This window comes from Accipiter gentilis, chromosome 1 (assembly GCF_929443795.1).
Source record: "Accipiter gentilis chromosome 1, bAccGen1.1, whole genome shotgun sequence".
Taxonomy (NCBI): domain Eukaryota; kingdom Metazoa; phylum Chordata; class Aves; order Accipitriformes; family Accipitridae; genus Astur; species Astur gentilis.
The window spans coordinates 5,146,263-5,256,471 of NC_064880.1; the positions used below are offsets into that span (position 1 = coordinate 5,146,263).

General features: G+C 44.6%; 3 protein-coding genes across 11 annotated transcripts; all 3 read left to right on the forward strand.

The window, feature by feature from the left end:
- The first annotated feature begins 48,586 nt into the window (after window positions 1–48,586).
- Window positions 48,587–69,314, forward strand: SLC25A33 (solute carrier family 25 member 33). 4 transcript variants are annotated; one of them, XR_007508061.1, is made up of 8 exons: window positions 48,587–48,717; window positions 57,862–58,041; window positions 61,801–61,878; window positions 63,367–63,467; window positions 64,573–64,639; window positions 65,975–66,258; window positions 66,958–67,330; window positions 68,682–69,314. XR_007508061.1 is itself a non-coding variant. In XM_049816213.1 (8 exons), the coding sequence occupies exons 3-8, from the start codon at window positions 57,995–57,997 to the stop codon at window positions 67,158–67,160; spliced, it is 780 nt and encodes a 259-aa protein (XP_049672170.1). In that variant the 5' UTR covers window positions 48,623–48,717; window positions 57,488–57,571; window positions 57,862–57,994; the 3' UTR covers window positions 67,161–67,516. The 4 variants fall into 4 exon arrangements, 3 of the variants coding, with proteins under 3 accessions (XP_049672043.1, XP_049672170.1, XP_049672264.1); XM_049816213.1 differs by lacking the exon at window positions 68,682–69,314 and adding an exon at window positions 57,488–57,571 and having other exon boundaries at window positions 48,623–48,717; window positions 66,958–67,516; XM_049816307.1 differs by lacking the exon at window positions 68,682–69,314 and adding an exon at window positions 57,439–57,571 and having other exon boundaries at window positions 48,634–48,717; window positions 66,958–67,516.
- Window positions 69,315–72,187: 2,873 nt separating this feature from the next.
- On the forward strand, window positions 72,188–102,137 carry TMEM201 (transmembrane protein 201). 6 transcript variants are annotated; one of them, XM_049815570.1, is made up of 11 exons: window positions 72,189–72,358; window positions 78,779–78,899; window positions 79,539–79,733; window positions 81,582–81,758; window positions 82,373–82,764; window positions 83,240–83,443; window positions 93,979–94,196; window positions 95,861–95,932; window positions 96,812–97,102; window positions 97,603–97,734; window positions 98,231–102,137. In XM_049815570.1, exons 1-11 carry the CDS (start codon window positions 72,252–72,254, stop codon window positions 98,326–98,328), a joined length of 2,007 nt encoding a protein of 668 aa, XP_049671527.1. In that variant the 5' UTR covers window positions 72,189–72,251; the 3' UTR covers window positions 98,329–102,137. The 6 variants fall into 6 exon arrangements, with proteins under 6 accessions (XP_049671855.1, XP_049671770.1, XP_049671941.1 ...); XM_049815651.1 differs by having other exon boundaries at window positions 72,190–72,358; window positions 96,812–97,084; XM_049815898.1 differs by lacking the exons at window positions 95,861–95,932; window positions 96,812–97,102; window positions 97,603–97,734; window positions 98,231–102,137 and having other exon boundaries at window positions 72,188–72,358; window positions 91,820–93,984.
- Window positions 102,138–105,223: 3,086 nt separating this feature from the next.
- Window positions 105,224–106,174, forward strand: LOC126041466 (forkhead box protein E3-like). The gene has a single exon (XM_049807111.1). The coding sequence runs from the start codon at window positions 105,224–105,226 to the stop codon at window positions 105,914–105,916; it is 693 nt and encodes a 230-aa protein (XP_049663068.1). The 3' UTR covers window positions 105,917–106,174.
- The last annotated feature ends 4,035 nt before the right edge of the window (window positions 106,175–110,209 follow it).

The window sequence follows — 110,209 nt, forward strand, 5'->3', positions numbered from 1 at the left end:
AAACTTCATAGTCAAGACTGTGACCTTCACTAGGATAAGCTTGTTTTCCTCTTTAAGGTTGCCTGGCACTAGCACTAATCTCAAGAACATCTCAAGAACTGATCTCAAGCACAAGGCATGTATCTTTCTCTACAAACAGCAAAAGCACATAAAATAATATTGTAGTCATACAGGTAGGATACCTGCAACCTAAACAAGCATGAGAATCCCAAGACAAGCTATGATGCATTTCCCAGAAAGCTTAACTTGGAGTCTGGGAGAATGGGCACCAGCATTAAATGCTATCTCCCCAGATGGGTGTTAAATAGTGTTTTCAGGAAGGGATGAACACTGAAAGAACAGATCCAACTTTGGAAGAAGCCAAGGTGCAAAAAGATTGTTGGTCAGGAAAAGCCTTTGACATGTTAATCACTCACCAGATGCATTTGGCAAAGGTTCAGAATCATTCTCTGGAAAACAAAGAGGAGGAAAAGATTTAGACTAGGGGCTGGTTCAGTGTTCTGATCATGGACCCAGCTGTTCAGCTGTTTGATAAAGGTTGGTAGGTACAAGCTGGCAACTGAGGCTGAACCTTGCTGCATCTCTGAGATGGTAGGCTGGGTACCTGATCAACAGTTAGGGTGATTTTTTTTCTTTGGTTGTTTTCCCAGTGGTCAGCTGCTCCAAATGGTGCTAGAAATAGTGTGAGAGAAGCAGTATGCTGCAGACTGCTTGCAGTTTCTAAAGTCTCTCATATCTTTCTTGCCAAATTCTCTTGGAGGGAGATTGTGTAATCAAACCGGGTTACATGTAAAAACACACTTGTGTACATCCAAGCATGCAGGGTATTGCCAAAGTGGACAGACTGTCCTACTTGTGCCTGCCAGAAAAGTTGTGTTTTGTCCAGCGGAAAAGAAAACATCCTTTTCTCTTTGCTCTTTGGAATTTGTCTTTTTAGACTCTGATCTCATTAGCAGTGTCTCCATACTATGACAAGTTTGGCCATCTTGGGTCAGGACCATGGTGCAGTAAACTGAGTCTTGCAACAGTAGCCAAAATTCAGCTCTTTGCCACAGAAGGTGGCCTTCTTGGTAATGTGTCAGATGCTTCGAACATTGCAGAGAGCATGCAGGAAGAAAGGGACCAGATCGTTATTTTGTAATATACATAGTCTTTTGTGCTAGTTGTTCTTTGCACTATAAAAGACGGTATCTGCCTCTCAACAAAATAGACAAAGAGGGAATAGTTTCATACCTAACGTGTTTAATAGCTGAATTTTAGAACGCAGGCAACAGAGGTGATTTGCACAAGACCCCCTGTCACAGGTGGAAATTAAGCATGTGCTCTAGGTGCACTACAAACATGCACCTTTCTTTCCAGGCTGTCCCATGTAGCTGGAAATGCTGATAATTTTTTTTCGAGAACCCAGCACTGATTAGAGTGACATTTTTTGCTGTGTCTTGATTTAAGCCCTGGTCCTAATCCAGCATTGACCTTTTGTTTCCCTCTTTACTGCTTTCATTGGATTAAAATGGCAGATTTCCTTGGATTGTATGTTAAAATGAGACTACCAACTGTAATTGGTAGTTTCGTTAAATATGGCCCATGCTCTGCATTCATGTTTGGGGGCTGCCAGAATAGCTACATGAGGAAAAACCCCTGCTAGACACTAGCAAAATAAAATAGAAGGTCTTAGCACTCTTAACTTAAGGATCAGGGTTGCTTCTCCCCTACTAGACCTCTGAATCAAAATACTTTCAAACGGCTCAGAACTTCTGCCCATCACTCTTAGCCCAACTCTTGCCCCTGCTGATGCTGCACAAAGACAGTCCATGGCCAGCCTGATATTGCTGTGTTCTCCTGCAGCTGCTGCCTTATTGATTGAACTGTCCCTGTGTAGTTTGAGTGCTGTAGCACTTCGCTAGCCAAGCAGTTATGCATAGGTCTAATGCTTCACTTAATATGAGCTTTCTGCTTCAATAAGGAGCCAGTGGCTCCTTCTAAAAGAGGAAGGTCTCATACCTTAGTGTAGCTTGTCTTTAAAGTTTGGCAGCTGCTGTGTAAAATTATAGGGTGACTCCACCAAACTCTTTTTATACACTGCCCTGGGTGATGGTGCACTGCTCATTCAAGGGAAGGGAGCAGATGGAGCCCAGAAGTTTGTTTTGTTCTTTTCCTGCTTAGCTCCGTGTCTGGAAATATCCTGAAGTCTGTCAACTGGCAGTGAAAAATGACTGTGGTGTGAAGGCCAAACAGGTGGTCTGCAACACGGCCATTGCAAGCGCAGTAGGCACCGGTCAGTGCCTGGCAAAGCCTCTGCGGCAGCAAAAGGCAGACCAAGGGCTCCTATCTACCTCCCTGCTTTGATTTTTTGCTGCAGGCAGAAGCAAAAAGATTGTCAGGTGTCAGTGTCAACGCAACATTTTGCTGCCTCTGTGACATTTGGAGTCTCTCTGCATGAAAATATAGCAGCTCCCAGTTCCAAGGATTTTCTTGGAAGGGTAAGAGCGGTCCCTCTCCAGTCCCACTTTTCAATTGGGTGACCGGTTTGTTTGGAAACCTCCTTGTTGGGAGGTGGGGTGGGGATATTTTTAAAGCAGCCAAACAAAGGTGGGAGGAGAGGAACCAAAAGGAAATGCTCTCCTGAAGCCAAATTGTTTTGGGGGGTGGCTGGGAGGGTGAATTTTGCTTTTTCTGAGAAAACATCTCTACAGCCAAGACAAACAAAAATGGCTGCTCTAGATCTTGTTACCTTTGGTCTCCTTTGGCCTTGTGTCAGTTCCCAGATTATTTTTATGAACTGTTTAATCCAGGGCTTTTATTTCCCCTGTAAATAAATGGTATTTCAGATTCCAGAACAGCTTCAGATACTAACACCAGCTGTCTAGACAAAGAGTGGCCCATGGACATGATCATAAATAAAAATAGTCTTGGAGTTTTGGGGTTGTTTTGGGTTTGGGGTTTTTGGTGTTTTTTTTTCCTTCCTTTGCTTGTCAAACTAGCTTGCAGACAGAGACTGGCAGGAGAGGCTGGCCGTGTGAAGGCAGGCACAGTGCAGTTCTCACCTCCTTTGCCATCTCTTGGAGGGGATTGGAGCTGGCTGGGGACATGCCAGGGGATGCTTGGTGTCTCAGAAATGTAAATAGTTTCCAGACAAGGAATCAGGGGAAGGAGCTCACAATTACACAGCACATCTCCTAGCTTTCACAGAGGAACGCTGGACATGTTTTATGCCTCCCATGGCTTTCACTCTACAGATCTTCAGCTGTTTTTTCATGCAGGAAAGGAAAGTTTCTTGCAGCTTCTATTCTTCGTTAACAGCTGTGCAGAGCCACTGTGCACACAACCTGCCACCCCTAAGTGTTGGGACCATGCAAAAGAGAACAGTGTGCGAAGACCTGCATTTATTAATTGTAGGAACCAACAGCCTTTATAAAATGTGGACATGTAGCTCAGATCACCAAGGGAAGTGCTGAATTTCTCCCTTTTTGTCAGCCTTTTTCATGCACCTTGCTCGCACCTTGCTCTCTTTATTCATCCTACTGAGCGGTATTAATTGCCAGCAGCTTCTTTCATTGGGGTTTTTCAAAGCAGGTTGCAGTCTGTAAAGAATTATTCTCCAGATTTACTGTCTTGTTTCACAAGATTGTTACCAAGATCTGTCTTTTATGCAGCAGGAAAACTGCAGAAGAGAACAAATTAAATAACTAAACTAAACCCTTAGAGCCTGTGACAGAGTCACAAGTAGGACCGAAGAATCCTGGATCGTTCTGCCTTTGCAGAGATGATCTCTCTGACATCAAGGCTTGTCTTGCTAAATTTCCTTTTCTGATGCTATTTAAGGAAGTATTGATACTCACTTAAAGCATGTACTGATCTTTTCCTAATGGTGGAGCTGATACTGAAGTGCATCACAGGCTGAAGAAACAGATCACTTATTCCTGCAGCACTGCTGCAGCTGTTAATAACGTTCTTTCACATGCTCCTAGGATGCCTGCCTATGGCTTCTTCTCTACAGGCCACATGTACCTGGCACAGATTGATGGGGATATGCACATTCCTGGCTGACTTTTAGGTGCCTGACCTACCTTTTTATTGCTGAAATCCATAAGCCAGGAAAAGAGGAATGAAAGGAGAGGACTTTAAGAATGGAGACGCACTAGCAAAATAGCCTGATGACCTGTTGGCCTGTGCTGTGCTTGCTGCCACCTGCCAGTGTTGTCAGTATTTTGTTGCAGAAGTAAATTCTGTTTGTGGTGTGTTGTTTGGGGTTTTTTTGTTTCTTCCTAATTGTATGGTTTCTATCTTTAGGAAAAGACAAACATTTGGAGCTATTCCCATGTGTCCCACTTTTTGTAAGCGAGCTAAGACACCTTGGTAAATATCTCCTGGAGGGATCAGGCAGGGCTTTGGTACAACAATGATTCTTGCACTACTAGGAACGGATCACAGCCAGCTTCCTAAAAAGAATATGTTCTCAGGACATCTAATGTGAGAGTTTAGTGCTAGTAGTCAACAGGAGCGCTGCTGGGAACAAAGATGCAGAGCTGACAAGAGCTAAGCCCATAAAACATGCTACATAAATATCCCGGAACAGTCATCTACAGTAACAGTTCCCACTGAAGTGCTGCCTTGCACATTCAAGAATGACAGTGCTTAAAAAGAATAAGGAAAAATGAACTGTCCTGATTTGGGGAAATTCAAGGTGAAATCCTTTAAATCTCATATAGCAAACCAAAGATTCCTTGTAAGAAAACCTGTATGTATGTGAGATGTCTTTTACAAACACATGTACATGTTTATTCTCAGCTGTTCAACATTAAAATATTGTATTCTCTAGCTGCTTGGCAATGGAGCTGATTTATGTTCTTCATTTCAAATGGGGGAGATACACGTGAGGCTATAGGTGAGAAGTGATGTTTAAGTCGCTTCTTTTAAGGTCCTTAGAATCTTTATATTTGGCTCTACTTTCTAGAAATTACAGACATGGCATAGTCATGGCCACCAAAAGTTCCTCACAGAAAAAGACCTCAGCTCTAATGTCACTCAGAAGCACTCTCTTGGAGCGGAAAGGACTCTGCCCACCTGCTTGTATTTGTCATCTACAATCTTAGATGCTGCTTATGCATCAGAAGGGTCTCCTTACAGCAGCTGCAATACATACCTACTGGCGCAGCTGCAGAGATGAGTCTAATCCCCTGCCCTGGTCCTGAGGCTGCAGGAAAAGAGGTACACAGTACTGATTGCCTTTCCATCTGCCCAAACAGGAGAACTTTGCCTCTGTCTGTAGGAGTAGGGGAATGAAAAATGCAACTCAAGTTGCATGTTTCTTTTTCATGTTTCAGCACCATGTGTGGCACCTCCCTGTGCGGGCTCTGTGCACTAAGCAATTACCTTTACTTCATGTAAAGGGGGTTATAGATAGACAGGAAGAAAAATGAAATTGCCATAAAAAAGTATGGCTAGCTGTGAATTCTTAATAGTTCTATGCCTTTCTCATCATTGTCAACAGACTTATGAGCCATGGGTTTTTAAAATAATCCCTCATCTTCCAGATAAGTGCACCAGTCAAGTAGGTATTATATACAGGTTGAAAATAATTGCTCACTTGCAGCCCCCAAGCCTCTGAATTTTCTATTCCAATACAAACATCCTGTCAGTAGCATTTCCTTCTACCCAAAAGTTTCAGGGAAATCTTTAGCGTTAATTGAAAGAACAAACCTTTTTGAGACAGTGATGGCTATGTCTGTTAAGAATTATCCTGCTGTTTGCACACAAGTCTTATTGACTAGGGCAGAAGTAGCTAGATAGCCAACTGGATCCATGCAGTTACAATCACAGCCAAACTATAACCAGCCCACGAAATGAATAGCCTAACTGCAAATATCCCTGGGGAGCAGGACAATATCTTTAATTACTTTGAGAAGGGTCTTTTCAGATTTTCACAGCAGAAAGCATTATATAGCCTGTCAGAGCCCCAGGAAGCACTTCTTTCCAGGGACCTGATTAGATCTTCCCAAAAGGGCTCTTAAGGAATAGTCAAGCAGAAACCATTTTAAAGGAACATTTATCATTGTCCTTATACCCAGTGGTGACTCACATGGCCTTTGCTAAACTGTGTAGAAGGAATGGAATTTATTGCTTGACTCTTGAAGACAGGGCTAGGAGCCAGAGTGGCATCCGCTTGGAAACTGCTGTGCTCTGAAGCAGATAAGATATTTGTGCATAGAACACGTTCTCCTCCGATCTGAAATAGTAGTTGTACTTTATAAAAAAGAGATGAGCGAGGCTACAGTTAAGGGGTAGTGCATTCACATGAACAAGGAATGAATGGCATACAACAGTGCCTAGGTAGCAGAAAAACAGGGACTTGCCTTACAATTTTAATGGCAATTGTAATTAGGAATGGGCTTATGCTGAATCCTATTAATGTTGGTGGCAAAGCTTGATTCAGTGATCTCAGTGTTTGCCTGCCTTTGGCCTCAGCTCAGGAATATGCTAAGTTCAGGTTTTAGCACTTTCTCCAATTTAAACACTCACATAGGTGTCAGGACCCAGACTGGACAGACCAGGGAGTCATGTTTAATTCGAAATTCCCTCGGGCTAAATTAAGGTGAATCGACACCAAACGATCAGTTAAAGATCTTATTCATAACAGAAGCAAACTGAACTGGGGAGGCGTGGTAGTAGGTGGCAGGGTTTCTCACAACAGGAATTGGCACAAGACTACTTCTGTAAACTGTGTAACCATATACATCAATTCAGGGAATAAGGAGATTCCTCCCGCTGAGTCATGAGGTTCAGAGCAGACCCCCCCTTGCTTTCCAGACTCCTCCTCAGAGAAGGGTCCAGGGGCAGCTGGATCCACTCTTAGTCCAGACTTGGTCAACGGTTTATGCCTTGAAAAGGATGTGGTGTAGGGATTGTGGAAAAGGAAAGACAGAAGAAGACAGACAGAGAAAAAGGAAGAGAGAAGGATTTCACTGGTCCTGGGTCCAGCGTTGGTTCAGTCAGCCAAGGGGTCCAGTCCCAGTGGGCTTGAGCACCCGGGGCTTCAGTTTGTGTCCTTTTATCATCCTTTCCCTCCTTTGGGCAGGCACCCAAACTCGTCAGGTTAAAGAGCAGTTTGTGAGCCTTTGGGCTTGGGGGTCGTTTGTGGAGTAACTTCTCCTTCCCTGCAGATGTGGCCATTGTTTGATCTTTGTATCAGAACAGCTTATCAGAACATGGAGCTGCACACCCTCCAGCACGCCCTCCCCCTCCTGTTGCTGATGTCTGAGCTGATGGCCTTTTCTCCTTGGTTCCTTGCTGTGCAGCATTTGTCTTTAAGCAGAACTTGCCCCACCACAGTGTTTGATACATTAACTCTTTCAGTCTCTCACAATAGGTGACCTCTGTAAAGAACATTTCAATTAATTTTTCCTGTCGTTACGACCAGTTCAGTCCCTGAAGGGAGACTATTGCCGAAAAAGAGGGAAAATCACAAAGCTTAAAAAGCTTTTGGTGGATTGCTTTTCTCTCGACAAATAAAGGGGCAGTTATCTACTACAGAGCAAAAAAAGGATAATATTTTTATGTTCCCTTTTGAATATTGGAAGAATCATGCTCATACAATTGTATTGAACATGGATATTATTTCAAAAGCAGCAAAAGGATACAGTTTGATGGTTCCTGACCAGAAAGAAATTCGGAACTCTCATTTTGTGGGAAATGTCAACATTTTTCCAATACTGTCATTTTTAAGAAATCCCCAAATTCCTGTTCCCAACCAGCCTTTCTGGCCAGCAGTGTTAGACACAATGCCAAAACCCAGCAGAAAGAGTGTCTTTTAATAGTGTATGCACACCATGTTTATAAAACCTGCACTTTGTTTTTAATTGACTCTTCAAGAGGATGTACAACTTCCTCAGTATTTCGTTTCCATAGGTTCTCCAAAGGCTTGGGGTATTCCAAGCTGGCTGTGAGCCAAAACAACCACAAATCAACTATGACAAGAAGTTCCCTTCTCCTCTGTGTTGCTTCCCCACGACAGCATTTTGGGGAGCATAATGTTTTCATTTTATATGCACCACTGGCCTCTGCAGGGTCCTTTCTTTGCCACTATGATCTCGAGGAATTTTTAAAATAACCATTCTGTGCAAAAGGCCTATATACTCCATGTGTACCCATGGAGCCTGCTCTGGCATCACTCAGGGAAGTGGTGCTGTGATGCAAGGGCAGCGATGGACATGACGGAGAACTATGTTTTAACATAATTTTGCTAGGCTACGATCTTTATTAGGGTGCAAAATCTGGGACTAGAGCTTTGTTCTGAACTGCAATGTCTTATGGATAAGCCCTGGAATATATGCAATAAAACTCAGAAGGAACTTTTTTCACTGGAGTTGTTGCTGCAGTTGGGGCAGGGAAAAGATTTGGACTTATTTTCTCACACGCAGAGAAAGGCCTGGAAGGCCTGGGTGTTTTTTTCTCTCTTCTAGAAAATTGTCTGTCCCTTTTAGCCTTTCCAGAAGGTGATAGCAGCTAGTGGAAAAAGTATGGAGGGCAGAAAGACAGTAGCATTTCTATGGGCTGGTATGGTTTCTAAACCTGGTATGTATTACTACAGGGCAGCGTCCGGCTGGTGAACCCCCAGAGCAGATATATATAGGACAAGAAAAAACACAGAAGTAATGAAATGTAAGTGTCCTACCATGGGCTGTGGCACTTCTGCCAAAAAGAGTCTGTCTCAGGGCTGCCTGGTGCACAGTTCTCCCACAGACTTCTCCAGTTCAGTCCAGGGCATGCTTCCTCCTCCAGGCATCGGATCAGATCTGCTGGTTTTCCTCTAGGAAGGTGAGGCGAGACCGGCCAGGAAGCTGGTGCCATTACAGCTGTCTCACGAATTTCCCCATTTTGCTAGCAGCCAGGGCAGAGGAATGGCGAAGGGAGGGGGAGTGGGCAGATGGATTTTCCAGGTAACACCTGGTGAAAGAGGGACGACAGAGTCTCACTCAGAACAATGGGTTTGTTTTGAGCTGCTTGTCAGGAACTGACCTCTTTCCCCTCTCATCCTCTGAGCATGTGATCCTCGGGGTCCTTGTTTTCTTTCTGGTCTCCCTCCCAGAGATAACTTTTTCCTCTCGCTTGGCGCAGTGACGCATACAGTGTCCATCAGGTCTCCTTGACATCAGTGCCTCTAGACTAGGTCCTCGCTGGTGTCTCTATGGGTGTTGAAAGACTGTGAGGGTGGACTCTAGTTGCAGAGGCCAGGTTGTAGTAACTCCTCTCCTAAACCAGCTGCCTCCTCTTGCAGGCAGCCCAAGGCTTTTTGGTAGGTATGGTGGCCATGTGAGGGCAGATGTGTTTAATTCCCTTTCGCCCACCACCTGAGCCTTTTGTGCCGGGCAGGCACACTTAGGAGGTCAGTTGTCATTGGGGCTGCAAGGAGAGGAGGTGCAGCACTTGCTTGAGTTCTAATGAAGGAAAATGCAAGTGGAAGCCTGGTGGGGAGGATACAGCTGCATCCTCTTGAGCGTACAGGCTGTAGCGGATATGGCCCTCCCTGTCAGGGATCTGTTGCTGTTCTACTGGCTGCTTTCTCCGGAAGCCATAGCCATGATACACCCACTAGGAATGAACGTTGCTTACAGCCTCTGTAATCAAAATATAATCTGACCCCACGGCTACAGCATGTCCCCTACTCAGAGCCCCCCTGCTGAAATCCTAGCCAAAGAAATAAAGTGTCCTGATATTGTGTTCATCCTTGTGGTGTCCACTGCAAATCTGCCTCTAGCCACACGGTGTTGATGTGCCATTCCAGGTCCCACAGAGCAAGAAACAACTCGCCTGTCGCTGCTGTGAGATTTCAACACATTGTCTTGGTATTGTACAGGCCTTACTGCTGCTACGAGGCCTTACTGGATTAAGGCTGTAACAGCATTCCATTTCCCCAGTCCCACCAGCAGAGAAGCCACTGCCACATCAGCGTGATGTTGTTCCACCCTTCGGACGGGCCAAAGGGACCGTCCCCAGGATCGCGCCGCCGCTGTTCCTCTCCTAGACAGCGCGCTCTTCACAGCTTGGACGGACGCTAGCTGTCGTGGCACGTCGCTGGCCATGTTGGCAGGATGCCACCAAGGGTTGTTAGCGCCGCTTCTTTAGATAGTCGGAAGAAGAGAGGGACATTCTCCTGTTCTGTGAGCTGCCCGGCTTGGCAGCAACCTCTCCCCACCACAGCTTTCCTCTGCTGCAGGCCTGCACCGCAATCACCCTGCGCTCTCCTCGCCTCGGAGGGCCGGGGAGAGCCAGGGCCTGGCCTGCATGGCAACCCAGCTGGGGCACCCGCTTGCCAGCCAGGGCGAAGCGGCGCAGAGAGGGTGAGCAACTCCCCGCGCTCCCTGTCCGCAGCAAGGGAGAAATAAGAGCAAAAAATAAAGCGTGTGTGCTTTTAGCCATGAGGCTAAATAGCTGCTGGAGCAGCTTCCCAGTGGCCCCCTCGGAGAGGAACAGTAAATGCAACGTGGTAGATCTGAGAGAAACGCTCTGGCTCCGCTGCAGAGGACGGCAGAAGAGCCCTGCGGCCTGCGTTACGCGAGGGCAGGCGAGACGTGCCCATGGTCTCTGCTGGTTGTAATGCCTGGATGCAGGCCACGTGAATCATCAGCCTCCTCCCAAGCACTCCTCCCTGCTCTCACACTTCGCAGCTGACAGGCCCATGGCTTCCCTTTTCCCCGGGGGACCTGCCAGCCATTGGGAGCGGCACAAGAGAGCAGAGGGCTGCATCGTTCAGCACGTGCTTGCCAAACCTTGGTTTTCTCAGCCAGTCACAGGATTGCCGCGCCATTTCGCATGCGTGATGATGGCCTGCAGTCGTGGGAGGCCCTGGACAGGGTTAGCAGGAGGATGTGTAGACAAAGCTGCACAGTAAATTTGGAGTATTGGGGATTGTGCATTCACATGCAAAGGAAATTCATGGCAGTAAAGTTACTTAGGTAAGCTGTGAGGGTCTTTGTTACGGGGAGGGACAACACTAGCCTAAGCACGTGTGCCACAGCATGTTTTACCCTGATACACAACTAGAAAAGAATATAAAGATATAAAAAGAATGGAAATAAAAGAGAAAAATCATCACACTGTCTGTAACAGCAGAGATCGGCTCCTCTTTCGCTGCACAGAAAAACAACCCTGCAAATGCCAGCAGCAGCTGAGGTCTCCTTGTGCTTGTCAGGAGCTGTCTGTTAGCAAGTCTCACCATGGAGGCAGGAGAACGGGGTACACCTGCCTCTGGGCACCACTAAAAGGAAGTGACTTTAGCTTTCAAATGTGCTTAGTAGCCAAGATCTGCCAGCAAAGCTTCTGCGTGGAAATTCTCCTGGGAAGAGGTCAGGAAGGTACTTTTCAAATTTTATGGTAACTGAAATCAAAAAGGGGACAAAGAAGGGAAAAGGGCTTTTCATTTTTTTCTATTTTACTTTTTTTGGTTTTTATTTTAAAACTCGGCTTGGTTCTAATTAGGTGATGCAAATTCTTCAGATGAACTCTGGGTCTGAGGGGGAATATAAGGTTTTATAGAGCCCGGCGTTAGGTTGTGTGTTTTGTACCTTGTCTCCTAGCAGCAAAAACCACATGGATGTGAGAGGCTGTTTTATGATCCGCCAGGGCTGTTGTTGGACAGGCTACAGTGAGCAGAGTTATTCTAGCCATGTTGGATTGCTGTTCGCTCCCTCTTTCTTTCTCTCCCTTTTTTCCTCCCTTCCCTTCTTTTTTTTTCCCCTCACTTTTCATTTTTTCTCTCTGTTTTTTTGTTTTGTTTTGTTTTGTTTAGTTTTTTTCCTCCTCACCAGGCAAGTGCGAGAGGGGATGGATGCTTTCATCCTCCTTGTGCCAGAACTCTCTCACTGGACTTGGCGTCAGCGTGCTTCTCATCTCCCTTGCAAACCCTTTTCCCTTGCTGGCTAGGACTTCACCAGGCATTTCTAAAGAGGCAGTGAGCTACGTTGGTTACTCTTTCAATTGCTCATCTCTTTAGTGTTTCCAAAAAAAACCCCAACCCAACCCAAAAAACAACAACTTTGTGCTCATGCTGTGCAGCAACTTCCGTCAGAGGATTTCTAAGCAGCTTGGCAAACATTAATGAGCTCAGCCTCACAATGCCCCTGTGTAGGAGGGAAGGGCTGTCATCTCTATTTTACAGCTGGGGAAACTGAGGTGTGGGGAAGCTAAAAGATATGCCTGGGCATGCACAGTGTCTCAACTCCACGCTGACCTGAGTTGACTTCCCTTCTTGGTGCTTTAACCTGCTCAGGTTGATTCTGTTCTTGCCTCCTCCCCCCACCCTTTTACACTCTGCATTTCTTCCTGTTGCTCAGTCTGGTGGCTTTGCAAGTTGTGATTAAAGAAATAACATCCTCCCATGTTCTCTGTGTTATCCCACTGCCAGTCAGTCCTGGGAAGACCTGTTCATTGAACTACATGACTGTTTCTTTTTGTTGGAAAAGAGCTTGTAACTGCTGCTCCCAGAGAGAGACAACTTCAGATCTGCATCAGAGCATCACAACAGCCCTCTGTTACATTCATGTTGCACTTTGCTTTCCTTATACTGCATTTTCTCTCTTATTTTCTTCCTGTTAGGCCCATGCATCAGAACTAAATATTGACAGATAACCTTGCATTTAGCACCAGTTCTGGTAGGGCCATTCAGCATAAGGGCAGTACTGAATTGTTCCCCCTGGCTTTGGAAATATCACCTGCACAATCTTTTCAGCTCACCTGAACTGCAATCCAAAGAAAACTGAAAGAACTGTTAGTGTTTGCATGCGCTTTAGAGGCCTTTGGGTCATAATCCAAACCACATACTGAAAGATTTCAAAGACTTTTGAGTAAGAACCTTCCCTGCCCTTCCCCTTAATTCACAACACCAGTAATTCCCAGCTTCTTCACTATTCTGCAAAACAGAGACGAGAAAAATCCTAGCACAGGAAATGTAGTTGCAATGCAACTTCCTTTCCATGGAATGCTTTTGGGCTGTTATATCAGCTGCCACCCACAGTTCTGCCTAAGACTGAAATCATGAGTCATGGCAGAAGGGAGCAGAAAGCCTGAGGCATGCACTGGGAAGTGGATTTGCGATTAAAGATGTGATACTGAGGTACCGCACTGGCTCTAGACAGTTAGAGGTGCAGATGCAGAACACAAGTCGTGGTTATGAATGAAGAGCTGATAGCATCAGATGTGAAATACAGGTGTCCCTCAAAAGACCATGTGAGACACAGAAGTGCAGTGGTGAACTGTGTTGGTTAGAGAGAGGGTCATTTTCATAGCTTTTACTACTTCATTTGTTTTAGCCTGGATTTAGGCCCTTTGACTGTCTGCATGAACAACTATTGGTCTGTTACAAATCAGTCCAACGGAGAGGAAGAGGTTCCCAAATCATTAAGTTCCTGCAAGTTTTATTGAAGTAGCATCTGGTCAAGGGCAGAGATCCTCTTTGCGATAGTCTCTACTGGGAAAGGTTGCCCTGTGAGTTCAGTTCCCAAGAATTCGGATTTTACCTTCAACATAGGAAGAGCTACACCTTATTAGGCATGAGAGAATCCAATCGCAAGACATGCATACTCAAGGAATCAGGCTTCAGTTAGTTCCCCTGCTAGAACAGATATGCCTACTTGTAAAACACGCCTGGTCTTTGTAAATACAAGGAATTGCTTGCTTGCTGCTTACTATAGATAGAGAATCAATTTGACTTTTAGGCTAACTCACACATGTCACTTGGCTGTTAAGTCTTCTGGGATCCTATCTCCTGTCAGATGCAGTCAGTGGTGTAACACATTTCTAATTTGGTGGTTTTTAAAGGTACTGAGCATATTGCATCCCATGAAGCTGCAGGGACTCACAGTTGCTCAGCCTCACTGAAGCCCAAGCTATGAATGCATGTTGCCAGTCCTTCATGCGTATCGTACCTTCTGTCCAAAGATCTCTTGCACATAATAAAGACCAGAGAAAGAATTACCAGTTCCATTTATATAGCTGGGGAAACTGAGGCACAAAAGGACCCACAATGAGCCAGTGGTAAACCTGGAAAACAAATCCATGGAAATCTGATTGCCTTTCTTCCATCTGGCATGCTGGGCCTCACAAGCAAACATTAGTGGAGAATCAGAATAGTGAAAAGGTGGTAGGTGCTCCATCACAAGCCTGAAACCTGGCAGTATCTAACCCATCTATTGATGGGAGTAAGGGAGTAAATCAGAAGCATCACAGCATGCTTGTAGTCTACCTTGTATTATTTCCTTAAACATCTGTTACAGACCACTGCCAAAGGAAGATACTTGCTAGAAAAACGGTCTCAGTATGGCATTCTTTATGAATCTTGGAGCAGGAAGAAAACACAAATTAGCTTTGCGCCTTCCTGCCCTTCAAAGGGGGGAAACTGTGTATTGTCCCTGTCTTGCTGTAAGTGGAAACAGGCTGCTCATGGAAAGAAAGTCTGTTCTGGGATGAAAACATCTGGCTCAGCTCGGTCTTATCCAGCCCAGGCTGGGATTTGCACCAGTTGTTATCTGAATCTTCTAAGCGCTTGTTTCTATTCTGCCAAGGCTAGCACTAAGCTTTTATTTGTAGTGAGGATGTTATTCACAATGTGCACATCCAGGCAGTGTGGGGAGGACTTGACTGATTGTGGTGATGGCTGATTGTAATGACATCTATGTCTCATCATCAGTAAACTCAAGGGCAAACTGCAGCATATCAATCTCTACCTAAATTCCTGTGGTCCAGAGATGCCCATTTCAGTCCTGGATACAAAGGATATGGAGGTGAGGAGGCCTGTCTGTAGACTGAGCTTTTGTCTTAGTTCCTTAGATGATTTGGGGCCAGGCAAAACATTTTAATCTGTACGTGTCCTGAATGTCAGGGTGTCAACTCTGCCCCAGGCAGATGGCAGTGAAAAGTGACGCTACTACTTGCATCCTGTGGCTCCTTGGATTACCCTTTGCTTCCTAGTGACATGGAATTGGCCAGGATTTAATTGCCCCTGCCAAAGGAAATGTCTGTGATGAATTTTTTTTCCCTGCACAGCCAGTTTGCTACGTGTGAGACAAGTCGGGTCACAAGTCAGCCAGAGTAGGAAGTCTGCAAAAGACACAGACCCCAAAGAATTGGCCTGCTTTGCTTGTGACCATAAGGATACGTGATTCACCATGTTAGAGGACTATGATCCAAGGCACTATCTAGGGAGATTTTGAATGCAATGCTGCTCTCACTCACACTGATGTAAAGCTGTTGGTTCCTTCCTGATGATTACAGAAGTATAACTGGCTCCTTTTGTATCAATAAATCACCAGGGAAGTGAGCTGAAGGATGGGGAGAATGAACAGAGTTCAAACCCCTATGTTTGGTCCTTGCTCCTTTCTGCCGGGTTAAGATCACTGGATGTACATATGATTCCTGCACATAGCTGGTGGCCACATGCCACCCAAGCTAGGCATCAGAGGCAGAAAAATCAGCTTTGCTTAAAAAGAGAAGGATAAGCATGGAAAATCCCTGTAATTATTGTGAATTGCAGCCAAAACCACTTGAAAGCAGAACAGTTCATGCTGGTTAAGTAGACTTCATAGGTTGGAAATGTCGTGTTTAATTAGCACATCACTTTCTTAAGGTCACACAGACAAGCTGATATGAGGTAAAACATATGGCCACAGCAAGAGGTATATGTCAAGGTTGCTGGAAGCAAGCTGAAGGTGCAGGAACCTCACTGCAGACGTGTTGTCTTGGGAGCCCTGTAGTAGCTGGTGTTCTACTACGTTTATGCAGAAGGGACCCTTCCAAGAGCAGAGGTGGCACTAGAAATGCCAGAGGAGCGCAAGTGTTTCGTTTATAGGAAATCATCTAGCTCTGGGTTCTCATAGAAACCCATCTGACTGAATTCATAGTGAGCAGGCATCCACTACTCTTTTCTTACATCCTCCCCTCTTGGGACAGTGTTCCAGTGGAGATAATCCAGGATTTGTATTACAAATTATTCTAGGAACTATGAATTTGTTCTTCTAGACCAGGCTTTCTAAGGCTTCCTGCACTTGAATTCAGGTGAGTGGAGGACTGGGGTATAGGGATCCCTTGTCCTTTTAGGGATGGTTCCATCTCTGCCCTTAGGTGTACATGTTGCTCTGCAGCAAAATGTGGTTCCAGAAAAGAGAGGGTCAAGCAGCTGTGGTTTGGGTGTGTTTGTTTCCCCTCTGATTTAAGTCCCATAAGTACTGTGTGTGTAACTGCAACTAGCAGCAACATTTTTTATCTAGGGAACGCACTTTTTCATGAGCCAGGGTCTCTGTTACCATTCCCTGTGCATGGCTATTGACCACTAGGAAAAAGAGAGAGCAGAAAAGGCTACTTATTATATTTACTTATTTCTTATCCCCTGGCCTGATTTAAAGCACTGGTGGAAATCAGTGTGATGGATGACGCTGACTTCAGTAATCTCTTATGCTCACCTATCCCCAGGTATAAGAGAGGGCATAAGGTGTGATGCATGAACAAATTACACTTTGGACTGGAGCACACGTTGTACATAAGTAATGAGCCTGGCCATGTGCTCCAGACAGAATGGCACGTAAGTGTCCGAGCCCTCTGTCCCAAGCCAGTGGGCTGCCAGAAGCTATACCAGATGAAGGTATTTCTGAAGGGAATAAAGTTTGCCCCATTAAAGTGATCAAATCCAACTGCATAGTATGTCTGTCTGCTGATATCAATGGATTGATATCACAGATGGGATTGATCCAGTCTCTCAGACTGGTTCATCTCAGTGTTTCTGAAGTGATTTATACTAACGGCTGGATTCACTTTTCTTGCTGCTCTGCCCCCTTGGTTTTGTTCTTCCTTGCCTCTCTTTCCCGCTCTATACTCTTCCTCCCTGTGCAGGTCTCCCGCTCTGCACTCCTCCTCTGCCTCCTTCCTTTTTCCATCACATGTGGGGAGGACGACATCCTCCTGCAGCCACCTCGAAGGCCTCTGTCTGTGCTGTGAACAGAACAGCTTCCTGACAGAGCGGGGGCCAGACAGTCCACTGGTTCATTCCTCCTGCTCTGGCTCTCCTTCAGAGAGCTGAGGCAGACAGCCTTGCGCGAGTGGTGCTGCCCACATGCCTTTGTGGAGAGGCAAGGAACAGGCTGTAAATAATCAGGATTACACTGCAATTAAATAGAAGACAGAGAGTAAGTGCCCCGCGTAAGGAAGGGAAAGAACGGCCATGAGGTCCCGGAGGCCCCAATCTGCACAAAGAAATACTGCTTTAATATTCTACAGTGCTTTTTACCCCCAGGCATTGCACATATTTTCGCTAAGACTGTTACTGCTGCCCTCTGTATGTCTCAAGCAGAAAAAAATAGTTTTCTACATGCAGGGTAAGAACTAATATAGTTTATCAGGGCCTTGTCAATATTTTAGATAAATTGTTTGCGTCCTGCTTCCAGTTCCACTTCACTGCAGACTTGTCCAGCCTCTCCAAGCTGTTCTGGATTACTTGCTGTGCTCTGATCTCAGGAGACCTGTGAGCAGTTGTTAGCAATGCGTATACGTGCTGGCCCATCTTATACACTCCACCTATTCAGTAGCGGCCAAAATATGCCATGCAGCTGGTCTGCTTTGCTTTCTGTGCTCTGCCTGCTTACAATTTCTTTTCTGTAGTAGAGACAATTGTATTTATTTTTTGTGTTTGGTTCATATGCAGCCAGTTACAGAGAAGCAATGTGAAGAAACATGATCCAATATAATGGTGTTTACTAAACATACACTACCATTTTATGCCTGTAAATCCTGCTAGTTTCTGGAGCGCACTCTAGCACAGGACATTGTGCCAGTAGAAAGCTTCCCAACTGTTTAAAGGAATAGCTCCTCATTGCTCTACGCTATAATGATGCATGTGCACTTGTATTTCCTTTCACTGAAACATAGTTCTTTCATTCACGTGCATCACAAAAGGGGGTGAGAATGTTTGTGTACAGTAAAATAAGACAGAAAAGAGAGTGTTCTGCAGGGTTTCAGTTTCTACCCTGCCAGAAATACTTCATTTGTGGGAAGAGGGGAATATCACTTCTATGTGAAAGCCATAGGCCACCCACAAAGGCAGAGCCCAAAAGGCACCTTTCTTTCTGTTACATAATGTCTTTAAATCCTCCCAGTTCCTCAGAAAAAGAGCCAAAGGGAGCAATGTGAGGCGTGCTATTACCATCTTTCTGTGCTACTGTTCTCTAGCAAAGAGTGCAGCGCTGGCCAGACGGTAGAGCTGCCAGACATATTATATCCACAGCTATTACACAGTGTTGGCACCCACAATGGGTACTAGCAAATAGCACTGGTGTCCATTCCTGGCATTTCCTGGGTTGTGCAGGATGGTTTTCTGTAACTTACTGTCAGGGAAGAATGTGCTCGTTAATCGGTACAAATGCAGATAGAGATGTGTGCTGCCTTCTTCTGATTTCATGACATCCGCAAGTCTGGCATGTGAATATTCTCTGTGCCCTACGCTAACTAGAGAGGCAGTGCTCAGATCAGAAGTGTAGCTACCTGAACTGTTAGGCTCTGATTTTACTCCCTACCACAAGACCGAGACAAATTCTTTAAACCCAGTGAGCATCTCTGTAGTCATTTTAAAAAATCCTGTAATCGCTGTTCTCTCTTTGCTTGCCAGTCAAAAATGTTTTATTCTAATTCCATCAGGTATATCATCACCTGGTATAGGCTCATCACCTGGCACTGTCCAAATTGGACTTAGACTTATAAATTGTATGGTGAGAACGAAAGGGTTGTGTAGATCCTATACTTAAACACACTTTGTTGGTCTGACTTAGCCTATGCGCCCTTAGTAGGATTAGAAAGAGCAGTATATGTCATTTAAAAAATGTAATTTTTCTACTGCTCCCCTTATTCCTTCCCCTTTACTTGTTGGAAATAGACTGGATTTGATTCTTCTCCTTGCTGTACTTGAATAGTAGCTTTTAAAGCATTCCATCTGAAAGATCATTTCCAGTTCAAACGCCCACTGATGTCAAGGAAGAGTTTCTGTAATTTCAAAAGCAGAAAATGGTTGGTTGAATTAACTGTAATTATAGCAGATATTTCTGTCAGCATTTTCCTGCTGAAAATGGTTAATTTTGATTACAGGGTCAATCTCTGCTCTTGCATACAGCATAGCATGACCCTATCATAGGGAGAGTTGTGATGTCAAAGCCTCAGATGCAATACAGCAACTTCTTTACTTTCTTCGTACAGAAAGATATTAACCATTTTCTGCCATATTTCTTTTAAAAGTAGTCCAAAGTACACTTTTTTTAATAATTTCATGTTTACGTAACTTATATTTTGAGGGAGGAACACCTTTTTCTGAATGTTGCCAACATGAGCCTGGCAGAAACAAAACCTCCCCTTTTGAGATAAACCTTAGGTTTTGCAAGGCCATCTGCTGTTAGGTGTTGCTGCAGATGATCAGCCACAGAGCTGAGGGGAGTTTCCAGTAAACACAGTTTCAGTCTGTCACATACGAGCTCTAGACAGACTAACCACAACCACAGGCTATGGCAACTGTGGCGGCAGCAGACAGGAAGCAAGGAACATCTGGCCTTTGACTTCCTTTAAAGAGATTTGGGTTTAGGGTGTTCTCTTCCCCCCCCCCCCCCCCTTCTCTGTTGGCTTTCACTGCTGCTCAGTAGTAGGAGCTGCTCAGTAAGGAGGCAGACAGGATTTGAAACCACACACCTCAGGGTGCCAGAGGAGACAGACACTTGGGTCAGCCCAACCTCTGCTGCGCCTTCATGAGGTTGTTGTCGAAAAAGGAAGGGCTGACTCCTGATGTGACCTTGTTAGGGTCATCTTTACATAGCCTTTCTCCTTCTCCCCAGCTAAAGGAGTTAACTTCTGTGAGTTTCCATCTTCCCCTGCTCCCCAAATTGAACACACCCTCACTTGAGGACACAAAAACAGTTCCGTTCACAAGATGCTTCTTGGGCAATTAGGAATTTGCCTGGGCAGGATGTCACCTAGCCAAATAAGTCTCTTTGTCTGCTTTTTTTTTTTCTTCCTGGCTGATGGAGCTGTGGTTTGTTTACTTATTAGTATTTTTTTTTTTTTTTGCCTTTTATTCTAAGGAGACTTGTTTGAAGTACAGGATCCTTTAGAAAGAATGAAGTCTAATAAACACATCAGGAACGGGGATCCTGCTGAGGCTGAATTAGGTTATCTCACTAGCAGAAATATTTAACGCTTAGCAGTGTTCAGGAGTAGATCCCCAGGGATGTCTGTATCATTGCCTGTTACAGAAGTAGGGAAACTGAGGCATAGATCAATGAATTGACTCACTGAATGGCAGTCAAAAGGCCAGTGTAGAGTTAGGAATCAAGCCACTGTCTCTTGAATTCCAGCCCAGAGCTCTCTTCACAGGGACACAGTGCTTCTGGGTTTGGGTGTTGCCTAGTTTTGATGTCACTCTGTCTGCACAGGAAGCAGTTTACTCAAGACGTGAATAAATGTGCATAGTGCTTGGAGATGAATTTTTTTTTTTTTTCTGTTTTCTTTTTAAAGGACAGTGTCCCGAAATAAATGTTGCCTTTAGTCAATTCAAGTTCTGGTAGAAAGAGTTTCCACAAAGTAAAGACCTTTACCTTTAGAAGTGTACAAATGGGTGTGTCAAAATTAAAAAAAATAAAAAAAAAAAAGCCCTATGATCATATAACTTGCTATATTAGGAACTCGTGTAGTTGAGTCTTCTGCTCAGTAACTTTTGAGAATAGCTAGTACAGATACTTCAGGGGAAAACAGAACGCTGTCCTGCCTCTGGGTCTCTATAAAAGACAACTGTGTAATGCTAATTTCTCTGTAATCTCAGCTGTGTCTTTGGGACCAACATTGATACCCTTCCAGTCTTTTCTCTGCTACCTAAAAATGGCCTAATTTCAATTTTGGCTTCCCAGCTGAGGTTCCCATAGGCTGTGACAAAGGGACTACTTGACACATGCTGCACTGCCCTTTCCTCGGCGGATTCACTGATGCCTCTGGTATGCCTTTTCCCCAGGCTTGGGGAGTTTGTCCTGAGCAGCTCAGTGTTGTGACTTTCCATCCCTTATTCACTTCTCTCTACTCTGACTCACTAGTATGACCTGACTATAACTTCTTCACTGAGCAGAGTGCTTAAATTACACTAATTATTGTCACAAGGACAGCAGTGGTTACGCACCTCCCTATTCCACATCAGAATGCGCTTTCCAAACCATGGTGTCAGGACAGGAGAGGATCCTGATGAACGATGTCATCATAAAAGTGAGTGTCTGTATGTCTCTTTCCCTGCCACACTGAAGAAAGGAAAGGGAACGGTAATTGGAGAGGAAAAGAACTTGGAGAGATAGGAGTTAATACCCTGTGGTGCAGACACCTCTAGGAAGGGAGGAGAGAGTGAGACAGACCAAGGGTGGGAAATGCAGTTTCCTGATGTAGGAACTTTGGCTGACACATTTGCTGTGAGTAACACAGACTTAGTGACCCCTGTCTGATAGCTATTTATAACCTCTCAACAATGATTCCCTTATCACGAGGCCATGTTCAGTGCCTGCGCACCAGGCAGGCGGAGAAATCAAGTCAGAAGTAGTGTTTTTGCAACGGGAATAAGTGAATTGCCAAGAAGCCTCCTCTCCTCTGTGAGCGAGGCCATGATCCAGCAGAATACATGTACTCGGAATCAGAGAAAGGATTCTTGTGCTACCCACATACTCTGTAGATCAAAGGAAATAAATACAAGCTGTCATGGCTCTTCACCAAAGCACACGGATCCATGACACTACCCCTTTCGGGATGCACTCCCTAATTAGGCTGGGAGCAGAGCACAAGGTGAAAAGGTAGCCAGCAAGTGTCTCATTGGGACATTGCTGTTCTGTTGTGTGTCATGACCATCTGTGGTTTGAAGTTCACAAGAGCTGGCTAAATAGATAGATTGCCTATAGTGCAGAAAGGTGTTCTTGCTTTACAGTGTAATTTACTGTCTTTTTATTTATGGTATCAGATAACTTGCACTGAGAATGAGAAAAGTACAAAGTTTAGATGTAAAATTCCTAGAAAAAATTTAGGAGAGAAAAGGTAGTTGTGTAAAGCAGAATTAGCTCTGTCTTTTTTGTGTACATGTATGAAATTTTCAGGAATCTTTAACAATAGAAAGTGTGTTGGATCTAGTTTGTTTGTATCATTTCCTTCCTTCCCAATCCTAAGAACTCCCTAGCAATCTTTTCATGCTGCTAAAGTTGTGCTGCATTACAGGTCAGTCTTACATACTGTAAACATGATGTTCCTCCTTGTTCCTGAGCTACACCTTACACCTGAGTTTCTCTTCCAGCCATGTGGTTGATGTAGTTAGTACAATGTCCTGGAAGTCCCTGGCTGTGAAACAAGTGGAATGTACTTACAGACCTGAAAACTACTGCGTATACATATAGGTGCTACTCTCCTGTTAGCTATTTACACCTATGCAGATCAAGATCCCTTTGTAGTAGCGAATTCGTGTGAAAGGCCATAGGAAAAGACAGTGGAGTTACCCGAATCCAATGGATATTACAGTCGCGCTTCAGAGGCAATGACTAATGGCAATCTTATAAAGACTAGGGCGAAGCGTCTAATTTAATATGCTGATGTTCCTAATAGTTCCCTGAGAAGGACTAGCTGCTCCCTAATTTACGTCAATCTGGAGCCATTGTTCTGCGTGTGTGTGATACAAATCTACTGATGGTAACGATTAAGGAAGAGTCTTCCCTAGCCCAGCTGTCAGGACTGTAGCATGCAGAGATGAGAAATCTGTTATCTGGCAGGCAAAATGTGAAATACAGGGAGAATCACAACATCCAGTATAGCTCTGAATTTGTTATATTTTTGAGTCAGGAAAAATTTGAAGCTTGAATTGATTTTTTTTTCTTTCCTTTTCTTGCTTTTATCATTTTTATTTCTGTGCTCTACTATTAATTAAATGGGCATGTTAAAAAACTAATGTCTTTACATTAAATAACTTCTATGCTTAATATACTGTTTGAGCTCTGTTTGAATTTGACCAGAGCTGGCAGCAGTTAAGAGGTAAGGAGAAGGCAGCATGGGAGTGAGGACAAGGATGCAGGCTGTGATCCAGTGGTAAGAAGAAGATTGCATCAGTTAGGCTCAGGTACTAAAGAAACTGGAGAGTACAGCTCACTTCTGCCAAACTTAGGTACTGAAGGAGTAGGGGGAAGTGTTTCTGCTCTTCAAAATTAGCACAGACTTCTGTTCAAATAGGAATAGCACCTAGCCTAATCATAAGGGTAAAGGTGAGGAACAACACCTGTAGGTTAAAACTACAGGAAGGGTTTGAAGGAAAGAACCCAGTCAAGCTTTGCCAGCCCAGAGTGGGTAAAAGATGGCTGCAAATCCACCAGGCTTTCTCACTCCCAGGACCAGGTGAGTGCACGTGAGCCTGTTCACTCCCAGTCTTTGATTGTCTGCTGCTCTGGGAGGGGAAGGTGTTTTTATTATTCAGCCAAATAGCTCTGCTTGTGTGGCAAGAGAATGATGCAAAAATGCCTTGGAAGCTTTGGTGAGGGTGATGACATCACTGGGCAAGTGCATCACTACAGCAATCTCAGTAAGCTCATTAAAAGATAAATCTTAAGACAGGGAATACAGTGATACAAATCTCCAGCAGTAAGCCTGGGGAAGTGTGAAGGCTTTGGGAAGGGATGAAGGGAAAGCGTGCATCGACACAACTAGGTTCTGGCTCTGATGCTCAGGCAAGCCTGGGCCACCCCTTTAGGCTTTAGGCATACGGAGCCTGTCTCCTGAGCTGAGGGATTGGTGCCAGTGAGGATGGGCCTGGAGGGAGGACTGTTTGTTATTCTCCTGGTAGGGGTGGACCACTACAGTACATGGTGAAAGGACGTAATACAGCCCAGAGAGAGGTGGTTGTGTCATTGATATTCCTGGATGGGAATAAGGGAAACGTAAGCACAGCTGCAGACACAGCTGAATGGAGACTGTACAGCTTAGCACAGAGCTCTGTGAAAACTAGCTGAACTTGGCATCGTGGCCTTGCTGCAGCTGCTAGGACTGTCTCCCATCCATGTCTCCATACAAAGGGGCTGGATACTTTTGTCAGTCCTATCATCTTTAAAGCCTTGAAGCCAGTTGCTGTCCTGCTGCTAAGGGAGTATGAAGGAGCAGTGGGGATAAACCTACTCAGTCCTTGCAGATGCAAGTTTTGATTAGGGCTTCATCTGCTCACCAGGAAGGAGGGTTGGGGTTTGGGAGCAGTGAACACAAGCTGTGACCATTCTATGTGCAGGCTTCCTCAGCTTTTCCTGAGTGCCTGCCATTTCTACTCATTCCTATGTATTCATGGGTTTTGCAGGTCTCTTATGCCTGCACAGAAAGGGGCTGTGAAGGAGGAAGCCAGATATTAGTGCTTTAGGGCACCCCATCCAGCCCTCTCCTCAGAAATAAAGGAGACCTAGAGAGAGAGAAACAAGGCCCAGATGCGCTGCAGCCTTCTGTACAGGGCAGCCTCCCTTACCAATGTGGAAACTCTGGTACTGCACCATAACTGCACATCAAAATGGGAGTCGTCATTGTGCCCATTCTTTCTCTGTGCGATTGCTGCTAGATTACTAGCTCTTTTAAGATGCCATTCCTACTTCCCTTCATGGTCGGAAGGGGAAGAAGTCTTTGAAATCTGCTTTTGTGTCCAGGAGCCTCTTGCAGCCTTTCTCTTCCCCTGATTTCTTTTATTATGCCTCCTACTTTATCCAAGCCCATGGAGATGTGAATTGTGCTCATGTACCTGTGGGTTGCATTCATTAAAGAGCACAGGTGCTTTCAGCTCTGCCTGTTTATGAACTTGCCTAGTTTGCTAGTCAGAGAAAATGCATTTGGCATGCTGTCAGACAGAGAAGCAGGTGTCCATTACTCGGGATTTCCAAGGAAAGCTTGGGACAACAGATGCCCAAGTCATGGAGAAAGGGAAAGACCAGAGCCAACTGTCTGGCTGGAAAATTTGTGTAATGGACACCTGGAGGGAGGCTGCTGCAGTTTTGCCATCGTATCCTTTGTGCCACTGTTCTTTAACAGTCTGCCTCCTGGCTTTCAGAGTGCCCTCAGTCATTGCACTGTGAGAGGAGTCAGAGCTACGGGCTGGTCCATAGAGAAATCACCTTTCTAGCAAGACTGCCTGGTTCCCGCAGACACAGAGCCTCTGGAGGTAAAGTACAACATTCACATAGCTTTCCAGCTGTCCTCACTGCTGTGAGAAGAGAAATCCATGAAAGAGAAAACCTTAGCATGAATTTTCCCTGGTTCTGATCCACATAGCTGTACCACCTTGTATTTGTGGGCGCTACTGAGCTCCACCCTGTCAGTGAAAAATTGCGTGGATGCAGATCACTGCAGGCTGACATGTTCCTTTCCTTGGCAGATTAGGGAGTTATGCTCAGTCATCCAGCAGGTTACTGTGGGTGTGATGGGCAGGGGTAAAGGTGAGTTTTTAACATGGAAGTTCTGAGGGTGGCAGTTTGAAAACCAGGTATTCTGAACAAAATATCTGGGCTTTTTTTGGTCCTCTTAAAATTCAAAGCAAAATGGTGGGTTTGCTATTTTAGCTAACTGACATTTAGAGATGTTTCAATGAGCAAATGTGTCTTGCTTGTTGAAATCTTTCTCCCTATCTGCTCCCTCCTTTGTTATTTTCTCTCTGCAACTTGAAAGACCTGGATTCGAGCCCTTTCTCCTTCACAGATGTTATGTATGACCCAAACACTCCTGCTCTCTACACACACCTGGGAAAAATGCACTGGCCCACCTCACAGAGGCGCTACTAATACAGTATACTTATGATACTTGGATACTCAACTGCTATGGTACGGCAGGCTATTTCAGTTTGTTAGATAGTTTTAAGCTATTTTTGCATAGCTTAAGGAAAGTAACATAGAGCAGAAGTAGAGTATGGGTAGAGAACCCAGAACTGAATGAAAAAAAAAAACAACGGGAAAAGAGGTCAATCTATTTCCATAATTCAAACAGAGTGAAGATCAACACCTGCCTCCTCTCCCACCCCCATCTATCCACTGGCTGTTTTTACAGTCTCCTGGCAGCATGCTATGTCAGCACCTGCCACTGAGGGTAGATACTGGCCTGGGTGAGCAGCACAAAGTCTCCAAAGAAGCTTGAAAATTTTCCCCTTCAGCCAATCATCAGTAAATCATCTATGAGCAAATCTGTTGGGAATACAGGACAAACTTTCAACCTGCTATTTAATGTGCCTGGTGCAGGCAAAAACTCATTGTGAGCTCAGCTGAACAAAGAGCAGCAGAAGTCCAGAGCCAGCACAGAATGGAGAAAGCAGCAATTGCATTTTGGGGCTTGCAGAGATACAGGGACACTGGAGAGAGCAAATGGAATTCCAGAGATTTTTCACGTGCAAATGGATATTTCCTTTGAGAGTCTCTAGACTAAATAATACTCCTTGTGTCTAAATGGACAATATATTCTGCTGACCTGGCAGCATCCTCTCAGTCCAGCACAAACCAAATAATGCCCTACAGCTGCTTCAGAAGGATAGAAAAGGGGGAGGGCAGTAAGAGGAGGAGGCATGAGACGGGTTGATCTTTATCATTTCTCCCTGCCCCTCTCTCACACACATTTCTCTTTCCTATTTTTCATGCCTGCAAAGTCTCAACACCTTGGTTAATGTTATACTGGAAGTCAAAACAGAAATGGTCTGTGCTATGCAGATGGTCAGCTCGGATAAAGGAGACAGTACTTTCTCGCCTTCATGTGTAAAAGTGCAGATGGGTTGTAGCTTGTGTTGCAGCATGGGACATTCAGAAGATGTTTGGACCATGTGCTCAGTAGTAGCCTGAGAGGGTGCAAGCATTTTTTCAAGAGAAGGGAGAGTCTTTGATTCTTTGCAGCTGGGAGGATGCAGTGAGCAAGCTGCCAGGAAGGATGCTGATGTAGTTGTTCCCCACTTTGTGCAGGAGAATGAACTAGGTGACCTCTCAAAGGCTTGTTCTGGGATGAGATGATTCAGCACCCCCACGCTGACACTTCCCCCTCACAGTTGCATTTATAGCTGTCAGATGAGGGATTGGGTGCACTGAGATGGGCAGTGGTTTACTGCACTGCCCACTTCTTTCTCTTTCTAAATCCAGTTCCAGCTTGGGCTGACATAATTTCTCACAGGTCAGATGGGCATGAGAGAGGAGAGATGCCATTCTGACAAATTATAACACTGATTACTGATAACGAGGCCTCCCACCAGAAAGCTTCCAAGATCTGCAAGTCTCTGGACTGTGTTGTCTCTCCCTCTCCCTCCAAAGACTAGATGCTGCAGAAACCCATCTCTGCTGACATCCCCCTTTGCTTTACAGAAAAAGCAGCAGATACTTGAAAGCAGAGCACCCTGGCATCCATGCCAGTGTGAAATGGGACTTAGCATGGGGAAATGGCAAGTTCTTATTCTTGCAGTGTGGGAGAATGTTGTTTTGCTGAAACTCTTCCCATTGCACATAACGAAAGATGGTCTCTTGCTTTGAACCCTTGCAAAGTCAACATGCAAAACTACAGCTCTAAGTGGGAGGTGTTTGCCCCACAGTTTATCTAAGTGTTGTACAGCACAGAATTGGGGGCCCATGTTCATGGCTAGAGAGAAATTGAGTAAGGCTAATCTCATGGAATAGGAAAACAGCCTCCTTAAAAACCTGCTAGGGAGAAGGGGCATTTTCCTAGTGAAAGCACTGGAGGATTCAATTCTATGACCTTTCTCTGACTTCTAGGATGAGCTAACATTTTGGCGGTATAATTTCTGCTTGGATAATCCATCTCTACCTATGAGTGACAGTGACATCTCTGTGTTCAGGGCAGAGGTTTGTAGGACAGATGTTTGCCCAGTGCACAGGATTTTCAGGAGAAAGTGCTGTGTTTGTACAAGCTATTATTAAAGCCAATTATGTCTGTAAAAGTTTCTTACCGGGTGGAAGGTTGAGGTGTTTCATGACATGCAAGTCACACAAAGGACACAGATGGGTATTTACTGCCACAGGAGTCCAACCTTACTCTTCCCCTTCTGCTCCCCCATCATCACCTGCAGAACCGGTTCTCCCCACCTAGAAGCAGTAACCTAAACCCCTTTGTAGCAAGATGAAGAAAGGAGAGGGAAGAGCAGTCATGTCCAGCTCTCAATGTGACATTCCTTTTCCTGACGGACTGCAGGAAGATTTGACGTGGACACTTCCTTCACCCTGTTATCATTGACTGATCCCGCCACTTTGCATGGCTGCCTCAGCCTGTCTCACAGGGTGTCCATGGTCTAAAAGGCTTGGGACATTAATAGCCACCAGACACGACTTAGCCACACTACATAACATACCAGAGAGCCGTTGTCTGGTGATATGTGTAAGCAGTTAAAAACCCCATCTGATTCCTGTATTGAGGCCAAGATGGAGTCAAAATCATCTTGTGAGCCCACTCTAAGGATGCAGTTTCCACAAGGAAGCCAGAGAGCTGGCTGAAAGCTCAGACTCCCAGGCAAATAATAACACCTATAGGATACTTCCATCCCATCTCAGCCCAAGATCTCAAAGAGGTCCATAGATATTAATCCTCCACTAGATCAATTTTATTCATAAACAGGCTAAGATTCTGGAACAAATAATTCTGTAACTCTTCCATTTCCTCAACTAGATCTTTAGCTGACATTGTCAGCTCAGGACAATGTCACCCAAACCTTGCTTGACAGTGGACTGCATCTATGTCACATAAAATTGAATTAATTGCAAGGAGCTGCTGAGATTGTATATCCGGTAATGCCTTACTCCCTCACAGCCTGAGCAGCCTGCAGGCTCACTGTACTCATGTTCTCTTGTATTCAAGATGCAGTACAGACGCTGACTTCTGTTACTGTAATGAATTAGTCCGTTCTTAGACTTGTGAGAGAGTTGCTGCCACTTAATCCACTGGACAGTGTCAAACAGTTAGCAGAGTTTCATTGTGAATATTACCTGCTGAATATAGACATTTTTGCTGTTGTGATTGAATGGAGATTTGCCTACATCTCAAGCAATGGCTGAGCCATTCAGCTGCTCCTCGCTCTTTTTATCTCTTGTGGCAACAGGTAAAATCAAATTTATTCTTGAAGAAAGACCTACTGCAGTTCAAAATTACCAGTGAGATGTGGTCAGTTTGGTGTCTTGCTGGAGCTCAGGTATGGGATTAGACAGTGATCTTAACTCCTGTTGTGTCCCCTTCTCAAAACCCCCACTCCTGCTGATAGGGCAACTTCTTCCTACCTCCAGTAAGTTGTGACTTCTGCCTTTGGGGCTGTGGTACCCTACATTCAGCATGCTGATGTATAAATAACTTTGCGCCTCATCGTTTTTGAATGTTGTTTATACCCCACTGCCTGCCACGTCATGTGCCAAGGTTATAAATACGCTACTGCGTCTAGACTGTATCTAAACTTGGCATTGGGTACCCAAGTTCATGTGAGGAGCAGTTTCATCTGTTAGCACAAAGGGGGTGCCCCAACGTGTTTGATCAGGAGTCCAGAGGGGACTTGGCAAGAGACTTCTCTCCTCCTGCCATGCCAGAGTAGCACTGGCCCCGCTTTCTGAAGGGGCCTTGGAAACTCTCTTTCTCCCCTGCTCCAAAGCTGCTGGGCACCCAGCCCAAAGGAAATACCTGACCTTATCCTTTCCTGATGTGCTTCAATGCACCATTGAGTGCAAGAGGCCCGAAACATCACAGACTCACCTTCACTAGCCTGGACAGATCCATGCTGAGGCTGGGCTGGGGCTGGAAAGACAGACTGAAATTCTGGGGCGGGGGGGGCGGGGGGGAGATTGCTGCAAAACCGAGCTGGAAAGGAAGGACAAACAAGCATTAGCTGCCTGTTAAAGCCATGCTGATGTAGCTGCAGCAGGAACCTCTGCTAGTAAATACAGAGTCACAAGCAAAGCTGATGTGTTTCCCCATGCAACATGTGAGTGATAATACCTATTTTGACTAAGGACAGTGAACCACTTCAGGCCAGATTTTCTGTTATCTATGCGAGGGAGGCTACATGAACTCCTTCCCAATTCTGGGTTTTGTTTGGAGGCTAAGAGCACTCTTGGCATATTGCAGGGCTGTTACATGACGGATGACAGAACAGAGGATCACATCTCACTTTGGAGCACTGGCTGTAAATATATTTTCTGCCAACATTGGTCAGACCCATGGGAAATCTCACTGGTCCATAACCTTAGGAAGGAGCATGCTAAAGCATGGTTGACTCCATAGGCTGGCTCACTGCTATGCAGCATTGCTCCTCCCTAATTCACAAAGTCCGTCCCTGGAAGGAACAGGGAATTAGGACAGACTTTTTGTGGCTTGACTGTGAATGTGGAACATCTCAATGTGGTTGTGGCGTGTGGACAGGCAGGGCTTCCAATGGCAAGGAGTGCAGAACTGCCAGTCAGTCCCCGAGAAGTCCCTGATGATTTATTGGATGCAGTTAAACTTCTACAGACAGGCCTTAGAAAAGTAGAACAAGTGTGCACCCATTATGGGGAGCACTGGCAGTCCTCTTCTTTAATGCCACATCACATCTAACTGGCCTCTCACGTGGATCCAAACAAAACCAGCCACCAGTGGGTCCAGCTGCCCTAAGCAAGCCTGAGAAGCCAAAGCTGAATGAGAAAAAGACCAAAACGGGAAAAAAGAAAGGAAGGAAATGGGTCAGTGACGACTTAGCTGAAATAGGAATGTCCAGTGGCAAGAGGCGCAGCGAGCCAGGCACAGTGAAAGGGCAGGCTTGGGAACAGTGGGGCCGAGACCCACAGCTCTGAGCAGAACCTGCATCCCACCCCGGAGGGACACTGGTTAGTACCAGTCCCCCGGTGGTCCCAGATGGGATAATGGAGGGGGGGCATTGCCCTGTAGTGCGCACAGCGGGGCAGCACTGGCCCGGCTGGACCTGCTGCTCCTGGCAGCCCTGGGTCCCCTCTAGCTGAACAAGAGTGGGATGATGCAGACAGACTGTAACTCTTCTCTCGGACCTTGTGTGCGCCACGGGGAATCTCTCCCACCTTGGAAGCAGTCTTGCTTTCAGCGAGGCTTATGAGGAAATATCCAGTCAAGCCTAAGGAGATGTAAGAAGTTATACCTTGCCACACCAGAGGGTTCTCAGTGCTGCTGCTGCTGGCTGGCTGTGGTGGTGGAGTTGCTTTAGCCATGAGGGATGGTCATTTGGCTACCGTCAAAAGGAGACAGGGGCAGATTCTGTCTCTGCCATGGTGCATAGAGAAGATTGTGCAGGATTTGATTACTTTCTCGCCCCAGCAATTTTGTTTTCTGACAACTCCAGCTCCTTTTGTGTTGTTGAGCTGCAAGGATTACAGAGGTCTTGACTCTTCTTGCTTCTCTTGCTTTCAAAGGGGAACGAAAGACAAAGACATGCGTGAGAAATCTCCTCTTTCATGCAAAATTGCAGGGCATGCTTGTACTTTGCTCCCTGCACTATGCTAGTGCCCACACAGCTTGCATGACCACTCTGAGGTTAGTCTTAAAAAGCAAAGAAAAATCTGAAGCAAACTTGATTGCAGTTGTACTGGCAAAAATCACTCAGCTCTTCAGTAATCTGAAAACTGCTCCCATTCATGGAGTTAAACATTCCCTCATATCAAGGCTCCCAGCAGGGGGACAGTAAAAGGAATTGAGTAACAGTTCAAAAAGATATCCTTGGAACTCCACCATCATCTCACGGTATTTAAAACTATTGAAGAATTCCCAAGGATTGGTTTGCCAGTGCCTGACTGGGAGCAAGCATCCAAGCAGTGATTATTTCTGCTGGGGAAAGATTTCCACCCATTCAGTACAAAAGGTGTCACCTTGGATTCCAGTGTACTTTTCTCCACAATACCTGACAGGTGCTTTTGATGCCTAGAAGATGTGAGATCTGGCCCATATTGGACATGATCTGTTGCAGAAGTCCTACCACACTTAAAGACGCAGGTCTCAATGTGGCTAGGTGGCAAATCCTGATCTGGTATGGCTGTTCTGTAACCTCACAGTGAGTATGTAGGGTGCCAAAGACATATGTTCCAAGTTGCTCAGGGACTGATCCCTCACTTATTGACTGGTGAGAAAAGGAGGAATAGGAGAAGAGAGAAAACGAAATTTTTTTGGGGTGCTGAAAGTACCAAGCAAGCACCTAACTGAACTGTAACAACATATCTGGGCAGTAAGCATGTCTGTTTGCAGACACCAGCTAAAGTGTGAGCTGGAGTGCAACTGCTGCCACAGAGATAACAAAACAAACAAAAAAGATCTCTCTGCAGATTTATGGGCCCAGAGGAGCTGATGCTGCTAAATGACTATGGTTTCCCTGTTTGACATGTCCCCTGACCACCACTCCAGCAATGACCTGCAGCACCAGGGGCACAGCACTTGCCTCCTACATGTTATTGCTTGTAACCTGACTTGCTATTTGTTTCCTCATGTATTAGGCCAGAAATACATGCAAGGCACTATCAATACAAGTCCTATTTGCCCCTTTGGCAGCACCCTCATTTCGATCATGATATACCAAGCAACATGCAGACAGACATGTTTATTTTGTTTTCTGATAGCAGGTTGAGCCTCAATGCTGCTAGAACTATATTTTGACTTGGGACATGAGCACATTTGATATTAAGGCTGTATCAGGGACACCAGGCTTGATACTATCCGCTCTATGCAGATGATATTCCCTGTGACTTCAGTGAGTTGCCTGCATTAGCAGTACAGGATTGCTGAGTGCCTGCCACCACCTTCATTCCAGCTCCTTAACCCCTTGCATGGACTGAAAGGCTGTGTGTGTTGAGTTCATGTATCTTAGTTCAGGCTGTGGCTCAGGGGGACAGAGTATGTACTGCAGGGTTATATATTTGGCTGTAAGTACTCCTAGTGTGTGTCAGAGGACACACACGCTCTAGAGGCTATGTCGTGGGGCCTGCCTTTGCAGGTAGGGGAGAGGTACCAGCGGGAGCGGTGGGAGGATTTGCCTCATGGGTTTGCATGTGTTTGGAGAAACCAAAGGGTGTGAGGGGTGGGGGGAGATGCCGTGGATTTTGTGTCAGGCGCTGTGCGCTGAATGAGGTGCCTGCCCAGGAATCTGGCTGGGGATGTTTCTCCTCCAAGCTCTCCAACATTCTGGGATGTCCTGGGGAGGCTGCAGAGCTCATTTCCTCAGCGCCTGGCACTAAGTCTGCTTCCCAGCTCTCCAGCAGCCATACGAAGCTGTGGGGAGGCCATGAGGTGAGGCATGTTTGAGCTGTTACCTGGGCAACAGCTAAACACTGACTTCAGATAATAATTGTAAAATAAATTAGCGTCAGGGCAGTGAGGTGGGGGGAGAGGGGGGCTGCCACTGCCCGTGCTCCCAGGGAGCCCCATAAAATCCTCAGTGAAAAGCTACTTGTGCAAGCCAAATTGGCTCAAGCTCAACCTGTGCTCAGAGCTCTTGACAAACTATACCCAGGCACAGGCACTGTGGTGTCCTGGGCCTTTCGGGTGGCCTCCTGCATCATCATATCCAGTCACTTGCTACTGCCTCCCACCTCTCTGTGTTGTCTGTGGTTTTAATGAGACTCTGGATGGCTCCATGAAACACATCAAAGGGGAAAGATTTACAGATAGACTGTTTCCCAAGGATCTTCGAGGCAGTACAGCCTCTTGGCACACTCCTTACCGTCTCTGTGCGGCAGCCTGGGTCCCTTGCACCCAAGAGCTTTGCCAGACTTTAGTGAATGATAGGTTACTTTGGGGGTGCTTGAAACTAACAGCAAAAGAAATAGAAAGCACTAGGTCAGGTTGCAACCCTGGCAACGTTGGTCCAGTACTGTGGCTGGGTATATGGGTATGTGTGCTAGTAGCTGGGGACAGAGTATAAGCTTGTTCTGCATGGAAGTAGCCTGGGTACTGTGAGCATGGCTCAGCCATGAATTGCATCTTGCTTTGCTGTGACAAAAGTTTGGCTTGAATGGGAAGCAGAAAGCTGTCCTTGGATTTTTAGATGCCTCCCAAATGGGAGGGAGGAAGGAAGGAAGGGAAGAGCAGCAGTCTGTGGAGAAAGTGGCAGCCTTTTTTCCTTATCTTCTGTGCCTGTGCTCCTGGATAAGAGGGACTGAGAATTTCTGCTCTACCCTCCCTGCTCAAGTGATAATGTGTGGCCAGTTCCTACATAATTCATCAGATGCACAGAATGCATCAGCTACTGCTGGGATGGTTGCTACAATTTGCCCTGCTTGTCTGGATTGCGTTACCTAAGGGCATTATGCACAAACTGAACAACAAAACTGAGGCAGAGATCCTCCCGTTTGTTGGGTTGCACAGCACCTGGTCCACCGAGGATCCAGGTCCATGACTAGGTGTTTAGGCACAATAGCAATATCAAGATGAATTAAGATTTTTTGCACAGTGTGTATAGCATGACATAAACTTGTACCTAAGCACACAACCATTCTGCATCACGTACATGTTACAGTGCAGGACTTACTTAGTATTTGTTTGCTGCTTCTAGATTTACTGGAAATGCCTGGACCAGGGTAGGTTGTATAATAAACAGTCATTAAAAATTATTAGCACTGTTCTGTCTCTATGGTAAAGCTGGCCCTGGTGCAGTGGGGACTCGCTTCCAGACAGATGGAGCTGTAGCATTAGGTAGTCATGGGAGGGATGGGATTATATTTGACAAGCAGCATGAGGTCACTTTTTCAGTCCCCTTCGGGTGGGATATATCAACAGGCTGCCCTTTGCCTTGAATGCAGTGAGTAATTTATTTTTCAAATCTCCTTATGCTGCTTCCCCTTCCCTCTTAACTCATTCTCACCCTTTGCCTTTCCTCATTGTTTCAGTCAGAGATGACAAAGAAGTGTTAACTATATCAAATGATGACATTTGCCATGGAGTCACAGATTAGCAATGGGCATGTTTCTCACAGTAGCCAACATACCATAAGATCACATACTGGCCTACCCTGCAGTCAGCCGCTTGCCAACTCCTGCAGGCATCTCTACAGATCCATAAAATAGGAATAGTTATCCTTCATTTGCCTGCCTTATCCCCTTAGACTGTGAACCATGTAGGTCTTGGCAATGGGATTAAAACTGCAGTGGAATCCTGAAGATCAGATAAAAAGCTATCACAACTGCAGTGGCATTTAGGGCCCATCCAACAATTGTCTTATGGATTGGCTTGCCCAGCATGGTAGAAAACAGAGCATGGGCTGAAGGAACACTTCTGGAGGTGACTGGCGTGAATTCCAAGAAGAGCTTAGAGAACTCCCCAGTTTGCCAGCAGGTCCATGTGCTGTATCCATTTATGGAAAGGTCTAAAGTTAGCAAACGTGTAAGTGGTTTTGAGGGAAACACCGGCAGGTTGTTACTTGCTAGGCCAGCAAAAGCCGGGTGTGAGGATGGCAGCTTTCACAGTGTAGTGGATAGATGGTTTGGATACCAGTGCCAAAGCCAGAATGAGGCCCAGCAGCACTGGGAGAAGTGGAAAATGCAAAAGCCATTGTATAGTGAGCTGTTAAAATACATTCCCTCCACCCGCACGCAACCTTGGTCTGAACTGTATTTGTCTAAGTGGCTCTCATATATGCACAGAGTCACTACCAGGTTAGCTACATGCCAAACTGCCATGGTAACAAAACCCAACTTTCCTCCCAGAAGGGCTGGAACTGAAGTCTGACACAGTCCGGGACTGACAGTGTATCTCACCAGCTGGTTGGAGAAAATGGGTATCAGCTGGTGTAAGTCCCCACCCAGTGAGGGAGAGGACACTGGGAATAAACCTGCTCCAAATCCTTGCCTCTGAACAAGATGTTCTTGGCGTCTGCCTGGAGCTTGTCCTACCAGATCTTGTTAAAAAAAAAAAAAAAAAAAAAAAAAAAGGCGACTACGTTTCTGTGCAAGTCAGGCAGGCGTTTTCACTCCTTCTTTGTTTGGTCGGCTCCTGGAATTACATCAGGTCATTCTTTCTGGTGAGGAGTGCTTGGGGGTGGAGGTGGGAGGAGAGGAGTGAAACCTAGCTGATCTTGGAAGTTAGTTGCTGTCTGTGATTTCTCTTGTTAGCAAAGAAAGCCTCCATGCTAGCATCCGTGTTGGCAATGACAGACAGCATTGCAACTCTTGAGAGCTTCAGAGGACTCCAAGCCTCTAACGCTATGGAGAATGTGGATCTAACAATTTCTTGAGCTGCAGTTTCTCTGCAATGGCAAAACTCTCATAACTGTAAATGCTGGAATTGAAGCATTAACATTTCTGTTTACCCAACTCTACTGAAAGTAATTAATAGCATTTATACAGCACTTTGGATGTTTAGGTTATGTGCAGGCATTAGAGACTTACTATTCAGGAAAGCTACTTCAATGAGTCGGTGAATTCCAGGACAGAAATTAATTCTCTGCTGCTCTCTTCAGAAAACCTTAATGGCTGCTGCATCATCCAGGGGGATGAACGTCTCCAAGGAGCTGGGAGTTCTCTGAGTGAGGGGTGGTATGTGGAAGACACTGCCTGACCCCTCCTGGGTTCCTGTAGCCAGCTGCCTGTAGTGACCTTCTGTGTCATCACTGGAGTGACAGATCTGTATGCCTGGGGGCCTTGCTGGTGGTCTAGTGTTCCAGTTACCTGTGGGTTTATGCTGGTGGCTGAGAAGTCCCAGCAGTTCTGCCCCAGTGAGTGCCTTTCCCCTGCACTGGGCAAAGACAGCTGAGGGTGCTGGTAGAGGGGTAGAGATCCCTGAGTGAGAGGAATTAAAGCTATGCAAATGGTAGACAGATGCTGAATTCCTCCATGTTTTGATTACTCACCAGAAGAGAATGCCGTGCTGTAGGCATAGGAACAAGGTGTGAGTAGGAAGTGTATAGGGAAGGGGGGAGCCTCTCCCACCAAGAATATGTGCTTTGTACCCTACACTTTTCTGTTTTTCAGCCAGCCAGCAAAATGAAAAACATGTGAGGGGTGGAGCAGGAGGGCAGAGATTTATGGGTTGTTTTATAGGAGATGATATAAAACACTTTTATTTCAAGTTCTCTGTTGTGTTAATTTCCTCTCTCCTTCTCTTGCTCTTTTCTTAACCACATGCAGGAGGGAGGCAGAGCAGGATAGATCCAGGCTCTCTGCAGTCACAGCACAATTCTACCTACAGAATGCCTGTGGTCAATGGCTAGCCCACCCCTCCTATTCCCATGTCATCTGTTCTCTGTGCTGTGGGCACTTCAGTCTGTGCTGCTTCACCAGCTCTTCCAACAGCTGTGCTGAAATGTGGAGTTATAATAACAGTGTGCCCTGTTTTCTTTATAAATAACCCTCCTTCCACAAAAGCACACAAGTTGGGAAGAGAGTGGGAAGCTGCAGAGCATTCATGAAACCATTTCTTATTAAGTAAACCAAATAAACAAAGAGACAAAAAAGACAAAGATGCACTAAAAGAGCAATAAAATAGCTGTGATTGTGATTAAAACACACACATACACAACTGAGCAAAAGTGAAAGAGCTCCTTTAAAATAGAGTGCCAGTGGGACACGCTTCAGGTGGAAGCACATTCCAGGCTCGTGGCCCCAGCAGAGCAAAAGCTCCAAAGTCTTGCATGTACCACATACAACAGTGCAAACTCTAACAGACGGTGAGTGTAGAGTCCCATCTCACAAAGTCCTGGTTGTCAGTGAAATGAACACAGCTCATACAGGATCCACAGCTTAAAAGGTTCCCTGCGTAAATACCACTAAGTGGACTTGATGTGACTGAGGAAACACATTGCAGCAATGACACTGAGGCAGCCCTTCGCTATCAGGAAAGAGGGAAAGGACTGAGTTTTCAAAGATCCTTGGGGGCCGTATTTGGTCCCAAAAGAAATCCTGAGATATTTCAGGGCCTTGCAGCTTATTCTGGAGTTCTTGGTGGGGAAGCTTTCTAGAAGGATCTGGTAATCAACAGTGTCAAATTTATAGAAAAAGAGGCAGAGCCAATAAAGCTATAACAATAGGACACTCAGTCCTCGTGGGGTTTACTGCTGTATTGCAAGATCCATGTTGGCTCATTGCTCTTGTAACCAGATTGTAACTTTACAGACCATATTTAAAAATATGTTCAAATTGTAGCAATTATTGCTCTTGTTTCTATAAAACTTAATCCTAATCTTGGGCTATTAGACTAAGTCTTTTTAAAGCCATGTTGGAGGGAAAGGTTTACTGAGATAAATTTGGAGGTCACCCAGCGCTTTAATGCTGTGGGTAGAGCCTCATTAATTTCAGAGGGTTTATGCACAGACTTCATGGCAGAATCAGGATGTCAGGGATGAGGTAAAGGAAGTAGTCCTGGAATAACCCAATGAACCTTGTATGGTAAGGCATGGAAAATGCTTGGTTACAACCTTGTTACTTAATTCTAGAGTGAGGACAGCAAAAAACAAGAGACAGGAAAGGTTGGAAAGGATTGTTTAAAGCTAAGCTAATGATAATAAAAAACCACATGTGGAAGGTAGTAAATCTGATGGGATGGGCAGCCATTTTACTGAGCACTTTATGCTGGTGTTAGCTAATAAAAGAGCACAGCCTTTGGTAACTGAGCTCATGTCCTCTGTGCATTCCACCCTTACTTAAATTAATCTTTTCCTCTTTAAAAAAAACACTCTTTATTTTTAAGGGAAAGATTGATTCAAGTGATGATACGCAAATCCAGGGAGGTGAGAGGTACTGTTGAGATGAAGGATATTTCATTCTGCAGGTGTTTTGTTAGTTAAACTGCAGAGAAGCACAAACATGGGAAACAAAGATATTCAGATCACTGTCACATTGAAAATTTTCCCCACCTTGTTTCTACTGTAACTCCAGTTGGAGGATGACAAGAGCATGTAGGTGATGCAGTCCGTCACCATGATATTATGGTTTAAACTGGAAGCAACTCCAATTCTTCTGCATAACAATTCTATTGTTCATTTGCATTATAGCATTGTCTTATGACCCCAGCAAGGGCCAATGTCCCCTATTGCTAAACTCTAGAGAGATTCAGCACCTGTTCCAAACAGAACACACCCTGAGTAGACAACATGCAAGGAATGGTTCCGGGTTTCCAGAAAGTCAGTGGGAGATCAGGAATAGCACACTTTTTCTGAGCCCCCAAGTCATTACACAGGCCCAGAGCACACTGTCTAATGCCAGTGCTTTTCTAACCAAAAGGACAGTGAATTGAGGTATTCATGTGAATTTACAGCTGAAAATGGCACAGGGTGCATTGTCTGTATATGCACTGCAGCATTCTCACACTACCCTGGCTTTCAAGGACTGAGATGAGGACATATCGAGGAAGCAGTGAGATTGCCAGAGCCTCTGGACTCCCCACGGAAAGAGGAGCTTGGCCAAAGAGATGCCAATAACAAAAGGATGTCAGTGTGGCTCAGAGAGAACCGGTACAGGAACAAGCTGCCATTTTTCTACAAAGCAAGCCTATGCAATTTCAGTGCAAAGGTGGTTGAGTCCCCAATTTCTGTTTGCACTCCCTGCAAAAAAAGGCATAAAGTGTGAAGGTTGGATGTGGAGAAAAACTCTCTCTAGCTTTGGGAATATTATTATGCAGTGAATCTGGTTGTGGCCATTTTTCCCCTCTTTCACCCAAAGACAAGATTCATAGTTGGTGTATAAGACAATATAAGTGCACCGCTGGTTTGCATCGTCTAAAGGTCTGTCCTTGATACGTCAGACCAGTTCTTTGGCATCCAGGACAGACCCCCTCACTCTGTTGAGCTGGTCTTCTACAGCTGTCCCTTGCCTATTAAGTCTGGATTTTATTTAAGTGTAGAGTGATGGGCTTTGATAATGGTTGCTTTGTTCTTGGGATCGACAAAAGGAAGAAAATCCAAAGAGAAGGAGAGGGTGAAAAAAAGATGGAGCTAAAAGGAGGATAAGGGTTTATTTGTACATACATACTGTAAAAGAGTGGAGAGCCCTGGCTGTGTCCTCAGTGAGGTGGGGGAATCTGCATCCACCAAATTCCACGGAGGGGTTGAGATATAGCATCTGAATTCAGTCTTCAGCTTCACCAGAGCATTTGATTTTGCTACCAGTCCATTGCTTGCAGATGTAGCTTCATGGAAGCACCTTAAGGCTTCAGAGCTTGAGAACACAATGGACTAGCACACTGGAACCCTAATGGCTTACTATGAGTCCAGTTCTAATAATTTAATTTGGGTAGGGAGGGAAAGAGATGCTGCATGGAAGATGCAGGGTATGGTTAGTGACTCTCATGCTTTGTTGTGCTGGAACTGGAATGTTCCTCTCAGACTGGCATGTTGCCCTAGGAGGGTGGGAAGCACCAAACTGGAGCCTGTACCTTTTAAGTTCCCCACCCAGCCCACTCCCCATTCATGAGATGTTTTATCCCTGAGCTCACTCCTGAATGGGGTCCAGGTAGCTCCTTAGTGCTTCAGCTGCTCATCCTGGAGCCCTGGATCACAGACTCTCCTCCCATATGTTTCCTATTAACCGTAGTCTTGCCTGCAGAGAAGCTTGCTATGGGGATGGAGGGAAGTGGGTTCTCGAGAGGGATGCTACTACTCTCTTCCATTGCTCCCCTTTTCATTCTCCAGAAATCAGGATTCTTTCTTCCTATATTTGACTGTATAGGCTATATTTGCACTGAACTGCCAAGGCTGGAGGATCTCTGCCCACCCACTGCACTTCAATAATGCTGGCTCTTGGGAAAAGGCTCTCATGGGCTCCTGGTATTCCTCACAGACCCCCAGGAGTTTCACGTATCCTTTAGAGGGAAAACTATTGGAGTGTCTGGGCATTATGCTACAGGTCACCCTTGCCCACAGTGTAAAGTCACCAGGATTTTCTTACGTTCATAGCAAAAGCAGAGCTGGTCTTCCCACAGTCAATGGCTGGCATATCTCTCAGTCAGCGCTGAGTCAGCCTGTACATAGGCAGTCTTTTAACAGTCTCCCAATAACCAGGGACTCTCAGGGCTCTCGGTCACTTGTTCTGACTGGTTGTACCTCCTATTCTTCTAGAGACAAAAACCAAAACACTAAATTCTTGGCCTCAGTGGGATCCTCTTACCACAAGCTCCTGAATCCAGTTCCATGTTAGTGTGGAAAAAATTTCTTTTGCCAGTTTTAATTTTACCCAGTTTCTCATTACCTTGAATGCCCTTCTTGTTGCTGTGCTGACAGCGTACTGCTCCTGGTGCTGGGTCAGCCCTGCAGTGGTTGCATGACACAGCATTTAAAATGGTAGCTGCTTCTTGGTGTCTTGGCCCTGAAAGTGGAACTAAGGCTATTTTAGCAATGACAAGATGTTTAGTAACATTGGCCAAGTCTCTAACAAACCAGGCCCTCCATCTGTAGCATCTTAGCACAGCTGACTGGGAGGCAGTACATGTTACATGACAGACAACTGCTGACCTTTGGGCAAGGCAGTCTTTGCCCTGGCCTCATCTCTGCTTGCTCATTTTGTGCCTGCTGTCTTTGTGCTTCAGCTTTCCACATGTAAATCAGGAGGAGTCAATAATCACTCACCGCAGAATGAGACAGATAGAAGGAATTAAAATTATGTGTGTATACTATACAGCTTTTAGGATGTTCATTAAATCACTCAAAGTACTCTCAATAAAATTTTGCTGACAGAATAGCCAGGTGAGGTGTCTCCTCACCAGGTTTGTAAAAATACATGTGTGTCCTCCATGCTCCTACACCCCTGGACTTTAGATACTCTTTTAGACATACACTTCTCCCAGGTCTCCTCCCAAAATCTCAGCAATGACCTCAGCCATTCTTAGGGCAGCTGAGTGCTATCAGTATCTTCATCATCACCGGAGAGACTTCTTTGATGGTTCTCCTGGCAGGGTTACACTTTGGAAAAGAGAACAGAGCTTCACAGATGTATCAGCCTCCTGACAGACACCCACTTAATGCAGGCTTCTAGACTCCTTTCACCAGGTGCTTTGGCTGCTCTAAGTTCAGACCTTAGGTGTTTTCAGGAAAGAAATATAATTCCTCATGCTCTTGCTTGACTGTGTTGCTGTTTTTAATTTGAATGCCAGAAAATACCCGAGTTGCAGGCATCTATCTATTGTGTTGGACTATTTTACCAATATTTCAGCTAGCTGAAGACTTGAGACAGAACTGTTACAGAAATATCAGACCCAGCTCCAGCTGCGCTCAATGGAAAAAGAGTAACTGACTTCAGCAGGAGCTGGATTGGGCCCTAAAACAGTGAGTGCAGTGGTGCTGCAATATCTTTCATCTCAAAATTGCTGGGTGAAATCCAGACTATGCTGGTAATGGTTGGGGAGCTGCCAGCAGCTAATGATGTGGAACAAGTTGGTGAGTCCTTGCTCCAGTTTGTAGGAAGCCACCAGACAAAACAAGTACCAAGAATAGCCAGCTCAACCCTTTCCTGGTTGGGTTCATGCTGTACTGGCAAGGGAGTAATTTAGGAACTTCCCCTGATGTGGCTCCTGTGGTGTCTGATCTGTGGAGGCCACAATGCTTCTATGCACATTTATCCTCATGAAATTCCCTAGAAATACTCAACATGCTATAAAAACAGTGTCTGGAACATAGTGCTTTCCCAGACCTGGCCCACTCTCCTGGTGCTTTGATACGCTCATAGCATAACCACAAAACCTGTCTTCTTTGATTTCCCTGCCTGCAGCCGCATCTCCTGGACTGAATACCTACGCTCTGCAGTGCTCCTTCTTTCAGCTCCTATAGGTGAAGTGCACTGCGTCATGGAAGAGCAGACACATCATAGTGTGGGGTACCCTAAGAGCTCAAATTCAATGGATGGCTGAAGCAAGAAAGAGATCAACTTTCTAACAATATCCCACTGAGCACGTGAAGCAGTGTGGGAGATAGGACAGCCAATTTTTTTTTCAATTTCAAAACAATACTGGAAAATGATGATGGGGAAGGAGAAGCAGCCCACTGTGCAGACCATCTGTGCAGCTGTTGAGGTAAGCAGATACAAGCAAACATACCTCCTTGTTCCACCTGGCTAAGGAAAATGGAAGTAAAGGTGATGACAGCCAGGAAGCAGGTAATACTTTTGCTGTCTGGCTCAAACAAGTGAGGCACTCGGTGCCAAGGGGTTTGTTTTCCAGGACTTCAGAAAAAGCCATCAATGCCTGAGCTTTTTAGAACTCATCTCCCCTTTGAGATGTGTTTTGCGAAGAGGGACAGGAGCCACAAGACACAGTATCTTCAAAGTGTCCAGGGGGGATGATAGGCATATATAGGCAAAACTGGAGGTACACTCAAATGTGCAGGATCTGTTAAAGATCAAACCTTATATGCCTAAACCCTCACTGCTCTAAGGTGGCTGTTTCTAACATTGCTCTTACAGTGCTCTCTGCTGGGCAATGAGAGGTAGAGGCAAGCATGGCTGCAAGTATCCTTTAGCCTAGGAAGTCGACAACCATCACAGGCTAAGTAAGGAACAACGTGCAAATTTAGCTTACGCATTGCTCCAGTGAATGTATACAACCTCCTCTGGCCCACCCGTACAAACTAAGCTGAACCTCTGTTCCAGGAATAAGTTTCTAGCCAATGCAGAAGCAGGTGGCATAACCAGTAACCTGTCACTGTTCTGTTGGCGTGACAGTGGTCCCCAGGCAAACAGGTTTCTCATGCAGCTTGGAGCACATTCAGGCTGCCCAGTCAAGACACCCCGCTGTAATCACGTGTAACAGACTCCTTAATGAGCTGGCAAGACAATTAGATTAGTGTCTTTTACTGCTTCCACTATGCTGCTGGTCACGGTAAATAGGGTAATCAGTAAATTTCACTAGGATAATTGATCATCTAGTAAAATCGAAAACAATAAGCTGTTGATCACCTAGCTAGGCTAGCTAGCAAAGGCCCTACTAACCTCGGATTTGGTGATGGAAGAGCACTTTTGTCACCTTAACGTATGTAATTTTCAGAAGCTGATAATTGTGGCCTGGTGAAAAAAAAACAAACCACCTTTCTAGGCTTCTAGATGGTACTTCCACTAGAGGGCTCTGCGGACAGATCTTCACGTTCTGAAGTGCCTCTAGTGCACATGAGCAATCAGGTGAAAAAGTACAGTTTTAATCAAAATATTGGTTCCAGCCAGTATGGTGTTATGTTACAGTAGAGTCCTCCCCTTTAATTAGTATTCTTTAGAAGCAGTGCTGTTCATAAATAGCCTGTAGCTACTTTACTGACATTGTATAAACTCTCAATAGCTTGCAACTTGTTCCTAAACATTCTTAGTGGGGATAAATTGGGATATTTGGTCTCATACCCTACAGCAAATAGAGAACTACGCAAAAAAGTGTTCATAGGTAGACAGCCTTGGTAATTGCCCAAGAAATCTACATTAGCTGCTGCAATGTATTAAATTTAACTAAAATCTAGGAACGTTTAAATTGCTATGCTGGGCTGTAGATGCGATGACTGAGGAGTCAGCTCTGCCAGTCCTGCTGCCCACAGTCAGACATCTCCTAAGTTGCTTCCACATGAGTTACGAGTGCTCAAGTACCAAGCTTGAATGGCTGCTGCACGTCTCTCTGGCAGTACCAAGGGGCATAAAGTGAGTGAAGGTGCTTCTGTAAGAGCTGAGGATTTAAAGAAGTCATCATAGGCCTGGTAAATGTCACACAGGGAGGTGCTGGGCTGCAGTCTTCCCTTATGGCTATTTTCTGTTGCTGCTTATCTTTGCTTTTGGATGGGACCATAGGATACAGAGCGTACATTAGACCGAAGTTATAAACAGTATTAAGTTTGCTGACCTTCATCTGTCCTACCTCAGCCTAGGTAGCACACATGGAAACAGAGAAAGTGGAAATGAGACCCTACAGCTTTAACGTTGAGAATTGTAACATGACCTCCCTCCTGCATACATAACCCTGCCATGCCAGTCAGTGAACCGACTCCAAATGGCTGTGTTTAAAAACAACACAGCTCTGGACACATCCTTCCCCAGGTCTCAGATCACAGGCAGCCCTGCTAGAAACCCTTGTCCAGAGGGTTTTCTGGGAAGCTGTTTGATGAGTGGCTGTCTTGAGCCTACGCCTCCCACCTCCCACTCCGCATGGGCTGCCACCCAAGACAAGGGCCCTGGCACATCCCTCCTGTCTGGCAGCTGCTCCTGCTCCTGCCTGGCCATTTGCCTTACAGAAAAGCCCACTGCCCAGTTATCAACTGACAGCTGCAAGACATTCTCCAATGGGCACAGCATAAAGGCAGGGAAAGAGCAAAGGAACGGCACCAGAATAAAACAAACTGAGGGAAAGGACACCCATCCCATTTGCACGTTCTGAAGGACCCTATATGCTCCAGTTACGTAAACCAATTTTTCCCCTCCTTCTTTGTGCCCCGAAGGCACAGCTTCTTCTTTCCTCAACCACCCTTGCCATAGCAACTTCCCGTCCTTTTTCATACAACTTGCACCACTCTGGCCTGTCACATCCTGTTAGGCTCAGCTTCCCCCATGTGCCCCTAAAACAGCTGTCCAATACCTTTCCTACTTGAACTTCTCACCTTCTTCCTCTCCCTCCCATGTCACTGTCACCCCATCCACCATTGTCCAGGAAAGCCAGTTTCTCCTTCCTTTCCTCTGGCCCCTGCTTGAAGCAGATTTTCTTCTGTCACTCAGGTCAAGCTTCTTGTTTCCACACTGTAAAGGACTGCCGGGCGCCTCCCCAGGGTCTACAAACCCATTTGATCTAGGAGCTGTTTTTCTAAGTTTGCTGGTGGGCTAGAAATAGCCTCCTGCTACTGCATCTCTCTCCGCAAACTGTTGTGTTTGTGCACATTCACACACTGTGAGAAGGGCTGCTTTTCCTCTGTGGAGCCGGGAGCATAAGACTGGGGCTTAAAACCGATTTTGATGTGTGTGTGGGGACTTTTTTGTTTGGGCACGGGGGAAAAAGCTTGGCCAAGCCTCATCGAACTATGTGTATGTATGTATGTATAATAGGGCCCTGTGTGTGTGAATACAAAAGGCTAGTAGTCCTGCCTTTGTGCATTTGTAGTATATTATATATATAATTATATATGCATGTAAATGAGAATATTTGGCCCAGCTTTCACTGTGTATATACATGTGCTTATGTGAGCCCTTACCTATTCGCAGTGTCCGTGTGTACCACTGTTGTGTTGAGCTGGAAGTCCTAGCAAAGGGGTCCTTACAGCCAGTTCTGGTTCTGTTGATGTTATCAGGTGCCATAGATGTGTTTTCTCAATGCTTATACCTACCTGGAAGTTTTTGTCATTGTGATAAGGTCAGTGGGTTTTTTTTGGCTGGTGAGAGGCACTATAAACAAGGTGGGCCTCCAAAGATCACATGGTGGCTGAATCAATACCTCGAGCAAACAAAAGAGATATGTTAAGAGTCATCTGCATGATGATAAATCTGCAGTGGTTACCAGCTCTCTTCTGAGTCATCTCCTCTCCAGATTTTTTTACTCTTAGATTCATTTGCATGATCCGATGGGATTACGCTTAAGAGAAAAACTCTTCCTTTATCTCACTGTTGGACAGGCCCGGCATCCTTGATATATTTACAACTAGCAAATCCATGTTGCTGCCTGGATCTCTGGTATATATTCTATGTCATTACAAAGAGTAACTTTACAGAATCTCGATGATGATTTGGGGTCCTCAGGATCCCGGGATGTATAGGGACCAGGTGGTCAGAGCTGTAACTGCCTCAGATCTATTTGCACTTAATGCTGTACTCATTCCCTAGTTTCAGCAAACTCTGTAGGCAAGGGATCCCATCACCCTTGTCCACCAGACTGATTCTGCTTCAGTAAATCACTACTCTTCAGCTGTCACACAAGATCACTTAGAGGCAACCGTTCTTTACAGCACCTTAGGGTTCATCACCATCACTTGAAAAAGAAACAGAAAGGTCTAGAAAGCTGTTCTTCGGAGACTGGGGATCCAGGACAGGCACATCCAAACAGCACTGACCCCAGTGTGGTCCCAGGTATTGCTTCATCTCTTGGTTTTAACCCTGAAGCCATTTTTTCCCTCCGAGTAGGCTGAAGTCTAAACACTGGGGATGTGCACACCCAAATTTCAACCTCCAGTGCCTGGCAGTATTAGGACTGGGAAGTTTGGTTTGTGGCATAAGGCAGGAGTGAAGTTCATGTCTGGATCTGAATTTAAGCTAGGAGGCTGTTTGTTCAAGCCTGTTTTCAGTAGAAAACTTGTGTATATGGAAAATATGCAGACCTAAGGTCTTTTTGTAGATTTTAATGTTTTCCTCAGGATTTTAACTTACATGTTAAAAGCCAGACATTTGTAGATGTCGTGGCTGTGAAGTTAACCCACAGCATATAAATTGATGGCATCTATCCTACAGATGAATGCAAATCACTGCACTGGGCCAAAGTTCTTCCACTGACTTTAGGGAAGTGTACGTTTTAAAAGCTTCGTGTCATGTGTACCTTAAATACAAATACTTCTAAGGATCATTGTTGAGCCACCTCTCAGAAACATTTGGTGGCTCACTTACCCTGCGGTGCAGATGTCTGAGCTTTCCTCCAGGGCATTCAAAGGACTGAAGGAGAGCTGCAGGCTTTGAGTATGTAAACAGCACTTTTTTTTTTTTTTGTTGGATTAGTCAAATAACTGAAATATTTCCTCTATTCTCAATATAAAAACAGAAGAGCCATTTGCATAAACAAGAGCTTGACATTTCTGGAGTCCTTGGGGACTAGGGAGAGAGAAGGACTGTTTCCATACCGCTCAATGGATGCCACCATTCCGCCATGCCAGAGCACAGGCTACAGCACAGCATGATTTTCCCGTTTCCGTGCATCCATGCCGTTAGCCCGTTTGGCCCATCTATGCTCTTCTTGCAGGGTCTCAGCTTAAAAAAGCTGCCTAACCCACCCACCCTTGCAGAGTGGGATTCAAGAACGTATCGTGAAAGGCCAACTTATCTGCAACGAGATGTTGCCGCCACAGCTGATGGGATTTACAGCCTTGGAGCTGTGCATGCCTGTGGCTCACACCCCAAAGGACCCAGGCAGAGCTTTCTTCTCCATGTGCCCGTTTACCTTACATCCACACCCACGTGCAGGTATACACCTAAAAATGCGTATTTAGCCAATTCAGCACCGGCTCCGACACAGTACAGGAACGTTCTGAGGAACGAGCTTTGTGAGCTCCGTGGAGGCACAGGTGCTAGCCCAGGCCTAGGCGTACCCGTACGCAGTGGCTGTCACCCCTCCGCGGTGACCACCCACGCGAACGATCCGCGATGTATTTCTAACAACGCCGCCCCCCGTAACGCCATCTTGTTGGGCGCTGCGAGGCCCAAAGAGAAGAGCGGCCGGTTCCCGAGCGGGCCAGACCCATCGGCCCACAACCCAACTCTTCGCCGAGCGCCTTCAGCCACCTCCAGCCTCCCCGGTCCTCGGCGAGGCTCTCTGCGGGACCGTCCCGGGCCACGGGACCGACGGACGGACGGACGGACGGACCGATCGTCCTCCCTCCCTCCCGCCTCGCCGCCGGTCCTGCCCGCCGTGACGTCACGCGCGGCCTTTCGACGCACCACGCGCTGCCCGCCGGCGTCACGTGCGCGCCGCGGCCCGGCCTCCGCCTCCAGCTGCCGCCGGCGGAGCGGGAGCGGGAGCCTGAGCCGGCGGCGGCGGCAGCAGCAGCATGGCGGGCGCCCCGCAGGAGAACACGCTGCTGCACCTCTTCGCCGGGGGGTGAGTGCGGCGGCGGAGGAGGGCTGGGCGCGGGGGTACGGCCGCCCTTGAGGGGCTGCCGCCCGCTGGGGGAGGCCCGGCGGAGAGGGACGCTGTGGTGGTGGTGGTGGTGGTGGTTCCCCGCCGGGATGTGCCCGGCCGCTGCCTCGGGTGAGGGACGGGCTGGCGGCTTTGGGGTGGCCTGGCCTCCCCTCGGCTCCCCTCCCCTCCCGGCTGGCGACGGGGAAAGGGGCTGCGGGCGCCGAGCTCAGCCCGCCTTGTCCACCGTCTCCTCACAAACCCCGCGTGCCCTCGGTGACGGCCGGGCAGCTTTCTCCTTGAGGTCTGTCCGCAATTAGAAAATACATCCTCAGCGAGCCAAGCAGGAAGGGTAAGGAAGGATTACGGGGGGGGGGGGGGGGGGGCTTGGGCTCTACGCCGGGCAGAGTTGGTGGGGCTGCTGTGACATTTAGCTCTAATTACAAAATCTTGCGTGGCTGTGGCATCTAGCTCTGTTAAACGAAACACGTTAAGTCCTGCCCTCCTGCGTGGCTCCCGCTGAACCAAGCAGGAACTGAGGGATGTCATCCAAAAAGCATTGTCCAGGCAGCAGGCTTATGCCTTTCGATGGACCGCAGTTTGATTTTTGTAAAGGAACGTATTTGCACAACGCTTCAATAAGCTCTGCGTAGGCCACGGTTAATAGTGGAGGCTGTGTAACTGCCTGATTCGTGTAATTATACTGAAAAGCAAGTACACCGAAAAGGGGAAAAAGGATGGGGGGCAAGAGAGTTAGGGAAGGTCCTGGTACTTCGGAGTATGTGACACACACACCACACACCCCCCCCCCCCCAGCATGCCAGGCCACTTCTTTTAAGTTCTTGCAAGAACTTGTAAACTTCTTATTTTGGTTGTGTTAAAAGCTTAAAGTAACAACCCCACCCACCCCAAACCACAAACCATCAACCAAAAACACTCCCCAAAAGCCTTGTTAATTACCTTACTACAGTAATTTTAGTAGCAGTCCAGTAAGATCGTTTTATGGTGTAAATTAAAAATAAATTTTTAAAAATCATCTGTTATGCAGGTAGGAAGTGCTGTTGTATGCACTGCTGTCCGTATCAGAAATCTTCTTTTGTTTTAATCTTTTTTTTTTTTTTAAATTACTTAAACTATCTAAGTAGTAGAATATTCTGTAGTGCTTGTCAGCTGACAATAGTTAGGAAGCCAACAGGAAACCTATCATTAGTTTAAATCTGTTTAATAGTAGACCATTGTTTTTCCTGTTGCTAAACAGGAGACTGGAGTCTCCTCTGACAAGTCCCTGGAGCAGTAAGTTCATTTAATGTAATATTAAACCCAACAAAGCTAAATTTTTCAGAGGCACTGGCTTTCTTCTGCTGACTAGGATACTCTGTGTTGTTTTTAGGCCTGTCTTTCCCCCACTTAACATTAGGGTCATATCTGGAGCCCATGACAGAAACTGGACCTGAATGTACACATGCAACTTGTTTGGATAGTAACAATGCCTATCCAGAACTCTAGGTGTCCTCACATAACTCATCAGACTATAAATAAATAGGAATTTTAAACTCATCAGTGTTTTAATCTAGTACTGGGTGATCAGTGTCTTCCTTACTCATTTAATGTACGCTCTACCTTCTCTAAGGATCCTAGTAAACAAACATTTTCTGCAGCAGGCTTAGGAAGTCACCGGGTTGGATCTGTTTTTGAGAGAGCATGGGGGGAAGGAATGGAAACACAGCAGGGAACATCCCTGTGACCGCTCTGGTATAATAAGATTGATCTATTTCTAAAGCAGCAATGAAAATAAAGCACAGATAATAACAAATTACAAATTTAAAAATAACAAATAAAGGAAAGAGAGAGTCTTTTAGGGTATACAGGCATTTAATGTCCATTGCTGGACATTCTGCATATCTTGTTATTTACAGAGACACAGAAAAGTGTAGCATGATTTATCTTGCTGTGATGTTACAGAAAGGAAAATGAGACAGCAAGTTTAGTCTCCTCATGCACTAGCCAATGCTAAAGTGTTTGGTCCGCCACATGCCCACCCACCATTTAAACAGTTTATTTCAGAGCGGTTCCCTGTTCAGGGCACTGAACTTCCATATCCTCTGTGTGTATATACCTAGTAATGCTATTATCTCTGCTTTTCAAGTGAGAAATGCAGGCTTCTTAGGGCTCGCTGGATGGAACAAGAAATTGAACATCAGTTTGGAACTGTTGCCCAAGCTATTAAAGCACCTCTCTACATGTAAGAAATGTTGTAGGAAATACATGATGTGTTTGGAGGGGTGCTGGACCAGCCAGCTGATATGCAAGCTCGAAACTGAAATCACGTTAGATATGAGGCTCTGTGCCATGTCTGCCTTACGCATTTCAGTTTTTAGTAGTAGTGGTGGTAAAGGGTGCCTGCACCATAAAATCTTGTTAAAGGAGCTCAGCTGTGATAATGTTTTTCTACTATTACATCATCAAAGGAACTTTAGAAGGCATTGTTAGTGTGTTAGTGCTTGAGTAATAGCCTCTGTTGAGGTCCTTCCTCAGTCCTTCAAATACCTTTACCTTTGTTCTTTCATGGAACCCTATTATAATAAATGGGTTGTATTGTGACACAGAGCTGTTTGCAGAGCCAGGACCTTGGATAAAATTACCCCTCCAGCAGAAGAAAATGTTGGAAGCTCAGAATACTTTAAGTTGTGTAAGATGCTAACCTTTGTTCAATTGCTAAGTATTTTTTTGCAGCTAAAGCAAGAGCAGCCCATTCACTTGAAATAATTTTGGTAGAGATATTGCTGGTATTGCGATAGCTTCCTGTGAAGGTGAGGATTGGGTGCAGTGCCAGCTTAAGGCGACGTAATACAGTATCCTTATGTGTACACAAAAAAGGCAAGCCAGCCTCGGATAATCTTAATGGCCAGAATAGAAGTGTTTAATACTTCAAAGGCTAGGAGTGATGAAATGCACTTGAATATTAGAAAGTGTTCTCCAGTTGTGGAAAGAGATGGCTTCCTACTAGCCAACTTGCTATAGGCAGGCAGACTCATTGGCTTCGTTTTGTTTCTGTTAGTTCCTTTTAAGGCTTACAAGACCAAAGGGTCTTGGTATTTTGGTGGGAAGATGACTCTGAGGGCAGGGAAGATTCAGAAACAGCAAAGAGAATGATGCCTCAGTTGCACAACAGATGTAAGCATGTTTACAAGTCTGGGTTCCTCCTTCCCTGCTGAAGTCAATGCAGTTGTTGCTTGTTTTTGTTTGGGAAAAACTGTAGACTAGGCTGCAGCAGAGGTTACTCTGTGTTGTCTTTCCAGCTGGAGTAATACTGTTTACTACAGGGAATTCCTAAGAAGTGGTATTTAGAGGCTGCAGTGCCCTTTGTAGAACTGGCAAAGAGCAAAAACTGGGAACAAACTTTTTAATCTTGATTTTGTATAGGTGCTGTGTATGCCTTCTTTAGTGGTTTGGTTCACGCTGGGGGGACTGTTTGACTAAAACCATGTTTGTGGCTTTTTTTCTGTCTTGGTATTGAGGCGTAAGTCCCTAACTTCCTTGCTCCTATGGCTCTGAACAGCAACCTTAGATACCAAAGCTTGCTTAAGCCACCTGTGAAAGAGTTGGAAGCATACTTTGGGAAGGTTGGTGACATCAAGCTGCTTTGAATTGAGGCCATAGTGACGTCTGTCTCCGTGGGCGTAAGTTGATTGTCTCAGTCACAGCCGATTGGTGTTTGATGCGCTAGGTTGCCGAGAGCCTTGTTTAAAGTTTTGAATTTGACCTGGGTTTGCCTGACTGTCTAGTACAGGTCACAGAACTAATGAAAAAGTTACTCCCCAAATTCGTAACTGGATGAATTGTGAGGAAAGGGACTGCCATACTGCTCCCACAGATGTTTATTGTTAAGCCATGTGCTAATGCTGACAAAGCATTTGGGAAATATTGTTTCCATTTGTAAAAATGGAGAGAAGCAGTCTTCACCTGAAGTATGTGTGTCTGCTATACTGTGTGTGGTCCAAGGCAGCTAGAGCTGATGATGAGATGGACCGTTTTCCAGCCCTCTACCTAGTTTAGGTTCTCATGTGCATTTTGTAATGCACTAACAGTGTATCGGCTCAAGGAACACAGTAAGTGCTTACAGGAGTATCCACACCTGATGATAGCATTATTAGCTGGAAATTTATTGAATGCTTAATAACTCGGAATTAAGACATTAGGGACAGTCTGTATTGCTTTGGTACTTAATTTCCTATGGCATCTGAGAATGCAGCAGCTGGTTTTGTTTACAGTCTTGATGATGCAGTAACAAAATACCAAAGACATAACCTGCTTTGCTGTTTATGCTATGCATGTCATGCTAGAGCATGTGGCACATTTTAGAAAAACAATTAAATTCCTATTGCAAATACGGTCTTGTTTAAAACTGGGTGCACTTGCTGTGAATATACTGCTCACTTTGGGATTTCCTTATCTGTCTTCATGGGCATGATTCTATGTCAGCAACCAGGAAAGTTAGTGCCATGGTTTAACTGTATCCCTGGCTGTGCCACTGAATTCAGTGAGACAGTCTTCCATCTGTGTTTGGAGAGTTCTACAAACTTCTGAACCCATCAGAGGGGGTTCAGTCAATAGTACGAAATAATTTCCCAAGGTGTACTTTGACCTTTAAAAGTGTATGTGGTGCCATCCGTGAAGCGTGAATTGACGTATACTTGTCAACCTGGTTCTTAAAGTGACCCATTAAGTGTAGTTGCCAGGTTATTTGCACTAATACTTCTCTTGCAAGTGTTTCACTTGACTCCTGTCTGTCAAAAATTCAATGTTAAATGTTGAGAGCAGTTGCTGTCATTTGGGGAGGAAAAGGTAATTTCAAATGCTCACACAGCAAAACGTGTCAGGCTGGCTTATAAGTTATGATTGTTCTAACCAAGCACCTCTTCATCTTTGCTTATGATCTTGGTAAAGTCAGTGGTACTCTACTGAAAGATCATTGGAGGTTTGGATGCTTTTTTGTTTGTTTTTGTTTTGCAGAACTTCCTTTAACATTCACTATTGCGTTGTTATTCATATTAAGAATATTGCTCAGCGATTAAAGCTAGGACAGATGAAGTAAGACCTCTTAATTAAGATTCTTGGCATCTATATAAATTGTGCTAGTGGATGCTGAGAGTTTATTTCAAATGCAAGTCATTGGTGTATTGGGGTGGACTTTGTAAAGATGGAAAGCGGGCAGCAAGAGAAAAATTGGAATTAGATTTTGAGATTTGCATCCTTGGCATGTTTTTTTAAACAGTGTTTTCTTTTTATGGAAGTAAATAATTTTTCTGCAGCTGTTAATGTATAATACATTATGTATTTCCCTAAACACAAAGTATATTCCATATTCTCAAACCAAGAGTTTCCTTAGTTCCTTTGTTTGGACATCACAAAGCAGAAAACTGTGTTTTACTGCTGTAATGGCCATATATGCCTGGTCCATCATGTAACTAGAGGGGGCATTCAAGGCCTGAAGTACAAATGCTGTTTTTCTGGCAGTGACAGGCCAAAGCTGATGAGTTGTTGGGTGTCTCACATTGGAGACATTTTGTATCTGTGATAGGTGCAGAGCAGAGCTGGGAACCTCTTGTTATATGCTTGCCATGTGACCTGTTGAAGATACTCTACTGTTTGGTTTCTAGGGTGGTTTCTACCTTTTGACTGAGGACAGATTTAGACGTTATTTTGGGATTTTAGCAGGAGGCTAGTGCAGTAAACACTGCTTGACATCTCTGGAACTGTAGTTCTGTACTGACATATCAGGAAAAACCCTGATTCAAACCAGTATGCAGGCTTGGAGGTTTTCCCTTGATTGCAGCATAAGATTTTCCCCAATCGAATTTATCTGGCTGCAAATCCATGGTCTGATTGTTTCAGGGTTTATGACTGTTTATGTAGCTGAGGAAAGCTGGTTGTTTCTCCTTTCTTCCCAGTTGTAGGCATTTGGAACACCCTAGGAATACAAAGTGTTTCTTTTGTGCACAGTGTGTTGTTTTTCAGCCATCTTTCCAGGGAATAGAGCAACACCAGGGTATGATGCATAGAATTCCCATGTGGAGGAAAATCAGCTCAACTGAAAAAGCTGCCCAATACATTAAAGTCCTTACTTGAACTATCTGCTGCATATTTATATTTGGGACATAATATATGCACCCTGTTGACATTCTGAGAATGGCTCTGTAAGGTAATGCTTTTTTCTTAAATGTCGCACTGACAACATAAACTCCTATCTGTTAAAACTGATGATGCAGATATTAACTCATTGTGTTGAATATCAGAGGATTACATATGCATTACCAGAAGTACTTAAATATTAAAGGCTGCATAAATTAACTGGATTATCACACTAAAAGGATGAAAGGCAAGGAGTGGGCTAGGAAGACAAGAAGACAGCTGATGCAGGAGGGAATATGCCAGAGAGGCTAAAAAATTGTATGGCAAGATGTCACTCTAGACTGAGCAGCTGGTAGTTCAGAAACAGCAAATGGAATTTCAGTGTTCTGACTTTATGAATTGTTACTGTGAAAGTATTGTTTCAGTGTTCATAAATGGGGACTGAGAATGGAGTATGCAGTAGTGGAGCATTGGTAGAATAATGAATTGGGAATTAAGGGAATCAAATTCTCTTCACTGAGTTCCCACAGACTTAAAATTTCTCTTGAGTATGTCGACTAGTCAGGTGACAATTGTACAGACTCATGTCTATATTGGGTATACACAGTAGGAAAGGTGATAGTGGGGAATCTGCAAGAGGGATCCTCAAAACGCTTCCTGTTATGAGTGTGAGCTGTGGGAACTGGAAAGCTTTTGCTGGAGAAGCCATTCCTGACCTGACCTTTTTCTCCCAAGATCTGATTTTTGAGAAATGTGAGCAACATGAGATGCATCTGACAAAACAGAGAGGGATAAACTGAAGCAATTTCCTACAGAGTAGTATTGACACAACAGAAGGTTTGTGTCCAAGCCCTTGTTCAGTACACAAAATAATCAGAGGCCTGATAAAGTCTCTGTGAACACTGTCATTTTTGAGCCAAACAACACAACTTCATCTGCTATGTACCTAGTTCCATGAACAACTTTGTGACTTTATTCAACAGTAATAGCATAAGTGGTTTAAACGGGTGAAGGCAATGCTCGCTCTTAGAGTATCTGCCACTTTGGATGTACGGATTGTCCCTCATTTAGGTTTATTGCCCTTTCAGCAGGGAAGAAGCAGCAAGAACTTAGAGGAGAAACTCCTTGAAGCATGCTGTTAAACCATATTGCCAGTCTCAGTGAAAACAGTTTCTTCTGTTGGATATGTTTGTATCTGAAAAGCGTAGTGTTTGGGATCATGTTCTTGTTCAGGATCTTGCAGAACATGAAAAGTGTAGTGAGGAAGTTGTATTCCCTGGCCATGTGGTCTGGGGTGTCCTTCTGAACCTTATAAAGAACCTTAATTTTTGTGGTTGGACAGCCAGGGTGGCCAGGCTGTTAATGCTGGTGCAATGGCTTCAGGGTTTTGCCAAAGAATGGTTACCATTTGATATAAGACATACTGTTTCAGCAAGTAAAATAAGCTGTACCGGATAAAGCATTTATAAACTAGTAAGTATCAAAAGCTTGGATTTTTCTGCCATTCTCTAACTGCCCTTTTCCTTGTGTTTAAAAAAAGATTCTCCTAGTAAAATAATTCATGTATAGATGGGACTTTAGAAAATAAGCACTAGTACCTGTATTAATGTCCTTTTATGGATCTCTGTTCCCAAATCAGTGCACGTAAAGTTCTTACGACTCTAGCAAGCAGTGCTTTATTTATGCACAAGACAAAGGATAGGATTTTTTAATTCCTCTCCCTTTCATGGAAAACTACTTAAATGACAGTTTCACATTAACATCAAAGAAGGTTAAGTTGTTGACTCATGGTGTTTTCTAAGGAAAATAGCAAATGTGGTTTTTTGAAGGAATCGTATGCTTTGACAGTTTTGTAAAGAAAGAAAATATTTCCTCATCAATAGGTGCAGTTGCAGTAAACATCCTTGGAAAAAACCCGAAATCTTTAGTTAAGTCTTCCTAAATCCCAACGTGTTTGATTAATAAAATTTAGATTATAGTACCTTTTAGCCAACTTCAGCATTGTGTTTAATTGTGAAGTTTGACAGATGGGATGTTCAATTACCAAAGAGGAACAGCAGCAGAGAGAGAAATAATTTGACTAGTCACTTTGCAAATCACTGGCTAAAAAGAAAATTAGGACTTGTACACCTTATATTCATGGCCCTCTGTGCTTTTTCTGAGGCTCAGACTGACTACATTAAGATGAATATATGCCTATTATAGCATCACTTATTTCTTCTTTGTACACATATTTATATATATACACCTGTGCGTGTCAATATATCTATGTGTATATTTTATTTTTGTACTTCTGTTATGTGAGTATGGGAACTCTGTTCTTTAGTAGCCCTTCTGTCCTGTTATTCTGTTTTTCCTACCCTCCCTCTCATCCTTGTGGCTTCCCTCTCCCCACCCCCCCCAAAAAAGTTGATATCCATTGTTTTTAAAAGGGCCTAACTTAGTGTAGTTTGATATTTGTTACTTTTGTAGACAGCTGTTCTAATCATAAGTACTGAAGTGGTGAAGAATTATATTGTTATGTTTTCAGTCTATAGTGTCCTAATCCCCAGTGGCTTGTTCTCGTGCCAGCTTCCGGCTTCCCATAAGAAAAATCCATCCAAGGCTATGTCTGTTTTAGGACAACAACCTCTGAAACATGGATGCCTCTGAAGTTTTTACAGGCAGAATTCCAAGTCCTGGCAGAACATGGGACCAGCAGATGGTCAGTCGAGGATTTTTTATTAGTGCTGGGTATCATCTTTGTGTTTACCAATTTCATCGCTACACGTGATCGTTGTAACAGTTTCTCAACCTTTGCTTCCCTCCCCCAGGGCTTGGGAACAGTCTCCTTTGCCTAATGTCAAAACTGCCCTGCTTCCTAATAATTTGTCCACAATGCGGAGCAAATGGAGACAAGTCTTGAGATTTTATTTATATGCCGTGCTGTGATATGAGACATCTGTGCAGCTATGTTTTCCTGACTCTGTCTTCTGTTTCAATTGTATTTTACAGATGCGGAGGAACAGTTGGTGCCATCTTTACATGTCCCTTAGAGGTAATAAAGACTAGGCTTCAATCTTCAAAGCTAGCCTTCCGCGCTGTCTACTACCCACAAGTCCAGCTGGGGACCATCAGTGGTGAAGGAATGGTCAGGCCAACATCTGTATCACCTGGGCTCTTTAGTGTTCTCAAGTGAGTACTGCTCTTCCTGTCATTCAATGTTGCTTGACACCAGTGATGTGAGTTTCAATTCCTCTGTGCCAACGCAGAATGCAAATTTTGCTCCAGACTTGCACTGGAAGGATTCTTGTCAGTTGGGCTTCTGCCTTCAGCAGTAGAAAGATAAATTATTCTTTTAAAAACACATACATACTCACGACTCCTGAGCGTTGTTTTGAACTTCCACAGAAATTTGTTTCCGCCACTTAGAAACTTTCCAAAGTGAAATGATTTGAATATGTGTCTGGAGGTGTTATTTTTAAATTGTCTCTTCACATTTAGGCTTTTTTGTAGTTATGAATTCTAGGGATCAATACACAGGACATACTGTGAACTCTTGATATGCCTTAGCTTGTGGGAGCTATCACAGAAAATATTTTGGAGGAAAGGGCTTTTTCTCTTTTTCAACACTGAGAAGTGTTGTCTTTGTCTCCTATTGGGAATAATAATGTTTGCTGCCTCTGTTGAGCATTGGAACAGGTAATCCTTAGTAGCTGGGGCCAGTTCTTGGCGAGTGATTGAAGGACTGAATAAGCCATATAAGTTGTCTTTTTCCTGGAGCCATTCCCAGTTTGCTCTGAGTAGCTAGCAGAGATACTTGTTGCTATTTCTGCCTGTGCTGTTTGCCTGTTTGATGGAGGGAAGTTTTAATTCCTCTCTTGAAGCACTCTCTCTTTGGAGCATCATACAAAAGTGAAAGCCTGTAGCCTTTCTGTCACCATAATGGACCAGCATTGTAACAAGGTTTCTGATTCTCTGTACTTAGTGATGCATGTCTGCCCCTGATGTGTCTTTGAAGCTGGCCCTGCTTTGAGCATGAGTTTGAACCAGATGACTTACAGAATTCTATGTTCTCATATATTTTCAGTTATGCTTGTCTGCACTTCTGTGTGGATGATCTATAACTGAAATTTATGGGAGTGGAGGAAGGACACTTTTTGCAGAAGCAGTCTCACTAAAAAACAATGTCTAACTGAGGTCTTGGAAGCTTTTATCTTTTCCTCAGCTATAGCTGACTTAATGAGCTCTCCCCTGTTTGCTATTAGATGTTGTCTTTGCCCATTATTATTATTATGCATCAATCCTATCTACACCTGTATTACTTATGATCTCTGTTAAAAGCCTTCTGTGTGGTTCAGACTGCAGCAGCTGATGCTCCAGCTGTTCCCTTTTCAGATGTGTATTTATAAAGAAGAGGAAATGTGAAATCATCTAGCTTGCAACTGCTGAATAGTTCTACCTGCAACTCTGAAGCCCAAATCTCTACTTCTGTATTTCATATCAAAGCACTGTAAACTTATGGTTCAGACCTCATGCAAATGGATTGAGTTTATTTGGATCATTGGGCAGCCCAGGGTGATGCAGAAAGGTTCTGTTTAGATCAGGTAGCAGAAATGCCAAAGAAAATAATGACTAGCAAAGCAAGTTGAATGATTTTATGTAAGGCCAACATGCTTGGCAGATTGCCTGGGGAGAAGCTGCACGGTTATATAACAGTACAGTGCTAATTCAAATTCTCTGCAGAACTATCTGGCTAGAGTCATTCTGGGACTTGAGTTTCTGTATTGTAAACAGTGCTTCTTTCCCCTGCCAAACATTTCTTTGTCTATTCAGAGGTGAGTCTAGAGCAATTCGTGACTGAAAATGTAAGGTAGTGCCAGTTGCCTTTGATTTTCATCTCCTTTCCCTTGCTATCTTCTTCACCTTGCAGCATTGGACTTTAGGCAGCTGTAACTAAAGGAAGTGAAAACTTCAAGGTGCAAGGCTCTTAATTCATCCCCTTGGCCCGTCTTTTTCTGGGATTGTCTTTTTGATTTTTTTAGGGAGAGAGGAAATGGTTTAAAATTGGGTCAACCTTTTAATACACTTATTAAGCTCATTAAATTTGGTGACTATGGTGGTGATTTCATTTCACTTCAGGAATTGCTCAGCTGCATGTATCACCAAGTTTTCAATCTGTTTACTTCGGAGGAGTGAGAAGTGAGAGCAAAATATTTATGCTGTCATTACCTTGAAGGCAGCATCTATGAAGAACAGATAATTCTATTGATTATTATCTTTCTGATACAATAAAACTGTATGAAGAAAGAAGTGAAGTTAGGTCTGTTGCTTTTACTCTTCCGTCCCTTTCTCAATCCTGGTCACGCATGCATTGCCCGACTGGATATGACTTGGGCCTTCTGGTTTGGGAAAATTGTGTGATTAAAGATGCAGCCATTAGAGCTCTACATATAAAATTGTTCTGCAAGAGTTAAAGGTGTTGAGTATGAAAGCGCCTTAACTGCTGTAAATAGAAAGAAAGTAGGTACTCAGGAGGGCAGGTTAAGTCTGCTGCTGAATAGAAAGCACTCCAGAAGGACAGGCTGTTTTTGTCTAATCCATTTAAGATTCTGATGAGTCACCCCAGCTGGAATCTGCAGTCGTGACTGTTAAGTGACAAAGAACAAGTAGTTGGTGGATCTGTCTCCTTGGAGACACTCAGCCCTGGAGTTTACACAGAAAGTTCAACTCTGCTGCAGAAAAAGTGTTTCAGAAGCTCCTACGTCTTCTTCTGTCTAATGAGCTTGGTTTTGGAATCCGTGGGGAACATTCTCAACAGTGCTAATGACCTAGAAAGCAAATTCTGAAAAATTGGCAGTTCAAACAGGTGCATGTGAGCTACCCATGGATCCTGGTGTTACCTGGATTTTCTTGCATGGTTTTCACATGGTGAGTTCAGTTAAGAGGGCTGCTGTCTAGCAGATTGTGCACTGAAGTCCCAGTGATTACTGGACTGTACTTGGCTTTCACTGGTAAATACTTGGCTGTTTACTAGTGTTTGGCTGATGGTTTAGTCCTTGTAAATATGTCTGCTGTTAGTAGTGCAAGGAATTAGTAAGACAGGTCTTTTTTCATGAGGCACTTTAGCAAGGTATTGTACAGAACCCGGTAGCTGCTGGGGAAGCTGTCCAAACAGTTTGTCTTCTTCAGAGAAGTCCTAGCCCAGCATGCCTTCTACTGTGTGAGGGAAGATGGGAGGAAGTGGCTTTGGAAACCTGGGCTTGTAGCAATTGCAGAACTGCAGGAAAGCATCATTTGGTGATCTTCCTGCTTTAGACCTGATCATGAAGTCCAGTCCTGACAGAGTTTCACAGCAGTACCTCTGTAGCTGGAGTTTACTTGAGAAAGGTGATGTGAACTCTCCTGAATGCCCTCAGAAGCAGATGTCCCTGAACTACCTGGGAAGACATAGTTTGTAGTACAGTTGCCACATTCAACTTTCACGCTGGGGTAAAAACACATCACTAGGTAATTGCGAAAGGGAAAAAAGATTTCTTTTTTTCATATCTCTATACAGGAAGCAAACTTCTGAATTGCTTAGATACAGACAATGCCAAAAATATTTTTTGTTCATCAGAGTCAACTATCACTAGAGTCTCCATGAAACTTTAATTTAGTTCCTGACAGCTTTCAAAGAATGGAAATTATAACCTTGTGCCATGTGACACACATTTGCCTGTAGTGCGCTGAAGTTTTATGGTGTCATGGCTCTTATTCAGTAGTGTATAGTTCTGCTAATTTTCAAGTATATTATGTAGCTTAAAAGCTAACAGCTTCACAATTAATACTCATTGCTTTTGTACAGTTCTTTTGACTGACTGCCTGACAGAACAAGAAGCGTAACTTTTAAGCCAAATACTATCTTTTTTTTTCCCTGTTGTGTTTTGTTTTTTTATTTTATTTTATTTTAAGGTCAATTCTGGAAAAAGAAGGACCAAGGTCACTCTTCCGAGGGTTGGGTCCAAACTTGGTTGGAGTTGCACCATCAAGGTAAATAGTTAAACTATTGCTAAAAGACACATTTAAGGTATCAACCCAAATGTTGCAGTGCATTTGTGATTCAGAAGAATAGGTCATGAAGTTATCCCATCTGTAAACTGAGATTTGGGCACGTGTACTGCACAGTAAACATACCAAGAAATACTTCTAAAAATCTGCTTTCCACTTGTATAACACTGGAAGGTGCAGATTAAATAAGGCACTTAAATTCCAAGTCATTGCAAGAGCCACTTACCATGTGATTGAGAAAACAAGAAAGTAGTGCAGAAAAGTCTGTAGGATTAATATTTGCATTTTTCTAATATGATCTGCTGCTTGCCTGCAGATACATAAAAGTGCTTGCCAAACACTGAGTAGGAGCTAGATGTTAGGGGAGAGGAATATGTATCTGGTCCTTGATTGCCTAAATTCTTCTCAAACGAAAAACTGCAGCTGAGAGGGAAAGGCTTGCATTGCTGCCATATAACCCTGAAGGTCTGTGTGTGTCCCTTTGTATTTGGAAGTCTTAGAGGCACTTAAATGGTTTCCCCATGTACCTATGACTGTCCCATTCTTGGCAGAGCTGAAGATCTTTGTGCCTAGCAAATGTTAAAACTTGTTAGCAGTTGGGAAATTGGCATATGTTCTCTGCCTGAAATTGAACCAGTTAAAAAGGAACTTGAAAAGTGGTGTACTCCCTCTCTGGCCTCTTGCCTAGTAGGTAGGATGTTCCCCCCCAGAAGTAGGGAATCCCAGGTAGTCTTTGCAGCGGGGATCTGAATCCAAGACTGCCTGCTTTTTCGTGCAACTCACTCATGCTGTCTTTTGTGTTCCTTCATATTCTTCCATAAAATTGGAATAAGGTACTTGATGGAAATTCTCAAATTGTAACCACCAATATCCACCTTTTTCTAGCCGTTCACTTCAAGGAGCTATGATCTGAACATACTCTGTTCAGACAGCTTCTTACTCATCATATCGACTGTTGCAGATCAGCTGAGCTTCCTCTATCCCTGTGCATTATGTAGGGATTTGAGGTGTGTAAAACTCTTTCATTTCAGTCCAGGGTTAAGTATTTAAAGCACGAAGTGCTGCTAATGCAGTTACAGTGCTGAACAAATTTATGGAAACCATAGGCTCCAGATGGGAGAGTGACATTCCCAGGTTTACAAAGTGCGTTTAATGCCAGAGCTGGTGCAGGTATCCAATCTGACTTGCTTTGTCTGCCAGACCATGTTGCCTTCCATGTCGGACTTGGTGTGAAAGTAAAATATTTCTACCCTGTGGGTGTTGAGTCAGATAGTGGCACTGTAGTGTAAGGAGGAAGAAGAACCCCAGACCCTGTGTCCCTGTAGATGGAAGTAGTCACGTCGAGGCCTGTTTGGATAGAAAGTCTTGTTTTTCAGGGGATGGGGGGGAAGAACAGTAATGTGTATAATTTGATGTTGTGTGTATTACATTGTTTTGCTTCTCTTTTTTTTTCTTCACCCCCACCCCCAGAGCTGTCTATTTTGCATGCTACTCCAAAGCCAAAGAGAGATTTAATGGCATTTTTGTGCCCAACAGCAACATTGTGCACATCTGTTCTGCAGGTTCTGCAGGTATGTATTTGTAATTCATCTTCTGTAAGGTCTGCAGCAATACCCCAGTGTCCAGCCCCTCACCAATAGTGGGCAATACATGCATTGGTATCTCTGTGGCTCTGAATGCACCTTAATTCTTTAAAGTATTTATTCTGAGCCATTGTCACAAGACTTCTTTTATCCCTCTCAATAGTTAGGAAGTGAATAGAATCAATCATAAGGCAGGGAATGGACTTAGAAAGTCTGTCTGTACAGGACCTAGGCTAACACACCAGTCTTGGCTGACAGCTCTGGATGACTGTGGTATATGAACGAGTACAGAGGCCGGTATGTGGCACATTCTGAAAATGTACACTTAGTTTGAGGCCGTATATGCCAGAAAACAGGAGTTTTCTAGCTCCTTAGTTACCTTGCCTACAGAGGAACTGTTTTCCTATTCGAGACTTTGAAATATTTCTAGATTGTTGATTACTAACTTGGGCTGAGCTTTTTTCTAACTGCAATGCTATGATAATGTCTCTGAATGTTAGAAAAAAAATATTAGTAGATACCAGCAAACTTTTGATACTGTTTTAGCCAAATTGTTTTAGGATGTTGTATCTTTCCTACCAGGATGGAGAAAATAGTTTGTTCTTGTAGGAAAAATACTGCAGAAGAGCTCCACTAGTTCAAACGTCAGTCACCAGAGTGATCACTAACAATAAATCTTTCCCAAACTAGCCCCTTAATTATGGGTGGATTCTTTTAATGAAATGGCTCACTGGCACCACCTAGAGCCTTGGGGAAAACAAAAGACTAGTACCTGTGTGTTTTCCCCGCAGGTTTCCTTGTATCTATTATTCTAAAGCCCAGTCAGTAAGTAAGGTATCTAGTCTACAGCAGTCTTTAGGAACATGAAGTACATATTAGAATAGGTGCAAAAAGGAAGAATCCTTTAAGAATTTCCAAGGCCATTGGTTGATGCTTCCTGACGTTTAACACGAGGTGGTTCTCTAGCAAGAGAGTGATTGTAAGCTATGCACCTGCACGTCTTTTGAAACCTCTAGATAGAGCTGGTAACTAGAACTGTCTCACTGCACAGTGTATAAAGTTCAAACTTTTGGTTTTCTTTTCTCTTTTTCAGCCTTTATCACAAATTCCCTGATGAATCCTATATGGATGGTGAAAACCAGAATGCAACTGGAACGGAAGTAAGTAACTGATTGAGGGAGATGGGATGCCACTGAGTGGCCAAGGGAGCCTCTGGGAAACTGAACTTTCACGTTTTTACTCATCGCTCTTTGTACTTTGATCTCGCCTGGTTGTTTCCCTGACTCTCAGTTTCACCTTTCAAGCCATGATGCTCCTGCCTGGTCAGACTCAAGGTTAAGGTTCTGTGTGTCCTACTTCAGTTTGATGCACAGTTACTATCGAGAAGGATGTGGAAGTTGCCTTGAGTGCTGAGTTAGGTTCAGTTTCTGATTTCATTGTAAATCTTAAGTAAAGTTGGGCATAGCATTATTTTTCTCTCAGATTTCTGCTTCCAGAATCTTCTGTACTTCAGGGGTTGATGTTGAGGGTAAATACATCAAGCACTGAAATGCTTTGATACAGCAATAATAGAGGCTATGGAAGGGTCAGAAGAGCTCGCGGGAGGCTGAGCATGAGGTTGCAGTCTGTGTCCCATTTGGCAACATGACTTGTACTGATCCTGGATCATACAGATGTGTGTGTTACTGCAACAAACCAAGGTTACTGACGGACAGCTAGGTAGCTGTAAACAGAAAGGGTGATATATTTAAATTGTAATGAAGCCACATTAGTTTAGTTTCATAAAACATTCTAGAGGCAATAAGAATCTGTTGCAGTGGCTTAATGTTCTTTTGCTTCCTTCAGCATTGTATGACTGTTAACCATACGTCCTGAAGACAGAGAGGGAATTTGACAGTAATATCTTTGAGTTGAGTGATTCACAGTCACTGGTGGATATCGAAGCAATGAGGGACTCTGCTAATAATGTGACTGCTTAGAATGGAAATTCCTTCCTGCAAGGACATGTTAGGTCAGATAAGAAGGATCCTTTCAGGCACCACAACTGATAAATAATTTATAAGACTTAATTCCAGCACTTCACAGGGTGGCACCTTTGAACTTAGTGCTGCCTCTTAAAATGAAGGCTCATTTCTCATGTAGCAGACCTGTCTCTTGGCCTGCTGAAGATGCCTTTAAATGGAATTACTAGTTTAACACAAAGCAGTGTCTCTTCAATGTTTATTGTCTTTTAAAGCATTGGTGTGGACTGTGACAGACTGGGTAGGACTTGAGCTGAAAGAATTATTATGAGTATGCATTAGTGAATTAGCAAAGCCAGGTGTGCACTCTTAGTAAGACAGTCCTGCTCTGTGCAGTTTTCCTAGAATATTTTTGGAGTAAAACTTAGCAGAGAACCATTTCTGTAGTTACAAAAACTATTGAAAGCCATGAGTGTGTTTTTCACTAATTCTTTTTCTGGGCTCATTATATGCTCTGTTCTGTTTGTTTTGTAGAGTCAGGGGTTCAAAACCAATGAATGCTTTGCAGTGTGCTAGATACGTTTACGAGACAGAAGGTATCCGTGGCTTTTATAGGGGCCTGACTGCCTCCTATGCTGGGATTTCTGAGACCATTATCTGCTTTGCTATTTATGAAAGTTTAAAAAAGCACTTAAAGGAAGTCCAACTGCCCCCTTCTTCTCCTAATGGGACCGAAAGGAACTCGACAAACTTCTTTGGACTGATGTTTGCTGCTGCTGTTTCCAAGGGCTGTGCCTCCTGTATTGCTTATCCACATGGTATGTTAACTTTTCCATTTATGACTGCAGTAGAACAGCTGTTGCCTGTGATCCAAGATGAACGATGGGGTTTAGAGTTGTAAAATTCTTAGTCGTTTGCATGGCCAAATGCGTGTGATGGTGACTTCTGCACATGCTTTGGCATTTTCAGTACTTGTCCCACCATTCCTAGTTAGCCACATAGATGGTGATTGGGACTTCCTAGTTTTTATAAACAACTCAAAAAAAAAAAAAAAAAAAAAAAAAAAAAAAAAAAAGCCAAAAAGAAATTGGATGCCTAATGCTTCTGTTCTCACTAGTAGCTGAGTACCCACAGCCTTTGGGATTCTGTGATCAAGTGATGGGGAACACTTGTGGGCTGAGCAGTGTTATTCTTTTGGGATAGATGTGAATGTTATAATGGTTATATAGAAAGACCAATATTGATTATGTGAGCATCAGTGAAGCATTTAGTTCTGTAGTAGCTTGAATGAACAAATAATCCATTTATTCCACAGAGAAGGGAACTCAGCTTTAACTTTGCTTCTTGCCTGAAGGGCAATGTGAACAGCGTTCCATGGCCGAAAATACTGGTGGGCAATTGGTACAGGAAGGTTTTCACGTCCCTGGGTTTTGCATGCTCTTTCCTGGTAATGGCACGTTTCTCAATGGGAAGGTTTAAGTCTTGTTAACTTTGGGCTCTGTTTTACTTCTCTGCAGAGGTCATACGGACTCGGCTGCGAGAAGAAGGCACTAAATATAAGACTTTCATTCAGACGGCACGTCTGGTAGCACGTGAAGAAGGCTATCTCGCCTTCTATAGAGGACTCTTTGCCCAACTCATCCGGCAGATACCAAACACAGCCATTGTGTTGTCCACCTATGAGTTAATCGTATATCTGTTAGAAGACCATGCAAAGTAGCAGAGCCAAGACTCCTGTTACAGACTGTAGACCAAGTTCTTCGTTGAACGAATAGTCCTTTAAGAGACTGATGCAGGTGGCAGTGCTGGTGGAAAAACTACAAGTCTGTGACCACCTGCTGGATATTTCCTTTTGGATTCATGCTTTCTAAAAGGTCTCAAGTCATTAACGTTAGTAGTTATAACTTTTTTTAACTTAATGATAATTAAACTGCTACTAAATTAAATTACACTATTTAATTTAAGTATATGTTTGTCCTTTTCCTTAAGCACAGCCATATGCGGTCAAGGAATGTACCTCATAGTATCAAGTGATCTCTTGGACTGATGTTCATTAAAACTATTAAAACAGAAGAACTGGTTTGGAAATTTGAAACTCTGTCGTCTTACCACTGGAGTCATGTCACTTTTTAGCACTGTAATAGCCTAATGCCCAAATAACTTTGAGAGCTCTTCTGGTTTATTCAAGGTGCAGCATTCATTGCTGTGTGAACATCCTGGAGTGTTTAAGTAGGACAATCTTGTAGTACGTTTCTCTGTTGATGCTATGAAATATGCACACCAGAATCTCTTCAAAAAGTCACTTATGCTGGCAATATTGCTGGAATATGATTGTGGGAAGCTTTAGTAAAAATTTAATTATGGTACTGTGTGCACCTATGCATTTGGGATATGTTTATGCTAGTGTGTGTAAACAGATCTGTCATGACTTGGCTTTTAGACCTTGCTTTTGTGAAGGACAAAGAGCATAAGGACAGTCAATGATTGTGGCCTGGCTGCCCTGTGAAAATTCCATGAGATGCAGTAATTTGGTCATGTATCCTGACCTCCGCCTTGTAACACAAAAAGGCCCCATAGTAGTAAGTTTTCCTTATACTTCAGTGCTAGGGGTTTGGAGAGCGGAAGAGAGAGTAAGATAGATCCCGAACACTAGAGACTGTAAATGCAGTTCTGGATTCTGCTTTACAATGTGATATTCAGGGATATGTCCCTCTTGATTTCATGTCCTTGTAGAGCAGTGCTTCTGATGGGAATGAGTTACTACATTATCTCATGGACATGTCACTGGAGTTAACGCCAAAAGAATCCACAGCCTATGTAAATAGTTTATGTCATTACTTGATTTCTTCTTACTGAAGGAAATAAGGGTCTGCCAGCTTAATGCAGCCTGTTGAAACAGTTCTCACGTTTCATATGGATAGGGTATCTGCCTTCCCCTTCAAAGACACAGTATCAAAGGGGTAGTCTTCAACAGTAGTCATGATAAAGTTCTTACCTTTCAGTTGTAAATCAAATATCCTGCATACTTGAGATTAGTCCTTTAATAAATATTAGAATATGCTTTTAATTTTAGTAGTCTCTTTACCACTTGTATTGCAGCAGTACCTTGCGATTACAGTATTGTATATGAATAGTTACTAATAGTGCAGGATGAAATATTTTAGAACTCGGATGGGTAGATTTGTGTTTGGCTTTGGCCATGCTATGCTCTCCTATTCATTGGTGTCATTTGCTTTGGCAGCTGAGACAAACACTACAGCATTTGAGCCCAGCTTCAGTCTTCCCTGCTGTTGAACTGAACAATGAGCTTCTCATGATTTGAGCAGGTGTTGAGTTCTTGAGCATAAACAAGTGTTTGCAGACATCTTTGACTTCAAGGAGCATATACAGCGGAGGTGGTGTTTGGACTTGGAAGGATCATGCAAAGCATTAAGAAACAGCCTAGTAGTGAGTAGGGCTGTCTTTTGTAAGATCAAGTTTTCAGGCTAGTATTTTCTTGCAGAAATATGATGGGTTGATAACTGGATTCAAACCTTCACGTTTGTTCTCACTAGAACCTAGCTGATGACTGGTACTTGAGGTCATATTTGACATCAGTGTGATGGAGGAGCATAGTGCAAAGAGGGTAGAATGCGTGTATACCTCATTATGAGGCAAAACTGCAAAAATAACTGATTTCTATTATGTCTTACTGAAAAGAACATATCACGTTACCCCTAAGCTAAAATAGGAAACAGTTGAGTAACTAAAAACTGGCATGGCTTTTTTTATGGAGACGATGAGCAGCAAAAGCTGTAGTCTCTTTATAGATAGAGTCAAAACTGTCATACAGTGCTGTTTCTATTTTTGAGAACTAGGACACTTGTGCTGCTACTTTGAAACATTTTCTGAGAGTTGCTTTCTTAAATTAGTATTCCTCTGTACTTACAGTACACTAGCTCACTTTAAAAAATGTTAGTCAAATGTGTAGACTGCTAGTATCTTTTGAGAATGAGGGAACTCAAAAGCCTTTTGAGGATTTGGGGACTTTGTAAGAGAGAAAGCAAGGGAGTGAACAAATTTTTGTTCTGCCTAAATCTGGTGGAAAATCAGGAATTCTTCTGGATTTTTGTTTTTGTTCTTTAAGCTTTTGTACCAACCCTGACAGAATTAGTTTCAATTTGATAGGGGGTTTATAAGCTATTTTGGGAGCTAATAGAATTTCTTAATTAGTAGAATTTACTCTTTTTTTCCTTCCTTTCTCTACTAGAATTTTTAAAATTCACTAACCCTTGATTCCTTAACCCTGTAAAGAGTTAATATTTTTAGGTGATGCTCTGTGAGCAATCCTGTTGATGTCACTAAGTATGGAATAAGCCTATTACCAGAGGGAAGAATTTGAAGTAGTTTTTTCCAGAGGGATATCTGAATTTAAAAATAACCAGCCTTTCTCTGCTTGTGAAAGAAAAACTAAAAGCATTTTTCACTGTTCATCTCACTTCTCCAACTTCTACAGAAAGTCAATTTCATGGAAGGTAGGTAAGTTTGTTACTGGTTAGAATTTCCTAGGCAGTTTCCCTCCAGGTTTAGACTTCATTACTAGACCCTTTGTAGCTTAATTATTAATAAGGTGATGAAACTATGGTTGTATCTGAAGTGACCACAAAGTTTCCATTAACCTTACCAGGACAGAGTCTGTTCCCATTCATACGTTAACAGTTAAATTGAAATTACAAACACCCTGTTGCTACAATAGCATGAACTACTCATGAGGGTTAACTTAGCTTTGGAAGCATTTCTTAGGCGTTTGAAGATGCCTCAAGTCCTTACACTGTAAGACTTGCTGCCTCCCTGTAGGAATCTGCAGTTGCCTTGATATCCCTCAAAATTATCTGCATTTACTGATGGTTGTGATACATGCTTGTATTGTGGTTGTCCCCCTCACCAGGATTTATAGTTGTTTGCACAAGTTCCTAATGAGCTCCTTTTAGGAGGAAACTTGGTAAACAATGCATCTATGGTTCGACTGATACTCCAGATATAGTTGATAGGAAGGTAGGGACTTCTGCAGAAAAAAATAGACAAGCTCTCAAGTACAGAAGTCCTAGAGGACTTGCAGAAGGGCTTGATGTGCCAAATGACTGGGTTGTTCTTCCTCCTTTCGCTGTTATTTGGTCTCATAAAACAATCCCTAAATAATTGAGCTAGACAATGGAAGGGAGATGGAGAAATTATGTCCCTCTTGCATTTATCAAGAGGAAATAGTCACTGTTACTCCATAGAATTAATTTCCATTGTTAAATCTGTGGAGATAGAAATAGAACAGTTAAGGCCCCAACCACAGTTAAGACAAGCTTAAAAGTACAGCTTACTTCCAGTACAAATACTTGTCTATGAAGAGCTTTTCCATTTGTGGCTTCTTAAAAACATGGTGTTGACACAATTTGGTTCCTCTGAATTTTAAGCAGTTCTGCCTGTTGTGCTGAGAGGTTTTTTTGGTTTTAAGCAGGAAAACAGCTACGCAACTGGAGGCAGTGTCAGTCTTGTACTTGGGAGAGGTCTTACTTCTTAGCATCATGTAAAAGCAGGGCATGACTGTCAAACCACCGACTGCTTCCAGTTCTGTAAGAACAGTAAATCCCACCCATGCGTGCTGAGAGGGGCAGAGCATATAATGGGTGTTACTTTGCTTTCTAGGGGAGAGCTGAACAAGTCAGACCTGGAAACTACTCCCATCAGAGACCTGAGGGATTTCTGCAAACTTGTGTTTTTTATCAATCTGTGCAGAGAGAGGGGAAAGTCTAGAGCAGCAGTCTTCAACTGCTGGCTCACAGGTAACAACAAACTGCCCACAAAGCCCTGTACTTTAATTCCTGCTCCACTTGCCGTACTACGCCCTTGGCTAAAGTGAGATGTTACTTGCAGCACATGGTTTACTGGGTGAAGTTGATCAGGGACCACAAAAGGGTGATCATCTGGGCTCTAAAAAAGGGTACAAGAGTGTGATTGGAGGGGTCTTCCATTTTGCCCAGACAACTGGGTGGTTTGGTGGGGAAGTACATCCTGAGAGAGAAGCTATGCTCTTGGAACAGTCTTTTCTAACCCTGCCCCTGTTTTGTTTACATAATTTTCTGGACGGCTATCCTTTTTCCTCAAAAACGGACGTTAAATTTAACTGCCTGCTCTCTGCCTTGTTGTAGACTCTGTGGTTTCCTTTGTGCGAGTGGCCCTTGGCCGGGGGGATCCTCTGAGGTGGAGGTGTAGTTTTTAATAAAAAGCCCTTCCCCAGGCCTGGGCCTGCAGCAGGGTAAGTCCCCGGCTGCCGCAGCCACCCTTCACCGGGCCTTCTCGCTGCGGCAGGGCCGGAGCTGCTTTCGTAATACAGAGTCCCGCGTCTAAATTTAGGACAAGAAAGGGGGGGGGGGGGAATAAAAAACCAAAATGGTTGAAGTCGGCGCCAGGCCAGGCACGACGGGCCTCCCCCCCGTTCCCCCGCTCCCCAGAAGAAGGGCAGGGAGCCCGGCGGGCCGCCCCCGCCTCCGCGGCCACGATCTCGGCCTTTGCGGCGCTGACTCACGGCGCCGCCGCCTCACGACTCCGGCCTTTCACGCCGCGCTTCCCGCGCCGTGACTCACGCCGCCCGCCCCCGCCGCGGCGGAGGGGCGGAGCGGAACGGCGGCGGGGAGGAGAAAGGGGGGTGGTGGGGTGGTGGTGGTGGCGGCGGCGGGGTGTGGAGAGGGGAGGGAGGGGGGGCGGCCGTTCCGCGTACAAAGCCCCGCCGCCGAGGTCACAGTGGCGGCGGCGGCGGCGGCGGCCCGTGTGGGGGAGCGGCATGGAGGGAGCCGGGGCGCTGCTGGCCCGCTGCCCCGCCGGCGGGCTGGGCGTCACCGTCTGCGCCGCCGCCGCCGCCGGGCTGCTGCTCTACCGCATCGCGCGGAGGTAGGGGCCGGGCCGGGCCGGGTGGTGGTGGTGGTGGTGGTGGTGGTGGTGGCGGGGGATAATGGCGGCCCGGATGAGGGCCGCCCTGGCGGGAAGGCTCCGGGCGGAGCTCGCCGTCCCGCCCGGCGCCGCCGTGCGCTGTGGCAGAGGGAACGGTGGCTTCGGCGGGGTGTGGAGAGAGCAGGTAGGGCTGCCGGCGGTGGGGTCGGCTGGGTTTTTGTCCCGCTTGGGGTGGGGGGGTATCCGTGAGGCGCGTGTTGAGGAAAGGATCCCCCCGAATTGTCAGCGGCCACAGAAACTCGCAGGTAAATGGCTGGAGGCGTTTTTTCCGTATCCCCTAGAATTGCCCTCGTGTCTTTGTGTGCCAGCACTGAACGTCAAGGACTCGCCTGCTGTGGGAGCTGTGCTTAGGGAATCTAAAGCGTTTGCCTTCCTCCGGTCCCTAGGTCAGAGGCTGGCGTTGTTACTGGTGGTATTGCGGAGGTTTTGGTGAAGGCTCGGGGTTTTCCTCTTTTGTTTTCTGACGTGTTTGAGGCAGGGAAAGAGAACGTTTTGCTTCTGGTGTTGGTTGATTTGGAGGCGAAAGCGGGGTGGCAGGGGGAAGAGCGGGAGGGTGCCGTAGAAATAACAGCGCTGTTAGTGCGGTGCTGAAACTTGGGAAGATGACATGGAAGTCCCAGTTACTAGTCTGGTCAGTGGCACGTAACGTTTCTGACCTTAGAACAAATTTAAACAGACCAATTGAAAACAAGGTTTGAAAAGCACCAGGAGAGAAGTCAGGATACAGGTTTCACAAAAACAGCAAAGCTTAACTTGATGGATTTTGATCTAGCGTAGCTTGAAATGAGTGTAGGAATATATGGAATAAGAGGCACTCCAGACTTTATAACAGAACAGACTCGGGCAGTCTGCTCATCTATTGAGTGCTTCTCTTGGAGAAAAAGGCAGTCCCAAGGACTCGTGCTAAGGTTAGTTTCAAGTTTACGCTTTGAAATAGAAGCGTATTTCTACATCCCTAATAAAATCTTAAGGTTTGCTCTAAAGCATTTGCTGTTTATATAACCGTATAAATGGTCAGTGGTATATTAGCCCATATACAAGACTTGACATTTCTATGGCATATTTAGGGCAACTAAGAAATACTAGTGGCCTAAAGCAATCCCCAGTGAAGCAGGCAGCATTTCTTTGACCCAGTTGAGGCTAACATGTCTTTTGAGGGAAGAGATTGGATTTGTTTTGCTTAAGTTCATCAGAAGGTCTCTGGAATGGGAAAGCATTTCTTCCCAAGTCCTTGAAAACTACTGGTGAGCTGTAAGTATTTTCAGGAGATGACCTTGGTAATTCTTTGGGGCTACATATTAGTGTTTTCTCAATACTGTTCTGATATTACCTGATTTCATACTTTGCATTAGTTAAATGAATCTTCCAAAATCATCAAGGAGGACAGCTTTATAAGGGACCGATCCAAATGCAGACACGATGCTTCCTTTGCCTTTGGTGTTAATGTTGTGACATAGCCCTGCTTTGCTTCATTTTCAGCGTGAGTGCACTTACACATCTAGTAAGATGCCTTTACCACCTTCTATAGAAAGGGAAATAAAATATATCAGAAAAACCTAGTGGAAAGTAGTTCTGGATTAACTGTCAACACGTGGAGTTACACTACTGTAACTGTGACAGTATCTAAGGCTGTGCTTTTTATATCAGGGAGGAAGAAGATTTGATGTCCAGATGCACACAGGAACTCCTTAAACCTTATGAGTTTGGGGCAGATAGGAAAACTGTATGTTTTGTGGTCTTCCTTCCAGATCACAGCTTGGCTACTTGTTTGTTACATAGTGTTGGAAGTCGGGTTGCTGAGTTCAGAACAGCAGCTGTAGCCCTGTTTCTTTCATCTTCTGTGCCCCTCCTGATTGTTAGCTGCTGACTTGTTGTCAGTACCAATATAGAGCACCCCATGGGACTCTGGGTCAGTGATGCCAGAGGCTGCTCCTTCTACAAGTAAAGTCAAGGTAAGCCATCACTCACTCTAAAAGAGGCCGGTAGGAACTTGGGAACTGCCGTGCAGCTAGTTTGTTTAGTTGAGAAGCCTGCCACAGATACCGAGAGGGCAAAAAGAGGCATCTTTTCTGGAGAATCCTGTCCTGATGGCCAGTATTCTGCAGAATATTAGAAGTTGCTAAAGCTGCAGTTTCAAAGAAGACAGCCTTTGAGGGGGACAGCACAGGAGGTGGTTACGATTGTGGGTCTGTCTCCTTGCCTAGGTCTACTGGGCACCTTTTTTCCTGTTAAGAGGACACTAAGTCTGGCACTTGGGTAAGGGTAGGCTGCATTATAACTTATGACACTGTACTAGAAATCTGGTCTTGTAGCTAAATCTTCAACCCTGTCTACAGCTGCTAGTTCTGAGCAAATGCATCTATGATATAGTTTTCCTGCTGGAAAATAGACAGCTGTGATGTGTTTTTCTGATGTTGGAAAATGGAGTTTAGCATTGGGTCTGCACTGGCAGATGCCTTTATTGACAAGTGATAGACATGGGCACAACCTGGAATTATGGCAGCTCAGTGAGCTCCCCCCACCCCAGGAGCTTCCCTAATTGTGAGCTGAACACAAATACCAGGTTTGATGAGCTCCTCTTAACTCAGTCATGCTGACCATACTGTGCCATGGGCTTGGTCTATACCTTGGAGCTTTGGCAGCTTGGTTATATCAAACTGCCGTCAGATGTTGTTCTGATCAAAACTGATCTGTGCAAAAGCACTCCTCTTCCTAGTGTGTTTTTTATTCAGATTTGCTGGCATAGCCATTTGTATAATAGCTTTGTAATCCAGTTGTGCCAGAACGAAGAGTTTTGCTTTAAATACTTTTAATGGAGAATGTTTTTTTCTTTTAATCCTTGGCAGAGGATGAGGGTAACCCAGCAAAAACTGCACATCTACCCGTGGCCTCTTAAGAATATGGAAACCCAAAGATCTGTATCTCCTGACCTAGCAGTAAAGGAGGGGGGGGAATAGATGTAAATAAAAATATTTAGAAATCCAGTTTATTGTTATCAGGTAACTGATTTGACCTGCACTTATCAGGAAGACTGTTGTTCTGGCAATCCATTAAAACTGTGGACTCAGCATGACCTTAAATGTATGTATAAATGGGGAATAGTGGAGAGTGTTGGAAGGAATGTTAAGTTCCTTCTCTTGTTACATGAGAGACAAACTGCTAAACAATGTTTGTCAGTGGGTATACCTGCAGTCTGATTTTTTTGTTAGCAAAGTAAAGGAGTCTGATAGCCTCTCACAAAGGAACGTTTTGTCATGTTGTTTGAGCAGTATCAGACATTTAGGTGTTGATCTCATAACTGAGTTTACTCCCAGTGTGTCCCCCCAGTGTTGTCTTAAGCAAAGATCTGTCTGCAAAACAATTTGTCCAAACCTGGGAATTTTTTCTAGCCTGTTTGGGTGTGCAGGCTACATCTTGAGTGTTAGCACAGCAAGTCAGCTGTTAATGGAATCTCTCTGTGCAGTAAGTAATTCAATCACTTCTTGTTGCTCAGGTTTTATTTTGCAAGGTGGTTCTTTGTCCAGTGACGCTAGTTCAAGTTAATACAGTGTTAGATGATAAACTCCTTAGGGAAGATTTGCCTAGTGTTTTGCAAGGGATTGAGCACATGGTAAATGCTTAGTTTTGCACTGTCTGTCTCATAGCAGAATGCCTGACTTCAGAAGCAATGTGTGCTCTAGCTTATTACGTTCAGCTGCTGCCTGAATTCAGTCAAGGTATATATAGTTCCAAAGTAATTAAATCCATATTTGAGAGTCTTTTCAAATGCAGTACTTGTTTTTTGTTTTTTAAAGTCCTGCCCAGTTACTAGAAAATTAGGACCCTACCTACGTGTTCTTGCCTGAAATGACCTTTCTTTTTTTTTCTTCTTTTTGCATCCAGCAGGTTGGGAACTTCTGATGTTTTTGCACCTATTTCTATGGCAACAGATTATAGGTTCACAAAAGGAAGGATTATTGCTTTTTAACCTAAATAATCCAGGTTTTAGCAATTTCTTTTGCATACATTGTGATAATGAAGGGCTGCTATTTAACTCTTGGTAGCAATTCCTCAGCCTCAAGGGTGAGAAATGGAATCCTCTTTGGAAAAGGTGGAAAGGTCTCGAGTATACTAAGGATTTGGTCTCTGATATTAGCAAGTTAGATAGGGTTTGGCATTGGTTCTTTTTTTTTCTTTTTTTTTTTTTTTTTTGCTTTATAGCATGCATGCTTTACTAATTTTTTGACCTGTGCTTTCCACTTCTGTGTTATCCTTGAAATTAGTGCTTCTACCTACTCTGTAATGTCATGGAAGTTAGAGACTGGTGGTAGGTAGAGGCTGAAGTGTGGCATGTCTTACTTCCATGGCTGCCAGATGATGGTGCCACAGCAGCATGAAGGTGGGATTGTAGCACTTTCTACAGTACCTGGGACCTGTGCAATAACCTACATCAGAGGATGGAATTTAGGTTTTGCTTGCTATCAGAGCCTATGCTCAAGGTGCAGTAAGATTTGTATTTTGGTGGTTAAGATGCTGAAACCTATGTGTTATATTTTCATAGCTTTTACACCTATGATAGTGAGATGAAACTAAAACCAACAGATGTTGCTGTCCATCCTTCATATGGCTGTTTTGACCTGTGGTTTGCTTGGCTTTTGGACAGTCATAGCTCATGGATAACTTGGACTAGAGACCTAGATTTCTGTCTGGTTTAAACTTTTTTTTATTGCCTGTCAGTTTCAATGGTGGTATTTTTAACTCGGATCACTTACTGTTTTGAGTCCCCTTGGCAATGGAGAAAGTTGAGCAGTGAATATTCACTTTAAGAGGGGTGTGGGTGGATGCATCTATTTTGAGATGAGAATCTGTCACCCTAGTAGCTCCAGCCATTTTCTTTCAGCATCTGGCAGGGAATCCTCTGCGCACTCTGGCTTTTTAGGCTTCTTTCTGGTGCTTCATTTCAAGCTTATCCTTGTCATTAATACTCAAAACAGGAGGCCCAAGCTTGATGGTTTGATATTTTATGAATCAAGTTTCAAGACATGGTCTATGGAAATGGGAGTGGGGAAGAATCTTAACTGTAGGCATCCAGCTACAAAGATAATGGCTGAGAGAGAAGCCAGCTTAACTAAGGGGAGAGCCCACCTGCCTGTTTGGTTGCAGGGTGCCAGACCACATTTCTGCAGCATTCAGAAGATGTCTTGCTACAGAATATTGTAGCAGCAGAGAACATTTCCTAGAGCAGGAAGAAGAGCAAGTTGCTCTCAACTGGTGAGCATGTTGGCAACTCTTACTTGCTTTCCAGGCCCTCAGTGAGCCTCCCTGCTCAGTTGCTTTCACTGCTACTGTAGAAGCTGTCCAGCGGGAGGCATGCTGGTTCCTTGGTGGAGTTAAGCAGCAAACAGGGCTGGTGGCAGCTGGGTCCATTTGTCTGCATAGCTGCCATAGCGAGTCCCTGCCTGGGCTTTGCCTGAACAGCTGCCCTTTCTTGGAGGTGTGATCGGGACTGGTTCTGAGAAACCCAGACAGCTGGGCTGTGTTGCCTTGACCTGCCAGGAAGCTTCCTCTTGGGTATTGCACAGAGTTTTGAGATAAATGCAGACCTTCTTTAGCAGCCAGGCCACTGAAGTTCCTTGCTCAAACATCTGTCACAACCTGTTGCCATGGGGCCGTGTCACAGCTGTTTCTCTTGTAGTGACCCGTTGTTTTAACAGGATTGTTTTAAAAAACAAGAGGCTTATGGATCCAGGTCATAAGTCTTTGTCTCTTCAGTTGCAGTGCATAAAAACTGGGGAAGACATGTTGATTCCTCAGTTCCTTCTTATGTGTCTAAAGCTGTGAAGAAACAGCTATTTACAGTGCCTGAACCGTGGGGTAGTTTGATATGCCCTTGTCCTTGAAAAATTTTGTAAAAAGCAGGGCAGACAAAACTGTAACCATCGGCCCATTTCCTAGGTTTCTGAGTACCATCATATGCAATTCTTGTGGATCATAGCTTCTGTTTCTCAGAATCCTGTGTATTAAGCAGCAACTCTACTGCACCCTTTGCATATATTAACGCTTCTGATTATGGAGAGGACTTGCACCCCCAAATATGCCTCTGATAAACAGTGGCTTATTCACAAGGTGGTTATTAAAGTTCTGGCATGTCCATGGTACTAGCACGAAGAGATAAGAGCATCAGGCAGAATTTATTTCTACTTTGATAGTCCATCTTCTCATTGCTAAAAAGACTACTCTGAGTCATATCGTTAAACATACTGAACGGCAAGATTGATTGTTATTCCAGCCTCCCTTGCATTTCCCTGTTTGAAAGCCATTGCTTTCCTCTACATCGGCTGAATTCAGTGTTTGTGCCTGACATGTTTCCTTTCCTAACAGAAAGAAGCCCACGCACGTGACAGTGAACTGCTGGTTCTGCAATCAGGACACGGTAGTGCCATATGGGAATCGCAACTGCTGGGATTGCCCCAACTGTGAGCAGTACAATGGGTTCCAAGAGGTACTGTAACAAATTGCTTGAACGGTGGCTGGGAAGGTGCATGCCCTGTGGAACAGTGCTTGCGGGAAAACCCTGCTCCTCATTTAAGGTGATACCCAGTGCAGATGACTATCCAGTGGTTTGACAGCTGGCAGCTCTGTGCTGAGCACCTGTGAACTCAGCAGCTGATCACTTGATCAAATTTGAGAAAGAATCCATTGTATTGGGATGTGTTGACATGGGATGATAAAGACAAATTCTCCTCTCTTGCTTTAAAGAGCAAGAAGGCCCTTGACATTTTCACCAATATCTCTTAAGAATCTTTTTTTTAATATATGGAACAATTCTCTGGTTTTATATTTTGAAACACCTGAATTGCTGTATTTAGGGTATTAAATAACAAAGCTTGTCTTAAGCCAAAATCCCCCACCACCAGCTGCTTGCAGTAGGTGTACAGAACAGTGGAGGGGGAGAAGATTTGGTGCATTTTGTCTCTTTTTTTTTTTCCCCTTGTTTCTATTGTTATATAGGTTAATGCATGGAGTGTAGAGCTCCTGACAGAGCTTAGGGAATCTTGTTATCAACCAGAGGATACCTAGCTTTGATTTTTATGATCTCATGTTTGCTTTCTCTGCTGCTTCCCTTTTTGCTTCTTGTCAGAATGGAGACTACAACAAGCCCATCCCTGCTCAGTACATGGAACACCTTAACCATGTTGTGTCGGGTGGTACAACTTTCTGTGATCCTACCAAACCGCAACAGTGGGTGAGCAGCCAAATTCTGCTTTGCAAGAAATGCAACAACCATCAAACCACAAAGATCAAACAGCTGGCTTCATTCTCACCAAGGGAGGAAGTAAGTGTTGGTTAGGGACTGGCATCACAGGAGAATGTTTGTCCAAGGCATTCCCATGCATGTATCTGTTATTCCTGCTCTGTTTAATTCCATGCTGCAGCCTAGTAAGCAGGAGAGAGAGGAATTTTTCAGTGTGCTATGGAACGTTGCTCCAATAATCTTCAGAAGCACTATGTGGCACTCTGGTGCAGAGAAGGTTACTAATTAGCGTTGCGAACTTACCTAATCATACTCCAAAGCCAGAATGTAATGACCTGTTCTGGATGGACACTTGAAGTTGAAGCCTGAGCCCAAAACCAAACGTGCACATTGCTGAGTTCAGTTTACAACTCCAGTACTTAACCATTGAGCCAGCTGAGCTTATAGGATCTGGTAGGCACAACAGCCCAGTAGTTACCTTGAAGCCTTAACAGAATTTTTTTTTTCCTGAGGTCTTGGCTGTGCTGCTCTGCTTTTACTAGTGAAGTGGGAGAGGAATCCTGTGCAACCACATCATCTCCCTGGTTCGGCATTTGTGCCTACAAGGGCAAAGGGATTTTACAGTTAGAGCAGCAGGATTTCCTGCTGAGTAACTTCTTGGCCTTCCCATTGCTTAATATGTATGGAGGATAGGATAGTGGGGTTTCTCCTTCACAGTTTTATTGCTCTCCAAAGTTTCATGTAGAGAGTTTAGTGCTGCACTCCTTAGCTTTCAACCATGGTCAAGCCTTGGGGTTATAAGGCTGTGCTATAGTGGGATGTGTTTATCCTCTGGGGTGCCTAATCCAGTCTGCTTTGTGTAATTGTAATGAGTTTAATCAGGATGACTCCTGAGGAAGAGATCTAAATTTGATCATGCTCAATGAGAACAACTGATTCCCTTTTCTCAGCTATATTTCTAGTCCCTGCCTCTTGCCAGACTTATCCACTTGCTCAAGTAACAGCAGCCTTTGGCCCCTTTTTAGGCATTCAGTGAACTGCGGTGTCTCTGCCAGCTAAGAAACATGGGACTGTGTTATCCAACATGGTTAGATATGTGTGTCAGTGACAGCAGTGGCCTGTCTTAGCATTGCTGGCCTGTCCAGTAAGGAATGAGCCTGCTGCTACTAGTCTCTCCCATGCGATTCCATCTCAATTCCGGCAGATGGAGCATGTGAAACTGCTGCAGCAAGCCTTCAGGCAGCTACAATGCATCTTTCTACTTCCCTCTCCCAAAGAAGCTGCATGCTTTCAGCTGTATGGTTTTGGTACAAGGATCTTGACAGAGTGAAGATGGAAGAGCCCTGGAAGCCTCTGTGATAAGTGATGTGTCCACTGTAGTGACGCTGAAAAATGTACCTTCGGCCTTACTCATTGTCTTGTTTTTACAAATGCTGTTAATGATTTATGGAGCTCATCTCACCAGGGCCTTCAAACAGTGACAGCCTTCGAGTCTGGGGCCAAGTTTTGGAAGGAACTTGTCTCTTTCTCCAGCACAGTGGTGTAAAGGGGCAATACGTCTTTTGTGTCCCCTCCTTTGAGGAGGGGAAGAGCATTTCTAGTTTTTTGTCTCATCTTCTGCGTTCCATTCATAAGGTCTCGACAAAGACAGCAAAATTGGGCCGCAGAAATTCAACATCCTGAAATTGGGCCACAGCAGCCTTCTGTAAGGGCTGTTTCTTCTCTTCTAGGACACGGGAGGCTGTGTCAGCTGTATGTGAAGTTGGTTGCATTGCTGGCCTCCAGCTTGGTCACTGTTCAGGCCTGGTTTCAGGGGGCTGTTCCTCTGGAGACTGGAAGCATGCCTTGCTCTCATGTCAGTAGCAAGCATGATAACTGGTGAGGGACCTGCAATTCTCACCTACTTTTCCTCTCCTATTCTCTCACCAGGGCAAATATGATGAGGAGATTGAGGTGTATAAGCACCATCTGGAGCAGACCTACAAGCTGTGCCGTCCATGCCAGGCTGCTGTGGAGTATTACATAAAACACCAGAATCGGCAGCTCCGGGCACTGCTACTCAGCCACCATTTCAAACGCCGTGAGACAGACAAGACCTATGCTCAGGTACATGGAGGGAGAGATGAGGGAATTTAGGGGGAAGTGCAGAGAACTGGGTACGTCTGCACCTGGATTTGCTGCTGGGAAAGGAAGGCAGCAACCTTGGGGCTCTCTGACTCTGGGAGCTTGGGCAGAAGTTTGAAGAGCACAGGATAGTTGCCACAGATGCTCCTGATGTTAGCTTGAGGTTTTCCTCTTACTGATGTCATTCAGTGCAATTGCCAGAAGGTAAGTCTAATGTAATACTAAGAACAGAGTGGAAGCCAATAGTGGGACAGGCAGAAAAGGGGAGGTAGGGAAGCCAATTTATGAGTACAGTGCAGGCAACTACAGAGTACAGGGCGGGGGGGGGGGAGAAGGAAGAGTGATGGAAAGTGAATTATGGCCCTCTCCTTGCTTCACTGCCCTGCCTGACCTTGGCTTCTGCACATACCTCTACTGTTGCTCTTTGCTGTTCTACAACACCCCATGTGGTGTCAGCCCAGTACAGGAACTTAGAAGGACTTAAGAAAAACTGTCCAGTAAACCATACAGTCTGGAAGTGTTTCATAAAGCACTGTTTCAAAAACTTACTACAGTTTGTTCAGCTTCTGACAAGGTGGTTCTCCCTTCCTCTGCAGAATTTATGTTCATCCTCCTCTTCTGCTTCCATAACCACACCAGCTCAGGTGATATTTCTGCGGTTCTTGGCCTTCCTCAGCTGTGCATTCCTGGTTCTGATGGCCTTGTATGGGTCAGGCGACCCCTTCTCACTCAGTGCAGCTGTCCCTGCTCCCGTCTCCTCTGATCCAGCATCCATTCGGAACAGGACTGGTACAAGCTCACATGCAGACTTGGAAAATGACACTTCCGTGACGGTGGCAGGCTGGCGGGAGCTGCTCCGCCTGCTCCCAGAACAGATGGTGGAGAACCTGAGTGCCGCATGGGCTTACGGGAAGAATCACCAGATAGCAGTCGCTGTCCTTGGGCTGTTCACCTGCCTGTTGGCCATGTTCTTAGCTGGGCGGATCAGGTGAGTGTGCTCTTTTCTGTTTCACTTAAAGGAAAACTGCATTATACTGGAGGTCCTTTGCACTGTCTTGACGCAGCGAGCCAGGGAGTAAACATTTGCCAGAATGGCACATGTAGTACTGGGTGGTGCAGTTCTTGTTATTCTTTGGGTTGTCAGACAGCTGGATGGAGACAGCAGAGCTTGCTTTGGATCTCTGCCTTGGTTCATTCAATTTAAGCTTGAATTACTGTGAATGAAAAGCTCCCTGTGCAGCTCTGTAATTTGGGCAAAAATGGAACTGGTCTAATCAATTGCCACAGCAGTGGGAAAGGCCACAGATGATACAACTGTAGTAAGAGATAGTACATAACCTGCTCAGTCTGTGTACCCTCCCCACTTTTTCCCCACTTTCCTTCTCCTTCCTCAGAACCAAGGAGGTTCATTGGTGTTTAAACTCTTACCTTATGTCTTGTTTGGTTTCTTCTTGGCATTGCAGGCTCCGGAGAATTGATGCGTTTGCTTCAGTCTTGTGGTTCGTAGTGATGAGTCTGCATTTAGCTGAGAGGTACCTGAAGATGGAAACACCCAACTGGCTAGACACAGCCAAATTTGGCACCACATCCTTGTGCTGCTTGGTAGGCTTCACCGCAGCAGTGGCCACGCGGAAATCTACGGGCCATCGGAGATACCGGCCCCGAAGGTCAGAGCCAGAGCAGTGACGCTGGGGGAAGGAGGAAAAAAAGCCTTGTGAACTCTTTGCGACTGGTGCTTTTCTCTCCTCATTTTATTTTCCTTTCCTCTTTGTTTTTCTTTTTATTTTTTTTAAATTAGATAAGCAGTGAAGATCTCTTCTTCCTTTATATATTTCTTTTTCTTTTTTTTTTTTTTTTCCCATCCTTGCTTCCCACTGTGCTAGCTGCTTGGAGCATTTCCACTGCTGGTGCTAGCCATGGAAGCTACTCCTGCTGCCTCCATTCTCCCTTCCTTCTGAATCCTACGTCAGCAGTGCAAATATCCAACCTTCCCAAAGCCAGTTCTTCCAGCAGCTGCTTCACAAACTGCTCCATAAATGCAGCATCTTCCCCATTCTGCTCCTCCAGCCAAAGAGAATCTGGCTTCTCCTGTCCTTCCGGTTCTTCTCACTGCCTGTCCATCCTTAGCCAGTCACAGAGGAATCCTCTGCCTTGATCCTCCATGGGGCCCAGGCCACCTTCAGTTTTCTAATGGTGCTGGTCATTTTAATTTCGAACTGATGCGAACTTGCCTCTGGATTCCGAGTCCTCGTAATGTGTGCTGTAGTAACACTGCATGGTGTACAGGCATGCAAGGAGGGGACCACATGTAGTCCACAACCTAGTTCTTCTTGCCTTCCACTGCATAGCATTACTTAACTGCATGTTCTCTTACTCTGCCATTCTCCTATGACTTCTATTTCAAATGGAGAGCCGTCCTTAAGTGCTTTTGACTGGAACTTCAATAATTTATTTAAAAGGGTGCTTTAAAAGGTTATGTAGCTCAGGGTGTCTTGATTGAATATCTGAAAGTATAGAGCTGTTTTAGGCTAAATTTTCAAATCTGCCAGTGGCCGTTGCTTTCAATAACGGTTTTCTTTGGCTTTTTTTACCCACCCACTCCCACCACCCCCCAAGGAGCACCTGTGTAAAAGCACAACTGGATAAAAATGCATATGTTCCTCCACCCCTGTAGCCTTGAAAGAGAAGAAATAAGGGACTAACAGCCTCATGCTATGGTATATGGTCAGCTTTCATTGTACATCACTACTTATTTAGTCAATGTTTTCCTTATTGTTGAGAATACAGATTAGGAGGATGTGCTACAGGAAGGGGTGGGAGCCTCTGCTGGGGGACTGCATGGCAATAGAGATGGATTTTTCTTGTTACTTGGTGGGGGTATTTTTGAAGTCTGGCATTGGTGCTAATGCTGCTGAAGAAAGGGGTCTGGAAATGGTGACTTTGATTTGAGTGCCTGGCAGTCCTCTGCTGAAATCTGGGATGACTGGATGTTACTTTGTGGGGAGGAAAGAGCTTTCAGCTGCTTGGGTTTTTGTAGGATTAACTTGTTGGGGCCTCTTAGGATAAGCAGTCTGATAGCCTGCACTGTTTTTTGCAAGGCACTCCACCAAGTTTCTCATCTGGATTTGGGCCTTTCAAGAGGAAATAGCATTGTTACAGAAGATGTGCTATTTTCTTCTCTTCAGAATAGTGCAATGGAACTTGCCACGCTAATAGTCTGATATAACTTAATTGGATGTCTTGATTTTCCTATGTATAAACTCTAAAATAATCAGAATGAAGATCTCACTATGAAGTATCTGCACCTTCTGCTGAAAGATTCAGATGCTACTGAATGCTGCAGATGCTGGTGAAATTATAGAAGCTTTTTTTTGAAGAAAACAAAAGATTTCATAGATTTTCATAGTTACTGTTCTTCATACTGGTATTTATTTTGAAAGCAGAAAGGTAACACTAACAAAAGCTCTGTAGAGATTCGTTAACAATAAGCTAAGCTGAGTGTATCATGGGAAGGTACAGCTCCTGGCTGAAGGACCACGTGCCTGTAACTTAACAACTGACATGGGAAGGGGGGACGCAAACCTGCTTCCCAGATGTGGACTGCTGTGGAACTTTTTTCCGGTGCCTTCAGATAAATGCAGCATCCACCCACAAGCAAACAGAACACCTTTCTCCATTCTGGTGCTTGTACACAATGCTGCTCTGAGGGTTGTTTACTTGTCCGCAAAAGGAATCCAGTATCTGCAAAGTCTGGTTCCATTCTTCTGTATTGCATTGTTTATCAATTCTGACCCCAAAGGTTTCTCTTCCAGTTCACAGTCCTGGATTGTTTCTTGTGCCAGTCTCAGACTTCCAAAATGCTAAATAACCATTATGTCCCATTTTCCCCTATGATACTTAACTGAATTTAGAGAATTGTTTCAAAGTAAATACTACAAGAAGCCACATGACTTCATCAAAAGAGGAAAAAAGGCCAACAGAAGTGTGCAGGGTCCTCAGTGCTGGGTTAGTTTCACAATCACTCTGGTGCCTCTTTCCTACTCTCCGTTAGGAGATTTAGTAGGAAACGTTCCTTAAAAATCCAGTCGTCTTTCTGTACCTGTCAGCCTGTTGGAGCAGGGAGCAATGTTAAGACAGACAGTAGTAAGCTGGTGAAAGGACAGGAAGTGGCAGGGGATGAAAAAAAGGGGGGGGGGGGGGGGGGGGACGATTTTGTGTATGGGTGTGCTATCACTGTCTACTCAGCTTTCCTTTCAGTGCAGTGATTGCTATAATGTTTTTACCCATGGAAAACTCCCCACTGCAGCAGCCCTTCCAACACCATTGTTCTGCAGCCCATCTGCTGTTAACAGTGAGGTGAAGAAAGCCATCTAATGAAATGGACACTAGAACCAAATCCAGTGCCAGATCTACCATTCTCTAAACAAGCTGCATAGAAGACCCAGGAAACTTGAGCTATTATGTCCATTAAGTGAAATAAGACAGCTAGAAATTTTTTTCCTTTCTCCCCTCTTCCTGCTTCAGTACTTTCAAGTTTTCCCCATAAAGTTAAATATGGGAAAAGTCTGATGTTTCTATTTAGCTGTGATTGTCTTCTGCACTTACTTATAGAAGTTGGACTGAAAGCTCCTGCTGGCTTCTAGCATATGAGCTTGCAGCCGCTTGGTGTGGCAGAGGTGAGCGGTTCCTCTTGCTGCTCAGCTGTCAAGTATGTCCCAGTGATGGGAGGAATCTCGTGTTTAGAAGGATATATTGAGACCACTAGAAGGAGGAGGGGTGTGAGCAGCTGACAAACTGTTAAAATGTGTGGGGATGGTCATGGTAATGTCATGCCTGATTTCTAATGGCAATATCCTTTTAATAAGAATAAAATTAATCTGTCCAAATTTTCTTGCCCAATAGCAAGGAAACTCTTAAGTGACAGCCTCTAAAGATGTTTGTCAGCCTCTTCAGATGTTTTGCTTTCAGGAGCTGAAAGTCAAGGCTGTATTAAATTTCACTTTGTCCTGTTTCACGTGGCCTCCTATCTCTTCTGAACAGCTGTTTTTCTCCCTTCTTTTTAGCAGCGTTTTTTTTTTTTTTTCTTTCTTTCTTTCAATTTAAACATGTCCCATCTTTGAGCCCCCTGGGGTCTGGTGCCTTTTATGATGTTTTGCTGTTAAGTGTTACGTTGTTTTCCTGTGCCTGATCTTTTCTTTTAATCTCTGGTCTTTTTTCCTGTGCAGTACTGGGATGGGATGGGGAGGATGCACACTAGATATGAGGAACAGGCAGTTGGTAGAACTGTGGGAAGGAGTGGGGTTTACACTGTGAAGCCTGAATAATACTGTTAAATACTTAGGTCTGTTTGCACAGCAAGTGCAAATCTATTCTGAGTTTTAAATCTTTTCATCTGGGAGATAATGTTAACTGCAATTGACATGCAAGCAAGAAATCCATTTGTCTTCACTTTATGTAGATTAATACAAATGAAGTATATTTACAAGTTGCACTAATTCTGTATGTCAGAACATCAGAAAGCTACTTCAGTTTATGGCCAAGCTGTCCAACTGAAGCCCTGGTCTCTGCGGTGCTTTGTCTATAACTTGTAATTCAAGAACTTTTGGACTCATAATTGGAAAAATTTCAATGGCAAAACAAAATAACAAAACGCATATTGGAGTGTGGTTTAATTTTAATGCCAAAGAAGCTTTTGTCTTTGCTCAGGTGTCAGCTTATTTTCCCACTTCTTGGTGCCTCAGCATGTCTATGCTGCTGCTTCTAAAAGCAACAAATAACCTCACAGCCTCAAAAACAAACTTGCAGCAATTGAATTTTTGGTCTTTTGGAGACTCTGCTGCTGACAGTCTCTTCTCTTTCTGCTTTTCTCACATGCGTTTGCTGATGGTAAAGGATGATTGATCTTGCGGAGGAGAGGGAAGAAAGGAGGAGAAAGGTGTTTTTTTCCAGAGGTGGTGTGATTTATAAACTACTAGCATTCGATCTGTACCAGTTGTGTCTCCTTAGACAATTAGGCCTGAAGAAGATCAGTTATAAGTTAGCAGTATTTTACCATTGATTGTTTCTGGGAAAAAAACTATTTAAACCACCACTGCCTTTACTGAGACGGTTCCTGCAATACCTGATTTCAATGCCAAATAGACTGTTCTAAACACTGTGCCGTGCTGTAGGTTCTGTATGGAACGTGCTTTGCCAACTTTGCATTTTTTACCTGAGGTTCATTTAGGAAATAGCTCAGCAGTTAGATATGCTATCTGACTCTGCCTGGTTGCTTCCCCCACAGTGAGTCCAGCAGAAGGAAATGTATGCTTCCCGCTCAGGTATTTTGGTGCAAGTCCCACATCTGAGCACAGTGCCACCATCCTCATGAAGCTGAGGTGCTATTTTGTATGACACACAGGTATACATTTCCTTCCGCTGAGGGGGATAATGGCTAACAAAGGGCTGGTAACTTACTAACCTGGCTGACACAAAAATAATCCAGAACCACTTGATCAGTGCTTTGAGCTTGTTGTTTTCACTTAGTTAGACTCTTACTTCAGGCCACAGAGGAACATGTGGTAACCTGTGGTTGCCAGATGCAGCTTTGTTGCCTGAGGTTTCTCCCAGCCATGCAGGCCAGAGCATGCAAACACCTTAACTCAACAGTATTAGAGGATTTTAGCCCCAAAGCCTCTAATTTCAGGTGCTGTTTTTTTACACTGGCCATGTGCTGGTGTCTGGACCAGAGGATAGTACTACAGAATGGATCTCGGGTAACGAGGGATTGTTAGTGGGTTTGTGTGTCACTTGATATCAAATCTGCTCCAGCCTGAAGTGGCTGACTCTGGTCTGCTCTCACAGTGGCCATGGCTCATCTGCCAACTCAAAAGCATTTCGTACCCTGCCCAGCAGTTTTGGGTGTATAAAGGGGCCAATGTGAGTTCATTAAGTGCCTTTCCCTGGACAGGATTTTTGACAACACTGTTGCTCTGCTTCAGTGGAACTGATGCAGCTGCAACTTGGGACAGCATTGCCTGTATGTCTGCCAGGCCGGTGCTTTTGTCCTTCATTTGCTACCAGTGAGAGTGGCTGGGTGTAAGAGGATACTTGGGCTGCAGTCTAAAATTTCTGAGCAACTCTGCAGACTATAGGGGGGTTGAAGGAGAACCCAGAGCTAGCAACCAAGTAAGCATCTCTGCTGCTGCTACTTCTGGTCTTTCTGAAACCCTCACTGACATCACTGCATGCAAACTGACACCTTTGTGGCCCTTTACAATTCTAAATATGTTATACCTATATCCCATTCTTTTCTTTCTATTAACTCCTCCTTTCCTACATCTGTGCTTTGCATGCCCTAGTGAACTGAGCTTGGGTGTGTCAAAGGGTGAGGACAAGAGGGGAATATAAAAATGGTGTAGTGGTGTTTTATTTTGGCTTTATGAATATTTTTCAAGTACGCTGAAATTATGTGACGCTAATAATCATGCTTAGATACTATAGAAAGTATGTATCGATGTATTGTGGACAAATTATACTCTATAAAAATTAATATAATTAATAGCCAGATGATTGCTCCCGACTGACTCCGCTTATGAAAGCAGGGAGCTGTGGTGTATGGCTTTGCTTTGGTTTTTAAAGAGATGCTTTTGAAATTGTGTGCTGTCACATATAACCTGCTAGTTCGTTCCAGGTGTGCCGTCACCTGCAAGTTCGCTTGGGGCCTCTTCGAGCCATAGCAGATGCTTTCATATGAAAGGGGCAGTACTCAGTCCTGAAGTGTACCTTGAGTCATCCCCTGTAAAGACTCATTTTGGGACCAAAGCTATCGAGTACACAGGCAGGGAAGAGGTCCTATGAATATTTTTATCATGCCAGCAAGTCTGGATTTTTGTAGACATGGGATGTGCATAGACACACCCCACAAACACCTTTGTGCCACCAGCTAGGAGGGAAAGCAAAATTGATGCCAAATGTCTGTCTGTACTGTAGAAGGTATTAGTGCAGGACCTGGCAGCTGGAGCATTTTCAGCTCTAATTCAACCCTCCTTTTTCATCTAAAGCAGGGCAACACGTAGGAGAAAAGAATTCTTAGTCTTGGCAGCTAAAGTTTCTATTTCTCTAAGTCACGTACCAAAACCTTAATGTGTCTGAGACCTGTGCCCTTTTTTAGCATTATTCTCCCCTCTCCCTGTCCCTGGTTTTTTTTATTCACTATATTGCTCTCTACTCCTGATTCTGCCAACTTGACCGGAGGCGCAGGTTATGGCACTCACTGATGTGATGCAGCAGACCAGACGAGTGACTGTATGTCAGCTCACAGAAACTTGCTTATCTTGCACGCAGCAGTAAGGCAATAGTGAGCTGCTGCTGCAGTCTCCATGCTGCCTGGAGAAAATGGTGCAGTTGTACATGGATAACTCATAGGTAAATTATGATGGATTCTTAAGTCTGGAGGAAACTGACTGATACGTGGTTCCCTGGCTGCCTCCAGGCAGGTGAACCTAGGCATATAGAGCAAGCTGCCTGACGGTGACTGCATCTAACCTTCTTACTTCATGTACTGAATTATCTGATAGTAGGAGTGGGTCCATCTACAGACCTGTAGTCTGACCTGACCCACGCTCTCCCATGTCTCTCTCTATCCCAGGGGTGATGCAGCATCTCTGTTTAAAATGTGAATTAAAAAGGCACACATATACGGTGTTGTCTTTGGATAAGAGGGAGGTATTGGGACAGAGGAGGGGAGGCTCTGCTGGCAGGAGGTGTTTCTTCAGGACAGCGTACAGTCCCGTACCATGTAATACTCTTCTTTAAGCTACTTATTTATTTTTAAAGTATCTGTGTAGCAGAGTTGTGCCCAACTGTCTCGTAATGCTGTGATCATTGTAAACACTAATTAAGGTACCCAATTTTTGATGTTCACAATACCAAGTTCTGAAATAAACGGCTTCCGGGCCCTGACTATTTCCACAAACTGTCTGACTCCAGAGCCTTTTCTTTTTTCTTTTTCTTTTTTTTTTCTTTTTTTCCCTCCCTTCTTCTTCCTTTTTTGGTTACTTTTTCACTGTTACCAGAACAACTGTTATCACATGCACAAATGGCTTGGAGCAGTACAGTAGTCTGAGAGCAAAGACACAGCTGCACTGCTCCATTCCAGGGCTGTGATGTGGCTGCTTCCTGCCTTATGATCCCCTTGATCTCACCTTTTTTCATCTGCTTCTGAAAGAAGCTTTAGTTCAGCTGACCATTCTCAGGCATGAAATGCGTTCCTGTGGCAGCACCCCTGCTTTTTAGCAGCATCTAGCCCTCTTGACGTGACAGTGGCAAACACTAAAGAGAAAAACGCATAGAAAAGGGACAGGTTTTTGCACATGTTGCAGGAATTTACTTTGTTCAGAGCAGATCAATATTTAACCCATTCTTTGATCAGCACTCAATCCTAAGGCATTAATATGCTATGCTTAAAATTCTTCAGTTCCTCTTTGCTACCCAGAAAAATACCTTTTCTGGATGGTGCAAGACAAATGATTCATCAGGTGCCCAGAGGATCTGAATTCACTAACTTGGTGAGGCTGAGAAGTGGGGCTGTTAAGCAGCAGAGCCCATGGAAGTCCAATCCAAAAAGTTACAAGAGATCGTGGTTATGAGTGATAAATGATTGTAGTATCTTCCAGCCCATTAGGTGAAAAACTACCAAAAGCCAATAAGCCAGATAAGTAGTTTTCCACTGCAGCAAGGAGCTGTGTAAAGTTGGTTCCTTTAGCCCAAAGTACAAAAGGTGCAAAGTTAGGAAAAAAGAGCTATGGTTGTTCACAGGCAATGCTCTGAGTTGACCCTTCGCAGACATGGCACAGGGAGTGGTAGGTATCACTCTTTCTGTTATGATTCATATCATGGTCCTGAGCTGCACTTTTAATTCCCTTTCCCATTTGTTTTCTCTTACAAAGCTGAGATGGACATTTATATCTGCTATTTACACCTGTATGTGTGGTGGGGCAAATGTGTGTATGTATGTGCACTAAAGGACTCTGCACATTTGCGAAGCATGGCACCATTCCCAGGTCCTCTGGAACCTGAAGAGGCTGGGCAGTTTCTGCTGCAAGACTGACGAGTTCCTTGCTGCTGTTAAAGGCATGTGCTGCTTGCAAGCACCAGGAAGCTGGTTGGCTCAGAGGTTGTTCAGCCTGATTAAGCTGGTCGGGATTGTTGATGTCTGCCTCGTACTAGCAGATAAGTAGTTTTACAAGATATTTTAAATTGTAATCTTAACTCTAAACTCCTTCTTCTGGACATGCTAGCACTGCATAATATTGCTGCATTGCCTCTTTAATCTCCAAGAGAGAATGACACACGCATAAATCATCTCACAGTGCAAGACTGAGATATGTATATTCCTTCACGCTCTGATTTACTATTGGCTTTCCTCTGACAGAAGAAAAGCCACATTGCTGCTCTCATCTGTCTCCATTTTCATCAGAAGCAAGATTAAACCTCCAAACGTTGCAGCTTGATTGTATGCTGCAAAGTCTGATATCTCAGTTTTAAAATATATACACTTCATACTTTGTTAGTACTTCATCATGACTTATTTGACAAGTGTATTACCTGTTTCTAACTAAACAAAAGTCTTACAGGAGATCCTTGAGAGATCTTGTTCTTATTCTAGACTTTGCTTCATCTATTTTATTCACTTGTTAAAAATAATACAAATTTCCTATACTTTCAACATTGCAACCTTCCTAGAATGCTCATTTTGGTGGCATGAGGACACAAGTGAGGCTCCAAACCTGACTCTCTATTTCTGATGCAGTGTAGTCAACTAAACCGTACACATAGACTAAGATCAGTACGTGATTGCAAGGAGGAACAGAAAGATGGTAAAAATAGGAGTAAGTTTTTGACAGATTGTTCATTTTAGGTTGACTTTTAAATTTTAAACCACTGCAATGGTAGGTGATGAAATGGGGTTATTGGAAATTGATTGCATAGTTTATTTGCATATAGTGATTGCGTGTGAAATACTGTGGCAGTACTAGCTGCAAAAACTGTTTAAAATGCAAAGTCCTCTCATACAGTTATTTTAGCAGTGGAACAGAAGTCAGTTATGCCTGTAGTACTTAAAAATCTAGCTAACTGGTACAGGTACCCTTAGTATGTTTTGTCTGTTATCTCTCGTCTTCTGTTCTCAAGTTGGACATGCTGTTCTACAGCTCCACTCTTTCACTTGGAAAGAACCCATTGAAAACCAACTCACAGACCTAGAAATACAATTGCCATTATTATTGGCAATTTAAATTTTTTCCAGGCACTGTAATAAGAGATTGGTTTTTATGCACTAGAAGCAAAACACTTCCTGGAGTGTATGCTACAGGAGCACAGTTGCCTCCGAATCGCTGCACTAGTACATACTTGTGGCTAATTATAATATGCAGAGAAAGGAAAATGTGACAGTTTAGGCTTCAATTTAGGATCGGAAAGCCCAGGTTTGTATCTCTGTTCTATCAGGATTTTTATGTGATGCTCGGCAAGTCACTCAGTTTCTTTTTGCTTCTCTTTCCCATCTGTAAAATGAGGGTAGTGAGTCTTCATTACCTCACAGAAATATAATAAAGGCAAATGTATTAAAGATGTTTGAATGTTAGTTTTAAAACAGAGCTTTTGTGCCTAAGTCTTTATCTAGGTACCCATAAAAATACTTTTCTCTATTCTGGCATCAGAGGTAAGATGTTGATTCTGATTTCTAAAGACAAAAAGCTAGTAGATAACTACTTGCTTCCCACAGTTATGACACTTCTAAGCATGTTGTTTGCATGTGCACATAACAAACATAAAATGTACTCTATTGTTGGTCCTGTGTGTATCTGGACTTTGTAAACCATTCTGGTGGTCTCTAGGTAATTTTCTCATTCAGGGAGAGAACCAAGGTACTATGTCTATTTGCACTTGAGTTCCTGAACTGTTCCACCATTTTTTCCACCCTGTATTGTGGGACAGGTTGGTGCACAATAATTTAAGTAAAGTTGAGCAGTTCTTCCTTTCGCAGTTTCAGAGGTGTAGGAACATTCCTGTAAACTCTTAAGCATTCTGCGTCTTTCAGTCCTGCACTGAAAAATTAGCACAAACCTGGTAACAAAGAAAGTGTTCATGCAAGAAGTACAACTGAGGGAGGGAGTTACTGGAATGTACTCCTTGCTAAATGTCTGTCGTGTGTCATTTGCAGGTACCTTTCTGGGGATTCGATAACTCTCTTTCCCAGCGGCACTGGGACTGGCTTCCCTTCGCCGGCCACGTCTCTCTTTGTCCCAACACCACCCAGTATTCTCCAACTGACAAACCAACAGCTCTTCAGATCCCCACGCAGAACTTCTTCTTCCTCTCTTCCTGGTCGTCTCAACAGGGCACTCTCACTGGGTACCATCCCCTCCTTGGCCAGAGCAGGTAAGTGTGCCTGAAACTTTCTGGCCCAGTGGAAGTGACAGTGGAGTGGTACAATGCTTCAGAAGAAAATGGACTGTGAAGTATCTACATGTTATAGTCCTGTTTAGGGATTGCTGCTCCTGTGGCACAGAGGAGTATCCAGCATTGGTAATGAGTTTTTTGACATTAAGAAATTATGCACCATGCCATTGCCGTCTTGGTGAAACAAAAGTCTCACTGAGTGCTTGCCTGCTGTGGGTTTACTGAAATCCAGAGGCTTTTCCAGGCGTTCGTGGCAGTATGGCACAAGCTACAAGGCTCTGTGTGGGCGAGAGACAGAAGGAGCAGTTAGACATGGGAATGGAGAAGGGCAGCTTTTGGAAGTGATTGGGAGCATTAGGATAACTGATCTGGAAAGGGTGATTGCTCCCGTCCTTCTAGCTGCTTTGTGTAGTTTGCTTTTCTTGCTACAGCTGAAGGGAGCAGAGCTGAAGGCAGGCTCTTCCCTAAGTCTAGATTTGATATGCATTAGCACAACTATTGAAGCTGCTTTAGAGACCCTGTTTTCTCTTGGTTTTAAGGGCTCGCTGCAATCTAGGGAAGATTTATAGACCTGAGGAAAGACTGTCTCCCAGTAACTCAGTAAGCCCTCAGTTTTTCTGTGCTTGAAACTAACAGATAACATGCAAATGCTATTTGCCATTTCAAATAAATGCTAATAGCTAAATGCTATTTCAGTTCTCCATCCAAGGAAAATTAAGCTTTCCCATGTCACTAAGTGATTACCAGAAGGTCAGAGACCAAAATGTGGCAGTTTCTAGGATAACACTGCAGCAAAGAGAGCAGTCTTGCGGGGATTTTTTTAGTTGATTTGACATTTCTCTAGTTCATGCTGCCAGCAGTTTTGCCAGATCCACTAAGAGCAAGAGAAAGACCAGCCATGCAAACCTTCAGCGGCGTTGCAGCTTTTGGCACAGCCTTCACCTTTCCAGTTACCTAACTGCCACTGGAAGGGCAGGTGCAAATGCACCAAATGCCTGGGATTCCCTCTGCGTGCTAAACCACCCTTGTGAGGTCTGTGCTTTCTTTTGCTAAGGTGCAAAGCCAGACTGGAGAGAGCATGCTGTTGGGGCTGAATATTTTTTGCAAACAGCAAGGTTTTCAGCTTCCAAAGCTGTTTGCCTCGATGTAAATCAAATACCTAAGAAAAATAATCGATTTAAGCTCTTGATATTTCATTTGTAGCACTTCTTTTTCCTGACTTCAGTACTTTTCGTTGATTTTTTTTTTTTTCCCCTGCCTCATTATTATGGCTACCATGCCTGACAGCTAGATGGGAATTCATCTCACGCTATGATCTCCCCTAAAGGCTCTTTTCATGAGAAAAGGATACAACCATATCATCACCTTCTTCCTTTTAAAGTAGAGGCAAGCCAGGCTGTGATACAGTCCCAGGGCTGGTTTTGGAGCCTGCTGGACAGATCTGTTCTGCTGCAGCTGGGAAAAGTGGATTATTCTGATGCTGGCACATAGCCTGCCCAGGATAACAGGGACATTTTCCCTGCCTACATTTACCACCCATCAATTCTGAGATTGATGACAAGATGATGCAGTTACATTTCTGAAGAATAGGCTTCCAGTAGCTGAGCCAGCTGGGTTCCAACTGTTTCATTTTTGCTTTTTAGATTCTGGCTACTTGTTCAGCGGAAGTCGACCAGCGTCACAGTCATCTCAGTCCAAGGAATCTCCTACATCAGGTAATGCACTAGCCCTTCCAGAGCAAATGTCTTTGCAGGATTTGCAGTAAGTGTGTTGAAACACATGATACAAGTTTAATTCTTTACTACCTGCTCACATCCCAGTGAAAATGTCAGTTTTGCTGTTAGAAATGCTGCAGAGAGAATTCCAGCTAAGAGTGGGATTGTATTAAAATAAGGTGCTGTATATGTTGGATGTCCTTTTCCCTGGAAGAGCTCACAGTGAAATCAGTGAGACGAACCAAGGATCCCTTCCCTGCTCTACAGCTGACTTGAGATTGCTTTGTTAGGAGACTTCAAACTGTTCCTAGGCAGCTCTTTTGTTTTCCTTTCCTTCCCCAGCTCAAGGAACTGTTAGTTTGCCTACCCTGTCTGCTCTGCCCTTTTGGTCCCGTGTTCTCCAGTGACCTGTCTGTTGTCCTCCTGACCCCAGACGGATCCTTTGGCTGTTTGTGCTACTTAAGTGTTTGCTGTGGGAAATGCAGTCACAGCCTGGGCTAATGCCATTGTGCAGACCTCCTCACATCCTGATAAACTTTCCCAACAGCCTTTAAAGGACATGCCAGAACAGTTAACTTACCTGCAAAACAGCATGTGTAATGCAGGCTCTCCTGAATGGACACAATTGAGCAGAGAAAAAGCTCACCCGACTCCTGATAAACCCTAGTCTAAGTCGTTCTTGAGTGTACCAAAATGCAGGTGGAATTTCTCCATGTTTTCCAGTGGGGGAACTGGAATGAATAAAGACTTCTAGTACAAGATATCTTGGACATTTGCAATTCCAGCTTCCTTTTCTTGTAGAATTGTTAAAGAAAACTGTGCCTATTGTATTGGGATTATAATCTCATTATGTTCTCTTTGGGGATGTTTCCATTTCAGAGCACTTCTCCCTGCTGTCAGGCAGCTGTGCTCCCTCCCGCATCCCCTCTCCAGCACCATCGGTGGCTGGCTCTGTGACTTCCAGCTCAGGTTCCTTGCGGTACCGCCGGCCACTCATCAGCCCTGCCCGCCTGAACCTGAAAGGACAGAAGCTGCTGCTTTTCCCATCTCAGAACGAGGCTCTGCTCACCCCAACTAGCTCAGAGGAGCACACCCACTCAGACAGCAACATCTTTGCCACCGAGTTGTCCTCCTTTCCAAAGAAGAAACTCAGTGAGTGGGGAATGCATGGTATGCTGGCAGCCTGCTGCACTCTGGGAAGTGCATTTGTAGAAAGGAGTTGGCTTGCAAGCCAAGCCGCACGTCGTCTAGGCCACACAATAGATGGGGAACCTTCAGGAAAAACCCAGGTGGTGATGTCTGGTGGGCTATTAAAGCTCCCTTAAGTATCCACTGGCCTGGAGAGCCTCTTGTCTGCCAAAAAACATGTCCTTTTCTCACTTAGTGGTGTCCTAGGGATACTACTGCCACTGCCTTCGCCCTTGTTTGGATAACTCCTTTAACCACAGATGTGGTGATGCTGATATGGACAGTGTATGAGACAAACATGCAGGCAACTTCTGCTGCACAGCAGTGAAATTTGCCTTTTGTTTCCAGCTCCTGTCCTCAATACTTGCATGGTTTTACCAGGCAACCATTCATTACTCATGTCTAGCTTTAGTCTGGTAACTTCTGCTACCTTTGGCTTCCACTGGTGCCTTCTGAATTTTGCCATCTTTTTCTCCTTGCAGATATGAGATCTGCTATGGAAGGAGGGAGTATTTGCAGTGATAATTCCATCAAAAAGGAGGATCACTCATCACACTCATCTACGTGTGTGGTGGACACAACTACCAAAGGGGAAGATTTGGCAGGCTGGAGAGGTAGGCGCAAGGCATGCGAGTGCTTTGTGTATGTGTGAGCATCTCTATGAGGGTAACTGAGGTCTTTCCTGTGCTGTAGCAGTGATCTGATCTTGAGATCAAATAAATAACTAGTGGCAAAATGGATCTTCTGCCTGCTGTTCTAAGACCTTAATAAGGCTATTCCTATTCTTTGGACTGTCTGACAAATACTGACAGAGTGCTAAACTGAGACGGAAGGAAAGGGGTGGGGATGCAGGTGTTGAGAAGAGCGATGAGATGAATATATAGAATAGGAATAGAGAGAATATATAGAGTATATAAATAGAACCAGAGAGAGCAGTGGAGTCTTTCCTGATAGGAAAAGTTTTTCAGCAATTTCTGCTTATGGTGAAAATGCTGGGCAAAGAGAGAGAGAAAGAGCACAACGCATGTTCACTGTTATTTATCTCATCAATCCCTTAATATCTCTTTCTACTATTCCCCTTTTTCCTTTGTGTTGTCCTCTCCTACTAAGGTCATTTTGGTAACTCCGCTCTCCGAGGTCTGCTAGCCGTGAGTCTGACTCTCAATGCTGTCTTCACATCAGCCTATGTCTACCGGAGCCTGCGCTGATTTGTGCCAACGCTCCCGTTCTTTCTGGTTCCACCTGCTTCTGAGGAGACGAGAAGAATTCAACCACGGCTTCATGTCTAATGGCCGTGCCATTGGTGCATGCTGTTTTTTAAAAAACTGCTGTATGCTCAACTGTCATGACAAAGAACCCAGGTAGCTGCTGCCATCACTTCCAGGTAGAAGATATCACAGGATTGTCCCTGGAGGTGGCAGGCAGAATTCCCAGAAAGCTCCAATTCAAAGCAGGAGGCCAGTCAAATGGCCCATGTGCTTTCTTTCAAAGGAACTGGCCTGAGACACAAGCCTGAAAATGTGTAAGCTACGTTTTTAGGAACCTATCCCCAGCTCTTCTTTCTGACATATTAACCTCGTGTTGGTGGTGCTGGTAAAATGAAGAGAATTAGAACAAAGGAGCTGGAGAAGAGGGATGGCTTAGTAGCTGGTGCTGGGCTTTGGCTACTGTAACAGCATTCCCAGCCTCTTTGCCCAGTGGTTCCTCTTATCTCTTCCCTTTGGCACTCTCCTCTAAATTGTCAATGAATTTTCTTTAGTTGCCTTAAGCTTGCCTAAGCACATGGGTGACCTTGGCTGCTCTGTCATATTCTTGCATCTTATAGGTCTGTGTGCTTCCACCTGGGCTGTGCCCTGAGGCCACTTTCACCAGCTGCCATTCTGGTCATGCTGGTTCTCAGAAACTGCTGTCTGTACATACCTCCAGCCAGCACTGTTGTTTGTAGGTATGCACAAACCCCAGGCAGACATCCTTTTGTGGTTTCCTTTAGAAGGAGGAAGCCTGTGCTTTGCTTTACCCAGGAGGCATTAATTTTGTTACAGTTAATTCTGTAATAGGAAAGGATCCCTCTGTGATTTGCGCCACAGTCAAAGGGCTTCAGCTCACAACTCTGACTGCTGAAGCAGCAAGTGGCATAGCTTGTTCTTGCTGTAAGACGCACAAATCTGTTCTACTAGGAGATAGGTGAGGAGCTGTGTGATTGTACACATTTATCCAAAAACCTGACATCTCAATTTGATACTGGGATTTGCTAAGTAACCATTTAAGAGATTTCTTACGTAGTTAAATGCCAAGGTGCTCTTGGCGAGAAATGCCAAACCTGCTTCTGGACAGTTCAGCCTTCTGGATAGATTCTTCTTTTCTAACCCAAAGGAAGTAGCCCTAGATTTTCAAAATGAGTTTATAATTTGGGCACTTCTGCTTTTGGGTGAATCTTCAGCATTGCTTTGAATTCGGGGGCCATTTAGAGTATTGTGCTGAATAATCAACATCATGTAGTTCATTTTAGGGAAAAAAAAAAATATTGATATTTATGTTTTGATTCTTAAATCCCAAGTGCAGAGAGAAAATTGACCAACGTGTCAAGGGTACCTGGTGAAAAGAGAGCCAACTGACATTAGCTATGTATTTCCTGAAGCAGGACTGACACTACCAAGATTTTTTTTTTTCTGTCGTCTCTTCCTTTGGGCTCCTTTACCTCAAACTTCTTTTCTCTTTCCTCTCCCTCACCCCATTGTCCTGTGTTTGCATCTTGACTTACAGTGTTACATTTACTGTGTCTTTTCCTCCCTTTCAGTTCTGCTGCTGTTCACTCTGTTATAGTCTTGCACGTGCACAGATGCAAAGTGTCTCTCTGCTGGTAATTCTCTGCTCTGAACCTGAAATTCACGCCTTGGAGTGATGATCACCCTTCCTTTCACTTCATTTTTTTTTTTCTTGCACGTTTTAATTGAGTTCCTACCACAGCCTCACTTAGTACATCAAGTGAGCGATAGGCAGGCCCTTATCAGCATGCTATATGACAGATTAAATGGGACTTTACTGCTGGTGATTCAAGCCCTAAAAAAATTAAGTCTCTCTTTGTCTCTTCCATTTCTTCCTGCATTGTTTCGGCAGCCCACTTCCAGCCACTGCTCCCCATCCTCCCTTGTTAGCGAGGCCTGCTCATCACCGACTCTGCATCTTAGAGGCAGAGAGCAGACCTCTGCCCACACGTCCTGATCTGAGAGCCTGTGGAGATGTCATTCCCGACTCTGCATCTTTCTCTCAGCATCTTTAGAGTGTTGGCAAAGGGCTGCACAGCCAGCACGTCCTATACTGAGGCCTAGGTCCAGGATGGAGACCTGCAGCAGAAAGATGTGCTGCAGGTTGATGATGAATTCTTTTGTAACTTGCATGAATTGTTACTTGTAGTCAAACCGGACCCATAACCTTGCTGTTAAGAGATTTTTGTCCCTTTTATAGACTTCCGCAGGCTCACTTGAGCATGTGTATAGGCAAGATGCTAGCAGACCAACTTACAAGCTTCTATTTAGACCTCTGCTGTTTGAGTTTGATGGTGTCCTGGTGCAGTGTGTGACATCCCATTCATGGATCCTTGTCCTGACTTCCAGCATACCCGGGGGCCTCCTATGCAGAGACAAGCCTGCCAGAGAATACTGTGGGTTTGCTTGTCTTTATTATGCCAACAGATGTGCACTGTGACTTCACGTATGCAAACTTTCCACTTTCACCTCCCAGTCTGCGCTGAGTTTTACCATCACGCTCACCTGGAGTCCAAGTTGGTCTCTGTCTCTACCAGATTGCAATACAGATTTTCTCCTCCTTTCCAGCAACGAAGGAGCTGCAGCCTCTCCACACACCTCTTCTTGTCCGTATTCCAGAACAGGAACACTTTAACGTGTCACACTGCACTTCTGAATCTGCTCGCTGAAACTGTTCTTGGAAGGGTATTTGGTGACCTTGTCCAAAGCAATATAAAGACTTTGGATTTTATTGCTGAAGAGGGAAGACAACCAACTTTTTCATTCTGGTGCTAGAACACTCTCCAGTGGTGCTTTCACGGTTGTGAAGCCTTTGCTTGAATAGTACACACGAGTATACGTGTGTATGTGTGTGCGTGTGCATGCATATGTATAAAAACATTTGGAGGGTTTCTTCATTTCAAAAGATCTGAGCCCATGTTTGTCTTTATATTCTTGGCCTTAATCTAGCTCTTAGATACTGTGTCTATCTTGCTGCTGTTTTCTATATGAAGCTGGTTTGGAGGAAACAAAAGATTATCTGGTCCCCCCCTGTAAAAATCTTTGTGATTGATGATGTTAATCTTCATACAGTGTTGTTCAGGGGTGAGATTTTATTTTTCTAATATTTTTCCTACTGTAAAAGCTGTTGGAGTGTATGGAATGGAAAAGATCTTTACAAAATGGTCTGATAAGGATTTGAGCGTTACTTAATAATACCAACAATTAAATGATCAGGTGGGATACAAATGAGCTCCATTTCCGGACCTTTTCCATTACCTACCTTCCCCTGAAGAGGCCAAGGTACTTTTTCTTTGGATATGGGCTTGTTAGGCATGTTCTGAGACCTTACAGAGACTTTCAATGATTTTGCTGTTCCGAATTAGGAAGAATTTGGATTCTAGAGTCTAGTTCCAGTTCCGCAGTCTGGGTAGTTTGGCAGATGTGACAAATATTATGCACATATCTCTTTGATGGGATAGAGAGAATTGGTAGAACGAGCTGCTGATTTCTGAAAGTAGTCATATCTTTTTACATAAAATATTAGGCATGAAATTGGTCACTGTGGCAATGTGGAAAAAAAACTCATTGCTGGCATATGTACGCCAGATTCGCTGAATTGTAGGCTGTCTGCTCAAGCAACCAATGTGGCCTGTGAATGTTTTATTCCCACTCCTCCTTCTTGGGTGATGGGAACATCTGTAAAACACTGCTGAACTGACTGGTTTCCTTAAAACAGGGCAGCTGGAATCAACGGCTTGTGTTGCCTGTGGATGCTGCTATATTTTTTTCTTCCAAGCACCATTCCTGGAAATAACTATGGTCTTAATCTCTCTCACAGACATTTGTTAGAAGGCTAGAAATGGCCAATTTGGCCAATACTTCTTTTCCTTTTTTAAACATATACGTTGCATCCAGAAGTTATCATCACTGTGTCCTGTGGTGGAAGTAAGGCACAGAGTACTTCTGGATGGAGCAGGTATCTAGAGAGGGCGAGGAGGACAATTTTGAGTCCTAAACCTTATTTCCTGTGAAAGAAATACTGTATGTCATGTGTGTAATACTTGTTTGGGGAGCTCTAACACTGTACAGTTTAGTTAAATGCCCTCCGAGGGAGGAGCAGCTGTTCCTCAGAGGTTTTTAGTTCATGCTTTGTGTTTGAAGAGGAATATTTTTCTTTAAAAAATAAAAAATGTTTAAGTTTTCACCTTAGTGTGTGTGTTTCTAGGGGAGCTGAATATTTTGGGGGGAAAGGGAGATCGTATTTGTGCTTGTGTGTGGTCAAGTCAACTTTGATCTCTTCACTCTTCTAAAGCTAGCAAGAGCTAAGAGAAAGCACAAAGCTTTGTGAGCTTCCCCAAAGCAAGGAGAAGCTCGTGACCGTGATTTGGAAATGGAATAAGTCCATTGTTATGCTCTGAAGGCTTTCCATCAATTAAAAGGGAAGCCACCTCCTGCCATTAACTGATGTTCTGAACTTCTCCCTGGATGCAGCTGCAGGGACCTTCCTGTCTTGACCTCCTGTAGGGTAGGGACTGTCATTTATGCACCTGTTTCCTTAGAACCCTGACCTCAGCTGATGGCTGCAGGGTCGCATGGTAGCACCAGCACTATTTTGTTTTGTCTGGATTTTCAGGACTTTGGTAGGTGGGGAGGAGGGGGGTGTAAGGGAGGTACTGAATGCAGGTGCTTTGGTCCTGACCCAGTCATCTTCCAAACGAGCGCATGTTGGCAAGAAAGCCAAGAGGATTATTTATATGGGTAAGGACCGAACACATGTAAGGGATGTTTGGTGAAGCCCCAGAATTTGTCCCAAGATAAGCACAGTCACAGAGTGTCAGAGTGTTCCAGTTATGTGCACACCTTACGATTTGTGTTCATTTGGCACTTACGGGATTTTTTCCTCTGTGAGATGGGGGCTGAGAGTCTTTCTGAGATTTTGGTTTTATGCGTTATTTTATGACCTTTATGTTTTTAATGTCATGTAAATTAAGAGACAGGTGGCATAAGCTTTTAGACGTAGGCTTTCTAAGCACAGGCTTCAAAGGCTGTAGTTTTCCTCCATTTATACTTTTATGACTTACGTTTTACTTCGTTAAAATGTGCTGCTGATGATACAGCAAAGGTTGAAACATCAAGAAAATGAGAATGAGCAAAAGGGAGCCATGAGCAATCACGAAACTTAATTAAATGTTTGATGAATTTACGATCTTGCTGAGAAGGCACAAGCAGAGGTCTTGCTTGATAGATAGGGCTGGAAAAGATAAGAACTCCTGCCTTTGTTCTCGTCCTTGTAGATAATTTAGCTTAAACTAGCCATATGGTTTTACATCACTAATGAAAACTTAGATAATAAGAGCACTAACAAGCATTTTTTTAGGGACTAACGAGCATTCTTTAGGAAAGGACATTTGCATATGCTAATAGTTTCCCCGGAAAACTAATGAATACATGTACTTAACCTGCACAATTAGGCCTGACGGTGTGCACGATAGGTGGAGCGATCCCCCGTGCACCCGGCGCTGCAATAAAGAATGCCTGCTTTCTAAAACTTCAAGATCGAGTCTTAGAGAGTTTCTGAACTGCCGATTTACGGTATCACTGATTTGTTTTAAGACCTGGCAGTGTATTCTGTCTTGTCTTTAAATACCTGGAGAGAAGTTCTGTGCATTGCTATGCAGGAAGGGGTGCACTTCTCGGACACTCTTCCTTTCTCCCCCTCTTTTTTCAGTGATAGAGACCTGTTGCGTTCTGCAATCTGTTTTTATTTTCAGCAGTGGTCTGTTTACTTGCTTTTCTATTACACAGGGCTGGCAGGAGATCTAAACTGTGGTCATACAGGTGAGTCTTCCTGGGCTGCTTCAAAGAGCTTCCTTCTGCTGTTGGCAGATTTGTTACAACCAGTAGGGATGCTTCATGCTTAATAATTTAAATATTTCCATCCAGCCCACTGAAAGTTTTCTATTCAAAGACCTGTACGCTATTTTTAAAATATGAGACGTGATAGCATTGTTTGACCCACCACTGTCAAGCTACTGTCGGTAGTTTTTGTAAACTGAGAACAACAGCCTGATAGTCATCGATGTTTTCCTTCGGTTTCTTAGCTCTGTGCAACTTTTGGAAAAAAGGAACCGATTCCTTCCAGCCTAGTGAGTTGTGATTTTTTTTTTTTTTTTCTAATTAAGGGTTGTTGTTGGGCTTTGGTGTTGGTGTTTTTTTTTAATTAATTAAGGGTGATCAAAGACAGACTTTTCAAAGGAGGCCGTGTGTCTTAATTAAATTACTGGCATCGTGCCACCGATGGCTCTTTACATACGGATGTAGGGTGAAGCACTGGGCGAGCCGTAGCGCTCGCACAAACGCGACGCTGATAAAAACCAAGGCGGCGGCAGCACGGAGCCCTGCTCCTCCGCCGTCCCCCCTCGGTACCGGCCGGGGATCTGCTCACGAACGTTTCCCCTCTGCGGCCGTGATCCCGGGGTACCCGCGGGGAGAGACGGTGATGGTCCGTGGAGCCCGAGTGCCGGATGCATTTGCATCTGCAATTAATTAGGTGTGCAGCTGAGCACCTCACCGAAACGGTAAGAAGCGATACATTCCGCTGGTCCTCCCGCCGGGGGATGCCCTCGGGCCCGCTCCCCCCCCCGAAACCCCCCACTCCCCCCCCCCCACCCCAAGCCGGGTCGGGCGGGCATCCCGGCTCCGTCTCTTCCCCCTCACCTCATTATTTGGGTTTGCGAACCCAAAGCGCCGTCCCGACCCGCCCGCGACCCCAAACACCCCGGGGCGGGGGGACGACGACGGGACGAGGCGGGCAGAGGGTTTTAGAGCGGCGGCGGGGCCGGGGGAGCGCGGAGCCATGGGGGAGGCGGACCCCTGCGAGCCGGCGGCGGAGAGCCGGGGGGCTGCGGTGGAACCGCTGCAAAAACCGCCTTACTCCTACGTGGCTCTGATCGCCATGGCCATCCGGGCCAGCCCCGAGCAGCGGCTTCCCCTCAGCGGTATCTACGCCTACATCGCCGGGCGCTTCCCCTACTACCGCGGCGGTCCCAAGGGCTGGCAGAACAGCGTCCGCCACAACCTCAGCCTCAACCCCTGCTTCCGCCGCCTCCCCCGCCGCGCCGCTCCCCCCGCCGCTCCCCGCCGCGGCGGGGACTGGGTGCTCGATCCCGCCTTCCACGACATGTTCCCGGGGGGGGACTACCGCCGCCGCCGACGACCGCGACGACAAACCGCCCCCCCAACGCCGCCGCCGCCGCCGCCTCCTCCTCCTCCTCCCGCCGCCGCCGCCGCCGTTCCCTGGCTGGCTCCGCCGCCGCCTCCCGCCGCTTGCCCGCACGGTCCCTGCGCGGCGCTGGCTCTGCCGTTGCCGCGGGGGTGCCGCTGCGGCGAGGTGGCCGGTTGGGCCCCCCCCGCCATCCTGGGGCTGCCGCAGGGGCTGCCCGCCTGGCCGCTTACCGGCGGCGCCGGGGCGAGGGCTGTTCTGCGCCCGGCGGAGCTGGATTTGGGGATAAGGAGCGACCCGGGGGGGGAAGGTGCCCTCCTCCTTTAAATAAAGCCCCCGACGTGAGATTGCGGTGCCGCGGGTTGACCTGCTTGAGCAGGGGTTGTGTCGGCCGGTTGGGGGGTTCGGGGGTGTTTCTGCATCCCGGCTTGAGAAAGGGGCTTAAAATAAACGCTCAGCTGTTGGAAGTGCCTGGAGGAGGATCGCTCGGAGAAGTTCCCGTTGCTGTGACTGAGATGTGCCACCTTGTTTCTCCGTGCTGTGAGGAGCGTGAATTGGGCTTCTGCACTGCTTTATCCGTTTGGATTGCGGGGGAAGGTTGTGATTTTGGGGGATTGGGGGGGGGTGGGGGTGGTGAGGCTGTGATTTTGTTGTTTGAACCCCCAGGCAGGGCTGAAGGGGGGGCTGCAGAGCTTGAGCAAGTTAAATCGGTATCTGGTGTTTTCTCGAATCTGTCGTGTAGATGCTAGTCCTCGCAAAAGTGAAACTCGGTTCGTGCAGGGAAATTATTTTTTCAAGTGTCCTTAAGCTCCTTTTGAAGCTTTTCTTTCAAGGCTTATGAAAAAGCAATATATGCATTTTTCTATTTAGGGGGGGTGGGGAGAACCAGCGAAAAACTGAAACACAAACCCCAAAGATCTTTGGAGTAATACTGGGAATCTTGTGGGTTTGTATTTAAAGTGAATCTATATGGGGTTTTTCATACAGTGAAGAGTTATTTTATACTGTTGCTTGTTATATATGTTTACATATGTTCATTGTTAACAGGTCTCATAAATGATGATGCTATAATTAGTATGTTTATTGTTAACATGTTTCTTACAGACGATGCTACAATTACTGTGTAAGGTCTTTTCCCCTTTTAATTTCAGAGGGACTAGTTTCTATGCTTTTCCCTCAGAATAAGGGTTCAGAGAGAAAATACGCTTCTAATAAAACTGTGTTTCAAGGGAGAGAAAAGTTCAAATGCTGTTATGTGAAGAGCAGCGCTTGTTGTGTGTTACATTTTATGACTTGTTTAATAAATAGTACTTCCAAAAAGTTGTGGCTTCAGAAAGTACTTAAGTTATTTTGATGCTTTCTTGATGATCCTTGAAAGAAGGCGCAACTTAAATCCACTTTTATAGTTGCTGTTTTTTACTTCCCTATACTTACAAAGTGATTCTAAATCTCATCTTTAAATTCTAGCAATATGGTACAAACAATGCTGGAAATACTGTTAGATTTAGCTGGGGCAACAACTTTACAGTTTTTCTTACGCGATGCCAACATTTTAAAGATACTGCAGTTCTATGATTTTTCAGATTGCTTTCTGTTTTCCTTTTGTCTCATTTTTCACATAGCTCCTGAAAATCTTGAATGCTAAACCACTTGCTATACTTTGAAAAACTGTCTTCGCACTTTAGTTATAAAATCAGTTCAGTGCCCCAAGTGGAATGCAAGTACATAAAAATTGTTGCATTTTGAAGCTGATGGTAAGTCTGTATGTAATGGAAACAAGTTCTCCTAGGGTTTTTGTTTTAAATAACGTATGGTTCTGTTCTGTTTTGGCAAAGTTTTTAAGTCCCTGCTGTGGTTTAGAGCATATGTGAACAATACATGTATGTGAAACTACAGCTGCTGAATTTGGCGTATTAAGTTTGACCTCTGCGCTCCCCTTAATTCCACTGTACACAGAATTAGGAGGAGTTTCAGAAAGTCTGACTTACTTTGTGTATGCTTCTCACAGGTTGTTTTATCAGCGAAGTACCATACGCAAGTTATTGAATCCGATGATGTTCCTATTCCAGCTGATGTTTGTCTTTTCCGTAAAACAGACCTTAGCCTTTGGAGCTTGAAAGAGTAATAACTGCTTTCTTGTAAAGGATTCCCATTTTATTCTAAAATAATGAACGGAGGTGTGCATACGAAGAACAAATCTGTTTTCCTGGGTAATCATTTTGGTTCAAATAGAATTGCCCTCAGGGCATGGTATGGCTGGTATTAGTACAAATAGACCCAGTATTTCTTCTTTTGATATTTCTTCTTCCTATTGCGTCGTAGATAATGTGTAAATGTCCACAGTCACGTGTGAAATTTATTGTGCACTCATGCATTAAGTCATTTTTTGCCCAGGTATTAAATAATTGTTTGCTCATGCATAAACTAACTTTGCCCTCATGCACGAACTGGTTGTGTACTTACACGTGTAACTTTTAGCTCATGCATGGACTCATGCCTTCAGGCACAAACTAATTGCTTGTGTGTAAACTAATTGTGCCGTCCTGCTTTCAGAGTGTGCTGTAGCCGGTGTGTGTTAGAAAGATGGACCTGGACCCTGAAAATGTCTTCTTTCTACTCGACTGTGTAGATAACCCGTGAAGAGTGAAAGTGCCTGCTTTTTTGTGGGGGTGTGCACTTTCATACATGGATCTCCAGAGCCAGAAGTAGAAAGAAATCAAGTCTTGGAGGAGACTTGCTCAGGGTTTTCTCTATGGCCTTGGCTGTAGTGCCACTGGGACAGGTACCCTCACTTGCAGGCTCCATCACACCCCATCCCCACGAAGAACGGGATTTCCTGATTTTTCTGTTTCCCAGGTAAACCTCCAGTGCTTGGGGTCTCCTTAGAAACCCTGGGGTGGGTTGTGTCCCCAGTGGGGGTAGCCCGTTGCAGGCAAACCAGTCTTGACTTGGGGAATTTTTACTTAATTGAATTCATGGCCAGTTAGTACAACTTCTGGTCACTGATTTAAGTACTGGGGGAAAAAAAAAAAAGCATAAACAATCATAAAATTAGCAAAATGCCTTTCCTCCCCCTTCCCCAGGCTCAGTTTAAGTCAAACACTTAAAAGAGTTTTCCTTCCTAGCCTCAATTTGCCTTGTTTTTGCCAAGAGTTGTACTCAGTCCATCCCTGTTACTTTAGGGAGGTGACAAGTGGCACAGGAGGTTGGTTATGTGCATGAGGATTTCTGTGTGCTGCTCTGGGTGCTTCTTACTAGTTTTGTGTCACCTGTGGGCTGCAGGCTCTCAGCAGGATGTCTGCATCCCTGTCTGGGTCACCTTAATTGTGCTAATTGCGTCCTCCAGTGTGAAAGCAGGGAAGGCCGCAATTTATGCCCAGGGCAGGCTGCAAAGCCGGAGCTTTTTGAGAAGGCTTCTCTGTTTTTGGGTTGGTTTTTTTTTTTTTTTGAGAAGGCTTCTCTGGTTTTGGTTGGGGTTTTTTTTATTATTGGTTTGTTTGTTTGTTTGTTTGTTTTAATGTGGAATACCCTCTCTTGGAGAGGGGCAGCAGCTGCTGCAGTTTCTGAAGAGCCAGTTAATTATTTTTCTCAGGTAACCTCATGTTACCCAAAGGTCCAGGGTCAGTTTGGGGGGGGGGGGAGGGGATGTCAGTGCCCTCCCCTCAGCTTGCCGGAGCACATGCAGCTGCAGCTTGTCTGTGCTAATGAGACCCAGAAGCTTCTTTGCAGACACTGCTGGTCTCCATGAGTTGTTGTGGGGTTGAGAGGATCTCCCTGCACCAGGGATCCATGCTTGCCTGGGCGTCCCGGCTAGCTCTTGGTTTTTGCGAGGTGTGTACCTCTGTGTGGAAACCAGACCTGGACCGGGGATTGCTTTCGGAGCAAAGCTGCCTGTGAGCCCAGCAGTTGCCTGGCAGGGGATTGACTGGGGTAAGCGATGGCAATTTCTTACTTCCATAATGGCCTGTTTTATGACTTGGCACCCTCACGCTGGGTTGCGTGAGGGGAGCTCTCTGCCTTCCCTGTTGTAGGTGCTCTTTTGTGTGTACTCCCACCAAATGTGTGGATAAGGCTACTTTTATGTGCCCTTCAGTAAAGATCGCTCCCGCCTCGTTATTTCCCTTGAAAATAAGAGATTATAAGGAATGTATGAAGTGAATTTTGTAGGCCGAAGAAAACAGTCCAGGTGGTTTTCTGGAAGGCTGTGTGCCCATGGATTGTGAGGCACTCAGCAGCTTTGACTTTGCGTGGGTTCAGACAGAAGCATTTGTTGCCATTTTCTACTTCATGTGTGTTGTGGTAGCAGCTAGAGGCTTCAGTTCTGGGCCAGGACCCAGCTGAGGTAGGCAGAACAAAAATATGATTTATATTTACAACTATTTACAGCAGCTGACAACTAAGCGAGCACTTTACTGTGCGTCTTGTCTGGCTCACGTACTCCTGCATGTAACAAGAAATAGATGTGTCATATTCAAAAGTGGACTTTATTGTTGTTATTTGTGGCTTTTTCTTTTGGTGGTTGTTATTTCCTGTTTTAACTTTCAGATGACTTGGTGACTCTAGTGTCTGAGGTATCCATTCTCACACAAGAGATGATGAGCACAGTGGAAATTATTAGCT

Excerpts from the sequence above, each read along its gene's own strand:
- SLC25A33 (XM_049816086.1), top strand. The coding sequence starts at position 48,668 with ATGGCGGGCGCCCCGCAGGAGAACACGCTGCTGCACCTCTTCGCCGGG. Across the intron at positions 58,042-61,800 it reads GGGCTCTTTAGTGTTCTCAA|GTCAATTCTGGAAAAAGAAG; the intron begins GTGAGTACTGCT and ends TTTTATTTTAAG. Across the intron at positions 66,259-66,957 it reads CTGTATTGCTTATCCACATG|AGGTCATACGGACTCGGCTG; the intron begins GTATGTTAACTT and ends ACTTCTCTGCAG.
- TMEM201 (XM_049815570.1), top strand. The coding sequence starts at position 72,252 with ATGGAGGGAGCCGGGGCGCTGCTGGCCCGCTGCCCCGCCGGCGGGCTG. Across the intron at positions 78,900-79,538 it reads AGTACAATGGGTTCCAAGAG|AATGGAGACTACAACAAGCC; the intron begins GTACTGTAACAA and ends GCTTCTTGTCAG. Across the intron at positions 83,444-93,978 it reads CGGAGATACCGGCCCCGAAG|GTACCTTTCTGGGGATTCGA; the intron begins GTCAGAGCCAGA and ends TGTCATTTGCAG.
- LOC126041466 (XM_049807111.1), top strand. The coding sequence starts at position 105,224 with ATGGGGGAGGCGGACCCCTGCGAGCCGGCGGCGGAGAGCCGGGGGGCT.